Raw genomic sequence first — 144,179 nt, forward strand, 5'->3', positions numbered from 1 at the left:
CAGGGCGGCAGGACTGCGCAAAATCAATGCATATGTATTTCCTGGTAGGGGGCGCGCACACACCGTCCTACCCAGGGGCGGACTGACAACTCATGGGGCCCCCGGGCAATAGGGGATCATGGGGCCCCTGTGTCCTTGCCCAAACTCAAAAAAGCCTATGAAAAAGGTACCAAGAGCATCTCATGGGGCCCCCTACTGACCCCGGGCCCTCAGGCAGTGCCCGAGTTTCCAAATGGTCAGTCCACCCCTGGTCCTACCCATGCCACCATTGGCGGCTACAGCTGTCGATCACTAGGTCTCAGCCAGAGATTTACCGCCGGCACCTGGCGATCACCGAGGAACAGTGACAGAGGAGAGGTCTGTATGTAAAACAATACAGATCTCTCCCCTGTCGGCACACTGCTTTGTATGGCTCTGCATAGCACAGCCATACAAAGAAGCATGCTTACACAGTAAAGAACACACAGACCAAATAGTAAAACAGCACATAGTTAACCCTTTGATCGCCCCAGATGTTTACCCCTTCCTGCCCAGTGCCATTAGTACAGTGTCAGTGCTTTTTGTTAGCGCTGATCACTGTATTGGTGTCACTGGGGATGTTAGTGACACCAAGTCAGTCCCCCCCCCCCCAGTATCAGAATGCCTACCGCAGTCCCGCTATAAGTCGCTGAGCGCCTCCATTACTAGTCTGACATTTTTTTTTAATTCCAGTGTCTATACCGCCATTTGTAGACGGTATAACTTTCATGCAAACCAATTCATTTTCACATATCGGGATTTTTTTTTAGCAACAACATGTAGGAAAACACATTTTGGCCAACATTTATGACGAAATTTGATTTTTCAATTTTATTTTTTACTGTTTAATAGCAAAAAGTCAAAAATATTGTTTGTTTGTTTTTTTAATTGTCGGTCTTTTTTTCCTTTATAGCACAAAAAATAAAAACCTCACAGGTGATCAAATACCACCGAAAGAAAGCTCTATTTGTGGGGGGAAAAGGACGTAAATTCAATTTGTGTGCAGCATTGCATGACCGCGCAATTATCAGTGAAAGTAACGCAGCGCCGTATCGCAAAAAACATGGCCTGGTCAGGAAGGGGGGGGGGGGGAGTCCTCTGGAGGGCGAGGGGTTAAAGTTCCACTGTGTCTTAACCACTTACATGGGCGGCACAAGTTTGCCTGCAGATTACAGCCAATGATTTTGGCTGTATACCCGATGATCAGCTGTGGCCAATCAAAGCACAGAGACTTGTGTTTACAAACACACAGAACACTGATCTGGCTGTTTTGTTTCCCCTGATATCAGCTCTGAGTTCAAGGAGAAAGGACAGCCAGATCCTGTGAGTAAAAGCAACGCATATTACACTTTGTAGGCACACAGTTAACCCCTTAACAGGGGCAGACTGACCATTCGAGGGCCTGGGGTCAGTAGGGGGCCCCATGAAATGCCCCTGCTACCTTTTTTATAGGCTTTTTTGGGTGTGCTTTGAGTGTGGACACAGGGGCCACGTGATCCCCTATTGTCCGGGGGCCCCATGAATTGTCAGTCCGCCCCTGCCACTTAATTGCTTTCCTGATCACCCCGTCACACAGCCAGTATCCAGTATTATCACTGATCACTGGATTTGCAGAGCCCCCAACTGTTCTTGATTTCAAGGGACTGTCCTTCATTTGGAACAAAGTCCCTCTGTCCCTCCCCCCCCATCATTTGTCAGCTCTAACGAGCCGGGCCCTCTGTTTCCTCGTGTACCAAATTGTATTGTAACTGTAATGTCTGCCTTCATTTTGTAAAGCGTGGCGCCAGTGGCGTTCCAAGGCAGGTGTGGGGGGTGTGGCTGGCACCGGGTGACACCGACCGCACGGGGGTGACACTGGACCCGCTCCACGAAAAGGTAAGTTGTTAAGCAAGCCGACGGTCCCCACAGGATGGATCTGATCCATCCTGCGGGGATCGTCGGCTTTCTTTACATCTTACCTTTTCTTGGAGTGGGTCTGGTGTCACCCCTTATAGGTTGCATGATGGCGATCTCCGCAGGATGGATCAGATCTGCGGATTGGGGAGCATATTGGATCTGATCTGGGGATTGGGGAGCATAATGGATCGAATCTGCGGATTGGGGAGCATAATGGATCGAATCTGCGGATTGGGGAGCATAATGGATCGAATCTGCGGATTGGGGAGCATAATGGATCGAATCTGCGGATTGGGGAGCATAATGGATCGGATCTGTGGATTGGGGAGCATAAGGGATCGAATCTGCGGATTGGGGAGCATAATGGATTGGATCTGCGGATTGGGGAGCATAATGGATCGAATCTGTGGATTGGGGAGCATAAGGGATCGAATCTGTGGATTGGGGAGCACAATGGATCGGATCTGCGGATTGGGGAGCATAATGGATCAGATCTGCGGATTGGGGAGCATAATGGATCAGATCTGCGGATTGGGGAGCGCAATGGATCGGAGTCCAATCCATTATTCTCAATCCGCAGATCCGATCCATCCTGCGGGGATCTTCGGCTTTCTTTACATCTTACCTTTTCGTGGTGTCACCCCGTATAGGTTACATGCCGACAATCCACACAGGATGGATGGGATCTGCGGATTGGGGTGCATAATGGATTGGAGTCCGATCCATTATGCTCAATCCTCAAATCCGATCCATTCTGCGGGGATCGTTATAGGGGGTGTCACCAAGTGTTACCGCACCGGGTGACACCAACCCTAGGGACGCCCCTGATTGTGGGGTGTTCCCGGTCTGCAGCAGTGTTGCCGACCTCCTCGAGTGCAATTTACTGACAGGGCATCCAAAATTTACTTACGCATAATTTTTTTTCCTGACAAAACGTAAGTTGTAAAGGTAGGTTGTAAAGGAAGCCGGATTGAGCATAATGGATTGGACTCCGATCCATTATGCCCCCCAATCCGCAGATCCGATCCATCCTGCGGGGATCGGTGGCTTTCTTTACAACCTATACGGGGTGACACCGGACCCGCTCCACGAAAAGGTAAGTTGTAAAGCAAGCCGACGATCCCCGCAGGATGGATCGGATCTGCGGATTGAGCATAATGGATCGGAGTCCGATCCATTCTGCGGGGATCGTCGGAGGGGTGTCACCAAGTGTTACTGCTACGGGTGACACCAACCCCAGGGACGCCTCTGCGCGGCACAAACTGTTGGTGCGATATAAATCCTGTATTATAATAATAATAATTTGTCCCTCATTCTGGTCTGATCTATATAGTTGTAAATAAAATCCACTATTTATCTATTAAAAAGTGTTTCCCAGTACTAAATATTTCATCCAAATTCTAAATTGCCGCAGTTGTAAATTTCTAAAGCCAATATAAAGGAGTAGTAGTGGTACAAACGGGCAGCACAGTGGATAAATGGTTAGCACTTCCTCCTGGCAGTACTGGTGTCGTGGGTTCAAATCCCGACCATGGCACCACCTGCCTGGAGTTTGCATGTTCTCCCTGTGCCTGCGTTGGCTTCCTCCAGGTACTCACCAGAGAAGACAACAATATTTCCAGCACCAGACCTCCTCCATAATACCTTACTGATGACCTGTAGGGGGGGGCTTTTAAAGCGTCGCCTATGGAAAATATAGGGTGCTGAATTTTGTAGCCATTTCATGGGCGCATGCAATCTGAAGGTTTGGCATGTTGGGTATCTATTTACTCGGCTTTATATTTTATATATTGCGTTTGTGTGCCCTAAAATTAACTTTACATTTTTTACTGATATTTTGCATTTCTTGGGGCTCGTTCACACTTGACTAATTTCAAACGCCTCTATAGCGTTTGGGAAGCTTTTTTAAACGCTCCCCAAACGCCCTATGCGCATTTTTTAGGCGTTAAAACTGCACCACAAACGCCTATAATGAAGTTTAATGGTATTAACGCTCCACAAACGCCTCGCAAACACCTGTCAGGCGTTTGAGGAGCGTCACCATAGACTTGAATGAGAGGCTTCAACTCCTCCTGACTCGACATGAGGCATTGATTTTGGCGCGATGCTGACGCTTCAGTGTGAACAGCGCCGTGTGCTGCCATGTGCAGGGCTGTGGATAAGGGGGTACCACCACTCCTCCTGTACGGGGCTCAGGCAGCTGTGTGAATTGGATGTGGGCATTGTGCTGTCTCTCCAATCTAAGCATTGATAGTGTGATCTCTGTAACTTACAGTTGTGGTGAGATAGCGATAACTCCAATCTTAGTTGGATAACACAGGCAGTGACTCGATTCAGATGACATCTTGTAGATCTTGTGAAGTTTATTCCATAAACTCAGAGAATCTTACAACAATGAACATCTGATAGGTCAAAAGATCATAATGTGATCTGCTTCATGACATGAGGCTTGCTGAAATGCCTTATTGGGAAAAGGGGCGGAGCTATCTATACAGCATGAACTAAACCAAAGGAAAGGGAGGAGCCGAGACAAGATAAAAAGAACACTTAAAGGCATATCACAGGCATGTGAAACATGACAGGCAGGGAGGGTGATTGGCACAGTGGGGGGCAATTACTGGAACCCATCCCCTGTATGGCTCTCTCTGCAGCAGCTGAAATCTGGCTTCTTCTCCTCTCCCACGTGCTGGCTTTCAGCTGCTGCAGAGAGAGCCATACGGGGGATCGGTTCCAGTAATTGCCTCCCTGCCAAACCCTTCAGCCTCCCAGTGCACCATATGTTTCCCCCTGCTGCCCTGCCCCCCCCCCCCCGTGTGCCCCCACCCCCGCAGTGCTTCCAGCTTCCCTCCTCTCCTTCCTTCCCACCGGCAGCTGCAAGCACACAACAGGATCCTTCAGGATGGAGAGTGAGGGAAGGTAAATATGTCGCATTTCCCAGCCCCCTTTTTTTTCCTGAATGAACACAATGAGGGATCAGTACCAATTACTCACTCTGTTCATTCATAAATGAATCATAGTAAACTGTTTTCTTGGGGGGGGCGGGCCCTGTCAGGTTGGCTTTATGGGGCCCCGTGGTTTCTAACAGCAGCCCTGGCCATGAGTAGAATTTTCACAGGCGTTTGAGGAGCGTTAAAAACGCTTCCCAAATGCCTGCTGACAAAGCTAGTGTGAACCTTAGACTGTTAATAATTGTAACATAAAAACATTGGAACTGCCACTATTTCCTTCTCTAGGATCTCTGATTTCAGAAAATATATAATGTTTTGGGTGGTTATGCGATCTTCTGGTCTTTTTTTTTTAAATGTGTGCAAAAACACCCAAAAATGGTTCTGGTCCCCGGTCACATGATCGTTTCAAATCGCATGACAAGCTGCACCCTATGGAAGCAATGGACTCCTATGGACTCCGTCGGAATTGCACTGTGTTTGAAAGTACTGCATGCACTATTTTTTGCAAGTTCAGGTGCGAGTCGCAGCGGACTGACCATTTGAGCACTCGGGCGCTGCCCGAGGGCCCGAGGTCAGTAGGGGGCCCCATGAAATGCCCCTGGTACCTTTTATAGGCTTTTTTGGGTGTGCTTTGAGTGTGGGCGAGGACACAGGGGCCCCATAATGCCTTTATACCCAGGGGCCCCATGAGTTGTCAGTCTGCACCTGGGTGCGCCTTGCATACACATCTATGAATGAAGTCGCACAGATGTCTTCCAAGTCGCGCCTGAAGTCAGACTGACACCCAACTTTGAATTCAAGTGAAGTCGCACAATTTCAAAGTCGGATTCGGTGTGACGGAAGACTGGGGCTAAGTTCACACTACTGCAGTTTGGGATCTGACTTGTGAGACCCCCCGAGTCGCATGACATGTGAATTTCCAGGTTAGTCAATGAGAGCCGTCCTGATTAGCACTACTGAAGTCACTCCGACTTTAGAAAAGGTTCCTGCACTACCTCAGCCCGGGTTCACATATGCAGTGCGGTATATCGCATGTGACTCGCACTGGAACCGCACCGCATTCCTGTGCAGATCACATGCGATTTGTGTGCGGTGCAATCGGAGCCGTACATTATGTATGGCTCTAATCGCACCTCACCAGCACCAAAAAGGGGGGGGATTTACTGAAACTGGTGCACACAGAATCTGGTGCAGCTCTGCATAGAAACCAACCAGCTTCCAGGTTTCAGCCCGGGTTCACATATATGCGGTGCGGTATATCGCATGTGATTCGCACGGGAACTGCATTCCTGTACAGTTCACATGCGATTTGTGTGCGGTGCGATCGGAGCCGTACATTATGTATGGCTCTAATCGCACCGCACCAAAAACACGCAGGACCCTTTTTTTGGTCTGCACTAGAATCGGATCGCATGGGTATTCACACCTGTGCCATCCTATTCTGCACATCGCGCTGCATTTTGTGGCCCGCCTTCGGGGTGTTGTTAACTTAACATACACACCCGCAGCGATTCGCATGAACGGGGTGCGGAATTCGCACAGAAAATGCTGCGAATTCCGCACCGCATCAGTGTGAACCAGGGCTCAAGGTGACTTCTATCCAACTTGTGCCCACCGCGGTTCACACTACTGTGACCTGCAGTGCGACTTCGCCAGGTGACTTGAGTACTGCTTTGAAATGACTTTGAAGTGACTTTGAAGCAACTTTCAGGGAATGCCTGGGTGATCTCCCTGTATTGTCGGATACAAATCGCATGAATATAGATGAGGATCTGACTTGGAGGCGGCTTCCATTAAAGTCTATGGGCACAAGTTGGGTAGAAGTCACTTTGAAGAAGCACAGGAACCTTTTCTAAGGTCGGAGCGACTTCAGTAGTGCTAATTATGACAGTCCTCATTGACTAACATGGGATTTCACATGTCATGCGACTTGGAGCTCTCACAAGTCGGATCCAAAGTCGCAGCAGTGTGAATGGAAGTCGCCTCCAACTCAGATTCTCACCTGTATTGATGTGATTTTGATCTGACATTACAGAAAGATTACCCAGCATTCCCTGAAAGTCGCGTCTAAGTAGTACTCAAGTCACAAGGAAGTCGCAACGTCGCACTGTATATTGTGCGATCAAGACAAAGGGTTGAAGTGACACTAAGGCTCGGCTGGGATCCGACTTGTGAGCTGTCCTACTTAGCACTACTGAAGTCGCTCCAGCTTTAGAAAAGGTTCCTGTTCCACTTCAAGGCGACTTCTGTCTGACATGTGCCCATAGACTTTAATGCAAATCACCTCCAAGTCGGATCCTCATCTGTATTAATGTGATTTGGATACATTACAGGACTTTACATTCTCAATGGCCACAGGCAGAGTCGCATAGTATGAAAGCCGCTTCAAGTCGCATCAAAGTCGTATTCAAGTCGCCAAGAAGTCGCACGACTTTCAGGTCGCAGTAGTGTGAACCGTGCCTAAACGTTACCCTAATTTCCCCAAAAACAATCCATACACGCCCACTACTCCATAGCCCTGTATTCTATTCTTAATTAAATTGTTTCTGAGCCTGGCTTCACACTGATGCGGCGTGGAATTCGCGTTTTCTGTGCGAATTCCGCACCGCATCAGAATCGCACCCTGTTCATGCAAACCACTGTGGGTGTGCATGTTAACAACACACCGAAAGCGATCTGCAAAACGCGGTGCGATGTGCAGAACTGGATCGCATAGGTGTGAATAGGGGCGGACTGACAACTCATGGGGCCCCCGGGCAATAGGGGATCATGGGGCCCCTGTGTCCTTGCCCAAACTCAAAAAAGCCTATGAAAAAGGTACCAGGGGCATCTCATGGGGCCCCCTACTGATCCCGGGGCCCTCGGGCAGTGCCGAGTTTCCAAATGGTCAGTCCGCCCCTGGGTGTGAATACCCGTGCGATATGATTCTAGTGCGGACCAAAAAAAGGGTCCTGCGCCTTTTTGGTGCAATTGTATGTATGGCTCCAAACGCACCGCACACAAATCGCATGTGATTTGCACAGGAATGCAGTGCGGTTACTGTGCGAATAACGTGCGATACACCGCATTGCATGTATGTGAATCCAGGTTTACTGTGATTTTCTGCCTCCGTGAACTCCCAAACCTCTTCTTTCTCCCTCACGTTGGTTTGTTAGGGACGAGCAGCGTGCGATAGTTGCGGCCGTGTACACTGCTCTGTGCACCCTACAAATCTGTTATGCCGGCCATAGATGGGTCGAAAATCGGTTGATTTTTCGGCCGAAAAAAAAAAAAACGGCCGGTTTTTGCACTGTTAGTGGGTTAATTGGTCAGCCGTTTTTCAGGTTTTTTGCACTGTTTTTTTATCGGTCATGTTGGAAAATTTGTGGACGATTTGGCCGATCGGCCGATTTTCCTGGCAATGATGGGCAAATCGGCCGATCGTTTTATCGATAAAATATCTGCGCATGAGCCGTGAACTTGCAAGGTTGCCAGCATTCTTTTTCTGAATCCCATATATATATATATGTATGTATGTATGTATATATATATATATATATATATACACAGTATATATATAAAATGTTAATTTTCCTCCTGAATCTTTCCTACGAACTGGAAGTCCAGTCCTAGCTATGATATTTTATATGAAAAAGTCTTGCACTTGCAACAAATGTATCCATTTGTATCCAAATAAAAACATGTTTTTATTTGGATACAAGTGGATACATTTGTTGCAACCGCAATACTTTTTCATATAAAATATAATAGCGGACTGGACTTCCAGTTTGTAGGAAAGATTCAGGAGGAAAATATAAATGATATATACGATCCCTGTACGTATTGCTGTCACATTGGTGGCAGCATCCATGGCGGCAACGACCGATTTTTCGTTTATCGGCCGACAATTCATCCGATAAACGACCCGTCTATGGGCTGCAACAGTCCTTCTCAGGAGCACTCAGGACAGGATGGCTACATTTCTACATGCAGTGCGACGATGGAAAACACACGTAGTCACCCTCTAACAGGAAGTCAGCAGGTATTTGCAGATTTGGAGGATGAAAGTGATAGAAGGAACTTTTTTTTTTTGAGTTAAGGACAGGTACTGGAATCAATTTTTTTTAGAATTTAGTGTCACTTTACCTTTCGTCAGCGACACAGGCAGAGGAATAATCGCAGATATCGGAAACGAGAATCGGAAAATTTACCTGGGTGACGGCTTCACTTGTCCCGATGTCGCAAACAGGAGTCCATCTCTGCAATAAATGTCAGATTGTGAGACTGAAAGGTCTGTTCCTCTAATGCTGGAGATTTGTCTACATCTGACGTGACGGCTCTGCGCAGCCAGGTGACTGGAGCTGACGGCCCTCCCACTGACACCACCCTAATCTGAGGGCAGCATGCTTATTGGTCAACAGGACTGACAATGAGGACAGACGTCCAAGTATCCTCTGCTACGGTCCCTAGATCCTGGGCTGCTGGAGGTCCACAGACTGAACGCACCTAGTCCGGGGACTGCTGGAGGTCCGCAGACTGAACGCACCTAGTCCGGGGACTGCTGGAGGTCCGCAGACTGAACGCACCTAGTCCGGGGACTGCTGGAGGTCCGCAGACTGAACGCACCTAGTCCGGGGACTGCCGGAGGTCCGCAGACTGAACGCACCTAGTCCGGGGACTGCCGGAGGTCCGCAGACAGAACGCACCTAGTCCGGGGACTGCCGGAGGTCCGCAGACAGAACGCACCTAGTCCGGGGACTGCCGGAGGTCCGCAGACTGAACGCACCTAGTCCGGGGACTGCCGGAGGTCCGCAGACTGAACGCACCTAGTCCGGGGACTGCCGGAGGTCCGCAGACTGAACGCACCTAGTCCGGGGACTGCCGGAGGTCCGCAGACAGAACGCACCTAGTCCGGGGACTGCCGGAGGTCCGCAGACTGAACGCACCTAGTCCGGGGACTGCCGGAGGTCCGCAGACTGAACGCACCTAGTCCAGGGGACTGCCGGAGGTCCGCAGACTGAACGCACCTAGTCCAGGGGACTGCCGGAGGTCCGCAGACTGAACGCACCTAGTCCAGGGGACTGCCGGAGGTCCGCAGACTGAACGCACCTAGTCCAGGGGACTGCCGGAGGTCCGCAGACTGAACGCACCTAGTCCAGGGGACTGCCGGAGGTCCGCAGACTGAACGCACCTAGTCCAGGGGACTGCCGGAGGTCCGCAGACTGAACGCACCTAGTCCAGGGACTGCTGGACAGAAAAAAGACGCTCTGGGGTGGATTTACTAAAGGCAAATAGACTGTGCACTTTCAAAGTGCAGTTGCTCCAGAGATTAGTAAATGAGGTGAAGCTTCACTTTGCAAAGAATACTCAATCACATCCACATGCAAGAAAAATATATTTGAAATATATTTTAAAAATATTCTTCCTAAATATATTGACATGTATTTTTAATACTACAATTTGGGCCATGTTCAGTATATTTCAATAAAAAAAAAAAAATATATATATATCTTATTTTTTTAAAATATTCTTCCTAAATTTATTTAATATACATATATTTGAAATACTACAATTTTGGCCGTATTCAATATGTTTAAAAAAATAAAAAATATATATATGTATGTGTGTGTGTGTGTGTATGTATATATATATATATATATATATATATATATATATATATAGTGCATGTTGAAATGTGTTTTTTGTATATTACTAAATATATGAAATTCGTTTTTTTTTTAAATACATTTTCAAATATAATGTATGTCTTTAAAAATACATTTAATCTACATTTTTGGGATGAATTTAGAAATATATGTAAAAATATATGTTAAAATTACTTCTTTATATGTTAAAAAAAAATCTAAACAATATATTTAAAAAAAATATATTTTTAAAAATATTTTCTATATATTTTGTAATATATAAAAAAACGCATTTCAGCATACAGTGTGCGTGTATATGTGTATATGTGTGTATATATATACAGGGGCGGACTGACCATTTGGAAACTCAGGCACTGCCCGGCGGCCCGGGGTCAGTAGGGGGCCCCATGAGATGCCCCTGGTACCTTTTTCATAGGCTTTTTTGAGTTTGGGCAAGGACACAGGGGCCACATGATCCCCTATTGCCCGGGGGGCCCCATGAGTTGTCAGTCCGCCCCTGTATATATGTATGTATATATATATATATATATATGTGTGTGTGTGTATATGTCACCAATGCAAAAATGGACCGTATGTCTGTATACATCCATTTTTTATCCGTTCTGGTTTTTCTTCCATTAAAAAAGCGGATGTTAATGGATTCAAGGGGCCCCGCTCATTAGAGCTTTCATCCTTTTTTCATCAGTTTACCAATGCAAAAATGGACCGTATGTCCGTTTACATAAGTTTTTTGTCCGTTCCGTTTTTTTTTTACGGAAGAAAAATAAGGGTTTCTTCCATTGAAAAAAAAAGGGATGCAGACATTAACGGATGTAAACAGATGACCATCCGTTTACATCAGCTAGTCCATAGAAATACATGGAGGTGTTGTTTTTTTTCATCAGTTTAGTCACGTTTTTTTCCAAGAAAATATGGATCAGTTTATATCAGTTTTTCATCATCATTATTATTATTATTATACAGGATTTCTATAGCGCCGATGATTTACAACATGAGGGCAGACAGTACAATCACAATACAAATGAATACAGGAGGATTCAGGGGGCCCCGCTCATTAGAGCTTTCATCCGTTTAAATCCCTTTTCCATCAGTTTACATCCGTCTTTTTTACATCCTTTACCAATGCAAAAATGGACCGTATGTCCATTTACATCCGTTTTTCATCTGTTTACATCCGTTTACATCCGTTATCCACTTACATCCGTTTTTCATCCATTTTCCATCCATTTACATACATTTTCATCCGTTTACATCCGTTTTTCAGTCGTTTACATCCGTTTTTCATCCATTCCATTTTTTTCTACAGAAGAAAAATAGGGTTTTCTTCCATTCAAAAAAACCGGATGCAGACATTAATGGATGTAAACAGATGATCATCCGTTTACATCTGCTAGTAAGTCCATAGAAAAAGATGGGTGTCCGTTTTTCATCCGTAAACGGATAGATGAAGAGCGGACATACGGAACGCCCCGGTGAAAGGGGCCTAACCGAACAAGCTGAAGTTAGAAGCTGATTGGCTCTCTTGCACGGCTGCGCCAGATTCTGAGTGTTCCAGTTTTAGTAAATCTCAAGTTATTATAAAATACAAATGTACATTTGTTACAAACAGATACAAGCAAAGCTTTCAACCCCTTAAGGGCCCTTTAACCCCCTAATGACCGAGGGCCAAACAGATCCTGACACCTGAAACCAGTTTTGCAACTTTGACATGTCCTAGTAAACTGTACAAATCATCACAACTACTTAGTGTATTCAGGGGAATTATCTTTTTTTTTTCAGGACAAATTGGGCCATTTGGTGATAAATGTTGATGGATATCTCCTGTTTCTGTTTATTATCAAAGGGGGAAAAAATATTTTTTGAACTTTTAACTGTATATTTTTGGTCATTACCAGGGCTTTGTTTCCTCAGAAAATAGGTGCAGGAACCTCCCCTTTCTGTGCCCCCCATTGTCTCCGCCTCCTTCCCTTCTGAGCACCCTCCCTTGGTTCCACCTCTCTGTCCGGCCCCTTATAGAGAATACAGAACCAAGTATCATATTGTGGTGCTAAATCATTTGTATGGAATTTGTTATTGGTAACAAGAAAAGCAGTAAAATAGATGCCCTGCAGCCAGCAAGACCTCACCCCAGCAACAATAGATCCCCCACACAACAATAGACTCCCCAGCAACAATAGAACCCCCACACAACAATATCCTCCCCCAGCAACAATAGATCCCCCACACAACAATAGCCTCCCCAGCAACAATAGAACCCCCACACAACAATAGCCTCCCCCAGCACCAATAGAACCCCCACACAACAATATCCTCCCCAGCAACAATAGATCCCCCACACAACAATAGCCTCCCCAGCAACAATAGAACCCCCACACAACAATAGCCTCCCCCAGCAACAATAGAACCCCACACAACAATATCCTCCCCCAGCACCAATAGAACCCCCACACAACAATAGCCTCCCCCAGCACCAATAGAACCCCCACACAACAATAGCCTCCCCCAGCAACAATAGAACCCCCACACAACAATAGCCTCCCCCAGCAACAATAGAACCCCCACACAACAATAGCCTCCCCCAGCAACAATAGAACCCCCACACAACAATAGACTCTCCCAGCAAAAATAGATCCCCCACAACACTAGACCCCCCACAACAACAATAGATCCCCCGAACAACAATAGACCCCCCCAGCAACAGTGGACCCCACCCCAGCAACGATAGAACCCCCACACAACAATAGACTCCCCCAGCAACAATAGATCCCCCACACAACAATAGACTCCCCCAGCAACAGTGGACCTCACCCCGGCAACAATAGAACCCCCATACAACAATAGACTCCCCCAGCAAAAATAGATCCCCCACAACACTAGACCCCCCACAACAATAGATCCCCCGCACAACAATAGACCCCCCAGCAACATAGGACCCCACCCCAGCAACAATAGAACCCCCACACAATAATAGACCCCCCCAGCAACAATAGATCCCCCACACAACAATAGACTCCCCCAGCAACAGTGGACCTCACCCCGGCAACAATAGAACCCCCACACAACAATAGACTCCCCCAGCAACAGTGGACCCCACCCCGGCAACAATAGAACCCCCACACAACAATAGACTCCCCCAGCAACAGTGGACCCCACCCCAGCAACAATAGAACCCCCACACAACAATAGACTCCCCCAGCAAAAATAGATCCCCCACAGCAACAATAGTTCCCCCACACAACAATAGACCCCCCAGCAACAGTGGACCCCACCCCAGCAACAATAGATCCCCCACACAACAATAGACTCCCCCAGCAACAGTGGACCTCACCCCAGCAACAATAGAACCCCCACACAACAATAGACTCCCCCAGCAACAGTGGGCCCCACCCTGGCAACAATAGAACCCCCACACAACAATAGCCTCCCCAGCAACAATAGAACCCCCACACAACAATAGCCTCCCCCAGCAACAATAGAACCCCCACACAACAATAGCCTCCCCCAGCAACAATAGAACCCCCACACAACAATAGCCTCCCCCAGCAACAATAGAACCCCCACACAACAATAGCCTCCCCCAGCAACAATAGAACCCCCACACAACAATAGACTCTCCCAGCAAAAATAGATCCCCCACAACACTAGACCCCCACAACAACAATAGATCCCCCGAACAACAATAGACCCCCCCCAGCAACAGTGGACCCCACCCCAGCAACGATAGAACCCCCACACAACAATAGACTCCCCCAGCAACAGTGGACCCCACCCCGGCAACAATAGAACCCCCACACAACAATAGACTCCCCCAGCAACAGTGGACCCCACCCCGGCAACAATAGAACCCCCACACAACAATAGACTCCCCCAGCAAAAATAGATCCCCCACAACAATAGACCCCCCCACAGCAACAATAGATCCCCCACACAACAATAGACCCCCCCAGCAACAGTGGGCCCCACCCCAGCAACAATAGAACCCCCACTCAACAATAGACTCCCCCAGCAACAATGGACCCCACCCCAGCAACAATAGATCCCCCACACAACAATAGACTCCCCCAGCAACAATAGATCCCCACACAACAATAGATCCCCACACAACAATAGACTCCCCCAGCAACAGTGGACCTCACCCCAGCAACAAAAGAACCCCCACACACCAATAGACTCCCCCACACAACAATAGACTGCCCCAGCAGCAGTGGACCCCACCCCAGCAACAATAGAACCCCCACACAACAATAGACTCCCCAAGCAACAGTGGACATCACCCCAGCAACAATATAACCCCCACACAACAATAGACTCCCCCAGCAACAATGGACCTCACCCCAGCAACAATAGAACCCCTACACAACAATATACTCCCCCAGCAACAATAGATCCCCCACACAACAATAGACTCCCCCAGCAACAGTGGACCTCAACACCAGCAACAATAGAACCCCACACAACAATAGACTCCCCCAGCAACAATGGACCCCACGCCACACAACAATAGGTCCCCCAGCAACAGTGGACCTCACCCCAGCAACAATAGATCCCCCACACAACAATAGACTCCCCCAGCAACAATGGACCCCACCCCAGCAATAGGTCCCCCCAACAGTAGACCCCCTGCAGCAAATATTTTTTTCTTCCATATGGGCTGGTGGTTGAGGACGAGCCATGGGCAGCACAGCAGCTAAGTGGTTAGCACTTCTGCTTAGTAGCACTGGGGTCACTGGTTTGAATCCGAAACACAGCACTACTTGCCTGGAGTTTGCATGTTCTCCCTGTGCCTGCGTGGGTTTCCTCCAGGTACTCCGGTTTCCTCCCACACTCCAAAGACATGCTGGTAGGTTAACTGGCTCCTGTCTAAATTGGCCCTAGTACGTGTATGTATGAATGTGAGTTAGGGACTTTAGATTGTAAAGTTTTGTTTCTTAAAAATCTTACAAACAAACAACATAATAAAAAAATATTTACATATATGCAGAATAAATTATATATATATTTATTTAAACAAAAACAGCTTACTTCAGCATAGAAAACAATAAACTGCTTTTTTGCCGGGAAAAGCATAAACAGAACCAATCATATTTTAATATTATTATTATCTTTATAATGTATCTCAGCAAACCCGACCATCACCTGAACCCCCCTCAGGCTAAGAGAAATGATGAAACGATGAAACATTGATCCCATACATGCCGCCTTTCTTCAAAAATCTGATGTTACAAAAATCTAGGGGATGTGAAAGGACAGAAAGAGAAGCCACGCCCCCAGAGACTGACAGACAGCAGCTACGGGGACCTGACATTCCTCCACGCCTTTGTCCAGGCTCCCGGCCGCCACCCGTCCTTCTCAAGACCCCGAATCTTCCCAACCTCACCCAGAATGTTGTGCATCACCACCTCGACAGGAAGGACTTTTTTGCAAATGGAAACCTGACACAGTGCATTCCACGTGTAGTAACGGACTACTAAGCTAACTAGAAAAAGTGTCTCAAAATCAAAGTCCCGGTGAGTCTGAAAGGCTCCGTAAGACCACTCCGCGTAACTCAAGCTGGAAGGGAAAGGGATCCCCAGAGCCCCACCCACCCGCTTGTAGACATCTATATTGAAGGGGCACTGAAGCAAGAAATGGTCCATCGTTTCCTCTACCCCACCGCACTCCACTCTTGGACAACCACGGTTCTCTGCAGAGCAATGCTTCAGGTTGCCCTTCACATAGAGTCTGCCATGGAACGAGAGCCAGGCCAAATTCTGAAACATTAAAGGGATTCTCTCCAGATTCATCAAACGCAGACCCTCCCTCATAACCGGGCCTGGGCAATCCCTCAAGGCCAATGGCTTGCTAAAGGCAGATTCAACAACCCTCCTCTCCAGGGCCTTCCTAGGAAGAGACTTAATTTCCTCCGCCATCACTCGCCATTGCCGAAGCACTCTCAGGCAGGGGGCAACATAAGCCGGGAGCTTACCATGTTGGACCCTCAGGCTTTTTACTGGCCCACCATTCTCCCAGCTCCGCAGAAAAGGCCTAAACCAGAACTGAAAAATACCAGCCCACCCAAGTGGTTCCTCTGAATGAAGGGATTGATTGCGAACGCGTATAGCAGAGGACGCACACCCGAGCTAACCCCAAAGGGCTGTCCAATCCAACCATTTACAAGCATGAAGCTTTCAGCCCCTCTGTATAAAGTCTTTAGCCAATCGATAAAGCCCCCCCACAGGCCAAGAAGCAGCCATAGGTACTCATGATTGACCCGAACAAAAGCTTTGTCCTGATGCAATGCCAGCAAGAACTTTCCCCAGCCTGCAGCCCTGCACCATTCCAGGGCCTCCCGGACAGCTAATACCATTGAAAAAGTGCTTCTACCCTGAACCGAACAGTGCTGATGGCGAGAAAGTAAATTGCCCGCAACAGACGATAAACGCCAGAAAATTATCTTTGGCCCTAGTATGTGTATGTATGAATGTGAGTGAGGGACCTTAGATTGTACACTCCTCAGGGGCAGGGACTGATGTGAATGTACAATCTATATGTAAAGTGCTGTGTACAGTTGAAAGAAAAAGTATGTGAACCTCTTGGGATTACGTGGAGTTTTGCATGAATTGGGCATAAAATGTGCTCTGAACGTCATCTAAGTCACAACAATAGAAGAACACAGTCTGCTGAACATAATACTACACAAACATTAGATGTTGCCATGGTTTAATTGCACATAACATGTAAACATTCACAGTGCAGGGAGGAAAAAGTATGTGAACCTTTGGACTTAATAACTGGTTGACCATCCTTTTGGCAGCAATAACCTCAACCAAACGTTTCCTGTAGTTGCAGATCAGACCTGCACAACGATCTGGAGTCATTTTGGACCCCTCCTCTTCACAAAACTGTTTCAGTGTAGCAATATTCTTGGGATGTCTGGTGTGAATCGCTCTCTTAAGGTCATGCCACAGCATTTCAATGGGGTTGAGGTCAGGACTCTGACTGGGCCACTCCAGAAGGCGTATTCTGTGCTGTTGCAGCCATTGTTTTGTTGAATTACTTGTATGCTTTGGGTCATTGTCCTGTTGCATCACCCATCCTCTGCGGAGCTTCAGTTGGCGGACAGATGGTCGTCCGTTTTCCTGCAAAATGTCTTGATAAACTCTGGAATTCATTTTCCCATCAATGACAACAATCCGCCCAGGCCCTCAGGCAGCAAAGCAGCCCCAAACCATGATGCTCCCTCCGCCATGTTTCACAGTGGGGATGAGGTTTTGATGTTGGTGTGCTGTGCCTTTTTTTCTCCACACATAGTGTTGTGTGTTCTTCCCAAACAACTCAATCTTGGTTTCATCTGTCCACAGTATATTTTGCCAGTAGTGCTGTGGAACATCCAGGTGCTCTTTTGCAAACTTCAAACGTGCTGCAATGATCTTTTTGGACAGCAATGGCTTCCTCCGTGGTGTCCTCCCATGTACTCCATTCTTGTTTAATGTTTTCCTTATTGTAGATGTGTCAACAAAAATGTTAGCATGTGCCAGAGATTTCTGTAGGTCTTTAGCTGACACTCTGGGATTCTTCTTTACCTCATGCAGCATTCTGTGCTGTGCTCTTGCAGTCATTTTTACAGGACGACCACGCCTAGGGAGAGTAGCAACAGTGCTAAACTTTCTCCATTTGTAGACAGTCTGTCTTACCGTGGACACATGAACATCAAGGCTCAAGGAGATACTTTTGTAACCCTTTCCAGCTTCATGCAAGTCAACAATTCTTGATCGTAGGTCTTCTGAGAGCTCTTTTCTGCGAGGCATGGTTCACATCAGACAGTGCTTCTTGAAACCAGTAAACCCAAAACAGGTGTGTGTTTTTTAAGGGCAGGACAGCTGTCAGCAGCAAATCCAATATCATCACACTGATTGGAGTCAAGGTTGGCTCACTCCTGGCTCCAATTAGCTCTGGGAGAAGTCATTAAGCTAGGGCCTCACATACTTTTTCCTCCCTGCACTGTGAATGTTTACATGTTATGTGCAATTAAACCATGGCAACATCTAATGTTTGTGTAGTATTATGTTCAGCAGACTGTGTTCTTCTATTGTTGTGACTTAGATGACGTTCAGAGCACATTTTATGCCCAATTCATGCAAAACTCCACGTAATCCCAAGGGGTTCACATACTTTTTCTTGCAACTGTAATTGGTCAATGCTATATAAGTAGCTGTCACAAGTAAACAAACACAATCCTCTGTGTGCATCACTGTGATTTTTGTGGTAATTAAAATGTCAGACATAATGAGCGTGTAAAGGAAACTCTCCCATCCGTATTGACAAAGTGTTTCCAATGGCTGCAGGGGATATGGATAGCGCAATGACGTCTGAACGGAAGTTCCTTCACTGGTTAAACAGAACTGGAAGCCAATGAGCTGGCTAGGCATTTATGCCAAAACTTTATGTAAACAAAACACGCATGCAAATGTCACATGCGCTTTCCTTTAACAGAAACCTACCAGAAACTGATGTTACTGTCCTCATATTTTAGTTTTACTTTTTCCCTGTCGTTCCTTTGGCTGGTCCCATCACCGGTTTGTAAGAGATGTGGTCAGAAAATCAGACTTGTGAACCTGTCCTGCCACAGTAATACAGGAACCACAATGGCCCCGGCTCCCAAGGGCCCCCTAAGGTTTTTACTTCTACTAGCTACAAATAAAAGATTGCACTTTTTGAATGGCAGCCAGGAGGATGACATCATAAGATATTTAAATAATGTGTAGTTGCCATCTGCTTTTGGCTTTTGTTTGTGTAGATTTGCATTCAGGAGAAAATAGTTTGTACCACATTACCCAATAAACAACAAATAGGATAGGAAAATCCGCAATTTTCAACTTTCATATAAGTAACCACTGACAGCAATGATCTCTTTTAAAAGTTATCTTTAAGGGTGCATTCATCCCAACAAACACATATGTAATGGCCCCCTCCTCCCACTAAACTCCAATGTAAGGGACATTCTTCCCACTGACCACCAATGTAAGGAGCATTCTTCCCACTGACCACCAATGTAAGGGACATTCTTCCCACTGACCCCCAATGTAAGGTACATTTTTCCCACTAACCACCAATGTAAGGGGCATTCTTCCCACTGACCACCAATGTAAGGAGCATTCTTCCCACTGACCACCAATGTAAGGAGCATTCTTCCCACTGACCACCAATGTAAGGGACATTCTTCCCACTGACCCCCAATGTAAGGGACATTCTTCCCACTGACCCCCAATGTAAGGGACATTCTTCCCACTGACCCCCAATGTAAGGGACATTCTTCCCACTGACCACCAATGTAAGGGGCATTCTTCCCACTGACCACCAATGTAAGGGACATTCTTCCCACTGACCACCAATGTAAGGGACATTCTTCCCACTGACCCCCAATGTAAGGGAAATTCTTCCTACTGACCCCCAATGTAAGGGAAATTCTTCTCTCTGACCCCCAATGTAAGGGACATTCTTCCCACTAAACTCCAATGTAAGGGACATTCTTCCCACTGACCCCCAATGTAAGGGACATTATTCCCACTGACCACCAATGTAAGGGACATTCTTCCCACTGACCGCCAATGTAAGGGGCATTCTTCCCACTGACCCCCAATGTAAGGGGCATTCTTCCCACTGATCCCCAATGTAAGGGGCATTCTTCCCACTGACCCCCCAATGTAAGGGAAATTCTTCTCTCTGACCATCAATGTAAGGGGCATTCTTCCCACTGACCCCCCAATGTAAGGGAAATTCTTCTCACTGACCATCAATGTAAGGGAAATTCTTCTCTCTGACCATGACCATCAATGTAAGGGACATTCTTCCCACTGACCCCCAATGTAAGGGAAATTCTTCTCTCTGACCATCAATGTAAGGGACATTCTTCCCACGACCCCCAATGTAAGGGACTTTCTTCCCACTGATCACCAATGTAAGGGACATTCTTCCCACTGACCCCCAATGTAAGGGACATTCTTCCCTCTGACCCCCAATGTAAGGAAAATTCTTCCCACTGACCCCCAATGTAAGGGACATTCTTCCCACTGACCACCAATGTAAGGGACATTCTTCCCACTGACCACCAATGTAAGGAACATTCTTCTCACTGATCCCCAATGTAAGGAACATTCTTCTCACTGACCCCCCAATGTAAGGGACATTCTTCCCACTGACCCCCAATGTAAGGGACATTCTTCCCACTGACCCCCCAATGTAAGGGACATTCTTCCCACTGACCCCCAATGTAAGGGACATTCTTCCCACTGACCCCCAATGTAAGGGACATTCTTCCCACTGACCCCCAATGTAAGGGACATTCTTCCCACTGACCCCCAATGTAAGGGACATTCTTCCCACTGATCACCAATGTAAGGGGCATTCTTCCCACTGACCCCCAATGTAAGGGACATTCTTCCCACTGACGCCCAATGTAAGGAGCATTCTTCCCACTGAACCCCAATGTAACGGACATTCTTCCCATTGACCCCCAATGTAAGGGACATTCTTCCCACTGACCCCCAATGTAAGGGACACTCTTCCCACTGACCCCCAATGTAAGGGACATTCTTCCCACTGACCCCCAATGTAAGGGACATTCTTCCCACTGACCCCCAATGTAAGGGACATTCTTCCCACTGAACCCCAATGTAAGGGACATTCTTCCCACTGACCACCAATGTAAGGAGCATTCCTCACACTGACCACCAATGTAAGAGACATTCTTCTCACTGATCACCAATGTAAGGAGCATTCTCCCCTCAGACTCCCAACGTAAGGAGCATTCTTCCCTCTGACCACCAATGTAAGGGACATTCTTCCTAATGACCACCAATGTAAGGAATATTCTTCCCACTGACCCCCAATGTAAGGAGCATTCTTCCCTCTGACCACCAATGTAAGGGGCATTCTTCCTAATGACCCCCAGTGTAAGGGACATGCTTCCTAATGACCCCCAATGTAAGGAGCATTCTTCCCTCTGACCCCCAATGTAAGGGAAATTCTTCCCACTGACCCCCAGTGTAAGGGACATTCTTCCCACTGACCCCCAATGTAAGGGACATTCTTCCCACTGACCACCAATGTAAGGGACATTCTTCTCACTGACTCCCAATGTAAGGAACATTCTTCTCACTGACCACCAATGTAAGGGACATTCTTCCCACTGACCCCCAATGTAAGGGACATTCTTCTCACTGACCCCCAATGTAAGGGACATTCTTCCCACTGATCCCCAATGTAAGGGACATTCTTCCCACTGATCCCCAATGTAAGGGACATTCTTCCCACTGACCACCAATGTAAGGGACATTCTTCCCACTGATCCCCAATGTAAGGGACATTCTTCCCACTGACCACCAATGTAAGGGACATTCTTCCCACTGACCACCAATGTAAGGAGCATTTTCCCACTGACTGGAGATGTAATGGGTCTGCAGTCTCTGAACAGTTTCCAATTTGCTGCTGACAAGTACTAAAGGAAGTTTGAGGTTATCACTCAAAATTTTTCTAACTGGCTGAAAATGACTCTGCAGGTGGGATGGTAAAAATAAAAGCAGAGTACTATTCATGAACTGTGGCCAAGGGTTGTGTTGGGTCCCAGCTGTCAGACTCGGGCATAGAACATCTATGGCCTGCCTACCTGTGCCAGTACCACTGCTGGTCTGGTACATTGAATACACTGGTACCGTATGGATTGGGTTGAGCTGATACATGACCTTCTGCTGCTAATATGGTACAGAACACTCCAATCTGCAGTGCAGAGGGCACCTACCTGCCATAACATGCACCAGGCAATCCCAGAGCTTCGCCAGTTGGACCCAGCTGTGACGGGCGGCAGTCAGTGCAGGGTGTGGGCTGCCTGGAGGTGTAGCTGGGTGTCACCTCTACACACTCCCCAACGCAGCAAGGGCTGTGCAGCAGCAGCAGGAGGAGGAGGAAGGGGTGGCAGCGCCAGGCTCAGCTACCTGTGCCAGCCTAGATTAAAGTGCCAGCTGAGCAATACAAGGGCTCTGTGTGAGGATCTGATGTGGCTCTATCATAGGTTCAATGTGTGGATTGATGCCCAACCTGCAAACTGGGGGCCTCATGTGGCCCTTTGACACTTTTTGTGGGGCTTCTGTAGACAGTAATCTGTGTTCTCCTTCCCCACTGAAGGAATCATATTATTTAGACTCCATCCCTTTTTTTCTTTTTATGTTTTTTTTTCTCTGCTCTTGTATAATACATCTTACTGAGAGAAACATCAAATGTGACACAAAGTATTTCTACGGGGACTGCAGAGAGCATTGAACTGTAAAAGGACTGTAACAGCCGTGATCTCTAACAGTTCTGTGTAATGTGTATCCAGAATATCAATGTCTCCTGAAACATACAGTATGTTCAGTATTAAATAACTCTTGTAACATGTTCACATTCTCTGACCATCTCCTGTACTATGTATGCAATCTCTGACCATTTCATGTCTGCAGTCTCTGACCTTCTCCTGTACTATGTGTGCAGTCTCTGACCATTTCCTCTATGATGTCTGCAGTCTCTGACCATCTCCTGTAGGATGTCTGCAGTCTCTGACCATCTCCTACAGTATGTGTGCAGTCTCTGACCATTTCCTCTATGATGTCTGCAGTCTCTGACCATCTCCTGTAGGATGTCTCTGACCATTTCCTCTATGATGTCTGCAGTCTCTGACCATTTCCTCTATGATGTCTGCAGTCTCTGACCATCTCCTTTACTATGTTTGCAGTCTCTGACCATCTCCTGTACCATATCTACAGTTGCTGATCATCTCCAGTAGTATGTTTGCAGTCTCTGGCCATCTGTAGGATGTCTGCAGTCTCTGACCAACTCCTGTACCATATCTGCAGTCGCTGATCATCTACAGTAGTATGTTTGCAGTCTCTGATCATCTGCTGTAGGATGTCTGCAGTCTCTGACCATCTCCTGTAGTATGTCTGCAGTCTCTGACCATCTCCTGTACTATGTCTGCAGTCTGTGACCATCTCATGTACTATGTCTGTAGTCTCTGACCATCTCCTATACTATTTCTGCAGTCTCTGACCATCTCCTGTACTATGTCTGCAGTCTGTGACCATCTCCTGTACTATGTCTGCAGTCTCTGACCATCTCCTGTACCATGTCTGCAGTCTCTGACCATCTCCTGTACCATGTCTGCAGTCTCTGACCATCTCCTGTACCATGTCTGCAGTCTGTGACCATCTCCTGTACTATGTCTGCAGTCTCTGACCATCTCCTGTACCATGTCTGCAGTCTCTGACCATCTCCTGTACCATGTCTGCAGTCTCTGACCATCTCCTGTAGGATGTCTGCAGTCTCTGACCATCTCCTGTACCATGTCTGCAGTCTCTGACCATCTCCTGTAGGATGTCTGCAGTCTCTGACCATCTCCTGTACTATGTCTGCAGTCTGTGACCATCTCCTGTACTATGTCTGCAGTCTCTGACCATCTCCTATACTATGTCTGCAGTCTCTGACCATCTCCTGTAGGGTGTCTGCAGTCTCTGACCATCTCCTGTACTATATCTGCAGTCCCTGACCATCTCCTGTAGTATATCTGCAGTCTCTGACCATCTCCTGTACTATATCTGCAGTCTCTGACCGTCTCCTGTAGGATGTCTGCAGTCTCTGACAGTTCTCTGTATCATTACATACACTGAACATTACATGGTGACCTTTTGGTAATGTCCAGAGTGTAGTCAAGGCCTCATATAACAAGAAGGATAAGTCCTGGATTCTTTCTTGGATACACAGAATATAACTGGATATAACATTTATAGGGAAAGTTGATCCCGGGAATATCCGATGGCCTCTCGGGGGATCAGGAAGGAATTTTTTTCCCTGCAGGAGCAAATTGGATCGTGCTTTGCTGGGTTTTTTGCCTTCCTCTGGATCAACTGTGGGTGTAGGATTATAATAAATATACATATATATATATATATATTTGTTTTTTTTTATGGTTGAACAGGATGGACTTTTGTCTTTTTTTCAGCCAGACTAACTATGTAACATTGAACTTCTTTTATTCTCCTTCTTTTATCTTCCTAAATGTACAGTTAAATATTTTTTCTTTATTTTTTCTCTGTTTTATTATTGCAAAAAATACCTCTTAATCCTGACAGAAAGCTTGTAAACTGATAATTTCCTGTGCTCTCTGCCTCTTATCACTTAGCTTTGTTCTCTGTGGACTACAGAACACCTCCTTCCTATGTTATGGAGATTGGGTGGTGGTGGTGGGGGGGCTGTTCTATAGTACTAAGACACAGAGGGGGGAGATTTACTAAAACTGGTGCAGCTCTGCATAGAAACGAATCAGCTTCCAGGCTTAAGCCCGGGTTCACATACATGCGGTGCGGTATATCGCATGTAATTCGCAGAGAAACCGCACCGCATTCCTCTTTGAATCACATGCGATTTGTGTGCGGTGCAGTTGGAGCCGTACATTTTGTATGGCTCTAATCGCACCCGCACCAAAAACTTTCAGGACCCTTTTTTTTGGGTCCACACTAGAATCGGATCGCATGGGTATTCACACCCATGCGATCCAATTCTACACATCGCACCGCGTTTTGCAGATTGCTTTTGGGGTGTTGTTACCTTAACATACACACCCGCAGCGGTTCACATGATTGGGGTGCGATTCTGATGCGGCGCGGAATTTGCACAGAAAACTCTGCAAATTCCACACCGCATCAGTGTGAACCCGGGCTTATTGTCAAAGCTTAGGCCGCCCATACACGGGTCGATTTCCAAACAATTTTTTATACGAAAATCAGACCTAAGAATAATCGGCCGATTTTCGTTCTGTTAGTGGGGCAATGGCACCGGCCGATTTTCGTGGTTCCTCCCCATTTTGTTTATTGGGCATGCTGGGAAATTCGTGAAAAACGACCAATTTTCGAAATCATTGGTGGCACCATCGGATTACAGAACGAATGATGTTTTCGATTTTTGGTCGAAAAATCGTTCCGAATTCCATGTCTGGCCCGCTTAAATTGAACAAGCTGAAGTTAGAATCAGGTGCAGCTGTGCATAGCAGCCAATCAGCTTCTGTGTGCTCCAGTTTTAGTAAATCTTCCTTTCCTTTACTATGGACACATTGCTGCTCCTCCATACACGCAGTACATTGTCACCCTAGAACTGGTGGTGTTACTGGCAGGATCACCAGGTGAAATAAAATTTAAAAAAAGCCTAAAAAAGAAAACGAATGCAGCCGCCCATCTAAGGACCAGCAAGCTGCAATACATTACCTTTTGATCTTGGGTTTGGACCAGGGGCGGATTGACCATTTGGAAACTCGGGCACTGCCCGAGGGCCTGGGGTCAGTAGGGGGCCCCATGAGATGCCCCTGGTACATAACCTTTTTTGAGTTTGGGCAAGGACACAGGGGCCCCATGATCCCCTATTGCCCGGAGGCCCCATGAGTTGTCAGTCTGCCTGAGGGCCCGGGGTCAGCAGGGGGCCCCATGAGATGCCCCTGGTACCTTTCTCATAGGCTTTTTTGAGTTTGGGCAAGGAGACAGGGACCCCATGATCCCCTATTGCCCGGGGGCCCCATGAGTTGTCAGTCCGCCCCTGGTTTGGATACATTGTTTTATAGATGATTACACTTACCTGTAGTCTGTCTTGTTGCGTCTGCCGTTGTGTCTGAGAAGTGATTATTTATACGGAAAGATGCGTCATGTGACTGCGAGGAAGGACTGCGTTCCTGGACAGATGGGGAGTGAGGCTGGTGATCCATCGGTTATTCGGCGCTGGTTTATTTATATAATTTACTGGTCGAGTTTTTCTGTTTCTAGTTTATTGGTCATAGAACAGGTGCGTGTTACTGTGTCCTTGTCAGATATGAAGGAGGAAGTATTCGGCTGATGAGCGTACAAAGCAGACAAAAGGGAGCAGGACAATGGACCCCGGGGACGGCCTTTGTCCCCTCCATCATAAGTCGTTCCTCTCGGGTGTCACACGGACCTGGGAGCTCGTCTCCTATTACAGAAATATTCCGGAATATCCTCCTTTCTGCTCCACAATTTATAATCACGTTTAGCAGAAACAAAAACCTGACATATCTATCTCAAAGAGCTCAGGTATACTTTGTCTCTTTGCTTTGTTGGCATTTCCATACTGCACCCTCCCTGGCGCGGATTTCAGTGACTGTAATAATGTAGATAAATGACAACTGTAATAATTTTTTTTTTCTTTTAAAGAAATGTCACATGACCTGCCAGGGACTTACGTGAGTCTAAGGTTTCACGCACACCGCCGCTTTCCCACACCCAGGGTGCAACGGCTGTGTGCGTTTACATGGGTAAACCCATATGGAAGAAAAATACATTTGAAATGCTACAATTTTGCCCATATTCAATATATTTCAATAAATGTGTGTGTGTGTATGTATATATATATTATATATATTATACATATATATACTATATAATATATATATATATAGTTGCAAGAAAAAGTACTTCCTCCGTGGTGTCCTCCCATGTACTCCATTCTTGTTTCATGTTTTCCTTATTGTAGATGTGTCAACAAAAATGTTAGCATGTGCCAGAGATTTCTGTAGGTCTTTAGCTGACACTCTGGGATTCTTCTTTACCTCATGCAGCATTCTGCGCTGTGCTCTTGCAGTCATTTTTACAGGACGACCACGCCTAGGGAGAGTAGCAACAGTGCTAAACTTTCTCCATTTGTAGACAGTCTGTCTTACCGTGGACACATGAACATCAAGGCTCAAGGAGATACTTTTGTAACCCTTTCCAGCTTCATGCAAGTCAACAATTCTTGATGGTAGGTCTTCTGAGAGCTCTTTTCTGCGAGGCATGGTTCACATCAGACAGTGCTTCTTGAAACCAGTAAACCCAAAACAGGTGTGTGTTTTTTAAGGGCGGGACAGCTGTCAGCAACACATCCAATATCATCACACTGATTGGAGTCAAGGTTGGCTCACTCCTGGCTCCAATTAGCTCCGGGAGAAGTCATTAAGCTAGGGCCTCACATACTTTTTCCTCCCTGCACTGTGAATGTTTACATGTTATGTGCAATTAAACCATGGCAACATCTAATGTTTGTGTAGCATTATGTTCAGCAGACTGTGTTCTTCTATTGTTGTGACTTAGATGACGTTCAGAGCACATTTTATGCCCAATTCATGCAAAACTCCACGTAATCCCAAGGGGTTCACATACTTTTTCTTGCAACTGTATATATAATATATATATATACACACACTGCATGTTGAAATGCATTTTCTTTTACAAATTATATGAAAAATATTTTTAAAAATACATTTCAAATATACTGTATGTCTTTAAAAACAGAAATCTACATTTTTGGAATGCATTTACAAATATATGTAAAAATATATGTTAAAATGACTTTTTTATATGTTAAAAAAAATCCAAAAGACATATTTAAAAATATATATATATGTTTAAAAATATGTATTTTTTTCAATGTATTCTTCAGGGCTCCAGGCATAACTGCCCTCAATCTATCCATTATGATATACACTCACCGGCCTCTTTATTAGGTCCATCTGTTCAATTGCTTGGTAACACTAATTGCTAATCAGCCAATCACATGGCAGCAACTCAATGCATTTTGGCATCTAGTGATGAACACAACTTGCTGAAGTTCAAACCAAGCATCAGAATGGGAAAAAAAAGGGGATTTAAGTGACTTTTAATGTGACATGGTTGTTGATGCCAGACAGGTTGGTCTGAGTATTTAAAAAACTGCTGATCTACTGGGATTTTCCCACACAACCATCTCTAGGGTTTACAGAGAATGGTCCAAAAAACTGAAAATATCCAGTGAGTGGTAGTTGTGTGGAGGAAAATGCCTTGTTGGTGTCAGAGGAGAATGGGCAGACTGGTTCCAGATGATAGAAAGGCAACAGTAACCCAAATAACCGCTTGTTACACCCAAGGTATGCAGAATACCATCTCTCAAGACACAACACGTCGAACCTTGAAGCAGATGGGCTACAGCAGCAGAAGACCACACCAAGGGGCCACTCCTGCATGCTAAGAACAGGAAACGGAGGCTACAATTCACACAAGCTCACCAAAATTGGGCAATAGAAGATTGGAAACACGTTGCCTGGTCTGATGAGTCTGGATTTCAGCTGCAACATTCAGATGGTAGGGTCAGAATGTGGCGTAACAACGTGAAAGTATGGATCCATCCTGCCTTGTATCAATGGTTCAGGCTGGTGGTGGTGGTGGTGTCATGGTGTGGTGGATCCATCCTGCCTTATATCAACGGTTCAGGCTGGTGGTGGTGGTGTCATGGTGTGGGGGATCCATCCTGCCTTGTATCAATGGTTCAGGCTGGTGGTGGTGGTGTCATGGTGTGGTGGATCCATCCTGCCTTGTATCAATGGTTCAGGCTGGTGGCAGTAGTGGGGTCATGGTGTGGTGGATCCATCCTGCCTTGTATCAACGGTTCAGGCTGGTGGTGGTGGTGTCATGGTGTGGTGGATCCATCCTGCCTTTTATCAATGGTTCAGGCTGGTGGTGGTGGTGTCATGATGTGGTGGATCCATCCTGCCTTGTATCACCGGTTCAGTCTGGTGGTGTCATGGTGTGGGGGAGATTTTCTTCGCACACTTTGGGCCCCTTAGTACAAATTGAGCATCGTTTAAACGCCATGACCTACCTGAGTATTGTTGCTGACCATGTCCATCCCTTTATGACTCCAGTGTCCCCATCTTCTGATGGCTCCTTCCAGCAGGATAATGCACCGTGTCACAAAGCTCAAATCATCTCCAACTGGTTCCTTGAACATGACAATGAGGTCACTGGACTCCAATGGCCTCTACAGTCACCAGATCTCCATCCAATAGAGGACCTTTGGGATGTGGTGGAACGGGAGATTCGCATCATGAATGCAAATCTGCAGCAACTGTGTGATACTATCATGTCAGTATGGAGCAACATCTCTGAGGAATGTCTCCCATTATATTGTAAAGCGCACCTTGTCGAGCAGGGGCGGACTGACAACTCATGGGGCCCCCGGGCAATAGGGGATCATGGGGCCCCTGTGTCCTTGCCCAAACTCAAAAAAGCCTATGAAAAAGGTACCAGTGGCATCTCATGGGGCCCCCTACTGACCCCGGACCTTCGGGCAGTGCCCGAGTTTCCAAATGGTCAATCCGCCCCTGTTGTTGAGTCTACGCCATGAAAAATGAAGGCAGTTCTGAAGGAAAAATGGGGTCCAACCCGGTACTGGCAAGGTGGACCTAATAAAGTGGCCGGTGAGTGTACGCGCTCCTACAATGGAGGCTCTCAAAATCTATAGTTAGGACTGCAGATAATACCGGGTGCCGTGAAGTGGCCCTGCAGCTTACGCATGTATTTGCAAGTGTGTGCAAATGAAATCCCTGGTTTTAATGAGAACTGTTAGACGGGACAATGTGGATTCTTGCAGGGCTGGCTGGTAAGCTGAGACTTTGTCTTTGTTGTGGTTTGTAGCTGTAGAGTACGCGATGTGTGAAGGCAGTGCGGGGCAGTGCGGGGACTCTCCCAGGTCGGCGGTGACACACCGCTCCACCCAGACGAGGATCAGGGAGATGACTGCAGAAGAATTATTGGATTTGGAATACAATTATCGGATGGATCATTTGAATTAGTAAACAGCGCAGGCGATGGTTCTGTGATCACTGCACTGTGTGTAGAAGAGAGAACTCCCTGCTGTCTGTATATCCCGGCGTGACAACTGTTTGGACAGCATTGTGTTTGCTCCAGCACTGTGTATTAGGGTTTCCATCTACTTTTAATTGCTTCTAGAAGTAATCAGAGTAAAGCTGGAACTCTCCATTTCGCTCACTGAGCCCATCAGGAAAAATGAGCTTGAAATAAAATCTGCTTGTTCAAGCCCATTGGACCCTGATAAACCACTCAAACCACCTTAGTATATGTAAGCCAGTAAACCATCACCTTGTAAAACAACCCATTCAGTGTAACCTCTTGCCAACCGCGCTAAAGCCAAATGACGGGTACGTCGCGGTTGTCCAGTCCTGGGAGGGCATGATATGACGTCCTCTCAGAACGCGCCTTCCCGCGCGCCCCGGGCAAACGCCATGATTGCTGTGTCCTACGGACACAGCAGATCACATGATGTGTTAAAAGGCCAATCACAGCGGCCTTTTACCATGTGATCAGCTGTGTCCAATGACACAGCAGATCACCGATAAGTGCAGTTGCCGGTTATCAGCAGTACTTTCCTCATGCTGTCACAGCGTGAGGAAAGTACTGCCGATAACCGGCAATTGTCAGAGGACGGATCGGCACCGATCATCAGCGCACTGATGATCAGTGCCCAGCAGTGCCACCCACCTGTGCCCAGTAGTGCCGCCCACCTGTGCCCAGCAGTGTCTAGTAGTGCCACCTATCAGTGCGAATACTGAGAACTTTACTTAGTCTACTTACTTAGTAGTTACTTAGTCTACTGAGAACTTTACAAAGATGAGTGAGACTGCACAAGTAATAGATGGAGGACTGAGTGAGCCCAGGGAACCTACTGCAGAAGATCAGGCCATCCTTGATGAGGTGAAAGCTCAGTATGAGCAACAGTCCGGGACGAACCCCATGGAATTTAAGGCGATCCTCGTCAGTACTCAGTTGGTTGCTGGAACTCCTGGGAGAGAGGATACAGTGAATGCGGGGTCTGGGGAGAGCGGATACAGTGAATGCGGGGTCCGGGGAGAGCGGATATAGTGAATGCGGAGTCTGGGGAGAGCGGATATAGTGAATGCAGGGTCCGGGGAGAGCAAATACAGTAAATGCGGGGTCTGGGGGGAGCGGATACAGTGAATGCGGAGTCTGAGGAGACCGGATACAGTGAATGCGGGGTCCGGGGGAGCGGATATAGTGATGCGGGGTCCGGGGAGAGCGGATATGGTGAAGGCGGGGTCCGGGGGGAGCGGATACGGTGAAGGCAGGGTCCGGGGAGAGCGGATACGGTGAATGCGGGGTCCGGGGAGAGCGGATATAGTGAATGCAGGGTCTGGGGAGAGCAAATACAGTAAATGCGGGGTCTGGGGGGAGCGGATACAGTGAATGCGGAGTCTGAGGAGACCGGATACAGTGAATGCGGGGTCCGGGGGAGCGGATATAGTGATGCGGGGTCCGGGGGGAGCGGATATGGTGAAGGCGGGGTCCGGGGGGAGCGGATACAGTGAAGGCGGGGTCCGGGGAGAGCGGATACGGTGAATGCGGGGTCCGGGGAGAGCGGATACGGTGAATGCGGAGTCTGGGGAGAGCGGATATAGTGAATGCAGGGTCCGGGGAGAGCAAATACAGTAAATGCGGGGTCTGGGGGGAGCGGATACAGTGAATGTGGAGTCTGAGGAGACCGGATACGGTGAATGCGGGGTCCGGGGGAGCGGATATGGTGATGCGGGGTCCGGGGGGAGCGAATACGGTGAAGGCGGGGTCCGGGGAGAGCGGATACGGTGAATGCGGGGTCCGGGGAGAGCGGATACGGTGAATGCGGGGTCCGGGGAGAGCGGATACAGTGAATGCGGGGTCCGGGGAGAGAGGATACAGTGAATGCGGGGTCCGGGGAGAGCGGATACAATGAATGCGGGGTCCGGGGAGAGAGGATATAGTCAATGCGGGGTCCGGGAAGAGCGGATATAGTGAATGCGGGGTCCAAGGAGAGCGGATATAGTGAATGCTGGGTTCGGGGAGAGAGGATATAGTGAATGCGGGGTCCAAGGAGAGCGGATATAGTGAATGCTGGGTTCAGGGAGAGAGGATATAGTGAATGCGGGGTCCAAGGAGAGCGGATATAGTGAATGCGGGGTCCGGGGTTAGCAATAAGTCATAATGTACTAGTATGCACCTTCAGAGCGCATGCATCAGTGACGTCACCAGCTGCTCGCTGCGTGAATTGCTCCTAAACAGTGCCTTATTATAGGCTTACCTATAGGTACAAGTTAAAAGGCGGACTTTACTTCCACTTTAAGACGTGCATTTGTGAGGCAGTCCTGTGTCAATAGGGCAATCCTTGGGGGCCTACGAAGTAATCCAAGAAGTATGAAGAGCGTCCTCATGCACACGGGACGGGACATTTTTACAGTGGCTATTTTTGGCTTCTGGCGGGTTTTTTTCTACAGCCAGTGAACTCCCCAGCATGTTCTCCTACGTGTCCATCCCCGGCATGTTATCCTGTGTGTCCATCCCCGGCATGTTCTCCCGTGTGTCCATCCCCGGCATGTTCTCCCGTGTGTCCATCCCCGGCATGTTCTCCCGTGTGTCCATCCCCGGCATGTTCTCCCGTGTGTCCATCCCCGGCATGTTCTCCCGTGTGTCCATCCTCGGCATGTTATCCCGTGTGTCCATCCCCGGCATGTTATCCCGTGTGTCCATCCCCAGCATGTTATCCTATGTGTCCATGCACACATAGGCTTTAATCAGCGTTTTTTGGCAGGAGTGTTTTCTGGCTGGAACCCCCCAGAACTAGCGGGTTTCAAGAGGGTTTTTTTTCTAGCTGTAAAAATGCTCTAACACTGAAGCTGAAAAACACAGCTATCCGGCCTTTATGATCCTGAAGATTTTGTGGGAGTAGAATTTTGCTTAAAAACACAAATGCTGAAAAACGCTAGAAAAAGCGAATGCAAAAACGCTAAAAAACACACAAAAAAATAATCATGTTTTTATTTAGCGTTCTAAGGTAACGTTACTGGCGTTTTTATAATGTCTAGTGTGCACGAGGTCCAAGGGTTAATCGCTTGTTTTTGGCTAATGGAGAGATGAAGAGATCTACTTACCCGATCCTCCCTGCACCAGACTAGTCCCTGCAGCTCTTGCACCCCCCGTGTTCTAGCAGTCTTGAGTCCTGACCTCATCACGTCCACAGCAATTTTCCATAGACCTGCTCTGAACATGAGGACCCCAGGAACAGTACACTGCTGAACCATGGGGACGTGCCCTTGCCAATAGACAGGGCCTTGAATAAGGGGGTACCACCAGTCCTCCCGTACGGGGCCAAGGCCAGCAAGGGGGCCCAGGCAGCTGGGGGATTTGGAATTGGTCAGGGAGGGTGATTGGAACAGCGGGGGTGCAATTTCTGTAACTGATCCCCTATATGGTTCTCTCGGCAGCAGCTGAAAGTTGGCTTCTTCTCCTCTCCCTGCAACTGGCTTTCAGCTGCTGCAGACAGCCATACAGGGGATCGATTCCAGTAATTGCCCCCCCCATACCCATCACTCTCCCTGTGCCCCATACATTTCTCCATTCTTCCCCCACCCCTGCAGTGATGCCAGCTTTCTTCCTCTCTTTCCCATCGTCACAATAGGATCCTTCAGTGGGGGAAGGGTCTGGTAAATATCTCACATTTACCAGTCCTTCCTTTCCTAAATGAACACAATGAGTGATGGGTACCAATTGCTCACTGTGTTCATTCACAACTGAAGCATAGTAAACTGGGTTTTTTTTTGTTTTTTTAGAGGGGGGGGGCCTGTCAGGTTGGCTGCATGGGGTCCAATGGTTTCTAACAGCAGCCCTGCCAATGGAGCAGAGGATTTGGGGGGGGGGGTTTAATGTTTTCTAATCTCCCCTGGACAAAAGGAGCAACCTTTAACCTTTGCAGTGTGGGCTCAGCCTTACTAAAGAGGAAACTTTTTCTTTGTATGGAGTTGGCCTTTAAAGTGTATGAACCCAAAAACGATGTAACTACAGGGCTCAGCCTTCTACCCACAGACCTCGTGTCAAACTATTACAATGACAAAATCCTCTTTCCTTCACCTAGTGTCCCCCTTTTTTTTTAGTACGGTCCAAAGAGCGAGAAAGGTGGAAAGTTAAAATACAAAGTGTTGGGACATAAAGATTAGATGCAATCTCCAAGTTTTTCTTTCAAATTAACCAAGACTTGTTTTTAAACCTTCATTGTACAGGGCAGCACAGTGGCTGAATGGTTAGCACTTCCGCCTGGCAGTACTCGGGTCGTTGGTTCAAAGCCAAGCCACGGCACCACCTGCCTGGAGTTTGCATGTTCTCCCTGTGCCTGTGTGGGTTTCTTCCGGGCTCTCCAATTTCCTCCCACACTCCATGCTGGTAGGTTATTTGGCTCCTGTCTAAATTGTCCCGTGTATGTATGAATGTGAGTTAGGGACCTTAGATTGTACTCTCCTCAGGGGCGGGGACTGAGGTGAATGTACAATATATAAATGTAGCTATATAAGTACCCAAAATAAATAAATACATTGTACAGTAAGTAAACTCTTTCTGGAATAAATCTTACTTTCTTGATTGGCAGGGAGTTTCTAGATTAATTTATGTCCCAGTCCCATGTCTGTCTGAATAGATTATTTGATTTGTGGGTCTTGAAACTTTTGTCACATCACTGGCTACATAAAGACAAGATAAAGCCGGTAACAGTCAGCTTTCATCTGGTCACATCTTGCCCTATTGTTCCTGTGCCCCCCTCTGTTACTTCCGTCATTCCTGCACTCTGATATATGGTAACCACCGGCCAGTCCCAGATACCTCCAGCCAGGAATGTATGGAGGAGGCTGTTGGTAACACCTTTCTCCATAGTTACTCAGTACACATCCGGCCTATTACTGGAACCCCCCACAGCCCAATCCTTTGCTTTTTTTTTTTAATTAAGTCTTTGGTTATTTGCACTGCAGACAGGCAATCCTTTTACAATCACTTTGTTCCCTGTGCAATATTTGTTTCTGAAAAGTCCAAGACATAGAAAACCAATATCTAACAAAGCAAATGCTTCTACTATCTCCGCAAAAAGATGTCACTTCCCTTCAATGTCTAATGTAGAGACTTCAGAACAACATACTAAAAGGGGAGTCGGGGACTTATAGACTTGCATTTGTAGTCAGATGAAGGAAACATCAAACAACTGCCCAACAAGGCTTCCTTCAATGGGCACCCAAAAAGGCTTCCTTCAATGGGCACCCAACAAGGCTTCCTTCAATGGGCACCCAACAAGGCTTCCTTCAATGGGCGCCCAACAAGGCTTCCTTCAATGGGCGCCCAACAAGGCTTCCTTCAATGGGCGCCCAACAAGGCTTCCTTCAATGGGCGCCCAACAAGGCTTCCATCAAAAGGTGCCCAGCAAGGCTTTCTTCAAAAGGCGCCCAGGAAGGCTTCCTTCAACGGGCGCCCAGCAAGGCTTCCTTCAACGGGCGCCCAACAAGGCTTCCTTCAACGGGCGCCCAGCAAGGCTTCCTTCAACGGGCGCCCAGCAAGGCTTCCTTCAACGGGCGCCCAGCAAGGCTTCCTTCAACGGGCGCCCAGCAAGGCTTCCTTCAACGGGCGCCCAACAAGGCTTCCTTCAACGGACGCCCAACAAGGCTTCCTTCAACGGACGCCCAACAAGGCTTCCTTCAACGGACGCCCAACAAGGCTTCCTTCAACGGACGCCCAACAAGGCTTCCTTCAACGGACGCCCAACAAGGCTTCCTTCAACGGACGCCCAACAAGGCTTCCTTCAACGGGCGCCCAACAAGGCTTCCTTCAACGGGCGCCCAACAAGGCTTCCTTCAACGGGCGCCCAACAAGGCTTCCTTTAAAAGGCGCCCAACAAGGCTTCCTTCAAAAGGCGCCCAGCAAGGCTTCCTTCAACGGACGCCCAACAAGGCTTCCTTCAACGGACGCCCAACAAGGCTTCCTTCAACAGGCACCCAACAAGGCTTCCTTTAAAAGGCGCCCAACAAGGCTTCCTTCAAAAGGCGCCCAGCAAGGCTTCCTTCAACGGACGCCCAACAAGGCTTCCTTCAACGGGCGCCCAACAAGGCTTCCTTCAACAGGCACCCAACAAGGCTTCCTTTAAAAGGCGCCCAACAAGGCTTCCTTCAAAAGGCGCCCAGCAAGGCTTCCTTCAACGGACGCCCAACAAGGCTTCCTTCAATGGGCGCCCAACGAGGCTTCCTTCAACGGGCGCCCAACAAGGCTTCCTTCAACAGGCGCCCAACAAGGCTTCCTTCAACAGGCACCCAACAGTAGAGTAGCTCAAGCCATCGAAATACAGAAAAGAGTGAAAGACCAAAACTGGATGATAACGCCCAAGATCATTTTAAATGTTGGTTATAAAAGGTCATATAAAAACCCTCAACACGTTTCGGGGACAACACTCCCCCTTCCCTATTGGAAACAGTATTGAACTCTCCACATGGAGTAGTATCTTGACAACCGTAGCTTCCTCCATTGCTGTTCAGGAACTGCTGTCAAGTTGCTACTCCATGAGAAGAGTTTAATACTGGTTCTAATATAGATCTGATGAAGGGGGAGTGACGTCCCTGAAGTGCATTGACTGTTCCGCCAAGTTTTATCTTATGTCCAGCCTTGATGAAGGGAAAGTGGGGTTGCCCCCAAAGTGCATTGGATGTTTTTATGTGACCTTTCAACACAAATTAAGATTATTTTGGCCTTTTCTCAGGTTTTGGTTTGGCGCTTCTTTCTGTATTTCTATTGTCTTATGTAGAGATGATTTGGCAATTCACATTCTGTTCTTTTTGTTTGTAAAGCCATTTTGTTTAGTTAGAGTAGAGTTGGCTAGAGAAGTGATGCTGCAGCCTGTGAATGTAGAGCAGCTTGTCACAGTGCATGTACACTCAGATTGCAGTGCTGGCCACCCCAGTGTCCTTGATCACTGCCCTAGTGCAGCCCCTAATAAATAATGCAGCCAGCCCGTCACCTGTCCCAATGCTCACAAAAACACCACCAGGATCCTGATCACTGCCATACCAGTACCATGATCACCACCATACACCATACCAGGATCCTGATCACTGCCATTCCAGTACCATGATCACCACCATACACCATACCAGGATCCTGGTCACTGCCATTAAAGTACCATGATCACCACCATACACCATATCAGCATCCTGATCACTGCCATACCAGTACCATGATCACCACCATACACCATACCAGGATCCTGATCACTGCCATTCCAGTACCATGATCACCACCATACACCATACCAGGATCCTGGTCACTGCCATTCCAGTACCATGATCACCACCATACACCATACCAGCATCCTGATCACTGCCATTCCAGTACCATGATCACCACCATACACCATACCAGGATCCTGGTCACTGCCATACTAGTGCCCTGACCTCCACCATATGTCATACCAGCACCATGATCACCACCATACACCATACCAGCAACCTGATCACTGCCATACTAGTGCCCTGACCACAACCATATGTCATACCAGGATCCTGATCACCACCATACACCATACCAGCATCCTGATCACTGCCATACTAGTGCCCTGTCCACCACCATATGTCATACCAGCACCATGATCACCACCATACACCATACCAGGATCCTGATCACTGCCATACTAGTGCCCTGACCTCCACCATATGTCATACCAGCACCATGATCACCACTATACGCCATACCAGGATCCTGACCACTGCCATACCAGCACCATGATCACCACCATATGCCATACCAGGATCCTGGTCACTGCCATACTAGTGCCCTGACCACCACCATATGTCTTACCAGCACCATGATCACCACTCTACGCCATACCAGGATTAAAAATTAAAAAACCGCCAGTGGTGATCAAATACCACCAAAAGAAAGCTCCATGTGTGTGAAAAAAATGATAAAAAATTAATATGGGTACAGTGTTGTATGAGTAATTGTCACTCAAAGTGTGACCGCGCTGAAAGCTGAAAAACAGGCCAGGGCAGGAAGAGGGTATAAGTGTCCGGGACTTGAAGTGGTTAATGAAGGCGGCTCTATCCGAAAATGAAAAAAACGTTTTGGCTTTAGTTGTACTTTAATATCCTGTATTGTGAGTGATCACGTCGGCTCCCTTCAGTTAATCTTCCCACATGTAACAAAAGCGCCCTGAAATGTAAAAAGGGTCCTGGGAGAAATCTAAATATTTAAGAAGCAGTAGGAGTGCCACACCAAGGGTCACATGGTCCAAAACATTTTCTTTTAATTAAAACATGAATGCAATAGGAGGTCCAACGTGCTTGGGGGGGTTGCAATATCCCCCCCCCCTTCTTCAGACCTAAAAGAAAGACATATCTCATAGTGGTTGATATACTAAATAGACTGTGCACTTTGCAAGTGCAGTTGCACCCATTTTCCCCAGCGCTTAGTCATTGTGGTGAAGCTCTGCTGTTTTCTATCATCCAATCGTGTGCAAGCAAAAAATGCATTTTTTTAAAATTTTCCTTGCCTCCGATTGGGCATTCTTCAGGAAGTGGAGCTTCACCACATTTGCTAAGCTCTAGGTAAAAGGAGTGCACCTGTACTTGCAAAGTGCACAGTCTTTTTGTCGTCAGTAAATCTACTCCATAGTGTGTAAATATTTTATAATGAATAAAAAACTACATTTTTTGCAAGTATGCATCTAAAATTAGGCAATTAAACATTGACCCACAGACACTTTCATACACACAGTCACGCTCAAGCTGGCCATAAATGGATCCAACATTTGGCCGATTTAGCAGGGACTGGACCAGGGGTGGACTGATCATTTGGAAATTCGGGCACTGCCCGAGGGCCCGGGGTCAGTAGGGGGCCCCATGAGATGCCCCTGGCACCTTTTTCATAGGCTTTTTTGAGTTTGGGCAAGGACACAGCGGCCCCATGATCCCCTATCGCCCGGGGGCCATATGAGTTGTCAGTCCACCCCTGGACTGGACAAATTTCCATCCATTTATGTGCAGGCTGGTTGTACAAAAGTCAGTCTACCTATCGACTTCCATCCATTCCTTCCAAATTCAGAAGCGTACAAAAATCTTTCAAACAACATTCAAATGTGTCTGAGAATTTCTGTACAAATTTTCTGTACAAATTTTCCCGTGTCTTTTCCTAAGAATTTTCCTTCGAAATTCTATCCGTCCATAGTCAGCTTTAACAATGACCAACAAAGTAACAAAGCAACTACTACTTTTTTTTTTTTTCTTTACATTTGATCTGTTATTTAATTTTGAAAAATGAACGCAAATGTATTTCTAAAACATTTTATTTTTTGAAATTCACAAAAAAAAAAAAAAAAAAAAAGCAATCTTTAAATTTTCAACTTTGAAAGGAAACAAAAATATTCAAAAAAAAAAGTATATTGCTTAAATAAGACCCCTTTCCTGCTGCAACAGAATTCACAGGGACTGGAGAAACAATGATCTTCGTAGATGTAATTTGTTCTATATTATACGGCTGACAGTATGTATTGGATGAGTATAGATATCCTGAAATCTCTGAATTGCGAAATAACACTGTACCCGATATAGGTCAGTTCTAATAATCAGTGTTTTTTGTTTTGTTTTTTTTAATGGTAGAATTTATTTAGCAGGTTAGATGCAAGTTCCAACTTTAACAGGATATTTGAAGTTTTTTTTTTTTTTTTTTTAAATAAAATATTTTTAAATTACATTTATCACTCTTTACTGTGTAGCTACAAGAAATGTAGGACCTTGCGTAAGCACATGGAAAGGCGGGAAGGGTATACAAATGTAGTGCAATATACACATATACACACTCCAAAGACATGCTGGTAGGTGAATTGGCTCCTGTCTAAAGCCACGGAAGAGGTCTCCAGATCTACTCAGACCTTGATATATTTTATGTTCCTAGGGGCCAAAATAGCCATTGTGACCACTTTGAATCCCAACCATGACACCACCTGCCTGGAGTTTGCATTTTCTCCCTGTGCCTGTGTGGGTTTCCTCTGGGTACTCCGGTTTCCTCCCACACTCCAAAGACATGTTGGTAGGTGAATTGGCTGCTGTCTAAATTGTCCCTAGTATGTGTATGTATGAATGTGCGTTAGGGACCTTAGATTGTACTTCCCTTGAGGGTTAGGGACCTTAGATTGTACGCCCCTTGAGGGTTAGGGACCTTAGATTGTACACCCCTTGAGGGTTAGGGACCTTAGATTGTACGCCCCTTGAGGGTTAGGGACCTTAGATTGTACGCCCCTTGAGGGTCAGGGACCTTAGATTGTACACCCCTTGAGGGTCAGGGACCTTAGATTGTACGCCCCTTGAGGGTCAGGGACCTTAGATTGTACGCCCCTTGAGGGTCAGGGACCTTAGATTGTACGCCCCTTGAGGGTCAGGGACCTTAGATTGTACGCCCCTTGAGGGTCAGGGACCTTAGATTGTACTCCCCTTGAGGGTCAGGGACCTTAGATTGTACGCCCCTTGAGGGTCAGGGACCTTAGATTGTACGCCCCTTGAGGGTTAGGGACCTTAGACTGTACGCCCCTTGAGGGTTAGGGACTGATGTGACTGTACAATATATATGTAAAGCGCTGCGGAAATTGATGGTGCTACCCATATAGAAGACAAATATATTTGAAATATATTTTAAAAACATTCTTTCCAAATATATTGACATATATTTGAAATACTAAAATTTCGGCCATATTCAATCTATTTAAAAATATATTTCAATAAATATATATATACTGTATGTTGAAATGCGTTTTTATTACAAAAAAATATGAAAAATATTTTTAAAAATACAAATCTACATTTTTGGAATGCGTTTACAAATATAGGTAAAACTATATGTTGAAATTACTTCTTTATATGTTAAAAATAATCTGAAGAATATATTACAAAAATACATATATTTTAAAAAATATTTTTCATATATTTTGTAATATATAAAAAAAGCATTTCAACATGCAATATATATATATATATATATATATATATATTTGAAAATGCATTCCAAAAATGTAGATTTGTATTTTTAAAGACATACAGTATATTTTAAATGTATTTTTAATAATATTTTTCATATATTTTGTAATAAAAGTGCATTTCAACATGCAGTGTGTGTATATATATTTATTGAATATGGCCAAATTTGTAGCATTTCATATATATGTCAATATATTTGGGAAGAATATTTGTAAAATATATTTAAAATATATTTTTCTTCCATATGGGATGGTACTGGAGTACCATGTGATTTGGTGCAATGCATTTTTTAAATGTAGTACAAGCGCTGCTTTTTGTGTGGTCTGGTTCGTTTTGCAGCTTCTTCAAATGAATGGGCTGTCAAAAGGCACCACAAGGGAACACGTGCATTCCTGTGGGATCCCAGCAGGGGCGGACTGACAACTCATGGGGCCCCCGGGCAATAGGGGATCATGGGGCCCCTATGTCCTCACCCAAACCCAAAAAAGCCTATGAAAAAGCCAATGAAAGGTACCAGGGGCATCTCATGGGGCCCCCTACTGAGCCCGGGCCCTCGGGCAGTGCCCGAGTGCTCAAATGGTCAGTCCGCCCCTGGGTCCCAGTGTGAACTGGCTCACAGTGCACTGGCCAAGGAGTCTTGTGGCTGGGTGGGCAAAGCCTTTTGAGGATTCAGAGACACTATTTTCTCATTAGACGTGCATCCCCCCCCCCCATGTGATAGCATTCATTGGGCAGATCCATAGCCAACTGACAGCCTGCTATTGGCTTTAGGACCTTGCCACTTTCAATCACAAGGAGGGAGCAGACCTGATTGAGAACTCATCCCTAAGCAGGCCCAGGGCTGTGGATAAGGGGGTACCACTAGTCCTCCTGTACGGGGCCCGGGCCAGCAGGGGGGCCCAGGCAGCTGGGTGAATTGGATGTGGGCAGAGAGGGTTAACGGGAAGCAGGGGTGGACTGACAACACATGGGGCCCCCCGGCAATAGGGGATCATGGGGCCCCTGTGTCCTTGCCCAAACTCAAAAAAGCCTATGAAAAAGGTACCAGGGGCATCTCATGGGGCCCCCTACTGACCCCGGGCCCTCGGGCAGTGCCCGAGTTTCCAAATGGTCAGTCCGCCATTGACAGGGGAGATTACTGGAATCAATCCCCTGTATGCCTCTCCCTGCAGCAGCTGAAAGCTGGGTTCTTGTCCTCCCCTCCCAGCTGGCTTTCAGCTGCTGCAGAGAAAAACATACAGGGGATCGGTTCCAGTAATTTACCAGCCCCTTCCATTCCTGAATAAACACAATGTTTTTTTGTGGGGATGGGGGGGCCCTGTTAGGTTGGCTGTATGGGGCCTTGTAATTTGGGGGCATCTGAAAGCTGGGTTCTTCTCCTCCCCTCCCAGCTGGCTTTCAGCTGCTGTAGAGAGAAACATACAGGGGATCAGTTCCAGTAATTTACCAGCCCCTTCCATTCCTGAATGAACGCAATGTTTTCTGTGGGGATGGGGAGGCCTCTCAGGTTGGCTGTAAGGGGCCCCGTGGTTTCTAACAGCAGCCCCACCACGTTTCGCCCACTGTCAGGGTTACTGTTGGCTCTGACAGATGGGGAGGTGAGGGGGCATTGGTAGCATGCCGCTCTGCTACACAGTGTACAGAGATGGGCACTCTGCACTGTATCTGTCTCTGTACGACAGTTTAGGGCGGGTCTTAATTCTCTCCAGTTTGGAGGTAATTATTGTCGAATTTTGTGGAGCCATAACCACTTTGTAAAACTACCTAAATCTAACGCACGTGTGGGTACAGCTACGCGAAACTGGTGGCAGGGTATTTTGAATCTGGGGCTATACCAATTGGAAAAGCATTGAAAGTCCTTCATTGAATCCCCCTCTGTATTTTAATTTCTTCTTGCAAGCCTCCCAGACCAGATCTGTCTGATGGAAATCAATGGACGGTTCTAAGTCTCTAAAGATGGGAAACATGAACAGTGCTCATGGTAGTCGGAGAACATGTGATCTGGGCTGCCCAGGCTTTAGGTCACATGGGGGAGCTGGTATTTTAGTTTTTTTCCTGTGGTGCCCTCTAGGTGTGAAAAAAAAAATCAAAAAGACTGAGCACCAGGAAAGGGGTAATGTCATCACATTGATCAGACCTGGCTCAGAACGGATGCGGAGACACAAATATCCTCAAGCGGATAATGGAGCTGCCTCGGAAATTGACCACAGTGTTCACAGAGACCATCTCCAGGTCCAACACCAGATCACGTGGCCCTTTGATTGGTCGCGTCAACACCAGTGTGGCACTGATGGGGCCTGTTTGCTGTAAAAAAGAAAAAAAAGAAAAAGATATAGGTCAGTTTACGACAAACAAAACACAAAGATTTAATATATATACTTTTCTACTTGGTCCAATTATACGACACCAATCAGAATTACAGATACCCAGAATCCTCCAGGCAGAGCCAACATTTTCTTGTCTAAAGGTCACCTAAAACCCATAGTAGGGGTATGAAATTTACCCTTTAAGGGGTGTAAACATTACCTGGAATGATACTTATGCAGGCCATACATGGGTCGAATTCTGAACGATTTTTCGTCCGAAAATCGAAAAAGTTGTTCGCTCGGTAATACGATGGCGCCATCAATGATTTAAAAAATCGGCCGACCGAGTCATAAAGTTCACCCAGGGGCGGAATGACCATTTGGAAACTCGGGCGTTGCCCGAGGGCCCGGGGTCAGTAGGGGGCCCCATGAGATGCGCCTGGTACCTTTTTCATAGGTTTTTTTGAGTTTGGGCAAGGACACAGGGGCCCCATGATCCCCTATTGCCCGGGGGCCCCATGAGTTGTCAATCCGCTCCTGAGTTCACCCCATATAACAGGCAAAACTTCTGTTCCTTCCAGGTCACGGCTCATGCGCATATTCTTTTTGGAAAAACAATTGTACGATTTGACCATCGTTGAGTTGAAAATCGGTCGTTTTTCACGAATTTTCTAACATGCCCGATCACCGAAAAGGGGAGGAACCTCAAGAATCGGAAGGTGCGATTGACCCACTAACAGAGCAAAAATCGGCCAATTATTCTTAGGTCGAATTTCAACCCATGTATGGCCGGCATAACTCACCGGCCACTTTATTAGGTCCACCTGTTCAATTGCTTGGTAACACAAATTGCTAATCAGCCAATCACATGGCAGCAACTCAATGCATTTAGGCATCTAGATGTGGTGAAGACAACTTGCTGAAGTCCAAACCGAGCATCAGAATGGGGAAGAATAGGGGATTTAAGTGACTTTGAACCTTTGAACTGTAAACCCTAGAGATGGTTGTGCGTGAAAATCCCAGCAGATCAGCAGTTTTAGAAATACTCAGGCCAGCCCGTCTGGCACCAACAACCATGCTACATTCAAAGTCACTTAAATCCCCTTTTTTCCCCATTCCATAGCTTGGTTTGAAAATCGGTCGAATTTTGACCCATGTATGGCCGGCATTAGTTTGCTAAAGCACTATGGGGTTTATCTACTAAAGCTGGTTCACTCAGAATCTCGTGCACTTCGGCATAGAAACAAATCAGCTTACAGGTTTGTTTTTTTTTTTGCTGAAACGTAATTGATTGGCTACCATGCACAGGCGCACAAGAATCTGAACCATCTTTAGTAAACAAACACGTGTGTCAATCAACTGCCTTTTTTTTCTATCGAAAAAGTTACAATGTTACAGTTTTATCACTGGAGAAGAGACTGAGGAAATGCTTCCTATTGCCTGCAGAAGACCGATCTCAACCTTGGCAAAGTTTTTGACTTAAGTTTAACCACTTCCCATCCGGCCACTGTATATTAAACGGCCGGACAGTGGCAGTTCAGGGGCGGTTTGCCGTTCATAAACGGCATCCGCCATTTTGGATTGTGTGCGCTCCCTGGAACACCGATCACTGTACAGGACCCGATCATGTGATCACTGATTGTCCAAGCAGTGATCACATGAAAAGGTGTAAGCAAGATGTCACTTCTGACATCATTGCTTACTACATGTGAAATCTGTGAATGATCACAGAGGTCACATGGTACAGGGCTATTCACAACAGCCTTGTACCATGTGACAAGCTGGGACCAATCACAGCTCACACAGTATTTCTCAATGGCTGCAAGAATGCAGCCAGAGAGAAGGAGAAATTATTGCTTTTATAGCCTTTATGGGTGTAAAAGCAATCAGTGTAAAAAAAAACAAAAAAACTTTATCACCCCCCACAAGTAGTACAGTGTCACTATGGTGACATTGTACTGCTAGGGTGACAGTATGTTAAAAAAAAAACAAATAATAATATAAAAGAAAAATGTAAAAAAATGTATTTGAAAAATTATAATTTTTGGTTATAAACTAATTTGGATTATTGTTTTTTACTAAAAAGATAACTAAATACATTTTGGCCAAGATTTATGAAGAAAGATTATTTATTTGCAAAATTTTATAAGAAAAACACTTTTTTTTTAATTTTTGGACTTTTTCATTTATATAGCAAAACAAATAAAAAATCCCAGCGGTGAATAAATACCACCAAAAAAAAGTTTTATCTGTCTCAAAAAAATGCTAAAAAATTCATATGGGTACAGTGTTGCATGACCGCGCAATTGTCATTCAAAGTGCGACAGCACTGAAAGCTGAAAATTGGCCTGGGGAGGAAGGGGGGGAAAGTGTCCGGACTGGAAGGGGGGGGGAAAGTGTCCGGACTGGAAGGGGGGGTAAAAGTGTCCGGACTGGAAGGGGGTGAAAGTGTCCGGACTGGAAGGGGGGGGAAAGTGTCCAGACTGGAAGGGGGTAAAAGTGTCCGGACTGGAAGGGGGGGAAAGTGTCCGGACTGGGAGGGGGGGGAAAGTGTCCGGACTGGAAGGGGGGTAAAAGTGTCCAGACTGGAAGGGGGGGAAAGTGTCTGGACTGGAAGGGGGTGAAAGTGTCTGGACTGGACATTAAGTGGTTAAGAGTGACTTTTTTTAATTTTTTTTTTTGTATTTCAATGGTTTTTATTAACTTTTTAAACGTTTTAACAAAGAAGGACTTGAGCAAAAGACACGCCCCCCCCCCCCCCCCACACACACACACACAGGGGCTCTCAATGGCACATTATAAATATAGAGAACAATGTTAGAACACCAACATTGCAGAAGGTGCGCCCACGCTGGGGCCATCAATGGCACATAATATACAAAAAGGGTGATATAACACCAACAGGAACTCAAACCAAAGGGAAATATCTATCGCCTCACAGAAATCAGACAAAAGTAAAGAGGAAAAAAAAGAGTAAAGAAAGAAGAAGACAAGACCAGAAGCAGGGGTCCGAGAACGCCAACCCAGAACAGCATCATAGACCCAGACTAGCCGGGGGGGAATCCAGGGTCCGTTGAGGGCAGCAAGGAGTGCATTTTCCAGGAGTTGTTACCATAGCCCTAGCTGAGTCCATCCCCAAATGCAGGAGTACAGTTTGCTGTGTTTTCGGAGCCGGGGGGGGAGCATAGGTCAACCACGGCTCTCATATTTTAAAAAATTTCCATTGGGAATTGTTACGGATACTTGACGTCTGTTCATTGAGCATCAGAGTGGTCATACGGTCCAGAACCCCCTGAAGGGGGACAGATGTATTTTTCCAGGCCTGAGCAATTGTTCTAGTTGCCGACAAGAACAAATAGGAAGCCAACTTCTGCTGGTGAGCCAACAGGCCCGGTATGGGACAACGAAGCAAAGCGTACCGAGCATCCCGGCATATAGAGAGATGGAAGAATGTGTAAAGAAGGCCAAATAAATGAGACCAAAAACAAATCAGTCTCGGGCAAGACCACCATATATGCAACACATCTCCACAATGGCCACAACCCCGAAAGCAGTGATCACTATAGGCAGGGTTCACCTGGGCTATACAAGCCGGGACCCGATAAGCGTGACTTTTAAAATGATAAAAAAAGTTTGTCTTTATAAAATGCTGTATATTGTAATATGTCAGGAACGTATTTCTTGTTACATTGCCGAAAGGTCCACATTGCACACAGCACATTGAAAACAGTTTGTGTGTATTTGTACTCTATAGATATACAGTGGCTAAAATTATTATTTGATCCCTTGAAGATTTTGTAAGTCCCCACTTACAGGGAAATGAAGGGTCTATCATTTCTATCACAGGTGTATTTTAAATAATAGAGACAGACTATCAACCAAAAATCCAGAAAAACACACAATACAAATGTTATAAATTGAGTTGTAGAACAATGAGCAAAACAATAATTCTGGTTCCCACAGACTGGCGATGTGCTCATGTGTACACAGATTAGTCCTGTCAAGTTAAGAAGGCGCTCCTAACAACAACTTGTTATGTGTATAACAGACACCTGCCCACAGAATCTCTTTTATCCATTCAAACCTCAGCACCCACCATGGGCAAGACCAAAGAGCTGTCAAAGGACATCAGAGAGAACATTGTAGACCTCCACAAGGCTGGAATGGGCTACAAGACCATCAGCAAGAAGCTTGGTGAGAAGGAGACAACTGTTGGAGCGATTATTCGCAAATGGAAGAAATACAAAATAACCATTAATTGCCCTCGGTCTGGAGCTCCATGCAAAATTTCGTCTCATGGGGTAAGGATGATCATGAGAAAAGTCAGGGATCAGCCCAGAACTACACAGGAAGAGCTTGTGAATGATCTTAAGGCAGTCGGGAACACAGTCACCAAACCATTGGTAACACAATACGCCACTATGGGTTGAAATCCTGCAGCCCCCGCACGGTCCCCCTCCTCAAGAAGGCACATGTACAGGCCTGTCTGAAGTATTAGGATTAGGAGAAAGTGCTGTGGTCAGATGAGACCAAAATTGAGGTCCTTGGCATTACCTCGAAAAATGCTGACTGTGACCTTAAGAACACCATCCCTACAGCCAAGCACGGAGGTGGAAACATTACGCTTTGGGGCTGTTTCTCTGCTAAAGGTACAAACTGACTTTGCTGCATTGAGGATGGGGCCATGTATTGTAAAATCTTGGATGAGAACCTTCTTCTCAGCCAGAATACTGAAGATGGGTCTTCCAGCATGAAAATGACCTAAAACATACCGCCAAGGCAACAAAGGAGTGGCTCAAGAAGAAGCATTTGAAGGTCATGGAGTGGCCCAGCCAGTCTCCAGACCTTATTCCTATAGAAAATTTATGGAGGGAGCCTAAACTTTGAGTTGCCAAATGACAACTAAAACATTAAGAATTTAGAGAAGATCTGTAAAGAAGAGTGGACCAGAATCCCTCCTGAGATGTGTGCAAACCTGGGAACCAACTACAAGAAACATCTCACCTCCGTGCTTCCCAACAAGGGTTCCTCCACCAAGTACTAAGCCATGTTTTGCTTGGGGATCAAATACTTATTTTACTCACTGAACTGCAACCCCATTTATAACATTTGTATCGTGTGTTTTTTCTGGAATTTTGGTTGATATTCTGTCTCTATCATGTAAAATACACCTGTGATAAAAATTATAGACCCTTAATTTCTTTGTAAGTGGGCAAACTTACAAAATCTGCAGAAGATCAAGTAATTATATATATACAGGTGTGTGTGTGTATATACTGTATATACATACATACACACCAGGGGCGGACTGACAACTCATGGGGCCCCCGGGCAATAGGGGATCATGGGGCTCCTGTGTCCTTGCCCAAACTCAAAAAAGCCTATGAAAAAGGTACCAGGGGCATCTCATGGGGCCCCCTACTGACCCTGGGCCCTCGGGCAGTGCCCGAGTTTCCAAATGGTCAGTCCACCCCTGATACACACACACACACATCAATCAGCCACAACTTTATGGCCACTCACCTAATAGTGAGTAGAACCACTTTACCACCAAAACAGCACTGACCCGTAATGGCATGGACTGCACTAGACCTCTGAAGGTATGCTGTGGTATCTGGCACCAAGCCGTTCATGGCAGATCCTCAAAGTCCTGTAAGTTGTGAGGTGGGGCCTCCATGGATCCAACTTATTTTTCAAGCACATCCCACAGATGCTCGATTGGATCTGGAGAATTTGAAGGCCAAGTCAACAAACCAGGCCACCTTCTTCCATTGCTCCGTGGTCCAGTTCTGATGCTCATGTGCCCATTGTAGGCAGTTGTAGCTGTGGATGCGGGTCAGCATGGGCATCCTGACTGGTCTATGGCTACACAGTCCCATACACAACAAACTGCGATGCTCTGTGTATTATGACACCTTTCTTTCAGAAGCAACATTCACTTTTTCAGCAATGTGAGCTCCAGTAGTTCTTCTATTGGATAAAACGGGCCAGCCTTCGCTCCTCACATGCATCAATGAGCCTTGGTTGCCTATGACCCTGTGACCGATTAGCCAGTTTTCCTTCCTTGGACCACTTTTGGTCAGTCTTGACCACTGCAGACCAGGCACATCCCACAAGAGCTGCAGTTTTGGAGATATTCCAAACCAGACGTCCATCCATTACATTTTGGCCCTGGTCAAAGCCCATCAAAATTTTATGCTTGCCCATTTTTTCAGCTTTCAACACATCAGCTTCAGGAACAACATGTTAACTTGATGCCAAATATATCCCACTTTCAGCTGCCATTGTAATGGGATACTTTATCTGTCCGTGATTTATTTATTTCAGGTACTTATATAGCGCCGTCAATTTATGCAGTGCTTTACATATATATTGTACATTCACATCAGTCCCTAACCCTCAAGGGGCGTACAATCTAAGGTCCCTAACCCTCGAGGGGGGTACAATCTAAGGTCCCTAACCCTCAAGGGGCGTACAATCTAAGATCCCTAACCCTCAAGGGGCGTGCAATCTAAGGTCCCTAACCCTCAAAGGGCATACAATCTAAGGTCCCTAACCCTCAAGGGGCATACAATCTAAGGTCCCTAACCCTCAAGGGGCGTACAATCTAAGGTCCCTAACCCTCAAGGGGCGTACAATCTAAGGTCCCTAACCCTCAAGGGGAGTACAATCTAAGGTCCCTAACCCTCAAGGGGCATACAATCTAAGGTCCCTAATCCTCAAGGGGCATACAATCTAAGGTCCCTGACCCTCAAGGGGCATACAATCTAAGGTCCCTAACCCTCAAGGGGCATACAATCTGAGGTCCCTAACCCTCAAGGGGCGTACAATCTAAGGTCCCTAACCCTCAAGGGGTGTACAATCTAAGGTCCCTGACCCTCAAGGGGCGTACAATCTAAGGTTCCTAACCCTCAAGGGGCATACAATCTAAGTTCCCTGACCATCAAGGGGCGTACAATCTAAGGTTCCTAACCCTCAAGGGGCGTACAATCTAAGGTCCCTGACCATCAAGGGGCGTACAATCTAAGGTTCCTAACCCTCAAGGGGCATACAATCTAAGGTCCCTAAACCTCAAGGGGCGTACAATCTAAGGTCCCTAACCCTCAAGGGGCATACAATCTAAGGTCCCTAACTCACCTTCATACATACACATACTAGGGCCAATTTAGACAGGATCCAATTCACCTACCAGCACGTCTTTGGAGTGTGGGAGGAAACCGGAGAACCCAGAGGAAACCCATACAGGCACAGGGAGAACATGCAAACTCCAGGCAGGTGGTGCCGTGGTTGGGATTTGAACCGGTGACCCGAGTACTGACAGGCAGAAGTGCTAACCACTTAGCCGCTGTGCCACCCAATGTGATCAGAATGTTATGGCTGATCGGTGTCTACAGTATATGTGAGAGGTGTATGAATGGAACAAATTACAAATCCTCTGGCAGATAAAAACATTCACATTTATAGGTTTATATCAATCAAATGCTAATTATTACTCGTGAGCTAATATGGTGAATTTCTATAAATAGGTGAAATACAAAAAAGTATATATAAATAAAAAAATGAATAAATGTGTCTTGAATCAAAAATAATAAAAATTAAATCACCTTATTATAAATGCACAAATAGGTTCGCAAACACATCACACCAACTCCTATTTTTATTATTCATACTATTTATATAACTCGTATACTTTATTATTGATATTGGACACATAATAATGTTATTACACTAATATTTCTCTATATCCTAAAGGGATCATTCAAGTAATTTTGTGTACTGTTTGGATAGTACAGTGGTCGGCAAGCCGCGGCTCGCGAGCCACATGCGGCTCTTTACACGCTTTAATGCGGCTCTTGTGTGCCGGGCGCCCGCTCCCCTCCCTCCTCTCGGGCGGCAGGGACTCTGCAGCGTGATCCAAAAAAAAAAACAGCCAGGGCAGCGCGCTCAAATGCAATGATTGGCCAGTCTCGCTGCCACTCACATCCTGATAGCCAGTGATTGGCTGTCAGGATGTGTGTAGGCGGGGCAGCGTGACGAACGTGAGAGGAGCTAGGCTCCTCTCACAGTCCGCCCTGAGGACTGGAACGGCGCGGGAACATGGCGAGAGGAACGCGCGGAGCAAAGGTAAGTGAACTGACACAGGGGGGACTTGGCTTACTACTTGCTACTTACTTACTACTACTATATGAGGGATGAATTACTATGGGGGATGAATTACTATAGGGGGGATGAATTACTATAGGGGGGATGAATTACTATGGGGGATGAATTACTATGGGGGATGAATTACTATATGGGGGTTGAATTACTATAGGGGGGATGAATTACTATATGGGGGATGAATTACTATGGGGGATGAATTACTATATGGGGGATGAATTACTATAGGGGGGATGAATTACTATAGGGGGGATGAATTACTATAGGGGGGATGAATTACTATATGGGGGATGAATTACTATAGGGGGGATGAATTACTATAGGGGGGATGAATTACTATAGGGGGGATGAATTACTATAGGGGGGATGAATTACTATATGGGGGATGAATTACTATGGGGGGATGAATTACTATGTGGGGGATGAATTACTATGTGGGGGATGAATTACTATATGGGGGATGAATTACTATGGGGGATGAATTACTATATGGGGGATGAATTACTATATGGGGGATGAATTACTATGGGGGATGAATTACTATATGGGGGATGAATTACTATATGGGGGATGAATTGCTATGGGGGATGAATTACTATATGGGGGATGAATTACTATATGGGGGATGAATTACTATATGGGGGATGAATTACTATGGGGGGATGAATTACTATATGGGGGATGAATTACTATGTGGGGGATGAATTACTATATGGGGGATGAATTACTATGGGGGATGAATTACTATGTGGGGGATGAATTACTATATGGGGGATGAATTGCTCTGGGGGATGAATTACTATATGGGGGATGAATTACTATATGGGGGATGAATTACTATGGGGGATGAATTACTATATGGGGGATGAATTACTATGGGGGATGAATTACTATATGGGGGGTGAATTACTATATGGGGGATGAATTACTATAGGGGGGATGAATTACTATAGGGGGGATGAATTACTATATGGGGGATGAATTACTATGGGGGATGAATTACTATATGGGGGATGAATTACTATAGGGGGGATGAATTACTATATGGGGGATGAATTACTATGGGGGATGAATTACTATAGGGGGGATGAATTACTATAGGGGGGATGAATTACTATAGGGGGGATGAATTACTATGGGGGATGAATTACTATAAAAACTTATTGAAACTAAAAACAGTGTACCATCCTATGTATTTTCAGTTTTAAAAATGTGGCTCTCAAAATAAATTTCAATCGTGGTTTTGGCGAGATTTGGCTCAGTTGAAAAAAAAAAGGTTGCCCACCACTGGGATAGTATATTGTAAGGACTTACACTGTTTTTATAGTTTATTTACATCAATATAGGAGCGCAGCACAGTTATTTGTTTTTATATAGATTCTGACACATTTATAGGTTGAGTTGCTTGGCCGGAGTTCAGCTTTAAATTCAGAAGAAAAAAAACAAAAACAAACAGGAACTGCAGAAATATGACAAGTTAAGGATTTGTGTCTTTTTTTTTTTTTTTAAACCAAGAAAATCAACAAAAACACAAAGCTTTCTCGGGGTCTCCATACTCTTGTACACAACTCTATACATCATACTGTGTGTACACAAAGATATACAGTATATATACACACACCGTAGAATGTCAAGGTGGTTTATCACCCGCATATCACTCTGTGAACAGTTGCCGTCCAAACAGCATTTATTTGCTGATCTATAAAAATCCGCTTCTCTCGCCGTCACGCACTGTGTGCTCGCATAATATAGTAAACTTGGAGTGTATGGAAAATCCATTAGTTATAGCGACAGTTTAAAAAGCTAACAGAAAAGAGCGCTGATAATAAGCAGGTCACGGTAGACATTGTCCGGTTACCAGCTTGGGAAATGTATATTCAGGACGCCATTCATGTCACAACCTGGCGAGCTGCAGTTAGAGAAGAGAGATGGCAGCGCCACTCTTAAGTGTAGACGGGTAAAATCAGGCAGATTTGATGGTAAAATTGCACTCACATAGGTAGGTAGCAGGTAGGCATGTCAAGTGATGGAGGTCCAGTGGGAGCATCAGGTCCTTTGGGTGTATTCACGCCGCTCCGGTGGTGTCCAGGGCTTGGGGAGTAGCAGAGGGGCGCAGGGAGGCTCGCAGGGATGATGTCACCGCAATTTGTTTCTATTATAAAATTTTGCAAACAGGTAATTCTTCCTTCACTGATGTGCATTGATGAGGCTGCACTGATAGGCAGCACTGATGGGCACTGATGAGGTGGCACGGATAGACAGCACTGATAGGCGGCATTGATGAGGCTGCACTGATGGACGGCACTGATGGGCACTGATGGACGGCACTGGTGGGCACTGATAGGTGGCACTGCTGGACACAGGTGGGTGGCACTTCTGGGCACAGGTGGGCAGCACTTCTGGGCACTGATGGATGGCACTGCTGGGCACTGATAGGCGGCACTGCTGGACACAGGTGAGCGGCACCGCTGGGCACAGGTGGGCGGCACCGCTAGGCATGATGGACGGCACTGCTGGGCACTGATAGGCGGCACTGCTGGACACAGGTGAGCGGCACCGCTGGGCACTGATGATCAGGGCGCTGATCATCAGTGCTGATCACTTCTCTGACAATTGCCGGTTATTGGCAGTACTGTCCTCTCGCTGTGACAGTGTGAGGAAAGTGCAGCTGATAACCGGCAACTGTATTTACATTGTGATCTGCTGTGTCACTGGACACAGCTGATCACGTGGTTAAAAAGCCACTGTGATTGGCCGTTTATCATATCATATCACTGTGGGCAGCACAGTGGCTAAATGGTTAGCACTTCCTCCTGGCATTACTCGGGTCGCTGGTTCAAATCCCAACCCTGGCACCACCTGCCTGGAGTTTGCATGTTCTCCCTGTGACTGCGTGGGTTTCCTCCAGGTACTCCGGTTTCCTCCCACACTCCAAAAACATGCTGGTAGGTTAATTGTCCCTAGTATGTGTATGTATGAATGTGAGTTAGGGACCTTAGATTGTACACTCCTTGAGGGTTAGGGACTGATGTGAATGTACAATATATATGTAAAGCGCGGCGTATATTGACTGCGCTATATAAGTACCTGAAATAAATAAATAATATCATGTGATCAGCTGTGTCCGTATTACACAGCGATCACCGGCGGCGCTGGGGACGTGTTCTGGAATGAAGTCCATGGTCGTCCTCCCAGAACTAGCCATCTTTCGGCTATACCGCGGTTGGGAAGAGGTTAATGCCGGCTCTTCTTCTGTTTACATTCTGCTGTTAGTGGGGAATCCCCCCTGATAGTAGACGAGTCATTTTTGTTATAGGATGTGGCAGGTTCCTGCTCCTTAACAACCAGCTATTCACTGGGGTGTTGGCTCCTTAACAACCAGCTGAAAGGCCAATCATTCCCTCAATTTTGCATGCCTGTACCACTAATTCCAGCATTTATCGCTTGCATTTATTTATTTCCTTTACTGAATTGACTTTAACACTGTTGTATGCTGTATTTACCAAGAATTTTGCTTTTTGAGATAAATAGCGCATAAAGGGATAGTGAATTGACATTTTCAGTACCATGTGTGATATTTGGGATTCATGCGATGCATGGAATAGCCTTTCGTAAATTGAACCCACTGTCCACTGTGCTGTACCGCATGCCAGTACATGTGCATTTTAGAGGTGTGCTGGGGTGCCATGCACAACGAATTGCACCGCAGCACACCAAGGCATTACAACCCATTGTGGTACCACGCACTTTTATTTTGAGCAGGGGCGGACTGACAACTCATGGGGCCCTCAGGCAATAGGGGATCATGGGGCTCCTATGTCCTTGCCCAAACTCAAAAAAGCCTATGAAAAAGGTACCAGGGGCATCTCATGGGGCCCCCTACTGACCCCGGGCCCTCGGGCAGTGCCCGAGTTTCCAAATGGCCAGTCCGCCCCTGATTGTGAGTTACCACAACGTGATGGTGTAAGTGGCCCTCAAAGGAAACATGTCATGAGGAAGACATGAAGACAGGAGACTAAAATGTTTACCTCCCTATCCAAAAGTGCCAGTTCCAGGGCACTATAATTATAAACCTCTTGCCTCAATACTTTGAATCACCGACCTGAACAGTGTGCAGATAAGGACTTCTGACTTTTCTGCAACTTTCCTGATCCATACACTTTATTCAGGGTAGGGTCTCTGAGTATTGAGGCCAAAGGGGTCAAAATAACAGCCAGGCAACCAGCATCAGGGGAACACCAATGACAGCCCTCCCATATTTCTCACATTAAAGGTGCACTTTACCGCAATGGTCTGAACATAAACACTGCCATCTTCTGTTGTAGCTTTTTTTTTTATTTTTTCAACCAGAAGGTGGCAGCATTCACTTATAGAGTACTACTGTCATATACTAATTCTATGTATAGAGTGTAATAGAGTGTATTATGATGGTGTCCAGTGGTGGATCATGTTGGAGGTGTAGTGTTCTATGTATAGAGTGTAAAAGAATTGTATTATGATGGTGTCCAGTGGTGGGTCATGTTGGGGGTTGTAGTGTTCTATGTATAGAGTGTAATAGAATTGTACTATGATGGTGTCCAGTGGTGGATCATGTTGGGGGTGTAGTGTTCTATGTATAGAGTGTAATAGAATTGTATTATGATGGTGTCCAGTGGTGGGTCATGTTGGAGGTGTAGTGTTCTATGTATAGAGTGTAATAGAATTGTATTATGATGGTGTCCAGTGGTGGGCTATGTTGGAGGTGTAGTGTTCTATGTATAGAGTGTAATAGAATTGTATTATGATGGTGTCCAGTGGTCGGCCATGTTGGAGGTGTAGTGTTCTATGTATAGAGTGTAATAGAATTGTATTATGATGGTGTCCAGTGGTGGATCATGTTGGGGGTGTAGTGTTCTATGTAGAGAGTGTAATAGAATTGTATTATGATGGTGTCCAGTGGTGGATCATGTTGAGGGTGTAGTGTTGTATGTATAGAGTGTAGTAGAATTGTATTATGATGGTGTCCAGTGGTGGATCATGTTGGGGGTGTAGTGTTCTATGTATAGAGTGTAATAGAATTGTATTATGATGGTGTCCAGTGGTGGATCATGTTGGGGGTGTAGTGTTCTATGTATAGAGTGTAATAGAATTGTATTATAATGGTGTCCAGTGGTGGATCATGTTGGGGGTGTAGTGTTCTATGTATAGAGTGTAATAGAATTGTATTATGATGGTGTCCAGTGGTGGGTCATGTTGGGGGTGTAGTGTTCTATGTATAGAGTGTAATAGAATTGTATTATAATGGTGTCCAGTGGTGGATCATGTTGGGGGTGTAGTGTTCTATGTATAGAGTGTAATAGAATTGTATTATGATGGTGTCCAGTGGTGGGTCATGTTGGGGGTGTAGTGTTCTATGTATAGGGTGTAATAGAATTGTATTATGATGGTGTCCAGTGGTGGATCATGTTGGAGGTGTAGTGTTCTATGTATAGAGTGTAATAGAATTGTACTATGATGGTATCCAGTGGTGGATCATGTTGGAGGTGTAGTGTTCTATGTATAGAGTGTAATAGAATTGTATTATGAGGGTGTCCAGTGGTCGGCCATGTTGGGGGTGTAGTGTTCTATGTATAGAGTGTAATAGAATTGTATTATGATGGTGTCCAGTGGTGGGTCATGTTGGAGGTGTAGTGTTCTATGTATAGAGTGTAATAGAATTGTATTATGAGGGTGTCCAGTGGTCGGCCATGTTGGAGGTGTAGTGTTCTATGTATAGAGTGTAATAGAATTGTATTATGATGGTGTCCAGTGGTGGATCATGTTGGGGGTGTAGTTTTGTATGTATAGAGTGTAATAGAATTGTATTATGATGGTGTCCAGTGGCGGGTCATGTTGGGGGTGTAGTGTTCTATGTATAGAGTGTAATAGAATTGTATTATGATGGTGTCCAGTGGTCGGCCATGTTGGAGGTGTAGTGTTCTATGTAGAGAGTGTAATAGAATTGTATTATGATGGTGTCCAGTGGTGGGTCATGTTGGGGGTGTAGTGTTCTATGTACAGAGTGTAATAAAATTGTATTATGATGGTGTCCAGTGGTGGGTCATGTTGGAGGTGTAGTGTTCTATGTAGAGAGTGTAATAGAATTGTATTATGATGGTGTCCAGTGGTAGGCCATGTTGGGGGTGTAGTGTTCTATGTATAGAGTGTAATAGAATTGTATTATGATGCTGTCCAGTGGTCGGCCATGTTGGGGGTGTAGTGTTCTATGTAGAGAGTGTAAAAGAATTGTATTATGATGGTGTCCAGTGGTGGATCATGTTGGAGGTGTAGTGTTCTATGTATAGAGTGTAATAGAATTGTATTATGATGGTGTCCAGTGGTGGATCATGTTGGGGGTGTAGTGTTCTATGTATAGAATGTATTAGAATTGTATTATGATGGTGTCCAGTGGTCGGACATGTTGGGGGTGTAGTGTTCTATGTATAGAGTGTAGTAGAATTGTATTATGATGGTGTCCAGTGGTCGGCCATGTTGGGGGGTGTAGTGTTCTATGTATAGAGTGTAATAGAATTGTACTATGATGGTGTCCAGTGGTCGGCCATGTTGGAGGTGTAGTGTTCTATGTATAGAGTGTAATAGATTGGTATTATGATGGTGTCCAGTGGTGGATCATGTTGGAGGTGTAGTGTTCTATGTATAGAATGTATTAGAATTGTATTATGATGGTGTCCAGTGGTCGGACATGTTGGGGGTGTAGTGTTCTATGTATAGAGTGTAGTAGAATTGTATTATGATGGTGTCCAGTGGTGGATCATGTTGGGGGTGTAGTGTTCTATGTATAGAGTGTAATAGAATTGTATTATGATGGTGTCCAGTGGTGGATCATGTTGGGGGTGTAGTGTTCTATGTATAGAGTGTAATAGAATTGTATTATGATGGTGTCCAGTGGTGGGTCATGTTGGGGGTGTAGTGTTCTATGTATAGAGTGTAATAGAATTGTATTATGATGGTGTCCAGTGGTGGGTCATGTTGGGGGTGTAGTGTTCTATGTATAGAGTGTAATAGAATTGTATTATGATGGTGTCCAGTGGTGGGTCATGTTGGGGGTGTAGTGTTCTATGTATAGAGTGTAATAGAATTGTATTATGATGGTGTCCAGTGGTGGGTCATGTTGGGGGTGTAGTGTTCTATGTATAGAGTGCAATAGAATTGTATTATGATGGTGTCCTTTGGTCGGCCATGTTGGGGGTTGTAGTGTTCTATGTATAGAGTGTAATAGAATTGTATTATGATGGTGTCCAGTGGTCGGCCATGTTGGGGGTGTAGTGTTCTATGTATAGAGTGTAATTGAATTGTATTATGGTCATGTCCAGTGGTGGATCATATGAAGGATGTGATATCTTTGGGGGCATTAGGTGTTTTCATGTGTTATCTTCTACATTTCTCTTACCCTCATGTAGAATTCTCTCCCCTCATTTCCGGATTTGATCTGAAAGATGTAGTAGACTCCAGGGTAGCGACTGGTGGCTTGCATCTGGAAGATATCTAAAGGAACCCGGCTGTTGGAGAAGATATCCATGTGTCTATGGACAATGGTGAATGGCTGGTCCCGGCAGGTGGGGTTCTCCACAGGACACATACAGCGACTAGGATCAAGAAAGACAAGTTAAAGGAATCCTGTGATGCGGGCGGCATAGTGGTTTAGTGCACATGTGTACTTGAGAAGATCCAAGCTACAAGTGAAACAAGCCATTGAGCTACAATATCTTTGTCTGGTTTGCGGCAATCAGAGACAACTAATTTCCACCTCTGGAGGCAGCAACACTGTGCAATGGCAGGATACAAACTGGCTGATTACTCTGCAGAACTTCTGACCCTTGAGGCATACTGGCTGTGTCCAGGGTTATTCACAGCATCTATTTGCATATACCCGATTGGATGAGGTTTAGTACATGAGTCAAACGTTGGCAATGTACTAGATTCCCAAAGTCTATTCAATGTAGCTAACTTGAGTGTTCTATAATCTCCTGCAGCTCTTCACAGGGTCACCGGGAGTGTACTTCCTAGGATCTTCACTGTGTGTCTTCCTCTCTTTCTGCCTTTTGTTATATTCACACGTCCCAGTCAGCAGAAGCGAGCTCTGGGCAAGTTCTCTGAAGGCTCTTTTTGACCATTCCTTACATCTAGTTCTAGAAGAAAACCTAAATGACTCAATAGAGGGACAGCTGACTTCCATCCATTTCTTCTCCATTACTACGTTTGCAGGGTTTAGGTATTAACAAAATAAAACAATGGGTGTACAAGCTCCTTCTTCAAATTCCTCTATTAAAAATAACAGATTATGCTGGTTTTTGAGTGGCTAAGTTATAAAAAGTTAGCAATAGAAACACAAGTGGAGGATCATTCTAAACAGGCATTATTTACTTACAAAATTGAATTAGTTGGATCTCCAATTTGGTGAAAAATATGACACACACAAGAAGAGGAATCACTCAGAACAGCTAAATGACAATATGCAACTCTGTTGAAATTATTCTTTGGTGAAATAGGTCTTGAAGTCTTGATTACAAACCTTTGTTTGCCTTTGTCTAGCCCTTGGGGATCTATTCCTTCCACTGATACCAGCAATGGGGCAATATTTTGTGCACTGAAACTAACAATGGGGCACTCTTCCTCATACTGACACCAATGATGGGGTATTATTCTTCCCATTGACACCAATGATGGGGTATTATTCTTCCCATTGACACCAATGATGGGGTATTATTCTTCCCATTGACACCAATGATGGGGTATTATTCTTCCCATTGACTCCAATGATGGGGCACTATTCCTCCCCCTGACACCAATGATGGGGCACTATTCCTCCCACTGATACCAATGATGGGGCACTATTCCTCCCACTGACACCAATGATGAGGCACTACTCCTTCCACTGATACCAACGATTGGGCACTATTTCTCTCACTGACACTTACAATGGGGCACTATTCCTCTCACTGACACCAATGATGGGGCACTATTCTTTCCACTGACACCAATGATGGGGCACTATTCCTCCCACTGATACAATGATGGGGCACTATTCCTCCCACTGATACCAATGATGGGGCACTATTCCTCCCACTGATACCAATGATGGGGCACCATTCCTCCCACTGATACAATAATGGGGCACTATTCCTCCCACTGATACCAATGATGGGGCACTATTCCTCCCACTGATACCAATGATGGGGCACCATTCCTCCCACTGATACCAATGATGGGGCACCATTCCTCCCACTGATACCAATGATGGGGCACCATTCCTCCCACTGATACCAATGATGGGGCACTATTCCTCCCACTGATACCAATGATGGGACACCATTCCTCCCACTGATACCAATGATGGGGCACTATTCCTCCCACTGATACCAATGATGGGGCACCATTCCACCCACTGACACCAATGATGGGACACTATTCCTCCCACTGATACCAATGATGGGGCACTATTCCTCCCACTGATACAATGATGGGGCACTATTCCTCCCACTGATACCAATGATGGGGCACCATTCCTCCCACTGATACAATGATGGGGCACTATTCCTCCCACTGATACCAATGATGGGGCACCATTCCTCCCACTGATACCAATGATGGGGCACTATTCCTCCCACTGATACCAATGATGGGACACCATTCCTCCCACTGATACCAATGATGGGGCACTATTCCTCCCACTGATACCAATGATGGGGCACCATTCCACCCACTGATACCAATGATGGGGCACCATTCCTCCCACTGATACTAATGAAGGGAAACTAATAATTCCCTTAATACCAAACATGGGACATTGTTTTCTTCCATTGATGCTAGGACATTTTCTACTCCTACTGGCCACGGTCCATCCCCCCCAGTCCCACGTCTAAAGCACAGTAAACTGGCCCTTTGTTTAGAAAGTTTGGATATAAAACGTTATGGTTGTAGAGCAGAGGTCTCCATTCTCCATTGTCACCTGTACTTACTTGTCATTGATCTGGATGTACGGCTCCTCACATCTCACGGGATCCAAACACTTGTAGGTTCCGGGGATGTTGAGGCACGTCTGCTGACTAGTGCAGGTATTATTCCGCGTGTCACATTCATCGACATCTGGAAAACCACAATTTACAAATTGCTTAAGCAAGAATGAATCCTTACACATGTTGGCATTGGCTAGCATCTATGCCTTATTACAAGCAAGGAAAGCCCATCAAGGTGTCTGCTCCTGCCCAGATCCAATGGGGCAACCTCAGGCCACATAAATGGTGGGACAGATGGGCGTATCCCTCTTTCTCCATTGGAATAGTTGAGCAGGGGTCCTGTCAGGGCTCCGGGTATGACCAGAGGTGTGTGGACTGACACAGGGAAACAGCAGGCTTCAGGTAAAGCGTGTACAACAATATAATTTATTAAGGGCAACACAAACATAAACGCAGTGCAACAAACCAAACCCAAAACTAACACAAATACGTACAAGGTGCAACAAACCCAAACCTTAACTGATATATATATATATATATAAATATGGAGCACAACGTAGTCAGGCGGGCCGGGTCGGTAGCTAACGGGCAGACAAGGTACAAGGAGTAGGCAGAAGATTGGTCAGGAGTAGCCGAGGTCGGTGCAGGCAGAGTTCAAGCAGAGTCAGGATCAAGCAGAGTCAGGATCAGGTAGGAAGCAGACAGGATGCAGGTACAGGGGCTCATGGGAACAACACACCAAGGCCCTGACTGCAGGCCTGGCCATTCCTTAAATACACCTCCTGCAATCAGCCTCAGGTGATGGCTTGATTGCAGGAGCGAGCTTCTGGCTGCTGAGAGCACCTGCTGGTCAGCCCTGGTACTGCAGCCCACAAGGTAGGCGAGTCCCACCACCATTGGCAAGTCCATTCCTGACAGGTCCTATTAACCCAATGGAGAATGAAGAGTTGGGTGAGCTGATGAGGCTAGAGAGACTAATGGGATGGACTCCAAGGCTATTTCCAACTGTTCGACTTATCTTACCTATGTCGGCCTTCACCAGCCTCCTTGCCCATGAGCTGTTAGATGGAATAGCAGGAGGAATGGAACGATCTAACACATTATTTTGCAGTGACTCCGGTCACTCACCCTGACACGTCCGGCTGTCATCCAGCAGCACATAGCCGTTCGGACAGCTGCAGTAGTAGGATCCAGGCTCATTGACACATTGGTGCTGACACAGGAACTCCGAAACGCTGCATTCATCCATATCTGGAATAAATAGGAGGGAACTCGTATACAATCACAGCCAATGTTCAGATCTACGGGGCAGAAAGGTCACACTGTGAAGGCAGGAGACACTTGTAGGCACAAAGACCTTTTGCCGGCATTGAAAAAAAAAAAGAAAACCTTTGCTGCTACATCACATCCACTGCTTTGCATAGGAACATTGTACAATGTATGGGAGGCACGCAGGAGATTGTATTAGCTGAACAGATTTACCAGTGCAGTTGATGCCGTCTTCATCCAGCTCGTAGCCCGGCTCACATCGACACAAATGGGAACCGTACGTGTTAACACAGTTTTGGACACATGGATTCTGTGTGGTACATTCATCAATGTCTGAAATAACAAAAATAAAGATGAAGAAACTAACGGATTAAAGGTCAATTGATAAATTAATATTGTTCCCATTAGCATCACTGAGAATGTAGCCTATCCATTCACTAGAGAGTGGTGACATCACAGAGAATGCAGCCTATCCACTCACTAGAGAGCGGTGACATCACTGAGAATGCAGCCTATCCATTCACTAGAGAGCGGTGACGTCACTGAGAATGCAGCCTATCCATTCACTAGAGAGCGGTGACATCACTGAGAATGCAGCCTATCCATTCACTAGAGAGCGGTGACATCACTGAGAATGCAGCCTATCCATTCACTAGAGAGCGGTGACATCACTGACAATGCAGCCTATCCATTCACTAGAGAATGGTGACATCACTGAGAATGCAGCCTATCCATTCACTAGAGAGTGGTGACATCACTGAAAATGCAGCCTATCCATTCACTAGAGAGCGGTGACATCACTGAGAATGCAGCCTATCCATTAACTAGAGAGTGGTGATGTCACTGAGAATGCAGACTATCCATTCACTAGAGAGCGGTGACATCACTGGGAATGCAGCCTATCCATTCACTAGAGAGTGGTGACATCACTGAGAATGCAGCCTATCCATTCACTAGAGAGCGGTGACGTCACTGAGAATGCAGCCTATCCATTCACTAGAGAGCGGTGACGTCACAGAGAATGCAGCCTATCCATTCACTAGAGAGCGGTGACGTCACAGAGAATGCAGCCTATCCATTCACTAGAGAGCGGTGACATCACTGAGAACGCAGCCTATCCATTCACTAGAGAGCGGTGACGTCACAGAGAATGTAGCCTATCCATTCACTAGACAGAGGTGAGGTCATAGGTAATGCAGGCTATCCATTCACTAGAGAGCGGTGACATCACTGAGAATGCAGCCTATCCATTCACTAGAGAACGGTGACGTCACTGAGAATGCAGCCTATCCATTCACTAGAGAGTGGTGGCGTCACTGAGAATGCAGCCTATCCATTCACTAGAGAGCGGTGACGTCACAGAGAATGCAGCCTATCCATTCACTAGAGAGCGGTGACATCACTGAGAACGCAGCCTATCCATTCACTAGAGAGCTGTGACGTCACAGGGAATACAGCCTATCCATTCACCAGAGAGCGGTGACGTCACTGATAACGCAGCCTATCCATTCACTAGAGAGCGGTGACGTCACTGAGAACGCAGCCTATCCATTCACTAGAGAGTGGTGACGTCACTGGGAATGCAGCCTATCCATTCACTAGAGAGCGGTGACCTCACTGAGAACGCAGCCTATCCATTCACTAGAGAGTGGTGACATCACTGAGAATGCAACCTATCTATTCACTAGAGAGCGGTGACATCACTGAGAATGCAGCCTATCCATTCACTAGAGAGCGGTCCCATCTGGTTTGTATTAATACTTCACATACCTTGGCATGATCTTCCATCTGAGTTCAGCAAAAATCCCGGGTTACATGTGCAGGAATAAGAACCAGGCACGTTGGCACAGAGCTGCTGGCAGTACCCGTAGCGGCATTCATCAATGTCTAAAAATTAAAATACCGATTTATGAGGGTGAATCTCCCCAACGAGGACACAGACAGCAATGTTCAACTTTAACTCTCTCTATAAATCTCTGCCTATATAGCGGAAAGCTTCATGGGAGCCCTGAACAATGCGGTCATCACAGAGGACAAGGGGGTGCTCTTTACATCTGGAGGAAAAGAAATGTAATCTCCAAACACGGAAAGGTTTCTTCACAGTAAGAGCTGTGGGAATGTGGAATAGACTCTCTCCAGAGTTGGTTGTGGCCAGCTCAGTGGATTGCTGGAGGAAAGTCCTGGATTGTTTCTTGGATACACAGAATATAACTGGATATAACATTTATAGGGAAAGTTGATCCCGGGAATATCCGATTGCCTCTCGGGGGATCAGGAAGGAATGTTTCCCCTGCAGGAGGAGATTGGATCGTGCTTTGCTGGGTTTTTTTTGCCTTCCTCTGGATCAACTGTGGGTGTAGGATTATAACTTTTTTTTTTTTTTTTTATGGTTGAACTGGATGGACTTTTGTCTTTTTTCAGCCAGACTAACTATGTAAAACTGCACACTGCAGAGGAAGTTTTTGTATGGCTTTCTTATCCTTGCCATTAGCAGCATTATAGTGCACAGTGACATACAGTATATTGTAGAGACATGCTGCTAGATTTAATTAGTGAGATGCTGCACGTCTGAGCGCTATTACTAGGGCAGCACAGCGGCTAAATGGTTAGCACTTCCGCCTGGCAGTACTCGGGTTGTTGGTTCAAATCCCAACCACAGCACCACCTGCCTGGAGTTTGCATGTTCTCCCTGTGCCTGCGTGGGTTTCCTCCAGGTACTCTGGTTTCCACACTCCAAAGACATATTGGTAGGTGAATTGGCTCCTGTATAAATTGTCCCTAGTATGTGTATGTATGAATGTGAGTTAGGGACCTGAGATTGTACGCCCCTTGAGGGTTAGGGACCTTAGATTGTACGCCCCTTGAGGGTTAGGGACCTTAGATTGTACGCCCCTTGAGGGTTAGGGACCTTAGATTGTACGCCCCTTGAGGGTCAGGGACCTTAGATTGTACGCCCCTTGAGGGTCAGGGACCTTAGATTGTACGCCCCTTGAGGGTTAGGGACCTTAGATTGTACGCCCCTTGAGGGTTAGGGACCTTAGATTGTACGCCCCTTGAGGGTTAGGGACATTAGATTGTACGCCCCTTGAGGGTCAGGGACCTTAGATTGTACGCCCCTTGAGGGTCAGGGACCTTAGATTGTACGCCCCTTGAGGGTTAGGGACCTTAGATTGTACGCCCCCTGAGGGTCAGGGACCTTAGATTGTACGCCCCTTGAGGGTCAGGGACCTTAGATTGTACGCCCCTTGAGGGTTAGGGACCTTAGATTGTACGCCCCTTGAGGGTTAGGGACCTTAGATTGTACGCTCCTTCAGCCCTGGTTCACACTGATGTGGTGAGGAATTCACAACGTGTTCTGTGCAAACTCCGCACCGCATCAGGATCGCACCCCATTCATGCAAATCGCTGCGGGTGTGTATGTTAAGTTAGCAACATCCCGAAAGCGGTCTGCAAAATGCAGTGCGATGTGCAGAATTAGATTGCATACGTGTGAATACACATGTGATCTGATTCTAGTGCGGACCAAAAAAGGTGCAGATTCGGTGCGTATAGAGCCATACAAAATGTACGACTCCGATCGCACCGCACACAAATCACATGTGATTCGCACAAGAATGCGGTGCGGTTCCTGTGCAAATCACATGCGATATATCGCACCACGTATATATATGAACCCGGGGTTAGGGTCAGGGACGGATGTGAACGTCCAATATATATGTAAAGCGCTGCATAAATTGACGGCGCTATATAAATAAAATAAATATTACTGCCTTACAATCATTCTGAACGGCTTCCATCTGCTCTTGGCTGGCTGAGAATAGCTCCCTCTAGTGTGAAAACTGAAAAACAGTATCAATGTATCTTGTACCCATGTATCAATGTATATATATCTTGTATCAATGTATATATATCTTGTATCAATGTATATATATCTTGTATCAATGTATCTTGTATTAAGGTATCTTGTATCTATGTATCTTGTATCTTGTATCAATGTATCTATGTATCTTGTATCAATGTATCTTGTATCAATGTATCTTGTATCAATGTATCAATGTATCTTGTATCAATGTATATATGTATCTTGTATCAATGTATATATGTATCTTGTATCAATGTATATATGTATCTTGTATCAATGTATCTTGTATCAATGTATCTTGTATCAATGTATCTTGTATCAATGTATCTATGTATCTTGTATCAATGTATCTTGTATCAATGTATATATGTATCTTGTATCAATGTATCTTGTATCAATGTATCTTGTATCAATGTATCTTGTATCAATGTATCTTGTATCAATGTATCTATGTATCTTGTATCAATGTATCTTGTATCAATGTATCTTGTATCAATGTATCTTGTATCAATGTATCTATGTATCTTGTATCAATGTATCTTGTATCAATGTATCTTGTATCAATGTATCTTGTATCAATGTATCTATGTATCTTGTATCAATGTATCTAGTATAAATGTATCTATGTATCTTGTATCAATGTATCTTGTATCTATATATCTTGTATCTATATATCTTGTATCTATATATCTTGTATCTATGTATCTTGTATCTATGTATCTTGTATCAATGTATCTATGTATCTTGTATCAATGTATCTAGTATCAATGTATCTATGTATCTTGTATCTATGTATCTTGTATCTATGTATCTTGTATCAATGTATCTATGTATCTTGTATCAATGTATCTTGTATCAATGTATCTATGTATCAATGTATCTTGTATCAATGTATCTATGTATCTTGTATCAATGTATCTTGTATCAATGTATCAATCAGTGCACATGGTCAGCTGCAGCAAGAATGGCGCTGGCTATTCAGGGAAGAAAGTCGGGTGCCACCCAGCAGTTTTCATGAGCCAGTTGCAGATTTAACTTGCATCTTACATTTTCCCGGGAATGTTATGTTCCCATTCCACAGCCTCCATAATGCTGTTTTCTTTAATATAACTGGTGGGTGCCACTGCTACGGGAATGAAACGGGCAGACTGGAACCCAGAAATGAGTTTTGTCCAATCAGAAGTGTCCGGCGGTCATCAGGAAACGAACGAACGCCGGTGGTGCAGATGGACCTGAAGTAAGTCTACCTGCTTAGGTAACGTAGTGCATGCCACTCCCGACAGCTCCCTGCGTCTATACAGCAACGCAGGGAGCTTAGCGATTTCCCTGGATTGTGCCAAAAGCGGTCTCCTCCCTCTATCCTCCCTTCACTGTCTTTGGAACATCTAAAGCTGACCCTCTGTGTGAAAGAGGCCAAAATGCAGGAAACGTGCGCAGCGTAGATAAATGATGGCGATGTTCCTCCAACGGACGTTTTATACATAAATCCCTCAGTATTTGATTTTTGTGCTTTTTGAAAAAATATTTGCATGCAAACTTGTTTTTCCGTGTTTGTAGCATCAAATTTTGTAAAAAAATTCTTTGTCCCCAGAAACAGGATTCTCACGCTTTTATAAAAGGGACACGTTGGCAGAATAAAATATGTCGTTACAATTTTTTATTTACCTATTTTATTCCCTTTCCCTAATGCTGGCCATAGACGGGTTGAAAATCGTCCGAAAAAAAAAATCGGCTGATTTGCGCACTGTTAGTGGGTTAATTGGTCGGCTGTTTTTTGGAGATTTTGCACGTTTCTTATCGGGCATGTTGGAAAATTTGCAGCCGATTTTCCTGACAATGATGGCAGAAGAAGAAAAAGAAGAAGGAGGAAGAGGAAGAAGAAGAAAGGAGAAAAAGAGGAAGAAAAAGAAAAAAGGGAAGAAGGAAGAAAGAAGGAAGACAAAAAAGAAGAAGAAGAAAAAGAAGAAGGAAGAAAAAGAAGAAGAGGAAGTAGAAGGAAAAAGAAGAAAAAGAAGAAGAAGGAAAAAGAAGAAAAAGAAAGAAGGAGAAGAAGGAAGAAGACGACGAAAAAGAAAAAGAAGAAGAAGGAAAAAGAAGCAGAAGAAAAAGAAGAAGGAAGCAGGAAGAAAAAGAAGGAAAAGAAAAAGAAGAGGAAAAAGAAAAAAGGGAAGAAGGAAGAAAGAAGAAGAAAAAAAGAAGAAGGAGAAAGAAAAAAAAAAAGTAGAAAAAGGAGGAAGAAAAAGAAGTAGAAGAAGGAGGAAAAAGAAAGAAAAGAAGTAGAAGAAGGAGGAAGAAGAAAGAAAAAGAAGAAAAAGAGAAGAAGGAAGAAAAAGAAGGAGAAAAAAACAAGAAGAAGAAAAGAAAAAGAAGAGGAAAAAGAAGAAGGAAGAAAAAGAAAAAGAAGAGGAAAAAGAAGAAGAAGAAGAGAAAGAAGAGGAAGTAAAAGAAGAAGAAAAAGGGAAAAAGAAGAAGAAAAAGAAGAGGAAAAAGAAGAAGAAAAAGAAAAAGGAAGAAAAAGAAATAAAAAAGGAAGAAAAAGAAGATGAAGAAGAAAAAGAAGGAGAAAAAAGGAAGATGGAAGAAAGAAGAAGGAAGAAGGAAGAAAAAAGGAGAAAAAGAAGAAGATAAAAAAAGAAGTAAAAGAAATAGATGAAGGAGAAAAAGATAAAGAAGGAGAAAAAAGGAAGATGGAAGAAAGAAAAAGGAAGAAGAAGAAGGAAGGAGAAGGAAGAAAAAGAAGAAGATAAAAAAGAAGCAAAAGAAAAAGATGAAGAAGAAGAAGAAAAAGAAGGAAGAAGAAGAATCGATGATAGGAATGGGAGACACCAGAATCCTTCCTACGAACTGGAAGTCCAGTCCGCTATTATATTTTATATGAAAAGTCTTGCGGTTGCAACAAATGTATCCAAATAAAAACAATGTATTTGTGTTGCTATCACATTGTATGGTGCGCAAAAAGCGGCCAATTTGTTTAACGTTGGTGGTAACGTCGGCCAATCGAACGACCAATTTTTCTTCTTTTTTTTTTTTTTTTTAATCGCCCGATGTTCGACCCGTCTATGGCCTGCTTTACTTTTGTCTTTTTTTTTTTCTTTAACTTTTTTAAATCGGTGTTAATTTTTGTAGCATCAAAACAAGGAGCTGGAGAGGAGGGGCATGGGGGAACTTTGGCATTCTTGGGTGCCTGAGGACCTTTCCCAGCACAGCTCTCCAGCCGACGGAAGCTTTCATCTCATCCATGCGAAAAAAAAGAAAAAAGGAATAGAAAGGGATAAAAGGCTCACCTAGGCACTGTCCTTCCAGGAGCCAGTACCCCTCCGTACAGGAGCATGTGTACCCGCCCTCTGTGTTGATACACACCTGGGTGGGGTTACAGTGATGGGATTCGCTCGCACACTCATCGATGTCTGCAAAGGAAGAGAATGAAGACTGTTAGACAACCCAGATCATCCAATCAGAAGCCAGGGACTGGGAGAGCGGACGGTGGGCACATATTAGATCGGTATGGAGAACTTCATCTCAAACTGTATATGTGATCAAAACAAGAATCGCCCAGAGGAGTCGGTTGCTGATCTGCTCATATATAACATGCACTGTTACCACATATACAGATTACTGGTCCAGTGCTGCTTCCTCCTCCATTATCTGACAAGACACACACTATCATCATGTATACAGATTACTGATCCAGCACTGCTTCCTCCTCCATTATCTGACAAGACACACACTATCATCATGTATACGGATTACTGATCCAGCACTGCTTCCTCCTCCATTATCTGACAAGACACACACTATCATCATGTATACGGATTACTGATCCAGCACTGCTTCCTCCTCCATTATCTGACAAGACACACACTATCATCATGTATACAGATTACTGATCCAGCACTGCTTCCTCCTCCATTATCTGACAAGACACACACTATCATCATGTATACGGATTACTGATCCAGCACTGCTTCCTCCTCCATATCTGACATCACACACTATCATTATGTATACGGATTACTGATCCAGCACTGCTTCCTCCTCCATATCTGACATCACACACTGTCATCATGTATATGGATTACTGATCCAGCACTGCTTCCTCCTCCATATCTGACATCACACACTATCATCATGTATACGGATTACTGATCCAGCACTGCTTCCTCCTCCATTATCTGACATCACACACTATCATCATGTATACGGATTACTGATCCAGCACTGCTTCCTCCTCCATTATCTGACAAGACACACACTATCATCATGTATACGGATTACTGATCCAGCACTGCTTCCTCCTCCATATCTGACATCACACACTATCATCATGTATACGGATTACTGATCCAGCACTGCTTCCTCCTCCATTATCTGACATCACACACTGTCATCATGTATACGGATTACTGATCCAGCACTGCTTCCTCCTCCATATCTGACATCACACACTGTCATCATGTATACGGATTACTGATCCAGCACTGCTTCCTCCTCCATTATCTGACATCACACACTGTCATCATGTATACGGATTACTGATCCAGCACTGCTTCCTCCTCCATATCTGACATCACACACTGTCATCATGTATACGGATTACTGATCCAGCACTGCTTCCTCCTCCATATCTGACATCACACACTGTCATCATGTATACGGATTACTGATCCAGCACTGCTTCCTCCTCCATATCTGACAAGACACATAAAATCACCTTATATACAGATTACTGGTCCAGCACTGCTTCCTCCTCCATTATCTGACATCACACACTGTCACCTTATACAGATTACTGGTCCAGCACTGCTTCCTCCTCCATTATCTGACATCACACACTGTCACCTTATACAGATTACTGATCCAGCACTGCTTCCTCCTCCATATCTGACAAGGCACATAAAATCACCTTATATACAGATTACTGATCCAGCACTGCTTCCTCCTCCATTACCTGACAAGACACACACTATCACCTTGTTTACAGATTACTGATTCACAACTGCTTCCTCCTCCATATCTGACAAGGCACATACAATCACCTTATATACAGATTACTGATCCAGCACTGCTTCCTCCTCCATTATCTGACAAGACACACATTATCACCATATATACAGATTACTGATCCAGCACTGCTTCCTCCTCCATTATCTGACAAGACACACATTATCACCATATATACTGATTACTGATCCAGCACTGCTTCCTCCTCCACTATCTGACATGGAACACATTGTCACTTTATATACAGATTACTGATCCATCACTGCTTCCTCCTCCCCTATCAGATAAGATACACACTATCGCCATATATTCTGATTACTGATCCAGCACTGCTTCCTCCTCCACTATCAGATAAGATACACACTATCACCTTATATACTGATTACTGATCCAGCACTGTTTCTTCCTCCACTATCTGACATCACACACTGTCACCTTATATACAGATTACTGATCCATCACTGCTTCCTCCTCCACCATCTGACAAGGAACACATTGTCACCTTACATACAGATTACTGAGCCATCACTGCTTCCTCCTCCATTATCTGACATCACACACTGTCACCTTATATACAGATTACTGATCCATCACTGCTTCCTCCTCCATTATCTGACATCACACACTGTCACCTTATATACAGATTACTGATCCATCACTGCTTCCTCCTCTACTATCTGACATGGAACAGATTGTCACCTTACATACAGATTACTGATCCATCACTGCTTCCTCCTCCCCTATCAGACAAGATACACACTTGCACGTCTCATCAGTGCCATAGTCAGGTTACTAACGATCAATATTAACCAATTACTGACGAGTCCGATACAGAATTCTGTTCATGTCCTCGCCATGGCCGCCTTGATGCTCAGTGCTTTTCCTCAGACATTAATTCAGGAATAAACAAGTCATTACCCCACACTGGAGATGATCTACGACTACGAAGTGCCTGCATTCCTCTACTCCCAGCCAATACATGTCGCAAGAGCCAGATGCACTTCTCAGGCAGTCATTGTAAATCAGATCCGAACATTTTGGCTCACTAGTCCCAACACATTCCGAAGATATCCTGGCGCAGCGCCCTGTTCAGTATCCCTAGTGACCGCGTCCTGCAAAGAGCCATGTGATTGTTTCCCATGGAGTGGATAGCTGCATTGTGAACCCACCTGTCTTTGTATATGGGGATTTAGGCATCTAGGGGATCGCCACCAATAATGGCAGCAGGAGGAGTCCAAACTGCATTTAAAGTGGTTGCAAACCCTTCCATATACCCAGTGAAGCGACTGGCCTCAGGTGATGCACAGAGATGAAGCAAATCCTCTTGCATAAGTTGTACCTTTTTATCTACAATATTCTCTTCTTTACATCGCTCCAAAATCTAGAATTTATAAAGCTTATCAGAGATTTCAGAAAAAAAGGGGGGGGGGGGAGCTGAAATTACACACTGTAGAGCTCAGTGAGATCTGATTTGAGGAAGGAACACAACCCGTTCACACAGCAGGCAGGAACAGTGCTGAGACTGTCAATCACAGGCTGTGTGCTGAAGATCTCTCCCCATCTTCTTTTTTTTTCTCTTGGAGTCAGGACACTTTTCAGAAGTGACTCATGCTGATAGCAGAGGAACAGGAGCAGCAGACAGAAATGACGCTCAGTGCTCTGGATAGAGACAAGTACTATAGAGGGATATGTTTTGTTCTTATTTCATGTCTGGATTCTTTCTTGGATACACAGAATATAACTGGATATAACATTTATAGGGAAAGTTGATCCCGGGAATATCCGATTGCCTCTCGGGGGATCAGGAAGGAAATTTTTTTCCCCTGCAGGAGCAAATTGGATCGTGCTTTGCTGGGTTTTTTCTTTTGCCTTCCTCTGGATCAGCTGTGGGTGTAGGATTATAACTTTTTTTTTTCTATGGTTGAACTGGATGGACTTTTGTCTTTTTTCAGCCAGACTAACTATGTAAGGTTTACAACCACTTTAAGGGAATCCCCCAGAATGTAAATGTGCTTGGTTGTTTGTTGCTGACCAAACCAGTCCAACTTCACTGACTTTATCCCAGATCTCTGCGATCCCGTGCAGTCGCATCTCACACATTACCCCCCGGCGGTATTCCTGAGTGTAGCTCAGGGTAAAGTTTCAGCACCACAAGCAGTAACCCCCCCCCCCCCGAGCTACACTTGGGAATACTCTGCAGCGTTGCTCCGGGATCCCTCCTGCACTTACCTTGCCTGCGCTCCCGCGATGTCCCTCCTGCAGCGTCCCCGGCATCTGTCTTCCAGGTTCCAGTCCCTGCGAGCGTCGGGACCTACGGGGGACGGAACTGGCGGGAAATTTAAAAATGTGAAAAAGTGACATTCACTCAATACACTAAAATCACATAGTATAACATTCCTGTATCAAACCATTTCACATACATGTTGTCCCGAGTGCTTTGGCCGGCACCCTGCCTGCATTTTTACTGTTCTTTCTGCCTGAAAACTGAGAAACGTCCATGGCGTCCAAAAAGCGTCCCTTTAGGTCAGACGCGGTTTTAGACCGGCTAGAGAACAGCGATAGTAAATCAGAACCACTTGCAGAATTGAGTGATAATGATTGGTGGGGGAAATTCCTCATCAGACACTGAAAACGATTCTGCGACTTTGCTCAGCGATGTGCGAACTTGGCGCTCTATTTCACATTTCAGTGTTTTTGGTTTGATTATATTATTGAATTACATTTATTATATTATTATTTTTTATGATTATTTATTAAATTATAATTTATGATTTCGTGTTTCAAATTTTATCCTCCCCGGGATGTTTACTAGACTCTTGTTCGGACAGATTTCAGTGAGTTATTCCTAAAAATTACAGCTTACAATAAAAAAAATACATATTTCCATGCAAAAAAATGTACCGCTTTGAGCACAGAAATATGGACATAATCAGACCTCTAGGGAGGCTACCCGTGGCAGATTCTGTGCATGTCTGACAGGGACACTAATATCCTTTACCGAATCCCATGGTAATGATCAGTATCTCACCAATACATTGGCTGTTTTCATCCATCTGGTAGCCGAAGCGACATATGAGGGGTCGGCCTGGTGACGGGAAGTTGGGAGCAGAAAGCGGAGGAGTCAGCGGTGAGACGGCGGGGAGGTAAGGGGTGCGGTACGGTGCTCTGTATGTGCTGGACCGGGGGATGCAGAGATAGCCGCCATTCTGATTGACACAGACCATGTCTCCACGGCAAGCATCAGAGATGGTCCGACATTCATCTATGTCTGTAAATCGGGAAAAAAATACAGGTTTATGGAACAAGAGGAGTGGTACTGTGCATACATAAATACAGATAAGAACAGATACTGAGAATGACCCCGGCATACAGGAACCAGAGAAGTGGGACTGTGCAGAGTCCATACATACAGAATAAGGGCAGATACCGAGAATAACACCCGGCATCCAGGACCAGAGAAGTGGGACTGTGCATACATACCTACAGAATAAGCGCAGATATTGAGAATTACACCCAGCATCCAGGGCAGGAGAAGTGGGACTGTGCAGAGTCCATACATACAGAATAAGGGCAGATACCAAGAATTACACCCAGCATCCAGGGCAGGAGAAGTGAGACTGTGCAGAGTCCATACATACACTCACCAGCCACTTTGTCAGGTCCACCTTGCTAGTACTGGGTTGGACCCCCTTTTGCCTTCAGAACTGCCTTCATTCTTCATGGCATAGATTCTACAAGGTGTTGGAAACATTCCTCAGAGATTTTGCTCCATACTGACATGATAGTATCACACAGTTGCTGCAGATTTGTTGGCTGCACATCCATGATGGGAATCTCCCGTTCCACCACATCCCAAAGGGGCTCTATTGGATGGAGATCTGGTGACTGTGGAGGCCATTGCAGTGCAGTGACCTCCTTGTCATGTTCAGGAAACCAGTTTGAGATGATTTGAGCTTTGTGACATGGTGCATTATCCTGCTGGAAGGAGCCATCAGAAGATGGGGACACTGGAGTCATGAAGGGATGGACATGGTCAGCAACAATACTCAGGTAGGCCGTGGTGTTTAAACAATGCCCAATTGGTACTAAGGAGTCCAAAGTGTGCCAAGAAAATCTCCCCCACACCATGACACCACCAGCCTGAACCGCTGATACAAGGCAGGATTGGTCCACCACACCATGACACCACCACCACCAGCCTGAAGCATTGATACAAGGCAGGATGGATCCACCACACCATGACACCATCACCACCAGCCTGAACCGTTGATACAAGGCAGGATGGATCCCCCACACCATGACACCACCACCTCCAGCCTGAACCATTGATACAAGGCAGGATGGATCCACCACACCATGACACCACCACCAGCCTGAACCATTGATACAAGGCAGGATGGATCCACCACACCATGGCACCACCACCAGTCTGAACCATTGATACAAGGCAGGATGGATCCCCCACACCATGACACCACCACCACCAGCCTAAACCATTGATACAAGGCAGGATGGATCCCCCACATCATGACACCACCACCACCAGTCTGAACCATTGATACAAGGCAGGATGGATCCCCCACACCATGGCACCACCACCACCAGCCTGAACCATTGATACAAGGCAGGATGGATCCCCCACACCATGACACCACCACCACCAGCCTGAACCATTGATACATGGCAGGATGGATCCACCACACCATGACACCACCACCACCAGCCTAAACCATTGATACAAGGCAGGATGGATCCCCCACATCATGACACCACCACCACCAGTCTGAACCATTGATACAAGGCAGGATGGATCCCCCACACCATGACACCACCACCAGTCTGAACCGTTGATACAAGGCAGGATGGATCCCCCACACCATGACACCACCACCAGTCTGAATTGTTGATACAAGGCAGGATGGATCCATGCTTTCATGTCATTTATGCCAAATTCTGAACCCACCATCTGAATGTCGCAGCTAAAATCCAGACTCATCAGACCAGGCAACGTTTTTCCAATCTTCTATTGTCCAATTTTGGTGAGCCTGTGCGCATTATAGCCTCCGTTTCCTGTTCTTGGCTGACAGGAGTGGCACCCGGTGTGGTCTTCTGCTGCTGTATCCCATCTGCTTCAAGGCTGGACGTGTTGTGCATTCAGAGACCAACAAGGCATTTTCTTCCACACAACTGCCTCTTACTGGATATTTTCTCTTTTTGGACCATTCGCTGTAAACCCTAGAGATGGTTGTGCGTGAAAATCCCAGCAGATCAGCAGGTTTTGAAATACTCAGACCAACCCGTTTGGTACCAACAACCATGCCACGTTCAAAATCACCTAAATCCCCTTTCTTCCCCATTCTGATACTCGGTTTGAAGTTCAGCAAGTCGCCTTCACCTCATTTAGATGCCTAAGTGCAATGAGTTGCTGCCATGCGATTGGCTGATTAGCAATTTGTGTTACCAAGCAATTGAACGGTTGGACCTAATAAAGTGGCCGGTAAATATATGATGAACAGGCATGGCTACACCTGGATCAACATTCTGATGGTCCCTCTTGAACCAGATGGATTCCAGTCCATCTATTGCCAGTATAAGGGCCCGTCTGATTTGATACTATTTAAAATGATTGCTGTGGTTTGTCTTTATGGAAAGCTAACAGAGATTGTATAGAGATTGTACAATCAAATTGTGCTGTGAAGAGGACTTTGATGGGGAATCTGATGTTAGGTAGGACTCTGCTGTAAGAATGGACTCTGTAGATCCTCATATAAGGGGGTTTCCTGAACGGTACTCTGATGGAAGTGGGGGGGAGGGGCAGTGACAGGGACTGAGGTAAGGGTGGGGGGGGGGGGGGACTCTGATGAAGACCCTGATGTAAGGGTGGACTCTCTGTTGTTTTGAATCATTTCATGCTGATTAAAAAAAGTAAAAGGTACTCATTCTTTTATAAATCGGATGGTTTCAGCCCACAAACACTGGAAGTAGTGAAACGTTTGGAGCGCCCTGGTATAGTGTATGGCCAGCTATAGAGGAGGCCTCCCCTCCTCCTGGGTGACCTCCTATGGCAAGGTGCCAACATCTTCAGATCCGGGGACAGACCTATCTCATCAAACCCCATGAAGTAGTCACAGTGGCTAAATGGTTAGCACTTCAGCCTGGCAGCACTAGGGTTGTTGGTTCAAATCCCAACCATGACACCACCTGCCTGGAGTTTGCATGTTCTCCCTGTGCCTGTGTGGGTTTCCTCTGGGTACTTCGGTTTGCTCCCACACTTCAAAGACATGCTGGAAGGTTAATTGGCTCCTGTCTAAATTGTCCCTAGTATGTGTATGTATGAATGTGAGTAGGGACCTTAGATTGTACGCCCCTTGAGGGTTAGGGACCTTACATTGTACGCCCCTTGAGGGTTAGGGACCTTAGATTGTACGCCCCTTGAGGGTTAGGGACCTTAGACTGTACGCCCCTTGAGGGTTAGGGACCTTAGACTGTACGCCCCTTGAGGGTTAGGGACCTTAGACTGTATGCCCCTTGAGGGTTAGGGACCTTAGACTGTACGCCCCTTGAGGGTTAGGGACCTTAGACTGTACGCCCCTTGAGGGTTAGGGACCTTAGACTGTACGCCCCTTGAGGGTTAGGGACCTTAGATTGTACGCCCCTTGAGGGTTAGGGACCTTAGACTGTACGCCCCTTGAGGGTTAGGGACCTTAGATTGTACGCCCCTTGAGAGTTAGGGACCTTAGACTGTACGCCCCTTGAGGGTTAGGGACCTTAGACTGTACGCCCCTTGAGGGTTAGGGACCTTAGATTGTACGCCCCTTGAGGGTTAGGGACCTTAGATTGTACGCCCCTTGAGGGTTAGGGACCTTAGATTGTACGCCCCTTGAGGGTTAGGGACCTTAGATTGTACGCCCCTTGAGGGTTAGGGACCTTAGATTGTACGCCCCTTGAGGGTTAGGGACTGATGTGAATGTACAATATATATGTAAAGCGCTGTGTAAACTGACAGCGCTATATAAGTACCTGTAGTAAATAAAATGGGCACTGAAAGAGCTGCACTGATGAGGAGGCACTGAAAGGTAGCACTGATGAGGACCAAAAAGGGCTGCACTGATAGCCAGCACTGATCATCAGGGCATTGATGATCAGTGCCCCGATTCAATGTAAATGCCCCCTGTGTGAATCGCTGGTTACTGGCTCTCTTCATGCTGTGACAGGTCTGTTTACAATGTGATCAGTTGTGATTGGACACAGCTGATCACATGGTAAAGGACCGCTGTGATTGGCTTATACCGCTATCTGTGATCACATGGTGTCCGAAGTGCACGCCCCAGGGGGCATGTAGAGGGTGTGCTTCTGGGAGGGCATCTATAGACAACCTCCCAGCACTGGATGACTGCGCTGTAGCTGTCTTTTGACTATAACGTGTTCAGGAATAGGTGAAGGATCTGGATGTGATTGGGTAAGGAGGAAACACGCCACCAGGGGCGGACTGACCATTTGGAAACTCGGGCAGTAGGGGGCCCCATGAGATGCCCCTGGTACCTTTTTCATAGGCTTTTTTGAGTTTGGGCATAGACACAGGGGCCCCATGATCCCCTATTGCCCAGGGGCCCCATTAGTTGTCAGTTCGCCCCCGCACGCCACGCTGACTTTTTGTGAAGGATACATTTTAACGACAGGTCCACTTTAATATCTGAGCCGTTCATAAATCTAACAACAACAACATCTTTATACATTTCCAGAACTTTAACTCTTACCTAAACACTCCCCAGTCACCCGGTCTATCTGGAAGCCATTTGAGCATTGTTCCTATAAAGAGATAATAGAAGAGATTTATGAGCTGAGCCGAGCCTAACTGAGCCGAGCCGAGCCTAACTGAGCCGAGCCGAGCCTAACTGAGCCGAGCCGAGCAGAGCAGAGCCGAGTCTAACTGAGCCGAGCCGAGCAGAGCAGAGCCGAGCAGAGCCGAGCAGAGCCGAGCAGAGCCGAGCCGAGCCGAGCCATGCACCGAATACAAGAAGGGAAAAGACTCTGTGTTTATTTTCATGTTTGGTAACATTCTTATGTGCTGAAATAATTCCTCTGACAAATATCCGTGTACTTGTCAAACCGTCCGACACCCTCCTTATCTGAAGGAAATCTACAATCGTTTATGAAGTTTCTCCCTCGATAAAAACGTGACTGTGATCAGTTTAGTGGGGAACAACACATGGAGGGCGGCCGCCGCGGACCTCCCCCGGAAAACCTGCTGGAAGGCGTCTGGAGCTGTGTGCGCAGCTTGCAGGCTCACCCATCAACATCTGGTTACTGCAGCTCGACGACCGACACTCACAAATTCAACTTTTCAAGGCAATAAAGTCCATTTGATAGTTTTTCATATATATTCTCAACTTCATTGATGTAGAGGGTGTCAGGTGTACCCACTGACAGCACACCAAGGGGCCGTACATAATGATCAGTGTATGTAATGCAACAGAAAATAGTCAGAGACTGGATCAATCACTTCCCGTGGTCAGAGACTGGATCTATCACTTCCAGTGGTCAGAGACTGGATCTATCACTTCCAGTGGTCAGAGACTGGATCTATCACTTCCCGTGGTCAGAGACTGGATTTATCACTTCCCGTGGTCAGAGACTGGATCTATCACTTCCAGTGGTCAGAGACTGCAGGCATGCTACAAGAGACAGTTCAAGGGCAAGTTCACCTTTTCATGAAAAATGAGCCGGTGAACTCCAAATATCCATCCCAAATTGAGCTCATAATATTTCCTCCCCCACGTGCCTCTTCCCCCGATTTCTCAGTCAAGATCAATAGCACCACTATCAACCCATCCCTGCATGCCGGGGTGCTAGGGGTAACCCTAGATTCTGAACTGTTCTTTCAGGTCCACATCCAATCCCTGTCCAAATCATGCCGCTCCACTGACCTCCATTCAGTGTCAGTGTCCTCCACCCCTCTCTGCCAATCCCTCCACCAACCTCCATTCAGTGTCCTCCACCCCTCTCTGCCAATCCCCCCACTGGCCTCCACTCAGTGTCCTACACCCCTCTCTGCCAATCCCTCCAATGGCTTCCATTCAGTGTCCTCCACCCCTCTCTGTCAATACCTCCACTGGCCTCCATTTAGTGTCCTTAACCCCTCTCAGCCAATCCCTCTGCTGGCTTCCATTCAGTGTCCTCGACCCCTCTCAGCCAATCCCTCTGCTGGCCTCCATTCAGTGTCCTCGACCCCTCTCTGCTAATCCCTCTGCTGGCCTCCATTCAGTGTCCTCAACCCCTCTCTGCCAATCCCTCCACTGGCCTCCACTCAGTGTCCTCCACCCCTCTCTGCCAATCCCTGCACTAGCCTCCATTCAGTGTCCTCCACCCCTCTCTGCCAATCCATCCACTGGCTTCCATTCAGTGTCCTCCACCCCTCTCTGAAAATCCCTCCACTGGCCTCCATTCAGTGTCCTCCACCCCTCTCTGCCAATCCCTCCAGTGGCTCCCACTCGCCCAACGAATAAAGCTCAGAATACTAACAACTTACAAAGCCATCCACAACTCTGCCTCCAGCTATATCACCAACCGGGTCTCAAAATATCAACCAAACCGCTCTCTTTGATCCTCCCAAGACCTTCCACTCTATAGTGGCACCATGTACACAGCTCCACTATCACATCACTCTTAGGCCCCATGTACAGGGGACACTTCTGAACAATGGAAAGTAACTGTGAATGGTCATTAACATATCTTTTGTTTCCAAGGGTGGGAGAGGTCTGAGGTGTGAATGGTCATTAACATATCTTTTGTTTCCAAGGATGGGAGAGGTCTGAGGTGTGAATGGTCATTAACATATCTTTTGTTTCCAAGGGTGGGAGAGGTCTGAGGTGTGAATGGTCATTAACATATCTTTTGTTTCCAAGGGTGGGAGAGGTCTGAGGTGTGAATGGTCATTAACATATCTTTTGTTTCCAAGGATGGGAGAGGTCTGAGGTGTGAATTGGTCATTACAATGTGTGACAAGCTTGGTAGGAACATCCTGTGTTCAGTGTTTTGTCCATCTGAGTATCTTAAAAACGCTTTGCATGCATTTTTCATGATGAAAAAAGGCTCTGGACAGCATCGGGAACTGGTCTAACATTCGGGGCGCCAAAATGTTTGTCGGCTGGTGTAATAATTTGTACCGGCGGGTTTGTTATTTCAAGCATAGGGCAGAAGGGTTCATGTATGCATTATGATAGATACTCATGCCCAGTTTCACGCAGAATTTCACATTTGCTTTTACTTGCTGTCCAAGATGAAATAGCAGACGTGGTAACGCACGTGGTCAGAATAGCACCAGGGTGAGGGGGTGATAAAACTACACAGCTCCACTATCACACCACTCTTAGGCCCCATGTATACGGGACACTTCTGAACAATGGAAAGTGACTGCTGGAAAACGTAGGTAAAAAAAAGTCTGTTTAGCCGCGTTTGCATAGCGAGTTTATGCGCATTTATGTGCGTTTGCGTTTAGACGCGGTTTTTAAAGACAAGCACAGGAGAACTTCCCAAATGTCCAGAATGCACTGAAAAGTGGTAAATTATTAACTATTTCAGACTGTTTCAGAGAAATACAGAGAGTAGAAGCAGAGATAGCAGTATGTGTTGAGATTAGCTGAGGTGTGAGTTGCTCATTAACATTTCTTTTGTTTCCAAGGGTGGGAAAGGTGTCTGGTGGAGGGAGTAATTAAGGTCACCTGGCAGGGGGTCTTCATGAGGAATTTGAGGTGTGAATGGTCATTAACATATCTTTTGTTTCCAAGGGTGGGAGAGGTCTGAGGTGTGAATGGTCATTAACATATCTTTTGTTTCCAAGGGTAGGAGAGGTCTGAGGTGTGAATTGGTCATTAACATATCTTTGGTTTCCAAGGGTGGGAGAGGTCTGAGGTGTGAATGGTCATTAACATATCTTTTGTTTCCAAGGGTGGGAGAGGTCTGAGGTGTGAATGGTCATTACAATGTGTGACAAGCTTGGTAGGAACATCCTGTGTTTAGTGTTTTGTCCATCTGAGTACCTTGAAAACGCTTTGCATGCATTTTTCATGATGAAAAAAGGCTCTGGACAGCATCGGGAACTGGAAGAGTTAAAAAAAATTTCAAACACTTATGAACGCGATTTTCCGCATTTTGCGTTTGAAAAGCTGATAAAATTGACTGCTGAACGCAAGTTTGGTGCGTTCAAGAAAACGACTGTAAACTCAAATGCCTGTAAAAGAAGATGTGTACATGGACACATAGGAAAACATTAGGGAGAGAACAGGGGCTGCTGAAAAAAACACAGAAACGCTCCTAAACGTGCGTTTATCAGCCGCAGTGTATATGGGGCCCTTATGGCGGTTGTTGAGTTGGGCCCTCATTCTGATTATTTCAGGAAGTTGAATGAGTTACAATGTTGCTTCTTATAGTCTCTGTATCATGCGCACACTGTGAACAGCGCTGTGGAAGATGTTGGCGCTATACTATGGAGTAATTAAAAAAAAAAATACAATCTTTTAGAAATCTCCAGTCCTTGTCTGCAGCATTCCAGTGTCAGGACGCCTTTCCCAGAACGACCAGTCAGCCGAGCAACAGCAATCTCTGCTCGGCCAGCTGTGCTCCTTGGCCGCAGCGCGCGGCGGTTTGGGATTTGTCATCGGATACTCACTGTTCAGATAATCACAGACCAAAATGTGCATTTGTAACACAAATCAGAGCAGAGCTCCAGCAATGACTCCCCCCCCCCCCCCCCCCCCACCGTGTGTGGATCTGTTTATCTAATGGAGGGTGGAAAACTACAAGTGGCCTGCAAACAACGACCTGAACAACCAGACCGTCATTTCAAAAGCCATTTTCATTCTCTTTTTTTTATTTAAAAACCGCAACTTTTATTAAAATAATCTCTGGTGATCCTGCCGGGACGGTCCTTGTTCAGACACCTCCTGCTATAGGGTGACAACACTCTGTCCTTGCCTCCTGATTGCGCTCCTGCATGGTCACATTGATCGCCACATATTAAGTAGCGTTGTCCCGTCCTGAGAAATACCATGCAGCCATTGCTAGAATGCATGTATATACCTGCAAAGAGGCTGCAGGAGATCAGCAGCACTGCAATGCAGCAAAGTATCAAAGTCAAACACAGTATTAAATATGGAAATTGTTTCTCATGCACAGTACCTTCCACAGTACCTTCAGTACCCTCCATAGTACATTCAGTACCTTCCACAGTACCTTCCACAGTACCTTCAGTACCCTCCATAGTACATTCAGTACCTTCCACAGTACCTTCAGTACCCTCCATAGTACATTCAGTACCTTCCACAGTACCACAGTACCTTCCACAGTACCTTCAGTACCACAATACCTTCAGTACCTTCCACAGTACCTTCAGTACCACAGTACCTTTCACAGTACCTTCAGTACCACAGTACCTTCCACAGTACCTTCAGTACCACAGTACCTTCCACAGTACCACTGTACCGTCCACAGTACCTTTCACAGTACCTTCAGTACCACAGTACCTTCCACAGTACCTTCACTACCACTGTACCTTCCACAGTACCTTCAGTACCACAGTACCTTCCACAGTACCTTCAGTACCTTCCACAGTACCACAGTACCACAGTACCTTTCACAGTACCTTCAGTACCTTCCACAGTACCACTTTACCGTCCACAGTACCTTCAGTACCACAGTACCTTCCCCAGTACCACAGTACCTTCAGTACCACAGTACCTTCCACAGTACCACAGTACCTTCAGTACCACAGTATCTTCCACAGTACCTTCAGTACCTTTCACAGTACCTTCAGTACCACAGTACCTTCAGCATCACAGTACCTTTCACAGTACCTTCAGTACCACAGTACCTTCCACAGTACCACTTTACCGTCCACAGTACCTTCAGTACCTTCAGTACCACAGTACCTTCCCCAGTACCACAGTACTTTCCACAGTACCACAGTACCTTTCACAGTACCTTCAGTACCACAGTATCTTCCACAGTACCTTCAGTACCTTTCACAGTACCTTCAGTACCACAGTACCTTCCCCAGTACCACAGTACCTTCAGTACCACAGTATCTTCCACAGTACCTTCAGTACCTTTCACAGTACCTTCAGTACCACAGTACCTTCCCCAGTACCACAGTACCTTCAGTACCACAGTACCTTCCACAGTACCAAGCTCAATGTCATTCAGTTATAGTTTACATCTACTTTAAAGTGGCCTCAACAGACCCCTAAAGGCTTTTGGAGGCGGGACCACTTGTATAGATGCCAATGGTCCCAGATTTGTTGGGACAGTCTGGCATCTTGGCTCTCTGTTCCCCTGATGTTGTGTCCAGGGCTATGTCCTGAGATCACAGCATCAACCTTGAGTTACCTGCAGGGATCGGGTCACAAGTGGGCAGTCCCTGCAAATGTAGCGGCAGGGGTCTGTGCAAGATCACGGCCATCTTAACGCAGGGCCCCCCTGCAGTTACACCCCCCCCCAGTAGGGGGAATCACATGCGGTGGGTGGAGAAAAATACTGGAACGGTTCTTCTGCATGGCTCTCCCCACCACAGCTGAAAGCCGGAATATCCTCCCTCCAGCCGGCTTTCAGCTGCTGCAGGGAGAGCCATGCAGAAGACTTGTTCCAGTCATTTCCCCCAGCCTCTGCACTGGTCACCTGCTTCATCCACATGCCATTCCCTCTGTTGCCAGGCCCCCCCCCCCCCCCCCAGTGTGCCCCTTGCCGTTTGTCTGCTACGCAATGTACAGTTTACTATGCTTCAGTTTGTAAATGAACAGGAAGCCTCGGAGCGCTCTTCCTAGTCATTCATCGCCAGTGCAGCTGAGGCTTCAGAGAAAGGGACCGGCAATCTCTGTCCTCAGCCCTTCTCTCTGTCCCAAAAGTGAAACATCAGAGGTCTGTTTAGACCCCTGGTATCTCACCAAAGACTGCGCTGTGAAAAAAAACCTGTAAGAAATTATTTTTGAAAATTGTAAAAAAAATAAATAATAAATAAAAATGTTAAAAATATAAAATTGTAAAAAAAGTATTTGAAAATTGTAAAAAAAATAATAATAATAATAGTTAAAAATGTTAACAATATAAAATTATAAAAAAATTATTTGATAATTGTAAAAAAAAAAATATTAAATTTTAAAAAGATAAAATTATAAAAAAAATGATTTAAAAATTGTAAAAAAAATTAAAAATTAAAAAAAATAGAAAAAATTGTAAAAAAAATAATTGAAAACATTAATACAGGGAAAAGAGTTTAAAGTGTACAGAAGGGCAGTGGGTAGAGAGGGTGGAGTAGTGTGTACAGGGGGTGAATGTGTACAGGGGGTGAATTTAATTCCCTGGTTGTGTTTATTGGTCATTTCTAATCAGACTAATAAGCCAATAGGTAGCATAATTTAGCCACACCCCTTTTTTGCTACAGCACGCTAGGCACCACCTCCCTGGTAGGGGCCCCAGTGCATTACTTTGCCCAGGAACACATCCTCATAGTGTAGTAAAAGTATTAGAATTTATCGCCTCATCATACCTCAACGTACACCAATCATGAATATAAAACAGCATGTCACCTTGTAGTGAATGGTAAGTTTCTAACCAACAAGATGGCTGCCGCATTCCGCTACATGCTGATGTCACACGCTCTGGCTCCTTCGTACGCGTTTCGTCACCAATGTCGGCGTCGGGGGCCTATTTTATATATCTTCATCTTGTGGATTGGACTTAAGTTTAAAGATGTTTTGAAGCGCCGCACTTTTGTATATTATTTTATATGTATTGTTACCTGCAATGTTGTGGCGGCCGCTCAGGTAGGTTGAATATTCATTCTTTCATTTCATAATTTTATATACCATAGCGGGGAATTCTAAAGATTTTTTTGATATTATTATTATTACTATTATTATACAGGATTTGTATAGCGCTGACAGTTTACGCAACGCTGCTAGTATCCCAACACAGGGAACTCAGGTCAGGAGAGACAATAGCCGGATATTATCCTCGGAATATCATTGCTGTCCTTTGTGATACTGAATAAAGTCAGGGATGGCGGCCAGTGCTGGAACTGTTATCTATTTATTTCTGAGGACAAAATGATCTCCTGAAGAATATAAAGTGCTCAGTACTTACCTGGGCCCGGACGGGATCTGTGAGGTAGAGGGAGAGTGTGAAAAGGGCCACGAGTCTGCAAAAAACACACAAAACCAATAATAGCGACATGAAAAGATCCTCATTATAAACACAAATTCATTTCTAGGATGATCTGCTCATTATACCCCCAGCTCTGAGACTCAGTGATGTCACCGCTCTCTAGTGAATGGATAGGCTGCATTCTCAGTGATGTCACCGCTCTCTAGTGAATGGATAGGCTGCATTCTCAGTGATGTCACCGCTCTCTAGTGAATGAATAGGCTGCATTCTCAGTGATGTCACCGCTCTCTAGTGAAGGGATAGGCTGCGTTCTCAGTGATGTCACCGCTCTCTAGTGAAGGGATAGGCTGCGTTCTCAGTGATGTCACCGCTCTCTAGTGAATGGATAGGCTGCATTCTCAGTGATGTCACCGCTCTCTAGTGAATGGATAGGCTGCGTTCTCGGTGATGTCACCGCTCTCTAGTGAATGGATAGGCTGCGTTCTCAGTGATGTCACCACTCTCTAGTGAATGGATAGGCTGCATTCTCAGTGATGTCACCGCTCTCTAGTGAATGGATAGGCTACATTCTCAGTGATGTCACCGCTCTCTAGTGAATGGATAGGCTGCGTCCTCGGTGATGTCACGGCTCTCTAGTAAATGGATAGGCTGAGTTCTCAGTGATGTCACCGCTCTCTAGTGAATGGATAGGCTGCATTCTCGGTGATGTCACCCCTCTCTAGTGAATGGATAGGAAGCATTCTCAGTGATGTCACCGCTCTCTGGTGAATGGATAGGCTGCATTCTCAGTGATGTCACCGCTCTCTGGTGAATGGATAGGCTGCATTCTCAGTGATGTCACCCCTCTCTAGTGAATGGATAGGCTGCATTCTCAGTGATGTCACCGCTCTCTGGTGAATGGATAGGCTGCATTCTCAGTGATGTCACTGATCTCTGGTGAATGGATAGGCTGCATCCTCAGTGATGTCACCACTTTCTGGTGAATGGATAGGCTGCATCCTCAGTGATGTCACTGATCTCTGGTGAATGGATAGGCTGCATCCTCAGTGATGTCACAGCTCTCTAGTGAATGAATAGGATGCATTCTCAGTGATGTCACTGATCTCTGGTGAATGGATAGGCTGCATCCTTAGTGATGTCACTGATCTCTGGTGAATGGATAGGCTGCATCCTTAGTGATGTCACTGATCTCTGGTGAATGGATAGGCTGCATCCTCAGTGATGTCTCCGCTCTCTGGTGAATGGATAGGCTGCATCCTCAGTGATGTCACCGCTCTCTGGTGAATGGATAGGCTGCATCCTCAGTGATGTCACCGCTCCCTGGTGAATGGATAGGCTGCATTCTCAGTGATGTCACCGCTCTCTGGTGAATGGATAGGCTGCATCCTCAGTGATGTCACCGCTCTCTGGTGAATGGATAGGCTGCATCCTCAGTGATGTCACCGCTCTCTGGTGAATGGATAGGCTCCACTCCCTAGGGACTACATAAGTTAAATTCTTTGGCAAATATAAAAATATTATTTTAGTTACTCATGGTGTAAACAAGTTTCGTTTGATTTGCCCGTCTGATATGTTGCAGACTTTATATAAAGCCTCATCAACGCCAAGGCCAAGAAAAAGAGAAGTGTTTCAATTCTTTGTTTTGACGTTTTCAAAAAGATGATGAAAAAACATGCCGAGGCAATGAAGGAATGTTCCGTGATCCTCAGATAAATGTGTCTCCAGGAGGGTTGTCACAATTAAAAATAAAACATTTTCTCTTGTCAAATAAAATCTAAAGACATGTGTCTGTTAACCCTTCTCCTGCTGTGTCTGGCGATCAGAAGATGTCTCCGTGGGCTGTGCCGGGGCCCCGGGGCCAGAAAAGTGCAGTGTGGATTGTTCTGCCAGTTCAGGCTTAATGAAACATTTTTCTTGGCTCTCGGCGGCGGGGTCTCTGGGAAAGAACGGTCTGCCGTAATGATTCATTAATTTGTGGAAAAACCTCAGGAAAACAACGTACCGACTTCCCTCTCAATTCATTTCACATATTCGTTCTCCCCACTTATAGGTGAACACTTAAAGGAACACTCCGTGCAAACAGCAACATTTTGCCGGGAAAAAACCTACTTATCAAGTGGCTCTAATTTCCACCCCGGTATTCATTTTATATGGCTAAAGTCCAAGAGCTGATGATGCTGGATCTGCTGCCTTCCCCCCTGATAGGAGCGGTCTCTAGTGAAGGGATAGGCTGCATTCTCAGTGATGTCACCGCTCTCTAGTGAATGGATAGGCTGCATTCTCAGTGATGTCACCGCTCTCTAGTGAATGGATAGGCTGCATTCTCAGTGATGTCACCGCTCTCTAGTGAATGGATAGGCTGCATTCTCAGTGATGTCACCGCTCTCTAGTGAACGGATAGGCTGCATTCTCAGTGATGTCACCGCTCTCTAGTGAAGGGATAGGCTGCATTCTCAGTGATGTCACCGCTCTCTAGTGAACGGATAGGCTGCATTCTCAGTGATGTCACCGCTCTCTAGTGAATGGATAGGCTGCATTCTCAGTGATGTCACCGCTCTCTAGTGAACGGATAGGCTGCATTCTCAGTGATGTCACCGCCCTCTAGTGAATGGATAGGCTGCATTCTTGGTGATGTCACCGCCCTCTAGTGAATGGATAGGCTGCATTCTTGGTGATGTCACCAATCTCTAGTGAATGGATAGGCTGCATTCTCAGTGATGTCACCAATCTCTAGTGAATGGATAGGCTGCATTCTCAGTGACGTCACCACTCTCTAGTGAATGGGTAGGCTGCATTCTCAGTGATGTCACCGCTCTCTAATGAATGGATAGGCTGCATTCTCAGTGATGTCACCGCTCTCTAGTGAATGGATAGGCTGTATTCTCAGTGATGTCACCACTCTCTAGTGAATGGATAGGCTGCAATCTCGGTGATGTCACCACTCTCTAGTGAATGGATGGGCTGCATTCTCAGTGATGTCACCCGTCTCTAGTGAAGGGATAGGCTGCATTCTCAGTGATGTCACCGCTCTCTAGTGAACGGATAGGCTGCATTCTCAGTGATGTCACCGCTCTCTAGTGAATGGATAGGCTGCATTCTCAGTGATGTCACCGCTCTCTAGTGAACGGATAGGCTGCATTCTCAGTGATGTCACCGCCCTCTAGTGAATGGATAGGCTGCATTCTTGGTGATGTCACCGCCCTCTAGTGAATGGATAGGCTGCATTCTTGGTGATGTCACCAATCTCTAGTGAATGGATAGGCTGCATTCTCAGTGATGTCACCAATCTCTAGTGAATGGATAGGCTGCATTCTCAGTGACGTCACCACTCTCTAGTGAATGGGTAGGCTGCATTCTCAGTGATGTCACCGCTCTCTAATGAATGGATAGGCTGCATTCTCAGTGATGTCACCGCTCTCTAGTGAATGGATAGGCTGTATTCTCAGTGATGTCACCACTCTCTAGTGAATGGATAGGCTGCAATCTCGGTGATGTCACCACTCTCTAGTGAATGGATGGGCTGCATTCTCAGTGATGTCACCCGTCTCTAGTGAATGGATAGGCTGCATTCTCAGTGATGTCACCTGTCTCTAGTGAATGGATAGGCTGCATTCTTAGTGATGTCACCTCTCTCTAGTGAATGGATAGGCTGCATTCTCAGTGATGTCACCGCTCTCTAGTGAATGGATAGGCTGCATTCTCAGTGATGTCACCTGTCTCTAATGAATGGATAGGCTGCATTTTCAGTGATGTCATAGGATTCTAGTGAATGGATAGGCTGCAATCTCGGTGATATAGCCAGAAATTCTACCTCCTGATTGTCTGTAATTTCCATCCTGGTATCAATAGGCCAAGCCATTCGGTGAATTTCTAGAACAGATGTTATTATCTGCTTGAAAATGCAGCCTGTGAGTCCCCCATTCCTGCACCGCGCTGTCAGCAGTGATTAACGTTCAGCCCGCAGGCTGTGTATGGCCAGGAGGTCCATTCAGTCCTAGTAGTAGGATGTATATGTCCTGATCACACGTCTGCCCCCATATATACATATCATTGTAAGCTATACGGAGACTCAGTATATAAATCATCATCACCCACCCACTGGATCAATGAACTCTGTATGATATTTCAGCGTGTTATATGGGAACGTTGATGGTCGCCTTTGAAGGAGATCGCCGTCATCCAAGCATTTCATCTCACTGATAATTTGGAAAGTTTGGAGCTCCGATCTACGGAATGAGAACTCAGCGACTCCCGATCAGATATTTAGTAGGTGTGTGGTGAAGATCGCTCCCTGCGCCCTCCACCTCTTACTACATTTTCTGTCGGTATACTTTGATTTTTGTAGGAAGTTTAGACGACTACAAATATTCCAGAAATGATCTCATCTTTAATATGGATGGAAAGCCAATGACTAAAATCTCATGGAAGCTTTCACATGCTAAAGTTTACCTGGCTTATGTTTTGCATTCTGTGGTTCCTCCCACCTCCCCTCATCAACATACTAAACACTTTCTACACAAAAATCTTTCTGGTTTCATTACATACTGTGGCAGGGCTATGCCTGGTCAGAGAGGACATATGTCATAGAGGGATCTAAAAGGTGAAGGTGAGAGGCTGCAGAAAGTCTATTTGGAGAGAAGACAACAAATTTTAAAGTTTACTTCAGGAATGGAAATTGGCAAACTTGGGTTCTGGAGTCCAAAGGCTTTGTAGAGACTTGGGAGGAATGAAACCTCTAATCCTGGATCCACATCTTCCTGGAGACCAGCAGCTTGAGGGGGTTGCAGGGAGCACAAATGTGGAAACATTAATATGTATAGTGGCTTTAATGTTCAATAACAGTGATCGCTAGCAGTCCAATGTAATGCATCTCTGGTCTATCCCATGAAGCATGTCCCCAGGTTTTCGACAACTCCTCTGTCTGCAGTCTCTGACCATCTCCTGTAGGATGTCCGCAGTCTCTGGCCGTCTCCTGTAGGATGTCCCCAGTCTCTGACCATCTCCTGTAGGATGTCTGCAGTCACTGGCCGTCTCCTGTAGGCTGTCTGCAGTCTCTGGCCATCTCCTGCGGGCTGTCTCTGGCCATCTCCTGCGGGCTGTCTCTGGCCATCTCCTGCGGGCTGTCTCTGGCCATCTCCTGCGGGCTGTCTCTGGCCATCTCCTGCGGGCTGTCTCTGGCCATCTCCTGCGGGCTGTCTCTGGCCATCTCCTGCGGGCTGTCTCTGGCCATCTCCTGCGGGCTGTCTCTGGCCATCCCCTGCGGGCTGTCTCTGGCCATCTCCTGCGGGCTGTCTCTGGCCATCTCCTGCGGGCTGTCTCTGGCCATCCCCTGCGGGCTGTCTCTGGCCATCTCCTGCGGGCTGTCTCTGGCCATCCCCTGCGGGCTGTCTCTGGCCATCCCCTGCGGGCTGTCTCTGGCCATCCCCTGCGGGCTGTCTCTGGCCATCCCCTGCGGGCTGTCTCTGGCCATCCCCTGCGGGCTGTCTCTGGCCATCCCCTGCGGGCTGTCTCTGGCCATCCCCTGCGGGCTGTCTCTGGCCATCCCCTGTAGGATGTCTCTGCCCATCCCCTGTAGGATGTCTGCAGTTTCAGATTGTCTCCTGTAACATGTCTGCAGTCTCTGACCATCTCCTGTAGGCTGTCTCTGGCCATCTCCTGTAGGCTGTCTCTGACCATCTCCTGTAGGGTGTCTGCAGTCTCTGGCCATCTCCTGTGGGCTGTCTCTGGCCATCGCCTGTGGGCTGTCTCTGGCCATCGCCTGTGGGCTGTCTCTGGCCATCGCCTGTGGGCTGTCTCTGGCCATCGCCTGTGGGCTGTCTCTGGCCATCGCCTGTGGGCTGTCTCTGGCCATCGCCTGTGGGCTGTCTCTGGCCATCCCCTGTGGGCTGTCTCTGGCCATCCCCTGTGGGCTGTCTCTGGCCATCCCCTGTGGGCTGTCTCTGGCCATCCCCTGTGGGCTGTCTCTGGCCATCCCCTGTGGGCTGTCTCTGGCCATCCCCTGTAGGATGTCTCTGGCCATCCCCTGTAGGATGTCTCTGACCATCTCCTGTAGAATTTTTGCAGTCTCTGACCATCTCCTGTACTATGTATGCAGTCTCTGGCCGTCTCCTGTACCATGTCTGTAAATGTCATTCCTACCTAACAAAGAAGCCCAGCAGTCCCTCTTTATTGTCTGTGACAGTTGGGTGGAGCACACCTCTACATTCTCAGGGGAGTTCTCCTTTAACAATCAAAACAGCAGCATTTTCTACAAATCTGCAGCCACAAATAAATCCTCCCAGCTGTAGAGCGATTGCTCATCTTGGCAGGTAAAAGTGGCCATGGAATAAATCAAGAATTATTTTGTCTCTGAATCATGATGAAGTTTATGCGGTTTGAAATATCTGCAGGGAATGATTGTATTACGAAGTAAAAATCCTCTTGGGTTACAAATCACAGAGGAAGCGGTTTGACACAAAACAACATTTTTGTTTTCCATGAGCAGATTACGCAATGCAGAATGGTACTTGTAGCTGTACCCTAAATCACCACAAGGGGGAGAAGAGGAGATTCTCGCTGGAGGCAGAGCACACAGCCAGGGTGAGGGGGAAGTTTGGTAACTCTGGCCAGCCAATGACAATGGAAATACCCGAAGGGAGTATTTGTAATTGTCTGCAAAAAAAACTTCTGAAATTTGCATATTATTGCCTACTGAGCTGAATACGTCCATTTCGATTATACAGTGCAGTGAAGTCCCCCAAGGTGCCCCCTCCTGATGTACACTGCATAGCATTTCATTCAATGGAGGGAGATCATATCAATTGTTTTCAATTAAAAAAAAAAAATTAAATTATTATTTTTTTTTGGCAACAACAATTTGGATAAAACAAAACAAATGCCCATCCCATCTAAAAATAAAAAAACTGATACATAGAACAGGATATGATTCTGAAGATCTGAAGATAGATAGATAGATAGATAGATAGATAGATGATCGATAATAGATAGATAGATAGATAGATAGATAATAGATAGATAGATAGATAATAGATAGATAATAGATAGATAGATAGATAGATGATCGATAATAGATAGATAGATAGATAGATAGATAGATAGATAGATAATAGATAGATAGATAGATAGATAATAGATAGATAGATAGATAGATAGATAGATAGATAGATAGTAGATAGATAGATAGATAGAAAGATAATAGATAGATAGATAGATAGATAGATAGATAGATAGATAGATAGATAGATAGATTATAGATAGATAGATAGATAGATAGATAGATAGATAGATAGATAGAAAATCATAAAAAGGCATTCTGGATATATGTAATTAGAGCAGATGGATAAATAGATATACTCAGGATAGATATGATGATGAGATACGATGGATAGATAATACAGTTGTGTTCAAAATACTAGCCGTCAGACATCACTAACCGGATCAATCACTGTTTTTGGTGGAAATGATATTTCTACATGGCAGATAATTTCCTAGCCGGTGTAGTAGAGTCATAGAAATCCAACAGACCCAACAGTCATGACATGCATGCTGCTGATTCTGTGTCATTGAATCACTCATTGAAAGGGGCGTGTTCAAAATAATAGCAGTGTGGAGTCCTATTAGTGAGGTCATTCATTCTTTGAAAAACAGGTGGCAATTATTGCCCTTATTTAAGGAAGGAAGGCAGCAAATGTTGGACATGCTGGTTACAGTGCATTTCTCTCTGAAATTCTGAGGAAAATGGGTCGTTCCAGACATTGTTCAGAAGAACAGCGTACCTTGATTAAAAAGTTGATTGGAGGGGAAAACATATAAAGAAGTGCAGAAAATGATCGGCTGCTCAGCTAAAATGATGGCAAATGCTTTAAAATGGCAACCAAAACCTGAAAGACGTGGAAGAAAGTGAAAAACTACCATTGGAATGGATAGAAGAAAAGCCAAAATGGGGAGGACTCAGCCAACAATCAGCTCCAGGAAGATGAAAGAAGGTGTGACGTTCCCTGTGAGGACTGTTACAATTAGAAGACGCCTATGTGAAGCCAAGCTATCTGCAAGAAGTCCCCGCAAAGTCCCACTGTTGGGAAAAAGACGTGCTGAAGAGGTTACAATCTGCCAAAGAGCACATTGACCGGCCTAAAGAGAAATGGCGCAACATTTTGTGGACTGATGGAAGTAAGATTATTCTTTTTGGGTCTAGTGGGCGGAGACAGTTTGTCAGACGACCCCCAAACACTGAATTCAAGCCACAGTACACTGTGAAGACCGTGAAGCATGGTGGTGCAAGCATCATGATATGGGGATGTTTCTCATACTACGGTGTTGGGCCTATTTATCGCATACCAGGGATCATGGATCAGTTTGAATCCATCAGAATACTTGAAGAGGTCATGCTGCCTTATGCCGAAGAGGAAATGCCCTTGAAATGGGTGTTCCAACAAGACAACGACCCCAAACACACCAGTAAACGTGCAACATCTTGGTTCCAGACCAACAAGATGGACGTTATGGAGTGGCCAGCCCAATCCCCGGATCTTCATCCAATAGAAAACTTGTGGGGTGACATCAAAAATGCCGTTTCTGAGGCAAAACCAAGAAATAGAGAAGAACTGTGGAATGTCGTCCAATCATCCTGGGCTGGAATACCTGATCACAGGGGCCAGAAGTTGGGGGACTCCATGCAACACAGATGTACAGCAGTTCTCAGAAACAGTGCGACTACAACCAAATATTCATGAAGTCATTCAAAGGAAAGCAAAATCTTCAAACATTTCTCAGTTTATATAGTGAATGTTTGAGTTTGTAAAGAAGAATACAAACACGGCCATTTTTTTGAACCGTCTAATATTCACTTTTCTTCAATTTTTTTAGAGAAACAACACAAATTTGATGTATTTTTCTTCATGTTGTGATTTGGAATAGAATGTGTCGTGTTCCCAATGCATTTGTGTGGATGGAAAGAAAAGCTATTAGAAGGATTTTCAGCTTTATTCACTTTTTTCAACACACGGCTATTATTTTGAACACAACTGTAGATAGATAGACTCCAGACTCCTGGACTGAGCCTAATGTGGCCGACACAACCAATTCCCCCATAGTCCCAGCAACACTGAGGGAGTTGTAGTCTCTGAATTGGATCTCAGCACCTCTGAGTGCAGAACATTGATCACTCTGACATAAGTGATTGATTGCTGTGTGATCTGAGTGGTTGATCACTAATAAAAGTGATTGATCACTGTGTGACATGAGTGATTGATCACTATCTGATCTGAGTAGTTGATCATTGTCTGATGTGAGTGGTTGATCACCAAGTTTGATCACACTCTGACCTGTGTAGTTGATCACTATCAGACCTGTGTAGTTGATCACTATCAGACCTGTGCAGTTGATCACTATCAGACCTGTGTAGTTAATCACTATCTGATCTTAGTGGTTGATCACCAATATAAGAGGTTGATCACAGTCTGATCTGAATGCTTGACCACTGGCTGACATAAGTGGTTGAGCACAGATCTGAGTGGTTGATCACTGTCATGCATGAGCAGTTGGTCACTGTTTGAACTGGGTGGTTGATTACTATCTGACCTGTGTGGTTGACCACTGGCTAACAAGAGTGGTTGATCACTGTCTGAACTGGGTGGTTGATCACTGTCTGAACTGGGTGGTTGATCACTGTCTGAACTGGGTGGTTGATCACTGTCTGATCTGGGTGGTTGATCACTGTCTGATCTGGGTGGTTGATCACTGTCTGATCTGGGTGGTTGATCACTGTCTGATCTGGGTGGTTAATCACTGTCTGATCTGGGTGGTTGATCACCATTATAAGAGGTTGATCACAGTCTGATCTGAATGCTTGACCACTGGCTGACACAAGTGGTTGATCACTGATCTGAGTGGTTGATCACTGTCTTACATGGGCGGTTCATCACTGTCTAATCCAAGTGGTTGATTACTATCTGACCTGTGTGGTTGACCACTGGCTAACAAGAGTGGTTGATCACTGTCTGATCTGGGTGATTGATCACCATCTAACATAAGCAGTCGATCACCATCTAACATAAGCAGTCGATCACCGTCTGACATGAATGGTCGATCACCGTCTGACATGAGTGGTTGATCACTGTCTGACATGTGCAGTAGATCACTGTCTGACATAAGCAGAAGATCTGGGTGGTTGATCACTATCTGACCTGAGCGGTTGATCACCAATATAGGAGTTTGATCACAGTCTGATCTGAATGCTTGACCACTGGCTGACATAAGTGGTTGGACCCTGATTTAAGTGGTTGATCACTGTCTGACATAAGCGGTTTATCCCTATTTGACATGTGTGGTTTACCACTGGCTAACAAGAGTGGTTGATCACTTATTTGAGTGGTTCATCGCATAAGCAGTTGATCCCTGTCTGATCTTGGTGGATGATCACTGTCCGACCCAGGTGGTTGATCACCATCTGACCTGTGTGGTTGACCACTGGCTGATATGGGTGGTTGATCACTATATGATCTTAGTGGTTGATCACAGTCTGATCTGAATGCTCGTCCACTGGCTGACATAAGTGGTTTACCAGAGATCTGAGTGATTAATCACGGCCTTACATGAGCAGTTGGTAACTGTCTGACGTGGGTGGTTGATTACTATCTGACCTGTGTGGTTGACCACTGGCTAACGAGAGTGATTGATCACTGATTTGAGTGGTTGATCGCTGTCTGATCTGGGTGGTTGATCCTTAGTTGACCTGTGTGGTTGATCACTAACCTTAGTGGTTCATCACTGTCTGATACGAGCAGTTGATCACTGTCTGACCCAGGTGGTTGTTCACCATTTGACCTGTGTGGTTGACCACTGGCTAACATGAGCGGTTGACCACCATCTGGCGTGGGCGGTTGACCACTGTCTGACATATGCAGTAGATCACCGCCTGACATATGCAGTAGATCACCGCCTGACATATGCAGTAGATCTCCGTCTGTCATGAAGAAATGCTGGTCTCCCTCGGTTTATTCTGCCTTTCCAGCTGACACATTGCACAGCATAGGTCTGTCTGCACTGATCTCCAGTCCTCTATGGAAGCTCATATAGACACAACATTCCATGTGATCACAGGTCCCCTGTGGCAGAGAGCGACATCATTTCAATAGAATTCCTCTACAGAGACTTCAAGAGCCAGTACAATCAAGTCAGGTCAGAAATACGATATAGAAAGTTGTTTTTTTTCCCGCTGACCTTCCCTGCCAGAAAATTAGCATTGTACAATATTCGTAGATTGACTAAGCAAACCTTTTGATTAAAAGTTGAAGAAACCTATTCCTGGACAGATTTTCATGCTATCACTCACTGTAACTAAGCCACCTTAGACCCCTGCCTGCACACGGGGCCGTCCAGCTGTAGTGTGTCCCCCCCGGCAGGAGGGACAGGTGCAGCGTCCAGCCCTGCCATAGGCAGCTTGTTAAAGTCTACAGGTGAGTGGTACAGGTTTAGGGCCCTATGTTTTCAGGGAATGCACAGGGCCCCAAGTGCCGCTTGACTCTGCACCTGTCCATCCCCAGTATACTAAGGAACGCGCTGCAGCTGGATGGCCCCAAGTGCAAGGGGCCCTAAGGGTTCACATTTCCCGATTCTCAGTGGGCAGGTCAGTGTCTTTCCTTCCTTCATTGCCCCCCTGCAGCACCTCACTGACCACAATGCTATCTTTCACAAAACAGCAAGGAGTCATTACTGCCGACATGCAAAAAAAGTTTACGAAGGGAAAGAAGTGGACAGATTCAAGGCTGCAGACAAGAATACCAAAAGAGGACTATGGCAGAGTAATTCATTTTATATCTCCTATCTGCCTAATTCACTTATATTTAAAAGGCAGTGAATCCAACATTCACTGCAGGTGAATCCCAGAAGTCAGTGATTGATATTTGGTGAATGTCAAAATGCACTGCACCTATATATTGCAAAAAAAAAAAAAAATCAGTTTAGGAACTTTTGCTTTTAAACTATTCAGCTGCCCCTCCCACTGCATAGGTGGAATAAAAAGGATAAAGCGAAGATCAAGGTAGCGATGTCCTACAAAATTTACAAGTAGCAAATTTAAAATGGCAAAAAGGATGCAACAAAATATATAAATTCTCAATGGATCCAGAATGAGAGAACTGCATTGAGGCAACTGCTAGTTTATAGTCTCTCTGCGAGGGGAAAACAATCTTTGAGTGTCGGCTTCATTCCCTGAGTGTCGGCAATGGAGGACATTACAAGGAGAAGCAGAAATGGTACCTGAATGTCAGCATTTTGTGCTCCGGGGCTCCCAGGCTGGAAGGAGGAGAGGCGGCCGAGGTTCAGTATGTAGAGGAGAAGCTGATGTCAGGAGGGAGGAGAAGCTTCCACTGGGGCTGAGCACACTGGACTGGAGGCTGAGGAGGCACCTGGTTCAGCTTAGCCTCTCGCTGGAACTCTGTATCAGACCAACTGCAAGAGGAATGCAAAATATGAGCATTTTCAGAGTATGCTAAACAATGCAAATAGGGGCCTCACAGATGGTTGTGATTAGCCAGTTCACCCACTGGCCAGACTCCTCACAACAATCTTGGGGTGACTGCCAAGCGGAGAAGGGGGGGAGCTCAACGACTTAACCCGTTAACTGACCCGTCTCCTGTGGCTGCAGCAGCACCAGAAGTGGACGAGGAGAAGAATAAAGAGAACCTGTGCCCCTTTTTAAAGGTTTAATATTTAAAAGATGAACTCCAGGCAGATATAGAGGACACAGATTAATGCACCAGTAAAATGCAAAGGGTGAGTACCTGGATATTACTTGCAGTCCCTCTACAGCAGAGCACAGAGTGAGAGAGGGAGAAGCAGCACAAGAAGTCGATCAGTGCTCATGTGTTAACAAGGGACATGCTGATATGCAGGCCTGGAAGCCTTTGGAAGTGGCTTAAGCTGAGATTAGTGGGTAAGAGGGGAAAGAGTTCCCAGTCATCCCCAGCAAGTGTCAGGCCAAGCAATAACCCTCAGCACTGCACAATAATGACTCCCCAGCACTGTATAATAATTTACTCCAGCACCAGACAACAATGATCCCCAAGTACTAGATAATAATGACCCCCTGCACCAGAATATATTGACCCTCAGTGCCAGGCAATATTGACCCCCAGCATTCTCAACATTGGCCCCTAGTGCCAGACAATAATGACCCCCGCACCAGACAATAGTGATCCCCAGCACCAGACAATATTGACCCCCAGCACCAGGCAATAATGATCCTCTGGAACCAGACAATATAAACCCCCAGCACCAGGCAATAATGATCCTCTGGAACCAGACAATATAAACCCCCAGCACCAGATAATAATGATCCCCAGCATTGCACAATAAGGATCCCCAGCATTGCACAATAATGATCCCCAGCATTGCACAATAAGGATCCCCAGCATTGCACAATAAGGATCCCCAGCATTGCACAATAAGGATCCCCAGCATTGCACAATAAGGATCCCCAGCATTGCACAATAAGGATCCCTCAGTACCTAACAACAATAGCTTTCAGCACCAGATAATAATGATCCTCCGTCCCTCAGCACAAGACTCACAGCACCAGACAATAATAACCCCCAGCATCAGGCAACAATGACCTCCAGTTCCAGATAATAAATGACCACCGCCACCAGACAATGATGACCCCCCAGCACCAGACATCAATGACCTACAGCACCAAATAATGACCCCCCCCCAGCACTAGGCAGTAATGACCCCCAGCAACAGATAATAGTGATCCCCAGCACTAGACAATAACACCCCCCATCATCACAAAACCAATGACCCCCAGCACCAGACGACCTCCAGTAGCAGATAATAATGATCCCCAGCACCTGATGACCCCCAGTGCCAGACAACAATGACCCCAGCACTAAATGATAATGATCCCCAGCACTAGACAATAACACCCCCCATTATCACAAAACCAGTGATACCCGAGAACAAAATGGCCCCCAGCGCCAGACAACAACGACCCCCAGCACCAGACAATAATGACCCCCAGCGCCAGACAATAATGACCCCCAGCGCCAGACAATAATGACCCCAGCACTAAATGATAATGATCCCCAGCACTAGACAATAACACCCCCCATTATCACAAAACCAGTGACACCAGAGAACAAAATGGCCCCCAGCGCCAAACAACAATGACCCCCAGCACCAGACAATAATGACCCCCAGTACCAAATAATATTGATCCCGAGCACTAGACAATAAAACCCCCCATTATCACAAAACCAATGACACCCAAGTAAAAAATTACCCCCAGTGCCAGACAACAACGATCCCCAGCACCAAACAACATCCCCCAGCACCAGATAATTGGAACCCCCAGCACCAAACAATAATGACCCCCAGCACCAAACGACATCCCCCAGCACCAGACAATAATGACCCCCAGCACCAAATAATATTGATCCCCAGCACTAGACAATAACACCCCCCCCCCCATTATCACAAAACCAATCACCCCCGTGCCAGACAACAATGACCCCCAGTAGCAGATCAATCACTGCTGCTCTCTCCTTGTGCAGGGTGACTGGTCTTGTATCTGCCCCCTCCTGTAGTTTTCTGTAGTGGGTGGAGCCTGCTGGGCCCCTCCCACAGCTCTTATCACTGTTTAGTCTATGTACAGCAGGCGAAGATGTCACCGCTACTTTTGCAAGAGAATATCTGGGTTTTCAAAGGTATTTGGTACACACAAAGTGGCTTTATCTCCTCTCTTGGCTATTTACCAATGTGGCCGGAGTCCAGCTTTAAAGAGCAATCCCAGAGAAGATGCAAAACATTGTCCAGTGAGCTGGTACTGCCATTCAGCAGATACTGCAACTGTGCTAAAGTCAGGAAACCTACACAACGTATCTTGTTCTGTCCTCGTTACACATTTCCCCACATTCAGGTAAACCCTCCTGTTCTGCAATAAATCAGACTGAATGTAATCTTAACAAAACAGGGTGGGTGAAACTATTAGGAAAAAACAGATAAGAAGTACATATAATCAATATAAGAACATACAGAAAGCACAATGACTAGTTAGACTATAGTAGGCAGAAAGCCCAAGCCTACCGGCGATGCTGCCTTTAGGGGATGCAAAGAGATGCAAGTTTTCTTCCAACATGTGCTCCAATACACAGTTACATAGTTAGTTCAGCCATTAAAAAAAAAGTGATAATCCTACACCCACAGTTGATCCAGAGGAAGGCAAAAAATACCCAGCAAAGCACGATCCAATTTGCTCCTGCAGGGGAAAAAATTCCTTCCTGACCCCCCGAGAGACAATCGGATATTCCCTGGATCAACTTTCCCTATAAATGTTATATCCAGTTATATTCTGTGTATCCAAGAAAGAATCCAGGACTTTCCTACAGCAATCCACTGAGCTGGCCACAACCAACTCTTGAGGGAGTCTATTCCACATTTTCACAGCTCTCACTGTGAAGAAACCTTTCCGTGTTTGAAGATTACATTTCTTTTCCTCCACATGTAAAGAATGCCCCCTTGTCCTCTGTGAGCACCTCAGGGTGAATAGCTCTAACTATAGCTGGCTCCTTCTTTCCCAGTTTCTTAGATGGAGTCTGAGCTCCCAAGATGCACCTTTTTCCTTTTTCTCAGAATTATGGGAATTTTTATTAACTCTAATCTAAACATTCTCTAGTTTCTGTAAAACAGTACATTCATTACCGGCTCCATCTAGTGGGCAAATTTGATATTGCAGGCAGGACAAGCGTAATCTATTCCCCTGCTGGAGGGAGAACATATCCTATGCTGAGCTTTCTAACCCACTGTAGCCAGAATACAGACAACACCTCACACGTTCACTGAGGGTAAATATTCATCTCCTCTACTTGATATATTACGAATATATTTCCATTTACAAAGCTATGTTGTGAGCTGACACCATAGGAAGTAAAACGTTTGCCTTGTCTTTGCATCTGCGGGAAATAGCTGCCAGCGCAGCCCACTTCATGTGGTGTGAATGGGCCCTACAAGTCGGGAAACATCAACACACACACATGGGATGGGCTGCAGTCAGGCACTTCTAGGTAATAGTTTGCATCTGCGAAGCATTTAGGAGATCTTCACATTGAGTCGCAGTTTAAACCTGGCCTAGAAGACATTTTGCATTTCCAGAAACTCGCCGTGATGAACGCCAAACACAACCGCACACACAAGGTTTCCGTTAGATCCAATTCTATTAAATGCTGCACTCAAGATGCTTCCAACTGTTGTCAGTGTCAGAGGCGCGGCCCGTTGCTGTACAGAACCCCTAGTGCCCCGTTCACATCCATGTACAGTTGTGACCAAAATTATTCAACCCCCACTGAAATTGAGTGTTTTGGCCAGTTTGACATTGCTTTTGATCATTCAGTCATCTTGCTTACATTTACATTAAAGAGGCACTTGTAGGTCAGACAAATATAACATAACAGTTATAATGAAATAACCACAAATGTCTTTTCTGTGCTCACAGCATTATCAGTTTTATTCAACCCCCAAGTGACATTCAATCTTAGTACTTAGTACAGCATCCTTTTACAGTTATAACAGCTTTTAAACGTGAAGCATAGCTTGACACAAGTGTCTTGCAGCGATCTACGGGTATCTTCGCCCATTCTTCATGGGCAAAGGCCTCCAGTTCAGTCACATTCTTAGGCTTGCGCACTGCAACTGCTTTCTTTAAGTCCCACCAGAGGTTCTCAATCGGATTTAAGTCTGGTGACTGCGATGGCCACTCCAAAATGTTCCAGCCTTTCCTCTGCAACCATGCTCTAGTGGACTTGGAGGTATGCTTGGGATCATTGTCCTGTTGAAAGGTCCAACGTCTCCCAAGCCTCAGGTGTGTGACGGACTGCATCACGTTTCCATCCAATATCTCCTGGTACTGAAGAGAATTCATGGTACCTTGCACACGCTGAAGCTTCCCTGTACCTGCAGAAGCAAAACAGCCCCAAAGCATGATTGACCCTCCACCATGCTTCACAGTAGGCAAGGTGTTCTTTTCATCATAGGCCTTGTTCTTCCTCCTCCAAACATAGCGTTGATCCATGGGCCCAAACAGTTCTAATTTTGTTTCATCAGTCCACAGAACACTATCCCACAACTTTTGTGGTTTGTCCACATGGCTTTTGGCATACTGCAGTCGACTCTTCTTATTCTTTGGAGACAGCAAGGGGGTACGCCTGGGAGTTCTGGCACGGAGGCCTTCATTACGCAGTGTGCGTCTTATTGTCTGGGCTGAAACTTCTGTACCCACATCTGACAAATCTTTTCTCAGTTCCTCAGCAGTCACACGGGGACTTCTCTCCACTCTACGCTTCAGGTAGCGCACAGCAGTCGAAGTCAGCATCTTCTTTCTGCCACGACCAGGTAGCGTTTCAACAGTGCCCTTTGCCTTGAATTTGCGAATGATGCTTCCTAAGGTGTCTCTTGGTATGTTTAACATCTTTGCAATCTTCTTATAGCCATTGCCCTTCCTGTGAAGAGAAATCACCTCTTCTCTTGTCTTCCTGGACCATTCTCTTGCCTTCACCATGTTTGTAACCACACCAGTAAATGTCTAGAAGGAGCTGAGTATCACAGTCATTTTAAAGCTGCCTAATTGGTGCTTATTATGCTTGATTGCTGCTCGGTGACATCCACAGGTGTTTTCAATACCTGATGGAAAGCACCTGTATGAACCTCTGTTCTTCAGAGTGGTAGTCTTTAAGGGGTTGAATAATTGTGGCAATGAAGAAACCACATAAGAACCATTTACTACTGTATTACATAAACAATTGATGTCATTTTAGTTGCATTTGGGTAGTTACAACGTCCTTGTAGGATTTGATTCTGAATACAATTCCAAATGTACACTATAGTCCCTAAACCCCTTTACAGCATTGGGGGTTGAATAATTTTGGTCACAACTGTACCTCCATGCTGCACCATTCACTCTAAATGGAGCCCCAAAACACAAGTGCAGGAGGTGCATTAGGATTCATTCATTAGTTTATTCTGGCCACTGAAATGAATGAACGCTCAAACGCTGAACAGCCTGGCGCTTACGTGCGTTTACACACATTTACCCACTGTGGGATTGGGGAGGATTGAGCTCAAGCGGTAGGTGCGTTTTCAATGAGTGGCGCCGGTCCAAACTGTATTTTAGGGCACAGCAGCCCACTTTTATTTAAAGGAAAGAAAAGTTCACAGGTGCATCAGTTGCCCATGCACGGGTTTTTCCACACAAATATGGACCAACAAAAATACCGAGCCACCTGATTCTCTTGTTGGCAGCAGTGCTGTTTCTCTCACCAGTCCCTTTGACTGCGTTGTTCAGCTCTCCTGGAACACTTGGCTCTTTAGCCTTTAGTCTGAGCACCCTGCTGCATGGCCAACCTCCTGGTCTGTGGATTGGGGTTCTCCTGACACCCCTGATAGGAGCTCAGCTGACTCCTGGAACTGAGACCTGCTGACTTCTGACTGGGGCACCTCTGCCCCCATGGTGAGACCCTCCGTCTCTTGGCTTCTGGCTGATGCACCACTGACCCCTTGGTGAGACCCTCTGTCTCTCAGCTTCTGGCTGGGGCACCTCTGACCCCGCGGTGAGACCCTCTGTCTCTCAGCTTCTGGCTGGGGCACCTCTGACCCCGCGGTGAGACCCTCCGTCTCTCAGCTTCTGACTGGGGCACCTCTGTCCCCTCAGTGAGACCCTCTGTTTCTTGGCTAAGGCACCTCTGACCCCTCAGTGAGACCCTCTGTCTCTCAGTTCCTGGCCGGGGCACCTCTGACTCCACGGTGAGACCCTCTGTCTCTTGGCTTCTGGTTGGAGCACTTCTGACCCCTCAGTGAGACCTTCTGTCTGTTGGCTTCTGGCTGGGGCACCACGGACCCCTCGGTGAGACCCTCTGTCTCTCGGCTTCTGGCTGGGGAGCCTCTGACTCCTCGTTGAGACCCCTTGTTTCTCAGCTTCTGGCTGGTGCAACTCTGACTCCTTCGTGAGACCCTCCATCTCTCGGCTTCTGGCTGGGGCACATCTGACCCCTCGGTGAGACCCTCTGTCTCTCAGCTCCTGGCTGGGGCACCTCTGACTCCTTCGTGAGACCCTCCATCTTTCGGCTTCTGGCTGGGCCACCTCTGACCCCTCGGTGAGACCCTCCATCTTTTGGCTTCTAGCTAGGGCACCTCTGACCCCTCTGTGAGACCCTCCATCTTTTGGCTTCTGGCTGGGCCACCTCTGACCACTCGGTGAGACCCTCCATCTCTCGGCTTCTGGCTGGGTCACCTCTGACCCCTCGGTGAGACCCTCCATCTCTCGGCTTCTGGCTGGGGCATCTCTGAACCCTCGGTGAGACCCTTTGTCCCTCAGCTTCTGGCTGGGCCCCCCTGACCACAGGTGATACCTTCCATCTCCCACACTGGGAGTGGTCTCCAAACTGACCAAAGCCCTGAGCTTTCTTCCAACCTGTCTATAGAACGACCCATACACACCTGTGCACTTAGACAGGTTGCAGGCATCTGGAAAAACCCGGACACAGGACTGAAATTTTAATCCAGAATCACTGAATCCAGAGAGAGACAAAAACAGTTTTCTCTGCTCAGAAAAAGCAATCTGGAACTTCGCATTGACCCTAAATGTGACATTTTCCTACATACTCACAGCCTCAGAGCCTCCTTCTGTCACACCACTTTAGGAATAACGGGTGGTATTTTTTAGTGGCAAAGCGCTCCTCTCCTGAATGCACTGGCCCTGGTTTTATTTTTTCCTGCCCTAACACCAGTAAATGTGCGTGGACACGTTGGCTATCATAGGGGAGAGTTTAGAGGCAGAAAAAAAAAGTCAAATGCCCTTAAAAGCAGAGTTTTTGCACCGTGCCATTTCCCAGCGGTTCCCACACCTGCAAATGTGCTGCATTTTTAGATGCATGGGGGGAGCCATTAAGAATGAATGGCAGCTTTGCGCTTCTGTAAAGAGCTGCGGGTGTGGGAACAGCTTTGATTCCCACACCCGCAATAGTGTGAACCTAGTCTATGCCAGACCCCGACTCTGGAGGAAACCAGGTACTTTATTATTGAATTGCTGAATGGTGAAGAGCTCTTGGGGAAAAGTCCTCATAAAATCCCAGGAGCATATTACAAACTCAAAACCGACAGCATTTACACCGATCATCCAAAACAATATGACCACTGACCTGTACAGCGAGTAACTCTGATCATCTTGTCACAATGGCACCTGAAAGTGGGCGGGGTGTATTAGGCAGCAAGTGAACATGTCCCAGATGTTGCGTTGAAAGCAGAAAAATGCGCAAGAGTAAGGATTTCAGCAACTTTGACCAGGGACAAACTGAAATGACTAGACGACTGGGTCAAAGCAACTCCAAATCTGCAGCATTGTGGGGTGCAGTGGTGTCCCTAGGCAGGTGCAGGGGGTGCGCGCCGCACCGGGTGACACCTAACGCATGGGGTGACACCGGACCCGCTTCACGAAAAGGTAAGTTGTAAAGCAAGCCGACGATCCCCGCCTCTGTACCACTCCAATTCACCACTCATCTCTGTACTCCCCATTCTGCCCCTTACCTCTGTACCTACCCCTCCCCTATTACAACACTTTCACCGCCCTCGCTACTCTGTCTGCCCCCCCCCACCAAACAAAGAGTACAGAAGGAGACAACATTAGTAAAATACCCCATAATACCTCCAAACATCTAACCCGTCGCCATACTGGACAGCAGATATATTTCATCATCTCCATCCTCTGTATCCTACCATCTTCTCCATGTGTATACTATCATCTACATCCTCTATGTGTATTCTACCATCATCTCCATCCTCTGTGTGTATTCTACCATCATCTCCATCCTCCGTGTGCATTCTACCATCTTCTCCATCCTCCGCGTGCATTCTACCATCATCTCCATCCTCCGTGTGCATTCTACCATCTTCTCCATCCTCCGTGTGTATTCTACCATCTCCATCCTCCGTGTGCATTCTACCACCTGCTCCATCCTCCGTGTGTATTCTACCACCTTCTCCATCCTCCGTGTGTATTCTACCATGATCTCCATCCTCTGTGTGTATTCTACCACCTTCTCCATCCTCCATGTGTATTCTACAATCTCCATCCTCCGTGTGCATTCTACCACCTTCTCCATCCTCCGTGTGCATTCTACCACCATCTCCATCCTCCGTGTGTATTCTACCATCTCCATCCTCCATGTGTATTCTACCATCTCCATCCTCCGTGTGCATTCTACCACCTTCTCCATCCTCCGTGTGCATTCTACCACCTTCTCCATCCTCCGTGTGCATTCTACCACCTTCTCCATCCTACGTGTGCATTCTACCATCTCCATCCTCCGTGTGCATTCTACCATCTCCATCCTCCGTGTGCATTCTACCATCATCTCCATCCTCAATGTGCATTCTACCACCTTCTCCATCCTCCGTGTGCATTCTACCACCATCTCCATCCTCCGTGTGTATTCTACCATCTCCATCCTCCGTGTGTATTCTACCATCTCCATCCTCCATGTGTATTCTACCATCTCCATCCTCCGTGTGCATTCTACCACCTTCTCCATCCTCCGTGTGCATTCTACCACCTTCTCCATCCTCCGTGTGCATTCTACCATCTCCATCCTCCGTGTGCATTCTACCATCTCCATCCTCCGTGTGCATTCTACCACCTTCTCCATCCTCCGTGTGTATTCTACCATGATCTCCATCCTCCGTGTGTATTCTACCACCTTCTCCATCCTCCGTGTGTATTCTACCACCTTCTCCATCCTCCGTGTGTATTCTACCATGATCTTCATCCTCCGTGTGTATTCTACCACCTTCTCCATCCTCCATGTGTATTCTACAATCTCCATCCTCCGTGTGCATTCTACCACCTTCTCCATCCTCCGTGTGCATTCTACAATCTCCATCCTCCGTGTGCATTCTACCACCTTCTCCATCCTCCGTGTGCATTCTACCACCATCTCCATCCTCCATGTGTATTCTACCATCTCCATCCTCCATGTGTATTCTACCATCTCCATCCTCCATGTGCATTCTACCACCTTCTCCATCCTACGTGTGCATTCTACCATCTCCATCCTCCGTGTGCATTCTACCATCTCCATCCTCCGTGTGCATTCTACCATCATCTCCATGCTCTGTGTGTATTCTACCATCTCCATCCTCAATGTGCATTCTACCACCTTCTCCATCCTCCGTGTGTATTCTACCATCATCTCCATCCTCCGTGTGTATTCTACCATCATCTCCATCCTTTGTGTGTATTCTACCATCTTCTCCACTGCCATCCCTCTCCTCTGTATTCTCCTGCTCTTGGCTTCCTTCCCACTCAGTCCTCCGGCTCCAAGTCCTTGACTCCCTTCTCATTCATAAAAAGGCGCCATGACATCACTGCGTGCCCACCATTCCCCCACCCCACCCCCGTCTGAGCGCGGCCGGCCTGCGGCATATTTTTTGTCCGTAACAGACCTTTATGGACAGTTTGTAGATCGGCTGAAATTTGCAAACGGTCTGTAAATTTAGGGACACTTGCCAGCCGTGGTCTGCAGGGGTCAGGACTGACCAACAGTGGTCAAGGGAAACTACCTATCTGGAGACAGGGTCATAGGATAGGTGGCCAAGACTCATTGATGTACATGATGAAGGCTGGCCTGTGTAGTTTGATCCAACAGAACCCTATCTATTATCTATCTATCTATCTATTATCTATCTATCTATTATCTATCATCTATTATCTATCTATCTATCTATCTATCTATCTATTATCTATTATCTATCTATCTATTATCTATCTATCATCTATTATCTATCAATCTATCTATCAATCTATCTATCTATCATCTATCTATCTATCTATCTATCTATCTATTATCTATCTATCTATCTATCTATCTATCTATCATCTATCTATCCAGTCGTATCCAACCCTTGGTGATTGGATGGACAGTCACTCATAAACGACTTTTTTTTCCCATGAATTCTCTTAGCAATTATTTTACAGGGTAGGTTGCCAGGTCTTTCCCCAACCCCACCATGCAGGAGATCCCACATGGCCAGGGATGAAACTAAGACAATTTAGACAGGAGCCAATTAACCTACCAGCATGTCTTTGGAGTGTGGGAGGAAACCGGAGTACCTAGAGGAAACCCACGCAAGCACAGGGAGAACATGCAAACTCCATGCAGGGGGCACCATGGTCAGGAATCGAACCCATGACCTGTTTATTGCAAGGCAGACATGCTAACCACTAAGTCACTGTGCCACCCCCCTAACAGAACTACAGGAGCTCAAATTGATGAAAGATGTAATGCTGGTTCTGATAGAAAGGTGTCAGAACACACAGAGCATCGCAGATTGTTGCATATGGGGATGTTTAACAGCAGACTGGTCCAGGTGCCCACACTGACCCGTGTCCACAGCCAAAAAACACCTACAATTGGCAGATGAGCATCAGAACTGGGTCACAGAGCAAGGGAAGAAGTTGGCCTGGTCTGATGAATTCAAGAATGGTTTGAGGAACACAACATTGCGTTCAAGGTGTTGACTTGGCCTCCAAATTCTCTGGATCTCAATCCAATTGAGCGTCTGTGAGATGTGCTGAAAAAAAGTCTTATCCATGAAGGCCCCACCTCACAACTGACAGGGCTTAAAGGATCTGCTACTGACGGCTTGGTGCCGATCCCACAGCGTACCTTCAGAGACACTAAATTAAATTATGAGTCAGCCTGGCAGTTAAAGGGCCCGCAATGCGGCTGCTGAAATGAGAGGTTTTGTGGCCCATACTAACACAGCAGCTCTAATAGTCTCATGTTTCAGGTGCTATGCAGTTTACACAGGTCAGGCGTGTGTCAGGAGGCAGTTACTGCACACAGAACTAACTGCAAGTTTAGAGATGGTAATGTCTGGGGTAAAGCAGCCACGTAACATGGTGGACAGCAGGGGCGGACTGACAACTCATGGGGCCCCCGGGCAATAGGGGATCATGGGGCCCCCGGGCAATAGGGGATCATGGTGCCCCTGTGTCCTTGCCCACACTCAAGCCTATGAAAAAGGTACCAGGGGCATCTCATGGGGCCCCCTACTGACCCTGGGCCCTTGGGCAGTGCCCAAATTTCCAAATGGTCAGTCCGTCCCTGGTGGACAGTTTACAGGATGGCGATGACAGCAGTTTTTTATGATACAATACCTACTTGAAATGAATCTCCGCACTCTTCTGGCGACTCTTCCGCTTCGAGCTCCCCATCCCCCCTCCTTTCATGGTGCCCCTAAGCGTGCTTTAGAGATGATGTGAGCTTTGTCAGTCCACGTTTGTGCAATTAGCATGTGATTTATTAGGCGGTACCATAATTGCTGTAATTAATAAAATGCCCAAAATGACATTTCTACAGGCTTCATAAACCAGCAACAGTACCTAATAAACCAAGACTCTGAAATAATAGGAAACAGCCCGTGTAGAGGAGTCGGCTCCATACATTTGACGGAACGTCAACCAATTGGCTGGAAGTGAACCTGTTGCCAGGCTTTAGGGTTTCCTATATTCCTAAGCGGGAAATGAGCTTTGTAAACAAGCAGTCATTGACTCACGTAGCTGTAGGTGCTGTGGAGCAAATTATCCTCAAATTTCAAAGCAGAAGCACGGAAGTCCTCAAACTTGTTCTAGTAGCAGCTCAGCTTGTCCTGCTCCCCCTCCTAGCAGTGACTCAGCAGCTCAGCTCCTCCTGCTCCCCCTCCTAGCTGTGACTCAGCAGCTCAGCTTCTCCTGCTCCCCCTCCTAGCTGTGACTCAGCAGCTCAGCTCCTCCTGCTCCCCCTCCTAGTAGTGACACAGCAGCTCAGCACACCCTACTCTCCCCCCTATCAGTGACTCAGCAGCTCAATTTCTCCTGCTTCCCCTCCTAGCATGACTCAGTAGCTAAGGTCCTCCTTCTCCCCCTCCTAGAAGTGACTCAGTAGCTAAGCTCCTCCTGCTCCTTCTTCTAGAAGTGACTCAGCTAAGCTCCTCCTGCTCTCCCTCCTAGCAGTTGCTATGTTGCTAAACTCCTCCTGCTCCAGCTCCTAGCGTGACTCAGCAGCTAAGCTCCTCCTGCTCCCCCTCCTAGCAGTGACTCAGTAGCTAAGCTCCTCCTGCTCCCCTCCTAGCAGTTATTAAGTAGCTAAACTCCTCCTGCTCCCCCTCCTAGCAGTAACTCAGCAGCTAAGCTCCTCCTGCTCCCCCTCCTAGCAGTAACTCAGTAGCTAAGCTCCTCCTGCTCCCCCTCCTAGCAGTAACTCAGTAGCTCAGCTCCTCGTGCTCTACCTCCTAGCGTGACTCAGCAGCTTAGCTCCTCCTGCTCCCCCTCCTAGTAGTGACACAGCAGCTCAGCTCCTCCTGCTCCCCCTCCTAGTAGTGACCCAGCAGCTCAGCACACCCTACTCTCCCCCCTCTCAGTGACTCAGCAGCTCAATTTCTCCTGCTTCCCCTCCTAGCATGACTCAGTAGCTAAGCTCCTCCTTCTCCCCCTCCTAGAAGTGACTCAGTAGCTAAGCTCCTCCTGCTCCCCCTCCTAGCAGTTACTAAGTTGCTAAACTCCTCCTGCTCCAGCTCCTAGCGTGACTCAGCAGCTAAGCTCCTCCTGCTCCCCCTCCTAGCAGTGACTCAGTAGCTAAGCTCCTCCTGCTCGCAGTGACTCAGTAGCTAAGCTCCTCCTGCTCCCCTCCTAGCAGTTACTAAGTAGCTAAACTCCTCCTGCTCCACCTCCTAGCGTGACTCAGCAGCTAAGCTCCTTCTGCTCCCCCTCCTAGCAGTTACTAAGTAGCTAAACTCCTCCTGCTCCACCTCCTAGCAGTAACTCAGTAGCTAAGCTCCTCCTGCTCCCCCTCCTAGCAGTAACTCAGTAGCTCAGCTCCTCTTGCTCTACCTCCTAGCGTGACTCAGCAGCTTAGCTTGCCCTGCTCCTACATCTTACCTGTGACCCAGCAGCTCAGATCACCCTGCTCCCAGCAGTGAATCAGCAGCTCAGATCACCCTGCTCCCACCTCCCAGTAGTGACCCAACAGCTCAGATCACCCTGTTCCCCCTACCAACAGTGACACAGTAGGTCAGTTCACTCTGCTCTCACCCCCAGCAGTGACTCTACAGCCTAGATCACCCTGCCCCCCCCCAGCAGTGACTCAGCAGCTCAGCTCCAAACACCTTGAAAACTTTTCACTCCCTTTGCAGGGGTTACATAATCAGTGGTTGTCCATTGGCCAGAGAATAAAGGTGTTGGATGTAAATACAATGGGGGGGGGGGGGAGTTGTTAGTGGTGACTAGGTTGTGTCTTAGACAAGGAGAGGAAGGGGCGGCATGGTAAGCCAATCCGGTCTCAGTACATTGTACCAAGGCACAAGGAGCAGCCTGATGGGCTGAATGAGCAGAGGGTGACCTCATCAGTGCACCGCTCCTCCTTCACTATCCAGTCACAGCCGGGGGCGGTCCCTGATCAAGCTGTATTGCTTTAATTGCAGAAAAGTAAGATGAGGTCAGAACTTGGCCAAGCCGTCTGACACGGATGTCTGAGCTGGAAAAATGGCTGAACGGAATTACAACATTTTTGGCAGACGAAACAATGCACAATCATGTAATTCAACTGGAAATGGACTTGTTTGCCTACATTTCTACTTCAAACCAAACCTCCCAACCCCCCTGTAAACCAGGCCCTTCCACTGAACTAACCCCATGTTCTGTATACTCACCTCATCCAGCAACTTGGAGGGTGGGATATCATGGTGGGATCAGGAAGGGAGAATATCAAATCAGAAAGGTAGAGAAGCCAGGAGCAGAGTATTTTCTACCTTATGGAGGGTCACGTTGGAGGTGTAGTATCCTGGTGGTTCGTGTAATCTGAGAGGTAGAGAGAAGGTCAGGAGTAAAATTTCAACCTTGTTGAGGGCCATGTTGGAGGGTGTTTTGTCCCGTGGTGAGTGTAATCAGAAAGGTAGAGAGAAGGTCAGGAGAAGTATTTCAACCTTGTTCAGGGCCATGTTGGAGGGTGTTTTGTCCCGTGGTGAGTGTAATCAGAAAGGTAGAGAGAAGGTCAAAAGTATTTCAACCTTGTTGAGGGCCATGTTGGAGGGTGTTTTGTCCCGTGGTGAGTGTAATCAGAAAGGTAGAGAGAAGGTCAGGAGAAGTATTTCAACCTTGTTGAAGGCCATGTTGGAGGGTGTTTTGTCCTGGTGGTGAGTGTAATCAGAAAGGTAGAGAGGTCAGGAGAAGTATTTCAACCTTGTTCAGGGCCATGTTGGAGGGTGTTTTGTCCCGGTGGTGAGTGCAATCAGAAAGATAGAGAGAAGGTCAGGAGAAGTATTTCACCCTTCAAACTTCTTGAGGGTCATGTTGGAGGGTGTTTTGTCCCGGTGGTGAACGTAATCAGAAAGGTTGAGAGAAGGTCAAGAGAAGCATTTCAACCTTGTTGAGGGTCATGTTGGAAGGTGTTTTGTCCCGGGGGTGAGTGTAATAAGAAAGGTAGAGAGAAGGTCAGAAGAAGCGTATTTTCCACTTGCTGGAAGGGTTTGATATCCAGTTGGTGGAATAAGGGAGGCAGAGAAAAGGTCAGGAGCACAGTATTTCCATCTTACAGAAGATCATGTTAGAAGGTGTGATGTCCTGGGGGTGAGTGTAATCAGAAAGGTAGAGAGAAGGTCAGGAGCAGAATATTTTCTACCTTATGGAGGATCATGTTGGAGGTGTAGTATCCTGGTGGTGAGTGTAATCAGAGAGGTCAGAAAGATTTCAACCTTATTGAGGGTCATGTTGGAGGGTGTTTTGTCCCGGAGGTGAGTGTAATCAGAAAGGTAGAAGGAAGGTCAGGAGAAGCGTATTTTCCACTTGTTGGAGGTTGTGATATCCAGGTGGTGAGTGTATTCACAAAGATAGAGAGAAGGTCAGGAGCAGTATTTCAACCTTATTGAGGGTCATGTTGGAGGGAGTTTTGTCCTGGTGGCTAGTATAATCAGAAAGGTACACAGACTGTCAGGAAAAGAGTATTTTCCACTTCATGGGTCATGTTAGATGGTGTGATATCCTGGTGTGAGTACATTCAGAAAGGTAGGTCAGGAGCAGAGTATTTTCCACTTGCTGGAAGGGTTTGATATCCTGTTGGTGTTATAAGGGAAGCAGACAGAAGGTCAGGAGCATAGTATTTCCATCTTACAGAAGGACATGTTAGAGGGTGTGATGTTCCAGGGGTGAGTGTAATCAGAAAGGTAGAGAGAAGGTCAGGAGCAGAGTATTTTTTTTTCATTATGGAGGTCTGATATCCTAGTGATAGGTGTTAATCCTACAGAATAGGTCAGGAGTACTTTCTGCTTTAAGGGGAGGGTCATGGTGGGAGGCGTAATATCCTGGTGTTGGCCCTAATCTGGGCGGTAGAGGGAAGGCCAGGAAGAGTATTTTCAACCTTATGGAGGGTCCTGTTGGTGGTGTGATATCCTGGTGGTGGGTTTAATTCAGGAGATAGAGAGGCCAGGAGCAGGGTATTTTCTACCTCAGGAGAAAGGTCACGTTGGGAGGTGTGATATCCTGGTGCTGGCCATAATTCAGGAGGCAGAGAGGTCATTAGCAGAGTATTTTCTACCTTATGGGGGGTCCTGTTGGCTCTGAGATATCCTGGTGGTGGGTGTAATTCAGGAGGTAGAGAGAAAGCCAGGAATAAGGTATTTTCTGCCTCAGGGGAAGGTTCATGTTGGCAGATGCAATATCTTGGTGGTGGCCATAATTCTGAAGGTAGAGGTCAGGAGCAGAGTATTGTCTACCTTATGGGGGGGTCCTGTTGGCTGCAAGATATCCTGGTGATGGGTGTAATTCAGGAGGTAGACAGAAGGCCAGGAGCAAGGTATTTTCTGCCTTAGGGGAAGGGTCATGTTGGGAGGTGTGAAATCCTGGTGCTGGCCATATTTAGGAGGTAAGAGAGGTCAGTAGCAGAGTATTTTCTACCTTATGGATGGAGGTTCTGTTGGCTGCAAGATTTCCTGGTGGTGGGTGTAATTCAGGAGGCAGAGAGAAGGCCAAGAGCAAGGATTTTCTGCCTCAGGGGAAGGGTCACGTCGGGAGGTGTGATATCCTGGTGGCTGTACTTCAGAAGAGAGAAGGTCAGGAGCAGATTATTTTTTATCTTATGGGGGGGGGGGGGGTTCTGCTGGCCGTGAGATATCCTGGTGATGGGTGTAATTCAGGAGGTAGAGAGAAGGCCAGGAGCAGAGTATTTTCTACCTTATGCAGGGGTCCTGGTGGCAGTGAGATATCCTGGTGGTGTGTGTAATTCAGAAGGTAGAGAGAAGGCCAGGAGCAGAGTATTTTCTACCTTATGCAGGGGTCCTGTTGGCAGTGAGATATCCTGGTGGTGGGTGTAATTCAGGAGGTAGAGAGAAGGCCAGGAGCAGAGTATTTTCTACCTTATGCAGGGGTCCTGTTGGCAGTGAGATATCCTGGTGGTGGGTGTAATTCAGGAGGTAGAGAGAAGGCCAGGAGCAGAGTATTTTCTACTTTATGGAGGGGGTCCTGTTGGCAGTGAGATATCCTGGTGGTGGGTGTAATTCAGGAGGTAGAGAGAAGGCCAAGAGCAGAGTATTTTCTACTTTATGGAGGGGGGGTCCTGTTGGCAGTGAGATATCCTGGTGGTGGGTGTAATTCAGAAGGTAGAGAGAAGGCCAAGAGCAGAGTATTTTCTGCCTCAGGGGGATGGGTTACGTGGAGATGTGTGCTATCCTTGTGGAGGAGATAAATCAGCACAATATTTCATCAAGTATAAACAAAACAAATATGGAATTAATTTAATTTATTTTCTATACATAATATTGACATGGTAGCCCTGTAATTATATATTTTCCCATCTATATAACAAACAACCAATATACACGAGCAAAGGGCACAGAAAATCCAAATGTGGAATTTTCTGTGTGCGATACAACGTAGCGGCAAAGAAATCATACTCCATTCTCAGTCTACAGTCACACTGACAATAGTGGTATGGCATCAAAGGATAAAGAGGTCCTCCAAGAAAAGTGCAGAACTCCAACCACCTACAGAGGGCGCCTGTTCAGCGAAGTACAGCTCTTACCTGATCACCTATCACAGGAGAGCTGTGTTCGGCCCGCGCCCTTCTCTGACATCGGCTTTAACAGCACAGGCGTACCTCGGTTTACAAACACCTCGGTTAACGTAATTTTCGGTTTACGAATGAAAATCCATTGACAATGGCTCAGTTTACCAAATTTTTTTTTTGCAATAAGGACAAATTAATTGGTTTTCAATGCATTTACAAATTTTTTTTTAAATCATGTCCCTGTACAGTATTTATGCCTTTAAAGTGCACTTTATAAAGAGTTTGAACAGATAAAATACTTTTTTTTTTACTTTTTTCTGACCTCCGGAACGGATTAATTGGTTTTCAATGCATTTACAATTTTTTTAACCATGTCCCTTTATAGTGCACTTTATATAGAGTTTTGAACAGATAAAATACTTTTTTTTAAAACTTTTTTCTGACCTCCGGAACAGATTAATTGGTTTTCATTGCATTTATGAATTCATTTTTAATCCTGTCCCTGTACAGTATTTATGCCTTTAAAGTGCACTTTACAAAGAGTTTTGAACAGAAAAAAATACTTTTTTTTTAACTTTTTTCTGACCTCCGGAACGGATTAATTGGTTTTCAATGCATTCCTATGGGAAACCGCGTTTCCGTTTAGGAATTTTTCGCAATACGAAAAGTCCAGCAGAATGTATTAAATTCGCAAACCGAGGTACGCCTGTATTTGTTAACCCCTTGGCGCCGGCGCCTCCTGGCCCTTTAAGGGTTTCAGAAGCTGGGCGGCTTGGGCGAGGTCTTAGGGTCATGTGACTGCCGTGATTCACCGTCACATGATCGGGAAAGGTCCCGATCAAAAGAGATCGGGACCTTTCTGTGAGTACCGGACATGTGTGCTCGGAGCGCGCACTCTCAGCACACGTTTTTCTTGATTGTACGCAAATGTGCGGCCGCTCGACGCCAAGGCCCAGATGCCGGGAGGCCGCACATTTGTGTGCGGCCGGCGCCAAGAGGTTAAACTGCAGTCAGGATTAAAACGGGAGACTAGACTGGTTTATTGGGTAGCCCAACCAACCTGTTCACACCAACCGTATTTCATCGGGGCATTTGGCGCATCCATCAACTTGACTCACTTTTGTCGGTCATCTAAAAGGAGAAGCTCTTTTGGCTGTACTTCGCCAATAGATCACAGGAGTGCAGTTCGTCCTGCACTCCTGTGACCTGTCTTCAGCTGACAGCCGGCTGAAGTTCGCTGTCAGCCAATGTCACTCAGCCGGTCCAGGCTGGGGAGAGATCCCAACTTTAAAGTCGGGATCCACCCCGAGTCTGACAGTCACCGCTCTCTACTCACAGCGGCAGTGGGAACTCGCATCATGTGTTCGCTGCGTTCTCACACTTAGCCCTGGTTCACACTGATGCGGAATTCGCAGCGCATCACAATCGCACCCCATTCACACGAAACGGCTGCGGGTGTGTATGTTAACACTGAAATCGGTCCACAAAACACGGTGCGATGTGCAGAATCGGATCGCATGGGTGTGAATACCCATGCGATCCGATTCTAGTGCAGACCCAAAAAAAAAAGGGTCCTGCACCTTTTCGGTGCGGGTGCAATAGAGAATGTATGGCTCCGATCGCACCGCACACAAATCGCATGTGATCTGTACAGGAATGCGGTGCGGTTCCTATGTGAATCACAAGCGATATACCGCACCGCATATGTGAACTCAGCCTTAGAGCCGTCGGGGGACTGATGCTGCATCCATCTAGGTAGTACGATTTGGGAACTAAAAACACACACTTCTCTTTTAAATGACCTGAGAACCCATTCTTGCACTGAGAAGAGAAATTCTGAAATATGCCCTCCGCCGACTCTTGAAACAGTTTTCGATGTAAGAGACAGCAATGTATCACCGAGAGATATCTTGCGACTATTGCATTCACTGCAACCAGACAGCAGGCTGAGACCACACACACAACTCCAGTGCAGGGTGGTCTCGGAGGATTACCATCTCTTCCTAAAGACAAGTGAAATGTATCTGTAGCCGTGTCTGCACTAAAAACATCTTCATTCCGACTGATTGCAGATTCGGGGCTCAGACTTCACACAGCTCTTCACACGTCTCATGCAGCTACAAAGCTCTAAATCACTGAACAGCCTCCTGCTAGGAAAAAGTGTTTTTTTTTTTATTTCCATTCCTGAAGGACCAGTTTAAACACAACTCTTCTCTAATAAAATAAAAGTAAAGTAAAAAAACAAATAAAACCTCTTGCCTTCATGAGCGTCAAAGCGTTGCCTTTTAGTCTCCACGCACATGGGGCGTTATAATGCTGGTAACATTAGCGGTGTAAAGTCACGTTAAAAACATGAGTTCTGCGTTTTTTAGCGTTTTTGTATTAGCGCTGAGACGCGTTTGCATTTTTAATTTTTTTTACCAAAAAATCCTTTTTTTTTGGTCAAAAAAACATCCAAAAATGCTGGTTTACTGTGATTTACATTTTTCAGCGTTTTTGCATTAGCGTTTAGCCGCTTTTTTTTTTGGTCAAAAAAAGTCCAGAAATGCTGGTCTGCCACAATTTTTCAGCATTTTTGCATTAGCATTTAACACTTTTTTCCCACGTTTGCATTTTTTTTTCTTACCACAAAAAAAAAAAAACGGCCAAAAATGCCGGTTTGCCGTGATTTACCGCATTTACCAAGAAAAAAAAATTATTTTTTTATGCCCCAAAAAAAAATTAAGTTCAGATATGCTGGTTTGCTGCAATTTACCGCATTTTTCAGCGTTTGTGCATTAGCATTTAGACACTTTTTTTTGGGTCAAAAAAAGTCCACAAATGCTGGTTTGCCACGATTTTTCAGCATTTTTGCATTAGCATTTAACACTTTTTTCCCACGTTTGCATTTTTTTTTCTTACCACAAAAAAAAAAAAAAAACGGCCAAAAATGCCGGTTTGCCGTGATTTACTGCATTTACCAAGAAAAAAAATTGATTTTTTTTTTATGCCCCAAAAAAAAATTAAGTTCAGATATGCTGGTTTGCTGCAATTTACCGCATTTTTCAGCGTTTGTGCATTAGCATTTAGACACTTTTTTTTGGGTCAAAAAAAGTCCACAAATGCTGGTTTGCCACGATTTTTCAGCATTTTTGCATTAGCATTTAACACTGTTTTCCCACGTTTGTGTTTTTTTTTCTTCAGAAAAAAAAAATTTTTTTTGGGGGGCATAAAAAAAAATTTTTTTTTGAGGACATAAAAAAAAAAAAAGAAAAAGTTCAGATATGCTGATTTGCTGCAATTTACCACATTTTGTCAGTGTCTGTGCATTAGCATTTAGACACTTTTTTTTGTTTTATTTTACCAAAAAACCCATTTTTTTTGTAAAAAAAAAAAAAAAAAAAAAAAGTCCAAAAATGCTGGTTTGCCACGATTTACCACATTTTTCAGTGTTAGCGTTAAAAAAACTCCTCTAGAAGCCCACTAGTCCTGGATTTTTTTTTCAGCCAAAAAACGCTGATTCCAGTCTCTGTGTGTATGGACACATAGGAGAACACACTGGGGGGTTTACTGGCTGTAGAAAAAAATGTCAAAAGCCAAAAACAGCCGCTGTAAAAATGTCCCGTGTGCAGGAAGACTAATTCTCAGTATTTACTTAAAAAACAATAACAAAAACCCCAAAAGCATTATAGTGGCTCCTAAAGGATAAATTCACTGTTTGCCTAAAAATAATAAATACACTTTTTTTTGCAGGTAAGAAAATGCACATATACTGTTTTTGGTTGCAGGAGCTTGGAAAGCATTGCACCAGTGATCAGTAGATTGCTTATGCCCTGCAAGTCTCCTGCAGACCTGTCAGTATATCTGCTTGGTGTACAGGATGTATGGGGCGTACGGGATGTACAAGATGTAGGGTGTGTAGGGGATGTATAGGGTATACTGGATCTACAAGATGTACGGGGTGTAGGGGATATATAGGGTATACGGGATGTACAAGATGTATGGGGTGTACGAGATTTACAAGATGTATGGGATGTATAGGGTATACGGAATGTATGGGGTGTACAGTATGTATGGGATGTACTGGGTATATGAGATGTACGGGCTATACGGGATGTATGGGGTGTACAGGATGTACGGTATGTATGGGGTGTACAGGATGTATGGGGTATACGGGATGTACAGGGTGTATACGGGATGTACAGGGTGTATACGGGATGTACAGGGTGTATACGGGATGTAGGGGGGTATACGGGATGTATGGGGTATACAGGATGTATGGGGTATACAGGATGTATGGGGTATACGGGATGTACGGGCTATACGGGATGTATGGGGTGTACAGGATGTACAGTATTTATGGGGTGTACAGGATGTATGGGGCGTACGAGATGTACAAGATGTAGGGCGTGTAGGGGATGTATAGGGTATACTGGATGTACAAGATGTACGGGGTGTAGGGGATATATAGGGTATACGGGATGTACGGGATGTATGGGGTGTACGAGATTTACAAGATGTATGGGATGTATAGGGTATACGGAATGTATGGGATGTACAGTATGTATGGGATGTACTGGGTATATGAGATGTACGGGCTATACGGGATGTATGGGGTGTACAGGATGTACGGTATATGTATGGGGTGTACGGGATGTAGGGGATGTATGGGGTATACGGGATGTACAGGGTGTGTACGGGATGTAGGGGGGTATACGGGATGTATGGGGTATACGGGATATATGGGCTATACGGGATGTATGGAGTGTACAGTATTTATGGGGTGTACGGGATGTATGGGGTACATGGGATATATGGGGTGTACGGGATGTACAGGGGTATACGGGATATATGGGGTGTACGGGATGTATGGGGTATACGGGATGTAGGGGGGTATACGGGATGTATGGGGTATACGGGATATATGGGGTGTACGGGATGTACAGGGGTATACGGGATATATGGGGTGTACGGGATGTATGGGGTATACGGGATGTAGGGGGGTATACGGGATGTATGGGGTATACGGGATGTAGGGGGGTATACGGGATGTATGGGGTACATGGGATATATGGGGTGTACGGGATGTATGGGGTGTACGGGATATATGGGGTGTACAGGATGTATGGGGTGTACGGGATGTATGGGGTATATGGGATGTATGGGGTGTACGGGATGTAGGGGATGTATGGGGTATACGGGATGTATGGGGTGTACGGGATGTACGGGATGTTCGGAGTGTACGGGGCATACGGGATGTATGGGGTATATGGGATGTATGGGGTGTACGGGATGTTCGGGGCATACGGGATATATGGGATGTATGGGGTATATGGGATGTATGGGGTGTACGGGATGTATGGGGGTATACGGGATGTATGGGGGTATACGGGATGTATGGGGGTATACGGGATGTATGGGGTATATGGGATGTATGGGGTATACGGGATGTATGGGGTGTACGGGATGTATGGGGTATATGGGATGTATGGGGGTATATGGGATGTATGGGGTATACGGGATGTTCGGAGTGTACGGGGCATACGGGATGTATGGGGTATATGGGATGTATGGGGGTATATGGGATGTATGGGGTATACGGGATGTATGGGGTATACGGGATGTATGGGGGTATACGGGATGTTCGGAGTGTACGGGGTATATGGGATGTATGGGGTATACGGGATGTATGGGGGTATACGGGATGTATGGGGGTATACGGGATGTATGGGGGTATATGGGATGTATGGGGGTATATGGGATGTATGGGGTATACGGGATGTATGGGGTATATGGGATGTATGGGGGTATACGGGATGTATGGGGGTATACGGGATGTATGGGGGTATACGGGATGTACAGGCAAGCAGACATACTTACAGGAAGATTCATTGAGAACTACAAGCTGACAGCGACTAATGATGCGGCCATGTGGGCGGAGCCCAGTACGGCTTCGCTTTTGTTTAAAAAACAGTGACAGCTTGTATGGAGAACTTCTGTCACGGGGGGGGGGGGCGGGGGATCAGCGGCTGCAGCATTGGGAACGTTACATGTTCCACCCTAAGAACGCACGGAACATTTCCCCGAGGGTGAACGTATCCTTTCATACAACCACCCTCCATGAGCGGCGCTATCCCAGACCACAGCGACTCGCATGTCCATTGCTTCTGCTGCAACTTGCACCCCAGGATATCCGATTGGCTGCACATAGACGAGGATATCTCTCAGTAACAGACAACAATCTGTATTTATACCATTTCACTCCTCCGGGTAGCAGATATATTTCATTTTTTTTCCTTATTAATTCTTTTTATTGCTCATAACAATTTGGGTAGTATATGTTTTTCAGCGCGTCGCCTCATCCAGGACCAGTCATTGGCTGCTGAATGGGAAAGTCCATTCTAATAAGAGGCCAGAATAGTGGACCTTAGGTGGCAAAAAGAAAAAAAATCAATGTGTTGGGGGGGGGGGGGGGGGTTATTTACTAAAACTGCATGGTGCAGCGGTTAATGGGAGCCAATCAGCTTCAGTTTTAGTCCTCCTGCACATGGAACTTTTTTACAGCAGCTGCTTTTGAGGTTTTTTTTTTTCCTACATCCAGTAAACCCCCCCAGCATGTTCTCCTAGGTGTCCATACACACAGACTGGAATCAACGTTTTTTTTTGGCAGTGACGTTTTCAGGTGGGAAAGAAAGCCCAGGACTAACGGGCTTCTAGAGGAGTTTTTTTAGCTGTAAAAACTAAAACTGAAAACGCAGTAAAACGCCACAAACTGGCATTTTTGGACGTTTTTTGAACAAAAAAAAAGAAAAAAAATTTGGTAAAAAAAGTTTTTGGCAAAAAAACAAATTTTACTTGGCAAAAAAAAAAATGCTAAAAATGCAAACGCGGAAAAACGGCAATGCAAAAAAACGCTTAAAAAGAAAAAGCGTTTTTAACGTGATTTTACACAGCTAACGTTACCAGCGTTATCAAAACACCCCGTGTGCATGGAGCCTTAGAAACCCCCCCCCCCCCCCATTGAATTGAATACAGCTTTCCACGGATACCATCTCCATGCACACTGGGGGGGGGGGGGCATTTTAATAACGCTGGTAGCGTTGGCTGTGTAAAGTCACATTAACAACGCAAGTTTTTCTTCCTTTTTTTTTTTTTTTTTTTTTTAGAGTTCCTGCATTAGTGTTTAGCCGCGTTTGAATTTTTTGTGCTTCTTAATCAAAAAAAGTCCAAAACCGCCGGTTTGCCACGTTTTACTGCGTTTTTCAGCATTAGAGTGTTTTTACAGCTAAAAATCTCTAGTAACCCGCCAGTTCTGTTTTTTTTTTTTAGTAACCCGCCAGTTCTGCTATTTTTTTTTTTCCAGCCAAAAAATGCCAATTCCAGTCTGTGTGTGTGTGGACACCTAGGATAACATGCTGGGGGGGTTACTGGCTGTAAAAAAAAAAACGCCAATAGCCAAAAACAGCCGCTGTAAAATGAGGACGAAGGGCTGATCAATATCATTTAAATTTGAGATTTTATCCGACGCTTAGTGGTCTCTTTTTTTTTTTTTTTTTTTAATACAAGTTTCACGCAACTTTCACCCAATTCTTACACTTTTCTCAAAGGAATCCTTTTAGAAAACTACAAGAACGTTGTGTGATAAATGATAACTGGACCCCTGTGGTGTCGGAGTAACAGCAGGCGTGGATACAAAGTATACATACAAGAAGATTTTTGTAGCCATATCGTAGAGCAATAGTGCATTTTCCAAAACATAACAGAAAAGAAAGAAACTCAGAATGAACAAGCTGCAGAAAATCGGATTCTTGAGCTGCTGGTTGCTGCGGTCTTGTCCCGGGACTGTTACAAAGGATCATTGCTGGCAGTGGGATGACAGGTGTGGAGGACTGTTCTAGAGGTCATTACGTGGGCACTGCTGAGTAATGCCGGCCATAGATGGGTCAAAAACCAGCCTTTTTTTTTTTAATAAAAAAAAAACGAAAAATCGGTCGTTCGATCGGCCGACGTTACCACCAACGGTAAAAAAAATCGGCCGATTTTCCTCCCGTCTATGGCCGGCATTTAATTACTTCTGTCCCTGCAGAGAGCTCCGCTATTATATTTGACATGAAAGTCTTGCGGTTGCAACAATGTATCCATTTGTAGCCACGTGTATCCATTTGTATCTATTTGTAGCCACGTGTATCCATTTGTATCTATTTGTAGCCATGTGTATCCATTTGTAGCCATGTGTATCCATTTGCAGCCATGTGTATCCATTTGTAGCCATGTGTATCCATTTGTATCTATTTGTATCCATTTGTATCCATTTCGGATACAGATGGTTTTATTTGGATACAAATGGATACATTGTTGCAACCGCAAGACTTTTCATATAAAATATAATAGCGGACTGGAATTCTTCTTCTTCTTGCAGGTCACGGCTCATGTGCAGATTATTTATCGGTAAAACGTTTGGCCGATCTGCCCAACATTGTCGGGAAAATCGGCCGATCATCAAAATCGGCTGCAAATTTTACAACTTGACCGATAAAAAAAAAATGTGCCAAAACCTCGAAAAACGGCCGACCAATTAACCCACTAATGGTGCGAAAATCGGCCGATTTTTGACCCGTCTATGGCCGGCATAACACACACATCTCCGCCACAATGGTAACCCCTCGGCAGGCTTTGTTAGACCTGTCTGACAATAGTTTAGCAATGCTCCTCACAGTGAATGCAGAGGAAGCACCTGCTGATAATACTGAGTGTATATGCTCAGCAGTGAACAGGAGCAGGGCTACTGATGGGGGGAGGGGGGGGGTAAAGTTAGTATCCCTGTACCGGGCCCAGCAGGGGGAACCCAGTGCAGCCCCAACAGCCCCCTTCAGGGACTCCTGTTTGCCAAGGGTGGCACATCCATGCCAGCTCTCCATCCCACAGCCACCAAGGTGGAAGGAAGCGCTCAGGCTGCGGAGCATTTGCTGAGGATGGGTGGGGAGGAATAGCGACCTTCTAAAGCCGCACTGCACTGTCAGGCAGGAGGAAACTGGCGCAGATGCGCAAAAATCTGCATTTCCGTTGGGGGGAAGCCCATGATTTGTACAATGGCTCTGGAAAGCAGCAATTCTTCATGTTGTGTCCTACTTTCTAGATACCATATTATGTTCCCCGGGGGGGCTCTCAGGTGGGGCCCCACAATTTTAACAGCAGCCCAGAAAAGCAGCAATTGTTCACGCTGCATCCTACTTTCTAGATACCATAACCACCCCCCCACCCCAAGGCGAGTCTGCTCCATATTCTGCACCCTTACAGCAGCTCGCAGCTCCCTTGGCTCAGGATGAGAACACTGACCAGTGTAGATATTTGGCAGAAGAAGGGGATTCCCCCCCCCCCCAGAACATACAACGGCCCGCCACGCCCTCTGGAGCACGACAACCGTGTGCTGATTTGTACATAAAATAAAGGTAAGAATCTGCCTGTACAATATATAAAGCCGGGAAGTGTTCAAGGTCACCTCCCAGATCCAAGTCCCCGTTCCAAGCGTCCAATCACAAATCACGCTCACTATTCACATACAGTATTGTTTGTCAAGTTTAAATTGGAGCTCTGTGATGGCAGTTGGGGGGGGGAGAACAAACAGTTCTGTTTAAATAAAGCTAGGATTATACAAAAGGCCTCTTTGGCTGGTATGTACAATAGTGTATCTTCATTATAAAGTGCTACAATGCCCTGCGGTGGGTCCACACCGGGTTATTGCTTCAAGAGGTCCTTCAGTACCGCTCCGGCGCTGGCATCTGAGGAGACGGGCAGGGGGGTGAAGGTGGGCAGGGCGTCCGAGATGGGCTTCATGAGAAGGTGCCCTGAGGTGCCCCCTCCCAGGGATGCCGGGGAGATGAGGGGGATGGCAGCCGAACGAGGAGCCAAGAAGGGGTTCGATTCCTGCCTTCGACTGGATCCAGAACCTTAAAAATAGAGAGAACACAAAAAAAGGAATAAAATAAAAGAAATAAGCACGGCCCCATAAAATGCATAAAACAGAAGGCCTGAAATACCATAAAAATGAACAGCCCATTCAACGAGTAAAAAGAAAAAACAGCTTTTGCCTCAATGTTTACATTCAGTCCAGAGATTTCCCCTGCAGTACCTTTTCCTGCAGGTAGATGTCCTCAGTCTGATGGTCAGCATCATTCAATCAACTTACTCTGAACCCAGGTTATCCCAGACCATCCCCCAACCTGTGATTGCACAGTGAAAGGAGAAGCAGCACACTGATGAGCTCGTCGCTCTGTTGCGCTTTCCTTCTATTAGCATGGTTCTTGTCAGCACATGAACTGACTGGCTCCCCACATGGAAGAAAATATATTTGAAATATATTTTAAAAATATTCTTCCCAAATATATTGACATATATTTGAAATGCTAAAATTTTGGCCGTATTCAATATATTTCTATAATATATATATATACACACACTGCATGTTGAAATGCATTTTCATTACATAATATATGAAAAATATATTTAAAAATATGTATTTTTTAAATATATTCTTCAGATTTTTTTTTAAAGGCGGGTGAGGACCGCTTCCTGCTACAATGCGACCAGGAGGTCCTGGAGGACGAGGGCCGCTTCCTGCTACAATGTGACCAAGAGGTCCTGGAGGACGAGGGCCGCTTCCTGCTACAATGTGACCAGGAGGTCCTGAAGGACGAGGGCCGCTTCCTGCTACAGTGTGACCAGGAGGTCCTGGAGGACGAGGGCCGCTTCCTGCTACAATGTGACCAGGAGGTCCTGGAGGACGAGGGCCGCTTCCTGCCACAGTGTGACCAGGAGGTCCTGGATGACGAGGACCGCTTCCTGCCACAGTGTGACCAGGAGGTCCTGGAGGACGGGGACCGCTTCCTGCTACAGTGTGACCAGGAGGTCCTGGAGGACGAGGACCGCTTCCTGCTACAGTGTAACCAGGAGGTCCTGGAGGACAAGGACCGCTTCCTGCTACAGTGTAACCAGGAGGTCCTGGAGGACGAGGGCCGCTTCCTGCTACAATGTGACCAGGAGGTCCTGAAGGACGAGGGCCGCTTCCTGCTACAATGTGACCAGGAGGTCCTGGAGGACGAGGGCCGCTTCCTGCTACAATGTGACCAGGAGGTCCTGGAGGACGAGGGCCGCTTCCTGCTACAATGTGACCAGGAGGTCCTGGAGGACGAGGGCCGCTTCCTGCTACAATGTGACCAGGAGGTCCTGGAGGACGAGGGCCGCTTCCTGCTACAATGTGACCAGGAGGTCCTGGAGGACGAGGGCCGCTTCCTGCTACAATGTGACCAGGAGGTCCTGGAGGACGAGGGCCGCTTCCCGCTACAATGTGACCAGGAGGTCCTGGAGGACGAGGGCCGCTTCCCGCTACAGTGTGACCAGGAGGTCCTGGAGGACGAGGGCCGCTTCCCGCTACAGTGTGACCAGGAGGTCCTGGAGGACGAGGACCGCTTCCCGCTACAGTGTGACCAGGAGGTCCTGGAGGACGAGGGCCGCTTCCTGCTACAGTGTGACCAGGAGGTCCTGGAGGACGAGGGCCGCTTCCTGCTACAGTGTGAACAGGAGGTCCTGGAGGACGAGGACCGCTTCCTGCTACAGTGTGACCAGGAGGTCCTGGAGGACGAGGACCGCTTCCTGCTACAGTGTAACCAGGAGGTCCTGGAGGACAAGGACCGCTTCCTGCTACAGTGTAACCAGGAGGTCCTGGAGGACAAGGACCGCTTCCTGCTACAGTGTAACCAGGAGGTCCTGGAGGACAAGGACCGCTTCCTGCTACAGTGTAACCAGGAGGTCCTGGAGGACAAGGACCGCTTCCTGCTACAGTGTAACCAGGAGGTCCTGGAGGACAAGGACCGCTTCCTGCTACAGTGTGACCAGGAGGTCCTGGAGGACAAGGACCGCTTCCTGCTACAGTGTAACCAGGAGGTCCTGGAGGACAAGGACCGCTTCCTGCTACAGTGCCCCAAGTACTCATCAGTGAGTGATTAGACTCTCCGCTCTCATCCCGGACTTCACTTTTATGGAAGTGAAGAAGAAACTTCCAATTCTACCGGGAGAAGAGGAGTCAATGGTGAAAATAGCTGCACAATATGTGACCGCATGCCACAGACTGAGAGGGACACGACAAACTGAGGACTTGAACCACTTCAATACCGGCACTTCTACCCCCTTCCTGCCCAGGACAATTTCCAGCTTTCATCTGTGTTGCACTTTGAATGACAATTGCGCGGTCATGCAACACTGTACCCAAACTCAAATTTTATCATTTTGTTCACACAAATAGAGCTCATTTTGGTGGTATTTAATCACCGAGTTTTTTTAATTTTTTTGCTAAATAATACAAAAAACACCCGAAACTTTTCCCAGTTTCTGTTATAAAAGTTTGCAAATAAATACAATTTCTTCATAAATTTATGTCAAAATGTATTCTGCTACATTTCTTTGGTGAAAATAATAATAATGGAATTTGTATTAAATCAAATGTTTCTATTACTTTTTTTTATTTTTTATTAAATTTTTTCTTTTTTTTTTTACGATTTTATTTTTCAGCGCACCGTGACCAAAGCAACACAAGGTTACCATAGTAACATTGAACTACTCTGGGCAAGTGATCGGGATTTTTTTTTTCTTTTTACACATTAGGATTGCTAATACCGATGTCTTTCATTGATATCTGTAATCATTGTTACGGAACGAAACGGATTAATTCAGTCTTTTGTTGTGATTAGCTGTGATTGGGCAAAGCTGATCACATGATACAGATGGGCTGTGATTGGCCCTGTCTGTATCATGTGACTGCCTTGACGAATCACAGCTAACATAATTATATTGTACAATATTTATACTGTAAAGCGTTGAGCAAACTGTTGACGCCATATAAATCCTGTATAATAATAACAACATAATTGTATACAATGGATGGCGTGACAGGAAGCCATCCACTGTATATAATTGACATGTGATCTGCTGTGATTGGTCACAGCGGTCACATGACACCGGCAACGGGCCAGTGTAGTTATAGATCATCAGCTGTGTCCCGTGGACACAGCCGGTGACAGATCGCGCAGCTGCGTGGCTTGTTTTGACAGGACGTCATATGACGCCCAGTCACAACGGCGAGTGTCCCGCCTGGCCGTCAAGCTGCTATAGGCCGGGTGGGAACGTGTTAAAATCATTTACCTGGACTTACCCCCCATCCCCCTTCCACAGAAGAAGAAAAAAAAGAAGAAACCAGAAACAGAGAAAGAGACAGGAAAATCGATCAGAAACAGAGAAAGAGACAGGAAAATCGATCAGAAACAGAGAAAGAGACAGGAAAATCGATCAGAAACAGAGAAAGAGAGAGGAAAATCGATCAGAAACAGAGAGAGGAAAATCGATCAGAAACAGAGAGAGGAAAATCGATCAGAAACAGAGAAAGAGACAGGAAAATCGATCAGAAACAGAGAAAGAGAGAGGAAAATCGATCAGAAACAGAGAGGAAAATCGATCAGAAACAGAGAAAGAGAGAGGAAAATCGATCAGAAACAGAGAGAGGAAAATCGACCAGAAACAGAGAAAGAGAGAGGAAAATCGATCAGAAACAGAGAGGAAAATCGATCAGAAACAGAGAAAGAGAGAGGAAAATCGATCAGAAACAGAGAAAGAGAGAGGAAAATCGACCAGAAACAGAGAGAGGAAAATCGACCAGAAACAGAGAGAGGAAAATCGACCAGAAACAGAGAGAGGAAAATCGACCAGAAACAGAGTGGAAAATCGATCAGAAACCGAGAGAGCGGAAAATCGATCAGAAACAGAGAAAGAGACGAAAATCGATCAGAAACAGAGTAAGAGAGGAAAATTGATCAGAAACAGAGAGAGGAAAATCGATCAGAAACAGAGAAAGAGAGGAAAATCGATCAGCAGAATCGCATGCTGTACACTGGGGCCTCCCAGAACCCCAGATTGAATTACAAGGGGGGACGCCGATAGACCAAAATGAAAAATAATAAAAGTCCAAGCAGGACCGGTAAGAACTTTGAGTGCGGCAGCCGGCAGGTGGACACGGCCCTCCATACGGCATTCAAATCCCAAATATCCTCCCTGGTTGGAATATCCATTTAACTATTAAAACAAGAAGATATACGAGATGCTCTGCAGAGATTTGGGTTTTCCCTGTCATGTCGGGGAATGAAGATCTCTTGTGGCTTCTACACTCTGGAAGCAATTACTGGGGCCTGCTCTCCATCTGACGGTGGGGGTGGGGGGGTTACTTGCTGGGGAGATGATCTATAAATCAGCCGGGATGGGGCGGTAATGCTGCTCGGATACATTATTGTGTCTCATCCACATGATAAATATACTGATTAGCGTTCCGTCATGTCTGCTCTGCCATTCCGCATACATCTACAGGAAAGGTCTCCTGGCTGCTATTCCCTCCAGGGAGACGGAAACCCGATGGCTACAATCTCCTAGAAGCTGGGACAGGATTTAGAAAACAACCTTTTAAAGTTTGCAGCTTTCCCTAAAATAATCACTGGTGATCCTGCCATGAAGGTCCCGGATCAGGCACTTCCTGTTACAGGGCAACAATGCTCTGTCCCTGTCGCTAAGCCGCGCTCCTGTGTTGTCACCCTGTCACAGGACTTCCGATGGAGACTAGAAGTAGCTACAAAGAGGCTGCAGGACATCAGCAGCAAAAGGAAAACAAAGGAGGCGTCACCTGCTGAGATGCATGCATGACTGCTATAGAATACTATGCTTTCCTCCTCCCCTTGTCCACCATTGGGGACACGCCCCCCCCACACACACCTTGTCCACCATTGGGGACACGCCCCCCCACACACACACCTTGTCCACCATTGGGGACACGCCCCCCCACATACACACCTTGTCTACCATTGGGGACACGCCCCCCCACACCTTGTCCACCATTGGGGACACGCCCCCCCACACCTCATCCACCATTGGGGACACGCCCCCCTACACACACCTCATCCACCATTGGGGACACGTCCCCCCACACACACCTTGTACACCATTGGGGACACGCCCCCCCCACACACACACCTCGTCCACCAATGGGGACACGCTTCCCCCCCTTTGTCCCCCAGTGGGGACATGCCCCATCCTTGTGCCCCCAGTGGGGACACGCTCCCCCCCTCGATCCCTAGTGGTAACACGCTTCACCCTCATCCCCCCCAGTGGGGACGTGCCAACACCCTCATCCCCCAGTGGAGACGCGCCTCCACCCTCATCGTCCAGTGGGGACACACCCCCACCCTCGTTCCCCAGTGGGGACACACCTCCACCCTCGTTCCCCAGTCGAGCCACTTACCCACCCTCATTCCCCAGTCGAGACATGCCCCTACCCTTGTCCCCCAGTGGGGACACGCCCCTACCCTTGTCCCCCAGTGGGGACACGCCCCTACCCTTGTCCCCCAGTGGGGACACGCCCCCATCCTTGTCCCCCAGTGGGGACACGCCCCCATCCTTGTCCCCCAGTGGGGACACGCCCCCATCCTTGTCCCCCAGTGGGGACACGCCCCCATCCTTGTCCTCCAGTGGGGACACGCCCCCATCCTTGTCCTCCAGTGGGGACACGCCCCCATCCTTGTCCTCCAGTGGAGACATGCCCCCATCCTCGCCCCCCAGTGGAGACACGCCCTCATCCTCGTAGTCCAGTATGGACACGCCCCCATCTTTGTAGTCCAGTATGGACACGCCCCCATCTTTGTAGTCCAGTATGGACACGCCCCCATCTTTGTAGTCCAGTATGGACACGCCCCATCTTTGTAGTCCAGCATGGACACGCCCCCATCCTCATTCACGATTGAGGACACACCCCCATCCTCGTTCACGATTGAGGACACACACCCCTCTCATCCATCCATGGGGACATGTCCCCTTCTTGTCCACCAGTGGGGACACACCCCCTACCCTGCTATGTATAGCCATTTCCATGCAACAAAAGGGCACCTTTTTGATGTGACACCAGCAGAAGCCCTCGAACATCATAATGAGTCTCCACTCCCCCACCTTGGAAAAAAAGACTGAGTAGTGGCCAGTGAAAAATGCATCTCTCCATTGAAATGAATGGAAACCGCATCAAAACCGCAATGCACCTGTGGGAAATGCTCAAGCCCAGGTCCACAGAATCGCATGACAAGGGAAATCACATTATGGTGCCCTTCTAATCAATAGGACTTAGCACTGTACGATATTTGAAAAGGTTCCTGGTGGACTTCAGTGTGATTTCAGCCCCACAGACTTCTATGTTATCGCACAGAAGTCGAATCAGTATAGGAGTATTCCTATGCAACTTTGATGGGTCGTTTTTTTTTTTTAACCCTCACTTCTCCTCCCTGGTCATCCTTTATCCATCAATTTGATTACAGCTGCGATTCTGGAACATTGCTTGTGTCCTTTCTTGGCTTGCTCACTCGGTCCTTCCTTCACTCGATCAAAGGAAAGATCGATCGAATGAAGAAAGGGCCAATCGAAGGAAAGAAGGAAGGGTCAAATGAAGGAAGGAAGGAAGGAAAAAGGATCAATCGAAGGAAGAAAGGAAGGATCAATCAATGAAAGAAAGAAATGATGAATCAATGGATGAAAAGAAGGATCAATCAATGGAAGAAAGGAAAGATAAATCAATACAAGAAATGAAGGATCAAAGGAAGAAAGGAAGGATCAAAGGAAGGAAGAAGGGAAGGATCAAAAGGAAGGAAGGAAAGGATCAAAAGGAAGGAAGGAAAGGATCAAAAGGAAGGAAGGAAAGGATCAAAAGGAAGGAAGGAAAGGATCAAAAGGAAGGAAGGAAAGGATCAAAGGAAGTAAGGAAAGGATCAAAGGAAGGAAGGATCAATCGAAGGGAGGGAGGATCAAAGGAAGAAGGGAAGGATCAAAAGGAAGAAAGGAAGGATCAAATGAAGGAAGGAAGGGAAGGATCAAATGAAGGAAGGATCAATCGAAGGAAGGAACGACCAATCATAGGAAGGAAGGATCAATCAAAGGAAGGAAGGAACAATCAATGGATGAAAGGAAGGATCAATCAATGGAAGGAAGGAAGGATCAATGGAAGGAAGGAAGGATCAATGGAAGGAAGGAAGGATCAATCGAAGGAAGGAAGGATCAATCGAAGGAAGGAAGGATCAATCGAAGGAAGGAAGGATCAATCGAAGGAAGGAAGGATCAATCGAAGGAAGGAAGGATCAATCGAAGGAAGGAAGGATCAATCGAAGGAAGGAAGGATCAATCGAAGGAAGGAAGGATCAATCGAAGGAAGGAAAGGTCAATCGAAGGAAGGAAGGGTCAATCGAAGGAAGGAAGGGTCAATCGAAGGAAGGAAGGGTCAATCGAAGGAAGGAAGGGTCAATCGAAGGAAGGAAGGGTCAATCGAAGGAAGGAAGGGTCAATCGAAGGAAGGAAGGATCAATCGAAGGAAGGAAGGAACAATCGAAGGAAGGAAGGATCAATCGAAGGAAGGAAGGATCAATCGAAGGAAGGAAGGATCAATCGAAGGAAGGAAGGATCAATCGAAGGAAGGAAGGATCAATCGAAGGAAGGAAGGAACAATCGAAGGAAGGAAGGGTCAATCGAAGGAAGGAAAGGTCAATCGAAGGAAGGAAAGGTCAATCGAAGGAAGGAAGGGTCAATCGAAGGAAGGAAGGGTCAATCGAAGGAAGGAAGGGTCAATCGAAGGAAGGAAGGGTCAATCGAAGGAAGGAAGGGTCAATCGAAGGAAGGAAGGGTCAATCGAAGGAAGGAAGGGTCAATCGAAGGAAGGAAGGGTCAATCGAAGGAAGGAAGGGTCAATCGAAGGAAGGAAGGGTCAATCGAAGGAAGGAAGGGTCAATCAAAGGAAGGAAGGGTCAATCAAAGGAAGGAAGGGTCAATCAAAGGAAGGAAGGGTCAATCAAAGGAAGGAAGGGTCAATCAAAGGAAGGAAGGAACAATCAAAGGAAGGAAGGAAGGATCAAAGGAAGAAAAGATCAATTGATCGAAGGAAGGAAGGAGAGATCGATGGAAGGAAGGAGAGATCGATGGAAGGAAGGAGAGATCGATGGAAGGAAGGACGGATCGGTGGAAGGAAGGACGGATCGGTGGAAGGACGGATCGGTGGAAGGACGGATCGGTGGAAGGACGGATCGGTGGAAGGACGGATCGGTGGAAGGACGGATCGGTGGAAGGACGGATCGATGGAAGGACGGATCGATGGAAGGATCAAAACCACTTCAATATGAACCTAGCCTTAGGCAGCAAGGATGACCAGGGAGGAAAGGTGAGGGTTAAAAAAAACCCCATCATCCATCAAAGTTTCATAGGAATGTTCTTATCTATAGTCGCAAGCACAGTGCATACTTGCACTGGAAATGGCACAAAAATCGCATTTAGCAGACTAGTAGGAAGTGACACGGGGAAAACGCAACACAAATGCATCACAAATGTGGCAACGCATGTGCATTTTTTCTGTGTATTTCATACAGAGAAATGTGAAAAGTAGCTGTAATGAAGTCTAGGATCTGTAACTTGCTCATACATACAAGTAAAGTCTGACACATACATGATTTATATTTAGGATTTGCCTGTATATAATCTTTATTATAAATCCCCATCAACATCCCTCTCTGCATATTACACAGGCAGACTCCGCTTCCTGCTCTCTAGTGACTGCACTTTTCTTCAGCCCAGCAGAAGTCCAGTTGTTATCCTTGTGCCTCCCCGAAACGCGTCTACTTACCTGGAAGCGCCGCAGACCCGCTGGTGCTCTGAGTCCCGCTGGAAGTGCCCAGGGGTGTTATGTCCTGCATCGTCAGCCTGGGGGGAGGGGGTTTCGGCAGGGATTCCGTCTCCAGGAAATTGACAAACAACTCTGAAAATGACTGCAGCGGGAATACAAAAGTTGTTTAAAATAAACTTTAAATCATTTTTTTTAAAGAAGAAAAAAAATCTAAAATTCAGAGTAAAAAGATCTGCTATATAGTTAAAAAAAAAAAACCCATAAAAAAACAAAATTTTTTTTTGCTCATTTTCTAGATGACACAATAAATGCTACCCAGCGACATATTGTGCCAATCCCTCTACAGCAGTGCGTAGCAGAGACAAAAAAAAAGTCACATAGAGCCCGCCTTATTTTTTGGCTGGGGACGTCCAGCACCATCTAGGTCTTTCCTCCACAGCCTGGCCATTCCTGGTTCACACCAATACTTTTTGCAGAAACGCATGACAGTCCATTTAACATGGTTTCCTATGGGACATGTTCAGATTGATGCTTTTTTGAGCTGCTGCGTGATTGGAAAGGGTCAGGGACTTTTTTTAAACGCAAAAGGCAGCATTTTTGCTACAATAGAGTTCAATGGAGAAGCTGCTGAAACACGCGTAGTGAGTGTTTGCTGTGCTTTGGGTTCTTATTTTTTCCAGCAACAAAAACATTTCCCTTTTTACCAAAAAATTAAAAAAACCCGCTGAAAAATCCCCACAAAAGGCGACAAAAATGTACGTTTTAACCATTTACAGTCCGGACGCTTTCCCCCCCTTCCAGTCCGGACGCTTTCCCCCCCTTCCAGTCCGGACGCTTTCCCCCCCCTTCCAGTCCGGACACTTTCCCCCCCCTTCCAGTCCGGACACTTTCCCCCCCTTCCAGTCCGGACACTTTCCCCCCCTTCCAGTCCGGACACTTTCCCCCCCTTCCAGTCCGGACACTTTCCCCCCCTTCCAGTCCGGACACTTTCCCCCCCCCCCCCCCCCAAGTCCGGACACTTTCCCCCCCTTCCAGTCCGGACACTTTCCCCCCCTTCCAGTCCGGACACTTTCCCCCCCTTCCAGTCCGGACACTTTCCCCCCCTTCCAGTCCGGACACTTTCCCCCCCTTCCAGTCCGGACACTTTCCCCCCCTTCCAGTCCGGACACTTTCCCCCCCTTCCAGTCCGGACACTTTCCCCCCCTTCCAGTCCGGACACTTTCCCCCCCTTCCAGTCCGGACACTTTCCCCCCCTTCCAGTCCGGACACTTTCCCCCCCTTCCAGTCCGGACACTTTCCCCCCCCTTCCAGTCCGGACACTTTCCCCCCCCTTCCAGTCCGGACACTTTCCCCCCCTTCCAGTCCGGACACTTTCCCCCCCTTCCAGTCCGGACACTTTCCCCCCCTTCCAGTCCGGACACTTTCCCCCCCCTTCCAGTCCGGACACTTTCCCCCCCTTCCAGTCCGGACACCTTCACCCCCTTCCAGTCCGGACACTTTCACCCCCTTCCTGTCCGGACACTTTCACCCCCCTTCCTGTCCGGACACTTTCACCCCCCTTCCTGTCCGGACACTTTCACCCCCCTTCCAGTCCGGACACTTTCCCCCCCTTCCGGTCCGGACACTTTCCCCCCCTTCCGGTCCAGACACTTTCCCCCCCTTCCGGTCCAGACACTTTCACCCCCTTCCTGTCCGGACACTTTCACCCCCCTTCCTGTCCGGACACTTTCACCCCCCTTCCAGTCCGGACACTTTCCCCCCCTTCCGGTCCAGACACTTTCCCCCCCTTCCGGTCCAGACACTTTCACCCCCTTCCTGTCCGGACACTTTCACCCCCTTCCTGTCCGGACACTTTCACCCCCCTTCCTGTCCGGACACTTTCACCCCCCTTCCAGTCCGGACACTTTCACCCCCCTTCCTGTCCGGACACTTTCACCCCCCTTCCAGTCCGGACACTTTCCCCCCCTTCCGGTCCAGACACTTTCCCCCCCTTCCGGTCCAGACACTTTCCCCCCCTTCCGGTCCAGACACTTTCACCCCCTTCCGGTCCAGACACTTTCACCCCCTTCCGGTCTGGACACTTTCACCCCCTTCCTGTCCAGGCCAATTTTCAGCTTTCAGCGCTATCACACTTTGAATGACAATTGTGCGGTCATGCAACACTGTACCCATATGAATTGTTTAGCATTTTTTAAGACAGATAAAGCTTTATTTTGGTGGTATTTATTCACCACTGGGACTTTTATTTTTTTGCTATATAAATGGAAAAGTCCAATAATTTTGAAAAAAAAAGTGTTTTTCTTATTAAAATTTTGCAAATAAATCATCTTTCTTCATAAATCTGGACCAAAATGTATTCATCTATCTTTTTAGTAAAAAAAAAAAAAATAACCCAAATTAGTTTATAACCAAAAATTATCATTTTAAAAAAAATGTTTACATTTACTTTTTTTATATTAATATGTGTTTATTTTTATTTTTTTAACCTACTGTCACCCTAGCAGTATAGTGTCACCATGGTGACACTGTACTACTTGTCGGGGTGATGAAGATTTTTTTTTTGTTTTTACACTGATTGCTTTAACACCCATAAAGGCTGTAAAAGCAATCATTTCTCCTTCTCTCTGGCTGCATTCTTGCAGCCATTGAGAAACACTGTGTGAGCTGTGATTGGTCACTGCTTGTCACATGGTAGAAGGCTGTTGTGAAAGCCCTGTACCATGTGATCTCTGTGATCGTTCACAGATTTCACACGCAGTAAGCAATGATATCAGGAAGTGATATCTTGCTTACTACTAATCATGTGATCACCGATTGGCCAATCAGCGATCACATGAATCGGGACCTCACACAGAGGTCCCATACAGCGATCTGCGTTCAGACACAACGGGCTCCCATGGAGCGCGCACAGGCAATGGATCCGTGGGGATGTTTATAAACATCCACCCACTCCGGCAGCGCTCCCGTACGGCCGTTTATAGACATGGGAGGGACCAGGGGCGGACTGACCATTTGGAAACTTGGGCGCAGCCCAAGAGCCCGGGGTCAGTAGAGGGCCCCATGAGATGCCCCTGGCACCTTTTTCATAGGCTTTTTTGAGTTTGGGCAAGGACACAGGGGCCCCATGATCCCCTATTGCCCGGGGGCCCCATGAGTTGTCAGTCTGCCCCTGGGCCAGACGAAACGTGGTTAAAAACGCAACGCGAAATGCAAAAACGATTCAAAAGCAAACTGCATTGATGTGAACCAGGCCTTACTCTTCCATTCATTGGATTTCAGTTCTTCCAGTCATGGAGGCTCGGCATCACACGTGGGAATGCAATGGAGCTTCGTCTCCTCCACACTGACACCCACCCATTGAGGCATTTTTTGAAATTTGCATAACTCCTCCCAAGGGCCAGCCCATTGCCTGCAATAGAGCAGAGGGCTCTTGAGAGGAGTACTGAGGCTGTGATTTTTCTTTTTTTTTCAGTGAGTGTCCTGCTGGTCCCTCCCACCAGCCACAATCCACCTGCCCTGCATAGAGAAACACAGAGATCCAGTGATGACATCCCTGTGTCTAAACTAATGTATATAATAAAAATGGAAAAGTTTTATAGAAAAAAACGCCATTTTGTTGATAAGAGGGAAGGCAGATGAAAACCTCAGCTCTAGGGAACTCGGCAGTTTTCTGAGCAATCAAAACGCATTATATGGACCCACTTACCCTGTTTAGAAGGGATGAATGGGTCGGTCTTTGGGGGGTGTTGGGGACACTCTTGGCTGATCCTCCTCCAAGCCAACCAGTCACCCACCTAGTTACACCGCGGTTTTCCTCCACCAGCAGCTGCAAAAAGAAAACACCACAGAAAGATCTCAGCAAAGACAATGTACACATTCTGGGACCAGGACAGGATCACCCTCAATCCACCGATTTCTGAGACGGGAAATGACCCAAACTTATCAGTCACATCCAACCAAAGACTCTTCTTGGTCTACACAGAGCAAATGCTGAGTAGGCGACTTCTGCAAGCAGTATCAATCCCGGAACCCAATACATAAGGGGGATATGATCTCCATGTATAATACATAAGGGGGATATGATCTCCATGTATAATACATAAGGGGGGGATATGATCTCCATGTATAATACATAAGGGGGGATATGATCTCCATGTATAATACATAAGGGGGGATATGATCTCCATGTATAATACATAAGGGGGATATGATCTCCATGTATAATACATAAGGGGGGGATATGATCTCCATGTATAATACATAAGGGGGATATGATCTCCATGTATAATACATAAGGGGGGATATGATCTCCATGTATAATACATAAGGGGGGTATGATCTCCATGTATAATACATAAGGGGGGATATGATCTCCATGTATAATACATAAGGGGGGATATGATCTCCATGTATAATACATAAGGGGGATATGATCTCCATGTATAATACATAAGGGGGGATATGATCTCCATGTATAATACATAAGGGGGGGTATGATCTCCATGTATAATACATAAGGGGGGATATGATCTCCATGTATAATACATAAGGGGGGATATGATCTCCATGTATAATACATAAGGGGGGATATGATCTCCATGTATAATACATAAGGGGGGATATGATCTCCATGTATAATACATAAGGGGGGATATGATCTCCATGTGTAATACATAAGGGGGTATATGATCTCCATGTGTAATACATAAGGGGGGATATGATCTCCATGTATAATACATAAGGGGGGATATGATCTCCATGTATAATACATAAGGGGGGATATGATCTCCATGTATAATACATAAGGGGGGATATGATCACCATGTATAATACATAAGGGGGGGATATGATCTCCATGTATAATACATAAGGGGGGATACGATCACCATGTATAATACATAAGGGGGGATACGATCTCCATGTATAATACATAAGGGGGGATACGATCTCCATGTGTAATACATAAGGGGGGATATGATCTCCATGTGTAATACATAAGGGGGGATATAATCACCATGTATAATACATAGGGGGGATATAATCACCATGTATAATACATAGGGGGGGATATGATCTCCATGTATAATACATAAGGGGGATATGATCTCCATGTATAATACATAAGGGGGATATGATCTCCATGTATAATACATAAGGGGGGATATGATCTCCATGTATAATACATAAGGGGGGGGATATGATCTCCATCTATAATACATAAGGGGGATATGATCTCCATCTATAATACATAAGGGGGGATACGATCTCCATGTATAATACATAAGGGGGGATACGATCTCCATGTATAATACATAAGGGGGGATACGATCTCCATGTATAATACATAAGGGGGATATGATCTCCATGTATAATACATAAGGGGGATATGATCTCCATGTATAATACATAAGGGGGATATGATCTCCATGTATAATACATAAGGGGGATGTGATCTCCATGTATAATACATAAGGGGGGATGTGATCTCCATGTATAATACATAAGGGGGGATATAATCACCATGTATAATACATAGGGGGGATATGATCTCCATGTATAATACATAAGGGGGGATATGATCTCCATGTATAATACATAAGGGGGGATATGATCTCCATGTATAATACATAAGGGGGGGATATGATCTCCATGTATAATACATAAAGGGGGATATGATCTCCATGTATAATACATAAGGGGGATATGATCTCCATGTATAATACATAAGGGGGGGGATACGATCTCCATGTATAATACATAAGGGGGATATGATCTCCATGTATAATACATAAGGGGGGATATGATCTCCATGTATAATACATAAGGGGGGATATGATCTCCATGTATAATACATAAGGGGGGGGATACGATCTCCATGTATAATACATAAGGGGGATATGATCTCCATGTATAATACATAAGGGGGGATATGATCTCCATGTATAATACATAAGGGGGGATATGATCTCCACGTATAATACATAAGGGGGGATATGATCTCCACGTATAATACATAAGGGGGGATATGATCTCCACGTATAATCCATAAGGGGGGATATGATCTCCATGTATAATACATAAGGGGGGATATGATCTCCATGTATAATACATAAGGGGGTATGATCTCCATGTATAATACATAAGGGGGGATATGATCTCCATGTATAATACATAAGGGGGATATGATCTCCACGTATAATACATAAGGGGGGATATGATCTCCACGTATAATACATAAGGGGGGATATGATCTCCATGTATAATACATAAGGGGGGATATGATCTCCATGTATAATACATAAGGGAACATCTTTCTGTGGGAACGGCGAACACAATGATGAGGAAGTGAAGCCGGCTGTCCTAGGATGGTTCAGGCGTCCTGACAAACCTTTCTATGCCGAAGCTTTCCAGGCTTTAGTTGCACACAGGGGAAAGTGTATAAATGTAGCAGGGGAGTATGTCAAAAAATAAATGCAATTCCCACCCCTTGAAATCTGCTCTTTTAATATATAAACTCAAAAGTCCTAGTTTGACTTGAACGCCCCTCGTAGTAAACAAGCAATGAAGCTCAGTCTCCACGCCTCCCCCAAATTTCAGACCGGGCAATGAAAAAGCAGCAGCATGCAAATGATGTAGCGTCTGTTGTTCCCCTCCTGTAAGCATGTCTGCAATGTTAGACAGCACGGTGTACTGCAAACACAATACAGCCCTGACTAACTCATACTGCTGCCTCTCTGCCCCCAGTCTGCTGGGCATAGTATTACAGGGAGCTAATATAAAAAAACAGATTACAGCACATAAGAAAAAAAAAATAACTGGGAATGCAACACAAAGATGGAAAGTGTAAAATGCTTATAATGATGATGACGAATCACAAGAGAGAAAATAATATAGCGTACGCAGAGAAATATTTAAAGCTGAATTCCATAAATTCTTTCACTTTGTAACATGTGCTGGCATACTATGAGTTATGTCCAACGAGGTGCATGCCACCTCCTGGACTACTTATCTCTATTATGTACATCTGATAGGTTTATTGCACTCTTGGGGCCCTGAGAGGAGAGAAGCACATGCAGAAGTTATGCCCAACCCTCCCTTCTGCTGCCCATTCACAGAAGCCTTTGTATTTTATGAATGAGTTCACATAATACAAAGGCTTCTGTGACTGGGCAGGAGGAGAGGAAGGGCAGGCACAGGAGCTGCATGGACTCTGTTGCAGTAAGAGCTGAGATCAGAAGATACAGTTTTGGATCTCACGGAACTACAGCGATAGCTGCCTTCCAGGAGCTCCAGCAACTTGTCAGATGTAAATAATAGAGACAACTCCAGGAGGTGGCATGCACCTTGTTGGACTAAACTCATAGTATGGCTGCATGTTATACAAAGTAGCTGAATTCCTGGAGTTCAGCTTTAATACTTCGTTGTTGTTTTTGTTTTTTTTTATAAGGCACAAATCTATCTTTCTACCCCTCACCTCACCCTTTCAGTCTCCTCTCGCATTACTAACCTACTAAGTGACAAATCGGCATGGATGTCACTCCACTTCCTCAAACTCAATCTTTCCAATACTGAGCTCTCAGTATTCCCTCCAGCCCGTGCCCCCTCCCCTGACTTCTCCATCAAGACCAATAATAGAACCATCAGTCCCTCCCCGCATGCCAGGGTACAAGGTGTAATCCTAGACTCCCATCTGTCCTTTCACCCCCAAATCCAATCACTGTCCAAAACTTGTAGACTTCACCTCCGCACCATCTCCAAGATATGCCCGTTCCTAACCTCGGAAACCACTAAGCAACTTATTCACTCCCTTATTATATCCCGCCTCGACTACTGTAACTCCCTCCTCATTGGCTGACCTCATCGCAGGCTATCCCCTTTTCAGTCTATCATGAATGCTGCTGCCAGACTCATCCACCTTACTAACCGTTCTGTATCAGTCACCCCTCTCTGCCAATTCCTCCACTGGCCTCCATTCAGTGTCCTTCACCCCTCTCTGCCAATCCCTCCACTGGCCTCCATTCAGTGTCCTCCACCCCTCTCTGCCAATCCCTCCACTGGCCTCCACTCAGTGTCCTCCAGCCCTCTCTGCCAATCCCTCCACTGGCCTCCATTCAGTGTCCTCCACCCCTCTCTGCCAATCCTCCACTGGCCTCCACTCAGTGCCCTCCATCCCTCTCTGCCAATCCCTCCACTGGCCTCCATTCAGTGTCTTCCACCCCTCTCTGCCAATCCCTCCACTGGCCTCCACTCAGTGCCCTCCATCCCTCTCTGCCAATCCCTCCACTGGCCTCCACCCCTCTCTGCCAATCCCTCCACTGGCCTCCACTCAATGTCCTCCATCCCTCTCTGCCAATCCCTCCACTGGCCTCCACTCAGTGTCCTCCATCCCTCTCTGCCAATCCCTCCACTGGCCTCCACTCAGTGTCCTCCACCCCCCCTGCCAATC

General features: G+C 46.2%; 2 protein-coding genes across 2 annotated transcripts in view; both read right to left on the minus strand.

Annotated features, from left to right (window-relative positions):
- Positions 1–39,495: 39,495 nt before the first annotated feature.
- FBLN5 (fibulin 5) lies at positions 39,496–99,488 on the minus strand. The gene is made up of 11 exons (XM_089663829.1): positions 99,203–99,488; positions 86,924–86,978; positions 79,546–79,597; positions 74,817–75,056; positions 70,072–70,194; positions 64,696–64,812; positions 63,139–63,258; positions 62,785–62,907; positions 61,660–61,786; positions 59,091–59,286; positions 39,496–43,499 (listed from the first exon to the last, which is right to left on the minus strand). The coding sequence occupies exons 1-11, from the start codon at positions 99,214–99,216 to the stop codon at positions 43,338–43,340; spliced, it is 1,329 nt and encodes a 442-aa protein (XP_089519955.1). The 5' UTR covers positions 99,217–99,488; the 3' UTR covers positions 39,496–43,337.
- Positions 99,489–116,739: 17,251 nt separating this feature from the next.
- The window catches only part of TRIP11 (thyroid hormone receptor interactor 11), a gene marked incomplete at its 5' end in the record, with an annotated part of 72,984 nt that continues 45,544 nt past the window's right edge, over positions 116,740–144,179 (minus strand). Inside the window, 3 exons of the mRNA XM_089663830.1 lie at positions 116,740–126,947; positions 135,734–135,875; positions 139,440–139,559. Of these exons, the coding sequence (XP_089519956.1) occupies positions 126,736–126,947; positions 135,734–135,875; positions 139,440–139,559 (474 nt within the window). The remainder of the gene's footprint in view (positions 126,948–135,733; positions 135,876–139,439; positions 139,560–144,179) is intronic.

The sequence above is a fragment of the Staurois parvus genome, unplaced genomic scaffold, assembly GCF_062004578.1.
Source record: "Staurois parvus isolate SC_StPar_1 unplaced genomic scaffold, SC_StPar_1.0 ptg001780l, whole genome shotgun sequence".
Classification (NCBI taxonomy): Eukaryota; Metazoa; Chordata; class Amphibia; order Anura; family Ranidae; genus Staurois; species Staurois parvus.

Bases quoted from the DNA above. Each gene is read 5' to 3' on its own strand.
- FBLN5 (XM_089663829.1), bottom strand. The intron at 61,787-62,784 runs GTGAGTGACCGG...GTGGTTTTCCAG, and splicing joins TGACAGCCGGACGTGTCAGG to ATGTCGATGAATGTGACACG. The intron at 59,287-61,659 runs GTAAGTACAGGT...TCTTGATCCTAG, and splicing joins TACATCCAGATCAATGACAA to TCGCTGTATGTGTCCTGTGG.